Consider the following 128,153-nt stretch of genomic DNA (forward strand, 5'->3'; position numbering starts at 1 on the left):
AAGTGGGGACATCCCATAGGTGTCATCTAGGTTGTCCTCAGACGAGCCTTGCATCGTTGCCTCCAGTCATCCCGATTCTCCATGCATCTGGCCAGTTCATTGGTGCTCTGGGCTCCTGCATCCCTCTTGAGTATGTCCACGTAAGTTAGCGAGGGACGTCCTCTTGACCGATGGCCATGTGTTGGTTCCCATAGCACCAGCTTGCTGGCTGGCAGCTCTCGATGCCTTCGGCAATGTCCTGCAAGTCTCATTCTCCTCACAGCAATCTTATTGCTCACTCTTGGTACTCCCTCATACAGGATTTTGTTGGTTACATGCTCACTCTTGCTGATATTAAGCACTGCACGCAGCATCCTGGTGTAGCACCCGTCCAGGGACTTCTCTAAGGTTGGATTCAGGTTCCAGCATTCACTGCCATAAGAAGCTGAGCTTGATTTGGCGGGAAAGGTTGGAGTTCCATACACTGTTCATGCCGTTCAGGGCCCTCCATGCAAGTGCCTTCCTCACTTTTAGATCTTGCTCAGTTGAGTTGACCCATGCGCCCAGGTGTTTGAAGTCCTCAACTTCTTTCAGCACAGTGTCTCCTGCTGTGTAATGGTTTTTATACAGTAGAAACTGTATGTTCTATGGCCCTACACCAACCCTACCCCTAACCCTAACCCTCACAGGAAACTTTGTGCATTTTTACTTTCTCAAAAAAACTAATTCTGTATGATTTAAAAGCGTTTTGAAAAATGGGGACATGGGTTATGTCCTCATAAGTCACTCTCTCCTTGTAATACCTGTGTCATACCCATGTAATTATAGTACAAAGTTGTATCCTGATATGTCACAAAAACATGCACACACACACACACACATACACACACACACGTACTGTATGTATGAAGAGTTCAGATGTAAAAGTTTCAGTGCATTATTTTTTTTTTTCAATTTCACTTTATGGCAATAAAAATAACTTATTCATTGCACAAATGAAATTACTGAACCTACACATAGAAGCCTGATAAAAATGCCAATGATATATGTACAAATGCACACACTCACACATGACATGTTTTGATCATTCCCATTTATTGAATAAAATGTAGCCCCATTTAACCTTAATTTCGCCCATGTGTGATATTGCATTGATTGTTGTTGATAACAGGTTTTGCTATCAGGTCCACATAGCACATTCCAATAGTTTGCATCATCTGCACAACTATGCTGGAAAGTCCCCATTGCCTGCATTAGGTCATCTGCATATGTGTGAGAAAGAAAGAGCACAAAATGTCCTTGAATTTTTGGGCTGGGGAACTAAAGAAAACAAAAGATAAGGCACAAAAAGATGATGGCATATACTATTTCGATAGGAGACACACGTATTTAGGGCTGGACAACCGGGAACATTGTCCCAGACCTTATAAGAAAGCGGGCCTGCTAAATGCATCTTTACACAGTACTTTAATTGCGAATTCAAGCAACAGCCACGATCACATTTTGCCACTGTCATTACATTATATGACAAACACTCAGTTTGACCTCCCAGAACTGGTCAGTTTCAGCAGATGTCCTGGATCCCCGCCCCGACGTGAGGACTCGAACCTGCAGGCCACACACAGCAGCGCTCTACAAATACATTTACCTTTAGATATCAAATAGAACCTTTATCTAGTCGCATGCTGTGAGCTTTCAGAAAGACGAAAGCATAGTAACAGACTAACTGCCTTCTGTTGCATGCGTATCCAATAAGTCTCAACTGCAACTGTTTTAAATATCAGTCTTAACCATCATGAGTTCCACAGTGATATCTGGACATAATCCATTCTGGTACAGAAATATGTTGAATCTGATTTTCTGCCGCTGCTGTGACAGCCAGTAAAATGTCAGCAGTAAATCCAAGCAAAGCACAAAAGGCTCCAATACTGGCTGAGGCAGTAATCTCAGTATTCTTTCAACACACTATCACAAAATCATGAGTCAATCACTGAAAGAAATGAACTGATTAAAACTTAAAAAAAAAAAAAAAGTTTTAGGAGCCAAATGGGGAAAAGAGTTCCACACACTTTTTATTAGATCAAGATTAGTTTCAGGAAAGAGCATGCAATATGACATTATACCATTGCACTGTACCTGTGTTTTCTCATGTTGGACAGATACTGTGACACAGGCTTAGATGCAGATTTCTCATACAGAATCAGGTGTCCTGTGAGTTCTCACCTGAAAGTAAACCCATATGTAATCAGCAGCCAGATCGATGTTTGATGTATTAGGTCCAATACCGCAAGCGCACATGTAAGCAGACTGAGACAGCGTCACCTAGCAACATAATTTAAAAGGTATTCAGAGAATATCTGGAAAGTGTAAGTCTTACTCACTGTAATAAACTGGTCCTTTGACAAAAAGATACATTTTGTGATGCCTAAAGGGGGTTTTGGCGTATTAATGTCTAAAATAAAATGTATTCATGATAATGTTCACAGAAAAAAAACAAATATTTAAAAGTAAGAAAGAGAAGACAAAGTGCTGCAAATTTCACTTTTGCTGGCCTGCTCAATGTGACAGAGGTTAGTGAGACAGCTGTAAATACTGTGAATGTCTTAATAATGAATTTAAATGCTTGATCAAAGTTATTCAGCTGACTAATAAGAAGTAAGCCAAACCTTGTCAAACCGGTTCTCAAAAGCACACACTGATGTATCTTGCATTCTTGTAAAAATAAGTACATAATTTCATAAATTATAATTTCAATAGATATGATTAGAAAATAATAAGGAAATAGTCTTTAATTGTATATGTTGTTTGTTGTGCACTTTTAGCCATGGAAAGCAGCGTTTCTCAACTTTAATATATAAAAGGTTAGCATCGCTTGAATTCTGGGATATGAGACATTGCAGATTGTGAAGCCAAGGATACATAATATGAATTGATGCAGTGTTATTTTTTATTAGAGGCGGTTCACAAAGAACAAGATTTGAATTCCACTCCGCTACTTTTCTATTGCTTTTCTATGTAAACATGCAATAACGATAAATGAGCATATTTTACTTTTGAGCATTGCTTCTATTAAAAACTTGCTTGAGGAAATTTCACAATCTTTTTTACCATTGCACTGTCCTGCTCCTTACATTTTTAACTTTGGTAATGGCCGGTGTGATGTAAAATGCAATGGCTATTTGTTTAGCAACAAGCCACCAATCAGAAACGGAATAGCACTTGCCTCTTTAAATATTTATGCTTTGTATAGTCATAGAAATTTCCATGCTCTGTATTTTAAATCTAATTGCAGTTTGAATGATAATCACTGGATTCTTATAATCTGAAAAGTGTGAAAAGCTTTTTAGGGTGTGTTTTAAACAGGAGAAAATAAGCTTGACTTTAATATTTTCTGGTGTAAAGATTGTCAGATCACCCCTGACCCCCACATACAGTATTTGGTCTCAAACATATGCTTATGCCATTGGTCTAAAGAGTATTGCTTATATACATACTATTTATGTCTGCATATATGCCAAGAATTCCATGCTTCTGACCTGACATTCTCACATCTCAATCTAATCAATAATAATGATATTTTACTGGAAACACATTTAACGTTTAACCACACACACAGTCAAACACATTTACTCCAAGCTGCTTGAGGACAAAAGGGAATACTTAGTGCACCTGTGAAAACACAGTATCAAAATATTGGTAGAGAGATCTGTTGTTTGAATATGAAAAAAGAGAGATTATAATGTTAAGTATTTCCTGAATACATCTTGATGCATGACAATGTGAATATCAGTCATTCATTAATAAACATAACACAGCTGCTTTCGTTGGTATGTTGAGAATTAATCAAAAGTTTCACAAGACTTGAGGACTGAGGACACAAGACTGAAGTTCAGATGTGATTACAAGGAATCAGCTATATGTGGTTTTGATATTCATATGAATTCACAAACAAAAAGAGGCATGACACTTTAACTTTACAGAGAAACATAGAGAAATGTTACAAGTGAATGCAGCTTATTCCTGATCCTAAAGATGATGTTTGCCTAAAGATATAAATTTGTTTTTTAGGCCAAGGCCAAGCAATCACACTGATTTGTACTGCAAAAAGTATGAGCATGAAATGTTGATCATATTTAAAGGTTAATTAATTGATTTCAGGATAGAAAGGTAAATGTAATGACAGGTGAAGGAACCCCGCAATGTTACTAGGTCCCCAACATGGGATGGATCCCGGAATCAATCCCGGGACGTGTTTGCAATATGGCAAACACGCAATATTGATCAAACATTTGAAAACTAAAAACTAAATTTTTTTTAAAAGATTAATAATATAACAGCTGCATAAACAGCTTCATTTTGCATGGAGCACCTCCTGAGGTTGACTACTTTCCATCACATGACCAGCCATGTACAAACCAGTTAATCTCAGCCACCTCCATGCTATTAAAGAACTTTCCTTGTGAAATCAATTAATCATAGCTCCCTGCAAATAAAGCATTTCTTTAATGCCATTGGTAGCTGAAAGTATTTACGATGCCGCATCCACACCACTAATTTTCAGACGATTATTGTCCAGTGCAACATACACAAAAATACTGCAATTAAATTCTATTTGCATGTCATCCGTTTTTTTTTAAGACACTAATCACTTTGAATGAATGGCTAAACGCAGCTTCCACACATCTGACACAAAAGTGCCTGGAAATGTTTCAAAATTCCAAGTGCCACACAGAAAGGATTCACTCTGCTGCCATATCTGTAAAATGTTGCTCAGTCAGTGGCCAGCTGTTGTTTTATGCTCCAGCTTGGTTGTAAATCGTCACAAGATTTAGAGAGACACTTTGAAACCTGCTGCAGTGATTTACTTGTAAGACAGACCCAACAGGTTGAGCTACATTATCTGAGCTCTCAAGGGGGGAACTGCTGTCCATTAGAGGGACTGCACAACCCACACATACATTATCTGTAGCCAAAATGGCTAGAAACAGATGCATCCAAAATCTTCAAGTGCCCTGTGTGGTTAAAAGTTCGTATTAGTGTCTTGCTCCTGTGGGGCCTTTAGTTCTTGAGAGCATGTGTGAGCATGGCGTGTGTGTGTATTAGTGAAAAGAAGGTGATTTACACATGCAGGGGTCAGAAGGAAGAGGGGGCGCCTGGTGTTTGCTAAAGCACCTGGCCCGTCATATCTGATCGCATCAGTTTCTTCTTTCTCCCCTTTGTTACTCAGAGACATTTATCAAACAAGTTCTTCATCACTACAACCTCTAAATCCTGCCTCAGCACATCTGAAGAAAACACTTTCCCCATTCAACCATCTGTGCCTTTATTCAAAGAATAATACAGAATTTATTGCTTTATTGTTAAGGAAGTAGTGCCCTGGAAAGGTGTCCAGGGCACTTTTCAATATGCATTTAGAGCTAATTTTAGTTTGTTTTGAATTTCTTACATAAGATAATTTTATATATATATATATATATATATATATATGAAATATTATTAGCTTATATTTAAATATTAATAAATAAAATAATTAAAAATTATTTATATTATAATTTAAAAACATTATGCACTGCTATTTATTAATTAACTATATGTAATATTTATGATTTTACGTACACGCAAATAGTCACAAATCAGCACTTTATAATAATGATAATAATAATTAATTACATCTATATAGTGCTTTTCTAGTCACTCAAAGCACTTTACATTGTGAGGGGGAGACAGAGCAGATTTGGGGATTTTTAGGAGTCCAATGAGCAAAGTTGGCCAGGATGCCGAGGTCACACCTCTAAAGAACATCCTGGGATTTTACAATATATTAGAATTTGTTAATACGAATATAGGCCTATGTATTCATAGAAGTGTTACAACTGAATATGCAATAGCTTTAACTTGAAAATCATGCTAAACAAAATTAAATCACAATATTATTTTCCATCTGGTTCAGTGCCCATATATGATACCACACGCTCTGTACTGGTGGTGTGTGTCTATGATGGGCTGCAATTATGTCATTTCCTGCCTGTTACTAGTGGCAAATTCATCCAGCAGATTTCATTACATTTGACATTTCAAACAGAAAAAAATGGCAGCGCTGCTCTTTGTCTGGCAAGGATTGTCCAGCATCAGGTCTCTGTTACTGGGTGATGGGGCAAACTGGTTTAGGGTCACCCTCAGCTGCCATTAATTAAACACAGAAAGCAAAGATGAATGACAGACTGTCACCACTGCCAGCATGTGCCTTTCAACCTTTACATATGAAACTGTTTTATGTAATTAAAGAGATGACCATTGCAATATTCTCTGTCCACAGCCAAAACATTGAGGGCACAAGGGGGTTTCCTTGATGTCTCAAGGGTTGATTTGAATTAAAACTAAACTTACAAAGAAAAAAATGTTATTTATATAGCTTTTTTTTTTTTTATCGCATAGTCCATTAAAATGGTTTCAGAAACATATATACGAATATATATATATATATATATATATATATATATATATATATATATATATATATATATATATATAATATTTTTCATAGGCCTTTTATGTATTTTAGATTTGTACCATCATTTAGAGCACAACAAAATAAACAAAGTTTTGTAAAGTATTTAAAAATGTAAAAAAAAAACATATAAAGAAAAATAAATAAATCAATTTTAGTTTAATTTCTAAATGTGTCTGTGTCCATAGAAACACCTATGTGTGTTTTTCAGCTCTGCCTGGCTTCTCAAACTCTAAATTTGAGAGCATTTATATTATATGTTATGCATTTTCATCAGTTGACTTAGCACCATATAGAGGAAACGTAAAACAGGCTACTTATTTTAGCTTCCAAACTTCTTGAAAATGTCAGTAGATGGTCGGGAGCCACATGAAATCACCATTTTAACGTGTGGAAGGTAATACATCATTTCAAGCCTTCATGCTGTCATAACTGTGATGTATTCAGTAGAATGCATTTGAAGAAATGTTTACAAATCAATGCAGTGCCATGTAGATATTTACACAAACTGACAGAAAACACTGCAATATTGTTATACTGCAATATGTTTGACATTAAAAACTAAATATGATGGTAAAATTATCTCCTTCATTTAAAATAACAATAACACAAAATAATAGACCAATTCATTGCAATGAATGAATGCATGAAGTTCTTTGGAAGTTTGAAGAAAGGCCTTATTTGCTCCTGCACCATTTGAGGGTCCGAGAGCATGTAATAAATAGATGAGTAAAAGTACAAATGGGAAATCTGCTCATCCACCGAACTTTCTTTTTAAAAGTTCCCTCAAAAGACTCAAATCCCTGTGATTTATGAACAGTCAAAGCATAGATGATTATAAAGATTTTTTTTTTTTTTTTGTCTCTGTGGAAAAAAAGAAAGACATGCATATTGGAAAATGTATAAATTCTAACTGGTGTTTACTGCATGAAAAAAAAGCACCAGTGTGTCACATTAAGTTTAACTCTTAAGCCACCTGATTAGCTTAAACAAGAAAGTAGACAGGTTTCAATTTTTCACAAATTTTCATTTTAGTTTGTAGTCAGTCAGCTTGAACTTTGTCACTCTGTATGAAAAGTTCACTAAGGAGTGGAGAAAATGAATGACCTTTTGATAAATATGATGCTGGTGTGAGGAGCTGATGATACCCAAATGCCAGCGACTAGCAGAGAGACGGACAGCATTTGATCTGTAAGGTCAAGTGAAAAGCGAAACAGCTAAGAAGCATGAAATCATCTGTCCATGTGATTTTTTTTTTTTTTTATCAGCTTCCAGCTGCAGCAAATCTGGATGGTGGAGTGGGTGGAGCGGCGTCGAGCAGCGCGTGTTTTATTGCTTTTTACACACCCTGTAAATCATTGACATTTTGTTTTCACCTGTTAACCTAATCCTCTGTAAAAATGAGATTATTTAGAGCTGGCACTGAATCAGATCAGGGATATATGAAGATCAGGGATGTTGTTATGAAATGTCTTGCTAACATCTGTGCATATGTTACTGAAGCTGCTTTGTTTAGGCTTTTAACTTTGCTACTTATTGGATTCTAGCTAAATCCGCAACACAGACAAGTGTACTTTCACTGCAATGTTTAAGTATTTTACTATTCATTTGATTACTATTCATTATTTTACTATAAACATCTTAAGAAAAAAAACGGGAGTAAAATTTAATTGGACATTAAGATTATTTTTTATGAATTTTTTTTATGGAAAGTTTTGGAAAATTTATGTTTTTTGCTGTTGCAATAAAATAAAATAAGAAAAGAAATAATCTTTAGGAGTTAATCACCAGTAAAAAAAAAAAATATATAGCAGGTGGCTATTGATTTTAGACCGGTGTCTTTAACAATCTTGTTAATTCTTGCTTAAATGTGATTTATCTAAAGGTCAAAATCATGCCCAACAGAATGAATCTTCACTGAACTTTTAACCAACCCAATGTATGAACACTGTCTGTTAGGAAAAAGCAATATGTTATGTCTGGGTGATCACACACTACAAAAATGTTGGGGGTCACAACTGGGAGGCTGATTCTACATCTTCACATGCTGTGGCTCCACAATATAAGGCGACCTTGAATTAAACTAACAACAAACGTCCTTTGATTCACAGCATCATCAAATATTTCAGTGTATTTTTTGGATACTTCTTCCAAATTTAAGGCAGAGATATTATATATGAATCTCGGGATTGGGAAACCCCAGTGGTGAGAGGAAAAAAAAGTTTAGCAACCAATTTACTTGCTGCTTCCATTTGGAAATCCTTCGGAAAACAGCAGACAGCTACTCTGTGCTACTCCGTTCCTTGTGAAACATCAACTAAAGTTGTTTTGCCAAGTATCCATGGCTAAATAATAACTGGCATACTCTTCGGAGTGTTACATTAAACCTCTGACAGGTGAATGAACGAAAGCCAAAAGAAATGGAAAACGTCTTTCCTAAGAAAGCACTTCATCATGAATATGGTAGCAGGCTACTGCTTTAATTCCCTTTATTCCAGGAGCAGATGCACTAATGTTGATAGTACTTTTGGCAAGACAAAAATAATCACATCCTGAAGAACTGAATATGGAAACGCAATCCATCAAATGCACCGAACCGATTTTATGCTTTTATTACACATGTACCTTGTCATCAAACTTCAGTTTTTTTATATTAATGCTGGTCAAACGGATCAGCTATCAAAAGCAGATATGTTATCCATCTGTTGCATGAGATTTAGAAAGAGAAATTATTATTTGAAAGGCTCACATCTTTCTAGCGCCATGATGCATAGTTGGAATAATATTGACAAGTTCCTAAGAAACAACACAGGTTTTGATGCAATATGTGCGTGAAGACATTCTTTGGGTCTAGACGTCACCATAAACTCAGGCTATGCTTAGTGCGTTTAAGGATTTGTGGCTGTCAATTTGGAAGAAAAAATTATGTACTGCATCCAGGTACCAAAAAACAAACAAACAAACAAAAAACAGATGAGGCTTACATCCTATCCTTCACACCCCCACTCTGGTGCTGATGACCTTTGACCTTGTCTAAAAAGACTGCTGTGGGAAAAGCAGCACGCACTTGGACATAGCACAGACCCAGATTCCAAACAGGTGGCAGTCTCTCTGCTTAGCAACATTTGTTTTGGGGCTCTTTTGATGAGGTTATATGAAATAACGGCAGGAGGGAACTGTTCCCCACCAGGTAACCAGGGGCAGTATATGGTGGGAATGTAACCCACTATATTAGACTGGTGTGACCATGCACTGAGTTGAGTGAAACGCATGGCTGGTTAACCATTTATTATTGTACAAGGTGCCAGAAGTGAAATCCACAGCTGTGCGGTCATTTGTTGTCATGAAGACATCGCCCTCTTTTGGCTAAAACCTGTAAACACTGTAATCACAAATCCAATGGCGTAATATATTAACAATGTTGCAGAACTGTAAAGGACATTTCTAAGAATGTGTCATCCAGTATCTGTTGCAGCACCAGCAAACAACAATCTGATGACCTGAGGATTGTTATTCTTTCAACACTTCATTAAATAAGCATAAACAAGCACTCCAAAGTCCTCTAATTATGTAAACACTTGTTTTTGTGATTATCTTTGCACACTGCATATGGCTTTTACTCCAATTTAAGTTATGTCTTGCAGCTTTTTATTTATACATTTCTTTAAATACAATATTTTCCAAAATCATGTAATCTTAATTACATTCTCAAAACAATGTTCACCAAGACAGACATTCATTACATAAGTATATTATTTATACTTTAATTTACTGCAATTAAATTAAATTAAATACTACAATGACATACAAAAGTCAAAAACACTAATGGACAGAAGAAAACGGTAGACAAAAAAACTGTTTCTACTGCAGAATTTTTAGATAAAAGATTATGTCATGCTGGGCCATTCACTAAAAGATTTCCAATAGAAAGGAAGAGGAATATCCACATCCGTCTTTTTGTTAGAAACCCGTACATATGGCTCTGTATATGAAGGCAATGATTTCATTAATGCAATGTAGCTCTTAAACAGACTACTGATGTAAGAATCGACCAGCATGAGAAAATCATTTAGATAAGAGATGAGCTTCTCCATTGATATTTCATCGTAGAGCTCCTGGATTTTATTTTTGCTGAAGTCTTTGAGCTCAGATGAACCTCTTTTAGCCTCCCGCATCCATTCACGAATCTTCTGCGTAACTTGTAAATTCCCAACTTCTTTGTAAATCCCATTGATGTGAGAGTAAACTTCTTCCAGTTTTTCAGTCTTGAGAGAGTTCAGGAACTCCTCTGCGTTTTGGACGTAAACCTTTACAGAGTTTAACAGATCCTGGAACACTTTCTCCACTTTGAGGTTTTCCCATCCCTCTATCGCTTGCATGATCTGATTTTTAGCTGATTTCATGGCAGCCCTCAGATCCTTCAAAATTTTCTTCCCACTAATAACCTTAGTGGTACCAGGAACAGTAAAATCTATTTTGTTAATGTGACCTGAAACAGTGTCAGCAATGGCTTCCATGAGACTAAAAAAACTTGTAGTGGCTCTATCAGTCACTTTGGAAATGGACTGCCTGATCCTATTGTACAACTCCTGCCCAGTAAGCTTCTCTTCCAGACCTGGCAAGTGGAATTTGGTATCCCTCAAGAACTTCATGGCAGCATCCAAAAGAACCCGCATGTTTGACTCATACTTCTGAAGGAATTCATTAGTGCTGATGAAGAAACTTCTGCTCAACTCTTGAAGATCAATTTGGGGTAAGTTCTCCAGCATTCTCCTCCACATCTTTTTACCCTGTTGTCTGAACTGCTCAAATGAGTTCTGCAGAGCATCAATTGTGCGTGGGATCTCCTGGTAAGCTCTGTCAATGCCATTGGAGAGTGCGTTCTTCAGCTTTAGGGCAGCACGGTTAAGGTCTATGCCAAGGTAACTGATGTGGTACTGGTTGATAAACTTTTGAAGAGATGCTATGATGGAAGGAAGTCTGTTTTTAAGGCCATTTATCATGTCTGATAGTCCATTGATATGATAGCCAACCTGAATACTCAGCTTTTCAGAGTTCTTCAACGTCACCTTGAAACTCATCAAGTCTGTGTCCTTGTCAGAGGTTGACTGAATAAACAATACAGATATTTTGTTAGAATATTTCAATAAGCTATACAAACTGCTGACTAAAGATTACCATTCTCTTACCAAATATCTGCTGAAAAGTTTCGCATAAAATTGAGATGGTGACCTTCTAGTGAACTGGAACCCGACGAAGCCGGCTGCTGGTGTGGATATCGAGGATGTGATTCCATTGTTGTGTGATGCATAACGAAAGCTCAAGTCAGCAAAAGTCTGGCTTATTACATCAATGCCCAGTGTATGCCGTGAGGGACTGTGGAGTAAAAACACATTGCTATTTTGGTACACGTAAAGCAAAACAAGGCCAATGTAAACCAAAAATTCAAGAGATTACCTGGAACCTGAAGACTCATCCCGTCTCATTCTGAAGAAACATCAAACATTATTAGGAAACTATGACAGGAGACTGTATGTGTAGGTTTGAGAAATTAATATGTTGTTCTTACCTTAGATTCTGACGAAGATCATGCTTCCAGTTTATATTCACATCCTGATGGGTAAAGATACATTTTCCATCTAGACCCACAGCTCCATTTTCAAGAAGGATGGTGGCAATCGCTAAAATTGGAAATGTGAAATGGAATAAATAGAATATCAATATCAATTAATCATATTCATTGACAAACATTGCACAATGCTTGACAAATGAATTGTATATATACATGTTTAATTATTTGTTTAGTATGATATAATATTATGTTTGTGCTATTAAATACTTATATGAAAATGTAAAAGCCTTTTAAGCTTACCATCCAAGCTATACTCCAGGAAAACCATGGTGGAAGTGCAGGTGGACTTCAATGCACATACAATTCCTGACTCTGTGTTTTCTACATTTCCAGTCCATGTATTGTTATAAACTGGAGAAAACACTTTGACAGTGGCCGACAAGGAACCAAAGGTTGGAATAAACACACCAACTGGGAGATGACGTGATATCTCTGGGACTTCGATTTTTTGTTCTGGGATGACAACATCGGGCATTTCAAAATGATAGAGTGTTTTTGTGATGTCATCCAGACGAATTGGGTAGTCACCAATGTCAAATGCTTTGGGAAGGATAAATGGTGAGATGGTGATTTCATAATGTGGAAAACTGACAAACAAATGAGCCATTTTTTCTTTCAGATATTTGGTTTTTACATTAATGCTAGGGATTTCCACTTTTGGTAAACCAGGCAAAGTAATATCAAAGGTAGGTGTACTGATATCATTGGGGATTTTTAGATTTGTCAAATCAATGACAAAGGATGGCACGTAGAGAGAAGTAAAAGGTATGGTAAAATCTGGAACAGTTATTAATGGTGGTATTGAAATATAATCCTGCTGGTCAGGTTCTATAAATCGCATATCCACTTCCCTAATAATTTTCAGAAGTTCTTTAGACCAATTAGGAACTCCGACTGTTATTTGTGGGATATTAAACGTGACTCCATTTTCAAACAATCTTGTAGGTAATGCAAATAGTGTTCCCTCCATGCTCTTAGTGTATATCACAACAGTCGAAGCATTGAGGAACTGCATTTGGTCAGTACTGGTCACCTCACCAAATTTAAATATGTCCCATAGACTCTTATGGTAGACTGGTAATTTGACAGTCTTCAAGAATGCAACATTGCCCTCAATGGATTCAGACAATTCCATGCGGATTTCAGACTGATCGTTTGATAGTGTCAGATCAGAGGAATGGATCAATGTTGCTAGTTGTTCCTTGCCACTCCAAAGTAATTTTTGCTTGTCTGAAGTGATGGACAGATCTACGTTCTGCACTATGCCAACATGACCGAGGTTACTAGGTTGTGATATATCAGTACCAAGATTAGCTGATAAAGTTGTCAGTGGAACAAACTCAAGCACTGCCCTCATATTTTGCTTTCCGTTTGTTGAAAATGATGCAATACTAGCTGCATTGTTGCTTGTGTATGTCAATGTAGCATAAACACGTCGCAGAGAAGCTTCGAGAGCGAGGTTCTTAGTGGCGTCCATATTCCAGGAACCAACATTTTTGTGATAGACCTTCGAGGTTAGATCAGTTTTCAGTGTGGAGCGAAAACCATTGGCATTCAAATAAATAGTTGCTTCATTGTCTAAAGATCCAGCAATATTCGCACTCTCCATGATGGTTGCATCTGTTGTTCCTTTCCAAGTGCTTTCTAAAGAGAAGTAAGATGATAGCGCTTCGAGAGCAAAATTGTGATCAATGCTGCCTTGCATCTCTATTACGGGAAAATTACAAAGGTAGCTAACTTTGATTTTAGAGGCTATATTAGGTTTACCCTTAGTATTAGCTCGGAGCACTTGATTTAGGTCCATCGTAAAAACTGGGAGCTTAACTTTAGCCAGGTTTGTTAAGGAAGCCTCCATATTCCTCTTGGTGAGGCTCACAGTGCTTTCATGACTACATTCAGCATTCATATGTACAAAGGACAAACTTGAGGCCATCTTTAGACCTCTCCGTTTATTGATGGTGGTACTGCCGTCAAGTTTACCTTTGAGGACATCAAACACGGATGTTGACGAGACATCAAACTTGATCACAACATCAGACTGATTATACAGGCCACCATTGGCATTCAGAGTTATTACAGGGGATTTGACTGAGAACTCGTACGTCATATTTCCAAATGCAGGTATCAAAATGTTATTCTGAATTTCTGGTATTGTAAATGTGGGCAGGGTCAAGACTCGAAGGGTCTCAGGGACATGCAAGACTGGTAGCTCAAAAGATGGAAGCACAAGGGTGTATGATGGTACTGAAAAGCCCATTAAAGGAACTTTAAAGCTTGGTGTGCTTACCTCCTTGGGTATGAAATAACTGAATGCGGGCAATTCGGCTCGGAAGGCTGAAACCTCAATGTTTAGCATAGGTATTGTGTATCCAGGAACAGTGAAATATCTTGGTGGCTGATTTGATGTGTCAATTTTGTACTTTTCATACTGAATTCTGGCTTCATTGTAGGAATTGGTGAGTGCATCCAAAATATGGTCTCGTCTGAGTTCAAAATGCAGACTCAAGATCTTTGCATTTTCAATGAAAGCTTCGTAGATTGGCTCAAGGTTTAGATCAAATGTGTGTTTGTCAGGGTTTTTCTGATACAAGAGCTTGAAATCAATGTCAAATGATTGTTGAGGAGTGATCAGAAGATGTTTCAGACCGTAATCATCCCAAAGAGAAAACTCTTCCATTTTTGGTGTTTTCATATCCAGGTATGGGATTATAATTTCTGGGATACTGAGTGGAACAGTCAAGAAGTCAAGATTGGCTTCACCATCAACAAAAGCATAGATTCCAGCTTCATTTTCACTGTTATCCAAAGTAAAGTTGTGTTTATATTTGTACTGATTGAAGCGCGCCAGACCTACCCAAAATACATTTTGCTTATTGTAGTTCAAAGTAAATCCAAAGTCATCTTGGAGATCAATTTTTCCAGTCAACTTCAGAGGCAAGAGAATTTTAGAGTTCCCTTTATTTCTGCAATCAAGTGTGACCTCAAATGGTTGAGCCAAGAACTCACATGCATTGGATATACTTCCACTCACTTTTCCAATGAGCTCAGCCTTATGTGAAATTCCTATTTCCAGTCGGACATCCTCCATTTGAGCCTTTCCTTTAAGTGTCAAAATACTGCCCTTGATGAAGGGCGCCTCAGTCTCAGCCCTGGCATCAACGGTGATGTGGCTCAGAATGACAGACTCTGCATTAACCGACTGCTTCATCTTAAGGTTTCTGCTGTTTGTTTCTCCATCAAAATTGAGCTTTGCTGTGCCAGCATTGACAGTGAACTCCAAATTGCTCTTGTGTGTAATTTCATCAGAATAGTCATCAATGGATTTGGTGGTCCTTGATGGACTTGATGGAGACCACTTTCCACTTCCCACTGTTCCAACTGTTAAGGATATTGTTCCGGATTCAAAGCGAGCCTCCGCTGTTTTGGTTATTATAGCCTGACTGGAAATATCTATGATGGGGATGTTCAGATTATGGGTGTACGTTGTGTCCATATTTGCTGATATTCCATTCTTTAAAGCAATGCTTATATTATTAATCAAATCAGCTGTGTATATATGTGCGGTGAATTTGGCAGCTGTCTTGGCTGTTGCTTCTGCTGAGGTACCACTTAAGATGACAGAACCCTCATGGTCAATTCCAAAGGCCATGTGACTGACTTTCATGGTCTCACTAATAACCATTTTTCTCATTTTTGGAGCTTCTATTAGAAGCATTGCATCCAGATTATGGTCAAAGAATTCAAGGTTTCCCTTTGACTTTCCTTTTGAGTTCAGTGTAGCTTTTAACTGTGGCGATTTCAGCGTTCTTGTTGTGTTCTCAAGAGCTGCTGATGTCGTCAATGTATAACGAGGAGAATCTACTTTGAATTCTCCATAAAGTTTTCCAAAAGCTGGTACACATGGTTCAAATGAAATTTCAGGGATTTTGACTTCAGGGATGGGCAACATGGTAATCTCAAAACTCTCCAGTTTCAGTTTTGGAACAGTTATCTCTGGGAATTTGATCTCTGAAAGAGTGATCTCTGAGAAAGTAAAATCAGGCAAATCTGAAAGGTAAAGGGCTCGTAAATCCCCAAAGATGGCATCAGGATCCACTTCTGGCATTTTTATCTGGCGAACTTCGTCAATGATGTCAATGATGCTCTGCTTGATTTTATCAAAGTCAACTGTGATGGATGGAAGACTGAACAAGTCCAGAATGGTGAATTCCGGTATTTGTATCAGTGCTGGAATGGTAATATCATGTATCCTTGACATTTTAATCTTGAAGGCAGGAACCTGAAGAGTTGTGAATGGAAGAACAAAGGTGGGAACATCAAATTCTGCTGTCTTTAGAGCATTGAGAACTCCCTCCACAGCTTGATTGATTTGATTGAGGAGCTCCTTATCTTCAACCATTTTCTTAATTTCATCAAAGAGTTTTGTGAACTGTGATGAAATGTATTCGATCATATTGACGTAACCAACACTCGCTCTTTCCAAGTAAACTGAGATTTCATCTCTGATGTCCATGTCACTTATTCTTTGCCTCACATCATCAATAATGTCTTGGATCTTCAGTTTTATGTCTTTATATGCAGTAGTGTCAATTACATCTATAATATTCCTGCAAACCTCAGCTATTCTTGTATTTTTTAGTTTCTCCAAATAATCAACAACAGTCACCTGCATCTCTTTTATAAATTCTCTGGATGCCTCTATTTTTTGTGGGATTTTATAAACTTCATTTATCTGCTTGTTAATATAATTGACTACATCCTTAAGTTTTTCATTTACGTCATCAACAAATGTGTTGTAATCAAAAGTTCTTAAGGTATTTATAATCAAGAGAATGTACTCATTTAAATCATTTAAAATCTGTTTGAAATCCATCAGCTTCAATAGAGAAACAACACTGTCTAATACCTCCATAACCTTATCTGAGATGTACTCAAACTGGATAGATTTTAAAGTATCCACTACAGCCTGTACCAACTCTTGGATTCTGTACTGCTTGACTAATATAATGGCCTGCTCCACAAAAACTTCAATTTTCTTGTCAATTTCATACCGTAAAATAAGCTCTTGTGCATTTAAGTACACTCTGTTGATTTTCTCTGGAATTTCATACTCCTCTATCCAGTTTACAATTACATCTTTTGCAGTATCCAGCACTCTCTCTATGTCTTCATATGGAACTTGATCAGACAGTTCTTCCACATATTCAGTCAAGTCAAATGAAATTATATATTCTCTCAGACCCTCAAGTAACATCTTGATGTCAAATGTTTCAACAATGTTCCTCAGTTCACTCAGCTTATCCTGAAGTTTGGTTTTAATTTCGTATTTTTTATCTAGTTGTTTCAACCAAGCAGCACTGCTGTCCTGCAGCTTTTGTAAATCAATCTGTCTTATTATATCTTCAATACCATCAATGCCTCTGATGATTGTTTTGGTTATTTCATACTTCTCATCAAAAACTTTAAGTTCATCTCCAATTTGTATCAAAATGTCAGAGACAGAATTGGCCCACGATCCACTCTCAATGCCATCTTTGATTTTAATCATCAGATCCCTAATTCTTGTTGCTAAATCAATAATATTCTTTTTTGAAGACTCCTTAAATTTCTCAGCATATGCATCAAGGTCATCTATTGATATAGTGTAGTCATGTATGAAGGAAATCAGCTGGTCCTTGACAATGTTTACTTTATTCTCTAGGTCCATGTCTACTATGATGTCATTCACTTTTTGAGGGAGTTCATCCAACTTGTTCCTAAAATGACCAATCAATCCATTGATATCTAGGCTGTTGAGGTAGTTTTGGAGGGATTCAAATGTATGCAGAATTGCATTTTTCATTCTTTCAAAGGCAGCTGGAAAGCTCTCAATGAATGGGAAATAAATACTGTGACAGCCACTGTTCTTATCATACTTGACAAACCCAGAAGCACTAAACTTTTGATTGTCTAATGGAATATCACTAGATTTTGATTCTGTGTTCAAAAGGTTAGTTTGAAGCACTCCAGAGAGCTGGACCCCCATCTCATCTTCTTTGTTGTAAATATTGACATCTTGGTTGTAGGCATGATTATTTAGCTTTGACTTAAACTTCCACAACGCAGACTGTTCATTAGGTATCAGCAAGCTGTCAAACTTGTTTTCAATGTGCGTTTCAACTGACTCTCCATTTGGCAACATGTGTACACCAGAAGCTCTGTATTCATGGGACTTAGCAATGGCCAATGGCTCAGCTTTCAAAAGGAACTTACTGTAGAGGTGACCAGTGTGTTTTCCATAAAACTTCACAGTGCCATCGCTGTTCAAAATGGCATCGATCGTGAGGCTAAATGGCATGGCCATTGTGCGAATGTCATTTTCAAGACGTAAAGATTCACAATTTACTTGTGTCTTGCTGTGCATAACAGAAGACAGTCCTGCAAAATCCAAGTCAAAGTTGTTACTTATCTGGGAATCGAAAACGTTTGCTGTTGTATTGCACTTCATGGTGCCAGCCATATCTGCGTAAGTAAACTGACAGCTGTGCTTAACGTTGTCCTCTTCCCCATACTTTCCACTGAGGCTTCCAGCTACATCCATCTTGAATGGCTCCATCTTAAGGTGGCCATCACCGCTCAGTCCAAAATCAAAAATCTCAAGTTCATTATTTGAACTTATCGATGTGACAAATGGCCTCATATTAACCTTAATGTCATGGTTGTAGGATGCTCCATCACAGATGAAATTGTCAGTTTTGGAGCGGAAAGCCAAGGTCCATAAAGTAACAGTCAGGGTATGTGTGCACTCTGATCGCATTTTCTGTAAAGTACCCATCATAGTATTAGACAGACTCAGTCCTTGCTTATTAAAACCAAAGTTCATTGTGTTTCTTGCAGTTCCATCAAAGGCATTCCCTTTAACAACACTGGTTAGATACACTTCTTTGGGTGAAATCTTACCCTCCGCACTTAGCTCAAATGTGTTATCCTGTGCTGATCCTTTTGATACAAGAGACAAAGAGGCTCCATCACCATCGATACCAGCATTGATGGTATTCTCAAAAGTCAAAGTGTTTCCCTCAATGGTTGTCATGCAACTGGTGGTCAACCCATTTGCTCCTAAAGTAATTGTGCCTTTGTGTGTCCCACGTCCATCTTTGAAATTCAGCAAACTTTCTATGTTCATTTCAAGACCGTTACTGTTGAGGGATCCAGTAAGAAGGGAGTATGCACGATGTGTTGCATCATCAACCTGGGTTTCAACTTTCAGTCTGGCTTCTTCACTCATGACATCAAGTTCAGCTTTACAGCTCAAAGCATTTCCAAGGCCTGTTGTACTACCATCCGACTTCACAGACAGCTGGCCTTTCTTGTGCTTTAACTCTGCTACATGCTTCAGAACATCATTTTGTGCATTTGTTTTGGACAAAAGCGACAGTTCTCCATTGACATAGGATCCTTTGATCACATTCTGACCCTGGATGATTGAGGAGTCAAACTTTAATGTGGACTCTCCTTTTCCTTCTCTTTTGAGCATATTGAAGATATAGGATTGGCTGAGGGTGGAGTTGGCATAGAGAGAGCCTATCCTGATAAATCCATCTAAGTTTCCATCACCAGTGATCTCATCATTCATGGAAGCTGACTGAGCCGAATAATACACAGAGGTGTGCAGACCAAGTGGACTAGATGCTTCAATCCTGTAGTTGGTCCTACCACTGATTTTATCAGCCATACTCATAGTTTCAAAGACACTCATGCTGGCATCAAGTAAAAAATGACTGACAGATCCATTTACAAGGTACTTCAGCGTATCATTGACTGTACCAGTGATCATGCCCATACCTATGTGAAAAGGAAAAGAAATCTATATTTAAATGTAAGTGAACAAAAACAAATTCGTACAAATTGAAGATTCCATAATGAAAGTCAACTTTGTAGATTAGGATAATATGATTTTTGATGACATGAATACCTTCAATTTTGTATGACAGTGGTGTCACAGGGCAGCTGGCCATCATTTTGTACTTAGCAATGTAATTGGGAACATCAACAGTGTTGTTTCCCCCTAAGATAGAGCCCTCCCAATCATAAAAGTTGCTGTTCATCTTGACAGACAATTCGGCTAAACCTAACATGGGTAAAGAGAAATCCAAAGCTCGGGGAATTGTGAACGATGGAATCTTGTAGTTGTTCTCAGGAATATCCAGGCCAATGAGGGGAATTTGAATCTGTGGGAGTCTGAGGGTGGGAGGGATGTTGAGTTCAGCAGATGACTTTCCTCCCAAGAGAAGAGGAAGTGAAATGGAGATTCTGCCTTTGTTGAACTGGTATCTCATCAATGCATCACTGAACACAAAAAAGAGAGCTAAGTTTATAGTCAATATCAATGTATATAATATACCTGTATATAAAGATCAGTCAGAAGTTTGGGCACACATCATTTTATTTTCATTATATTGCATAAAATATAATACAAAACGTCTTTTGTGACAACATGCCCTAACCCAATCCTAATTTCCATATATGCCTCATCTGACACCTAGCCTCTCCCCTATATGATTTTTTATTTTGTTTGGAATCTATCAAAAAGTATCAAAAAGTTATCACTCACGATTTAAGATATAATTTTTCTGGCAAAGATGGCAAGGTGAGCTCTGGTGTGCTTCTCTTGCTCCTCTGTACGTTTACAAATGTACTGCCTGCCGCTAATTTATCCAGCCATATATTCACTGCCTAGGGACAAAATGATTGATTATGAAATGTTAATTTTCAACAAAGCCATTCAAAAATGTAAATGTAAATGGTAAGAAAACATGTAATTTATACAAATCTCAAGCTTGATTTAATGCACTTACCTCCAACCCTTTCGAAACAATGTGACGAAGTTTCATGTCAGTCTTGGTGACTTTCTGATCAAGGACATCATCAATTCTCGCCTCCAGCAGGCTACGGTACTCCTCCATATTTGGGAAAAGTTTATCAACTTCAGAATTTATGTCTGACTTCATTTCAAGTTCAACCTTGTTGTTATCTGCAGATTCACCAAGAAACTAGTTAAAAAACCAACGTCAAATTAATTTCAGGAACATTTGCTTCATTAAGCATGCTTCATTACCGTATCTGAGGATGGCTTTCTGCACAGATGTAGTCTCTGGCATGTTAAGGGCTGTTTCAAGCTGCAGGATGAGCCCGTTGTTATTCTTTAGGGTGGCAGTGGCAGAGGTGTCCATCTGTAGTGCTGGCACTGCCAACTTAAGTTCAATCAGACCATCCCTCATAGACTCTAACCTGCTCAAAAATACATAAATATCTAGGTTAACATCAATCTTATGTTACTATACTACATTTTTTTAATTTATTTTTTTACTATACCTGGCATGTCCAACTAGGGAAAGCTGTGGGATGTCTTTGTTTGTTACATCAATCGTAATGCCATGCATCTTCTTTCCTTTAGCATTGCTATCTGTAACTGCCAACTTGATCCCAGCTTCGAGGTCATAATCAGGGATCTGAAGGTCGGTGGTGAGAATGTTCTTATTGCGGTTGTATTTTACAACTGCTGTGGCTTCAGTTGGCTCAGCACCTAAAATAATAGGAACATATATTTAGATAGATTTCAAATTCATACACATCAGATAACTCTCATTCACAGAAATGCAAGCAATGTTGAACAAATAAATAAGTTTAAAAGTGCACGATTTCCTGAGTTTACGTATTTTTTATTAAATAGCCCATTTTAGTTACATCACAGCCTTGAACAATGATTTACTACTTGTTAATTGGTTGCAGGTGGATTTGACTGGAGAAAATCTGTGTAGTGTAAGATTATCCTTACTTTGTTTTCTCAAAAGGTAGAAATGGCACATTTTTAAAGCATGTACACAACCGCTAAAATGTGCAGTTTTCATTGTTTATGAAAGAAGTTTCTTATGCTCACAAAGCTGCATTTATTTGATCATAAATACAGTAAAATCTGTAATATTGAGAAACATTATTACGTGCTCAAGAAACAACAAAACAAAAAAAGAAACATTTGAAAACAATTGAAAAATATTTTTGTTAAAACCATGATGCATTATCCAGTATTATTTTAAGAATAAAAAGCATTTATTTGAAATATAATTTTTTGTAATATTCTAAATGTGTTCACTGCCGTCATTGCTTAAAGTATTAATTTATTAAATAAAAATTATGCTAATAATAACTTTTAATGATTTAAAGATAGTTTATGCATATGACCTTAAAAACATAAAAATCACAAAACATTTGAATCTATGCTTCTTAAAGCATAAAGATATATGTTCGATGCCACTGTTAGAAATAAAATAAGAAACTAGTAATATCATTAAAATTTTCTGAGGACTTGCCTTCAGCCTTGAGAACAATTTTCACAGAGTCGACTTTATGGCGCCCCTCCTTTCCTTCCCTCAGCAATGCATAGGCAATGGTTGCCGTATACTCAGGTACTTCGCCTGTTGGTTGAAGTTCCAGAGCAAGCCTGGAAAGAAATGTTTTTTTTTTAAGCACATAGATCTTGGAAGTACTGTCAGTTGTCAACAAACTCTACATCCAACTGTTTCTCACCTTGTCTCTCCTGTGAGAGGATAGTGTGGAGCATTATTGGTGGAACTAGCATTTGAATAGCGCAAAATAGTGCAGTAATTCATCCCTGGAAAGATAGGATTACATTCTGTAGAGTCGATCCTGTCCTCTACCATGGAAGGGACAATCTTAGTCTGAGTGGAGGTCACTGAGAGCATCTTGTTGCTGTAGTGGAAGAAAGAGAAGAAACATCTATTACGTCCTAGTTTTTGCTAAATCGGTACTACAAAATAAAAGTGATCCTTAAATATGTCAAAATATGCCAAAGTATGACTGCATGGTAAGAGAGCATCTGATAAGGAACAGTATATGTAGGATGCAGAGAGTTCAGATGGCCTACCTGATGCTAAAGAGCTGGATGTTTCCTTGTGGTGCAGGGATGGAGAGCTTGATCTCACGGTCACTTACGGTGACCTTGGCATTCACAGCGCTTTCATGGTACATGTTTGTGTGTGTTTCAATCCCAGCTGCCACAAACTCTGGAATATAAACACCCATTTGGGTAACAAACTCCATTCCCGCAGAAGGCATGAATAAGAGCTGTTGCTGTGAACAACAACAGAAAACATCAACACTCTGCAACTTAATTGTGACATCACAAAATTCACACTAGTGAGAAGGATTACCATCATGCGGTCAATGGTCAGGCCTCCTTTGGCCCCAGGGGCTAAAACTCCAGATAGGGAAAGCTTCAGTGGAAAACCAGCACTTGTAGGTAGCGTAAAGGCTTTGTCCAGGAACATATAGTGGACAAAAAGCTCATTCTCTAAACTAGATATCAGCCTTCCCATAAACTGCAAAAAAAAAGAGATTAACACAAATACTACAGTTAGATTTGATTGAAGAAGACTTATATTTTCAGGGTAGTACAGTTAATATATCATATTTTCAAAATCTATGAATAACACTTACATTCACAGTCATTGACTTAAATGTTTCGGTGTAAAGTTTAATGTAGTGAATAATGAGATTGAGCTCATTAGTCTTCAAATATCCCAGTTCTGTTCCCATAAACCGCAGGTAGGCCAAGCCTTTAGGAGCATCTTCGGTCTGTTCAAGGCGTTTTTTGAACTCTGAGAGGTATTCTTCAACACCTCTCATGATATCCTGAGGGACCTAAGGGAGAAGATGTTTTTAAGCTTAATTTGATGAATTTTCATTATACACTCAAAACATTCTTTATTACATACCTGTCTTTTCATCCTTTCACCTCTTAGTGGGGAAATCCACTTATCCAAAACCCTTTTAACGGGATGTGGAATCTTTTCGTTGACCCAATACATGGCTTTTGAGATGGTATCGGGGAAGAAACCGTTTTCACCAAAGAGAACTTCAATGGCTGGCTCAAAGCCTTCACCTTCAAAACCAATCTAAGAAAGAAGTCATCACATGCATTCAAAAAAGGTAAAATATGGGTACAACACATAGAATATACAGCCTTTTAATGATAAACTCATACACTACCTCCAGTATTTCTGCATTTAAAATGTCAAGAGTGGTGGCTAACATGACTTCTCTGGGCATGTAATTGGCAGAGTCAAAAATCATGTTACTTTCTACTGAGCCAACCAGTGGGACTTCAATTTTGTAGTTATGTGAGAACTTTGTGAAGTCTGCAGGTTTAAAGCTTGCATCCCCCATTACAGCTTTAAGAATGTAGTCCTTTGTTCTAAAAAATAAACAAAAAATTATTAGGGATGCACAATACAGTATATCTTTACCTATATTGTTTATCGACCAATATTATAATGTTATGATGCTTATATTCACTTATAGCTTTTTAAACAACTGCCTTTAGTTTTTTGTGTTTTATTTTTAATTTGTTATGACAAAATAATGCATAAGTTTAATATTAGCAACTTATCAGTTATCTGCAATAACATGAAATTAATTATAACTGTTAATATTAATGCATTCCTAAAGTTATGTCTGATAAAAGTTATAAAGTCTGAGGCTATCTAGACAACATGAAAAGTATTAATTTAGTTTGAGGTTAGAATTTATCTTCTAGAGACAAAGATCTTTATAGACAACGCTGCCAAAATTTCAAACTGTTTTGAACATTCTTTGTTCAACATCCTCAGCACATTTTCTGTTTCCAACAAAAACATCAAGATAAATAATTTTGAACTATAAGGTCTTAATAATAAATACATTCAGCATTTGAAGTATTAGTGTACATACGTGCTCAGAGTTGGGTCTTCTGATTCCAATATGTTAGCGATATGGGAGGAGACAAAGCTTTTAACTTGCTGATTTTGCTCTCTCTTAATTGTCCTCAGCACCTTGTTTGCCTCCTCGGGGTCCCTCATGAGCATCAGATATGCGGCAATGCGTTTTTGGGCAGGTGCCTCTGAATTGTCATACTGTTGTACCAGGGCAGTTTTCACCTAGTAACAAGAAATCCAAAAATCAAGCACTTTAGCAATAAATCATGATTATATTGGCTGTGTGTATGTTTCAAGTACTAAATTTCAATTATTTGGCTGACTGATGCATCTTTAAGAACTTCTAGTTTGGAATAAGGATCATTTAAACACTGTAAATCTTAACAAGAGTTGATTTACATCTGAATCCATTTCCATGAGTCTGAAAGCCTGGATAGCTGCTTTCTGTACTGGCAGAGAAGCGTACGTCTGGCCCATGCATTTTAGGAGAGAAGACTTCAGAGATGGGAATCCCTCCATGTACTTTCCCATGACACCAATAACCTATACAAGAAATACTTTGGTTAATATTGAATAATTAATGTTCATTACATATACATAGATAGACAGAGTCTTTTTACATGTGATACATACCCTTAATGTGAGGTAAGTACTGTCTTCATCTCCAGAACAATCACCTAGCATGAACTCCATGAATTCAGCTACTTCCTTAACTTCTGGTGTTGATGTTGCTTGGTCTTGAGGAAGTCTGGTGCAAAATATGGACATTTATCAATAATAATTTCAATTAATATAATCTGAACAAAAAAAAAACACATGTTCTACAGTATCCTAACTGAGTAAATATCATTAGCACTTACTGTTTCACTGTGTTGGCAAGAGCATACATGATGACTTTGCTTGGCTTGTTTTGGGCCATGCTTAGCATATCTCTAACCTTCTGGGGGCTGGCCTGGGGTAAGAGACTCAAAGCATAAACTATAGCATCCACTTCTCTGGCTGACTCATCAAAAGTCCTGAGGATCTGCATGATGGCACTGGTGCATTCATCAGTTCCACACTGAAAGAGCGTCTGCCACGTTAGCCACTCTGAGATCTTCATCATCTCATCAGCGGCTCCAGACAGTGTCTCGTTTTTCAAGCCACGGATTTCAGACACCAACTTGTGGAAGAGGCTGGCTCTCTGTTGACTCTTTCCTGAGCTACTAAGCATATTTAGCTCTCTCATTGTGGTAAGCACATCATCCTTTGACTGAATAGGAAGTTTGTCCTCCACCTCCTCTAAAAAGAGCTTCTTCTCAAGAGTGTCTGCACAGAGAAAAGATGTTTGCTTGTTCGTATTTTCATACCTCTAAACATCTGAAAATCTGAATAGTTCTTGTAAAATACCAAGTATTTTTTTATTATTCTTACAGCTTAATGCTACCCACCATCTTTGTTGAAATATCTGTTGTTTATTTTCACGGAATCCTGTAGAATTAGACTCTGTTTTACTTCTGAGGAGATACCATACTGCCCCCTATAGGATAAAAAAAATATCACATTTACGCTTCGTGAACACAAGATGTACACGTTCTGTCATCATTTAATTGTTATTAATTGATATTTAATTAAGTATTAAATGAAATCATTCCCCTAACTATCAAATCAAATTGACTGCAGCATAATATTACCATATTATCTATATATAGTATATCATATATGTGCTATGGCAGGTTTGACATCAATTGTGATGTCATCATTATGAAACAAAGCATTTCTGGGCAGAGATTACATACTCATGTGAGAATGGGATAAAGAGATGCTTCTCTGTACACTGAGCTTCTGTCATGTGCTTTCTCCTGTTATCAAACTGATAGTTGCAAGTCTGTGTGCTTCTGATAAGCTTGGAAATAAGCCCATTCTGCAAAGATAAATTTGTTCCAAAGTTGTTTGAATAACATTTTTGACTGACACTAACATGAAAGAATAAATATTGAAAGAAATAAGGCATGCTTGTCCTACCAGGCCAGGCAAGAGGGACAAGGGGCTGGTGGGGAGACTGTGAGGTGAGAAATGGCTGCAGTCGGACAGATCTCTGACCACAGTGACATCCGTGTCGATATCTTTCCGTGTGTTGACTGTGACATCAGTCTTGCATATACCATGAATTGTACTCTTAAAAATTTTAGAACAGAGAAGTAGTTAGGGAAAATCTTTAGCGTGGGATCCAAAGTCTGAAACCACATTGAAAATCAGCATATTTTGAACCTTGAAATAAACAAAGTATCTCTATTTTATATATATATACACACAAAGTTATGATTAAAAATGAACATTATATTTAAGATCCAGCATCTTTTCTGGCTCACTACTCAAACATGAAAGCAAATGTATGACACTGACCACACTGAAACAGGATGACAAGTGATCTTATTGCACATAGGAAATTATGTGTTTTACAAGTCATTTACACAAACAACAAATGAAACATTAATTATGTAGACTGTGTTTATGTGAGCACTTTACATTTTAGTTTTAATCTCACCATTTTTCCATTGTGTTCTTTCTCCGGCACTGGCACGAGAAGAGCAGAGATGATTCCTCTTTTGATGTTCAAAATGTTTTCTGGTTCATCCTTCTCTGGATAAATGGAAACACTGGTTACCTGCTCCACCACAAAATTCAGAGGGTTCCTGGAAAGGGGGTTTTATAAGCAAATGCTCAATGACCAAAATACAAGATGCATCATCATTACGCAAGGAATATGTATTTATTTCCTGTTTCTTCTAAGGGGGGGGGGGGGGTGTATGACAGATATTAATTATGGGCTGTTCCACATACTTCTCCATGGCGAGCTGGAAGGCCTCGGCTCCAGCAGCCTGCTTGTAAACAGGCTGGCCCTGTGCATCGATGACGGACACCTCGCTCAGGACACATTCTGTTGTGCGAAGGACAAAGCTGCAGGTCTGTGGGACCTCAATTTCAACCTGATGGTGGAGAGAGAAAATACAGGAAGAGTATATGCATGAAATAAAGCATTTTGATAAAATAGACTACGTGTAATGTTATAATAATTTTAAACAGCACACATTTTTACAACAGTGATAATAATAAGAAATGTTTTTTGAGCACCAAATCAGCATAATAGAATGATATCTGAAGGATCTAATTTTTTAATTGGTTATATAAAATCGAAAAAAATATGATTTGAGAACACAAGAGTGTTAAAGAATGTTTCTTTCTTCAAAAACAGTACAGACCCCAAAGTTTTGAACAGTATGTGTGCTTATATAAAAGGAGGTTGTGCCATATTAATGATTTTTTTTGTACCTGACAGGAGATCTTTGGCCCATTCCTGAGGTTAGCTGTACCCGTCACCCCATTTTTGCTCTCGGCTGTATACTGATAAACATATTTTCTGAGGTTCTTGAACCTTGCAGACACTTTAAAAGAAAAACAAGCATTTAATAATTGTACATAGGTGTTACTAGGATGCCAATGATAAATATAACAACTTTGTTGTTGTAATTGTTTCACAGTTATCTGGTTTCACACGTTTAGAGTTGATCGTGATTTGTGCAGTATTTCAGAGTCAGTTCTAAGTAATCAGATGAGCTGGAGACCTTTGGACCACTTGTTGACAGAGGGGCACCTCTCTGATTCAATACTCTCGTACTCTCAACACATACATACACAAGGTTCATGTACCAGGGTTCACCGCTGCTATCTTCTGCAGTCAATAGTAGCACAGTAGGCCAGACTAAAGAAACTAATCCTGATTGGTTACAGACAAGTCACAACTAGCTGACCTAAGGGTTAGTTAGATGAGAATCAACATGTTGTGAATTGGTCACTTACATGGGCATACGGGTAGCTGTCCTTCTCCACTGTCTTCCTCAACTACCTCAGTGTTTGCTTCAACAGAGGCATGGAAAAAAATGGCAGAATTAAATAAGTTTTATTTGACAAAACACAACAAATCTACGTAACTAGACTTCTATTTTAGGAAAGGAGGACAGAAAACTCTAAATTAAATGTAAGAACTTCTAGATTTGCATTCAATCACTGCAATATCTTAACATTTATAATGAACACTAAAAAATCTATTAAAAAAAGACAAGGTATATGAGTTAATACAAGGATGAAAATTATTTGAAAAAAAAAAAAGGTAAATAGCATAAATATTACAGGAGAAAAAAAGAAAATACATATAAAGATACATATAAAATCTTACCTGTCAGTAAATGTGCACCAAGGATGAGTAATAGACACAACTTAGTGTCCATCGTTATGGGCACTGAAACTTCTTCTTATGTTTTTTCACCAGCTTCTCTTTAATACTCCCACCCGAGCCTTTATAACATAATCACCCCCCACCCCTGGGCCTCCAAATGAAACCTCCTCCAATCAGTCAAAAGACCACAAAATGACAACTCTGACTTGTCATTCAAAGTTCAGCGCATGAGCACATCCAATCCACACAAGGATAACACAAGACAAAAATACCATTATAAATGCAATGCACAAATTCTTGACTAATAAAAAAAGTGTATTACAATACATACAATTGCAAAATAAAATTTGAGTAAAATGAAATTGCAATTTGCAGGAGGTGATGTTTCATGGTCAATTAAAACTTAAGTGACAATTTCTGGGGTCTTCAACCCCTGTACTGTTTCCTAACTTTCTGACTGTACTGTATTTACCCACTGTCCTACTTTAAAAGGCATGTTGTAACACCTGATTCACACATGTAATCAAGATGTTAATTAAGGATCAGTGTATAGGAGTCCAAGCTGATATGTTAAACATGTAATGTAACTTTCAAATAGTTACTACATAGGAGCTGTGCATAATATTCACAATCATCCTGACAGTGGGGTACAAAGTTAGCATTTAAACCTCTTCTTAAAGTTATAAAACAAAACAAATAGCAATTTCACAATGCATACAATGTGTATGTACATTTGCTGATAAACAGGTACACGTCTTGTGGTCATTATGTGCAACTTCCACTGATGTTTGTTATAAAACACAGTGATTAGGCCGCGCTGACCTGCGCATGCGCAGAACTATTCTGGTCGAAGTTCCGTGGCGTGAACTTCGCACCTGACACCTTCAGCTGATTCCGATGGACAGTGTACTTTAGATGTGAGTAAAATGTCTCTAAAACGCGTCAAATCCAAGCGCAAATCAAATCATAAAAAGAAGAACAAATCTAAAATAGTTTCTTCTAACTACGATCAACAAGCTAAGGAAGAACTCAAGGTTCAAGACGAGCCGCCTGTGCTGAACTCATCGACGAGCGTCAACAAGAAAAAGAAGTCCGCCAAACAAGCGCGCATCGCTTTTCTACCAGAGAAATACCAACCGCTGGTCGAGGATGAGATTGTTGACCAACCACGAGATGACAATATCAAGAAAAAACAAGACAAATATAAAAAGTTAAGAAAAGTACGTGATTTACTTTGAAAGTTCGTTGTCTTATCATGATTATTTACACAAATAGTTAACACTGCTTAACGTCTGAGTATCTCACATATAATTGTTTAATACAGACAGACAGAAACAGTATTTTTTAATTATTTGAAAAATGTAGGCTATGTATTTTTGTGAGTTTCATAACTGGTTGGGTATAGGCTGTTTAACCATGTAAACATAGCGACCAAATAATAATAATTAGGCTACTATATTATATATTATTTACATTTTCAATTTCCATTTACTTATTTTGTCAACTGTTCTAATTCAATACCATAGGCCTATACTGTAGCTATTACCACAGATAAATATTTTAATGTTAAAACAATCAATTTTAACCACAGATTCTCTTTAACAACAACAATAATCGTTTAAAAACAAGCTGCTTCATCATTGGTAGTTTGCATGTATTTGCAAAGGAACTTAGAATGTCTAAAGTGGACTACCAAAATAAAGTGTAACCTCATATTCAAACTCAATATCTTTGTTTATCCAACCTTTTTTTTTTTCTTACAGAATATGGGGAAGGCTCTTCGTTACAGCTGGAAGTGTCTGGTGGTTGGATTGCAGAATCTGAGCACAGCCTATTCTATGCCGTTGGGTGCCGGTGCCACAATAGTGCCAGACATCCACAGAGCCAGAGCTCACGTCTAACACGTGACCCGAGACCAGCCGATTACATCATGAGTAGAACAGTATAATCACTGTTGGATCTCCATTTTTACTACAGCCACTTATCTGTGATATGAACCTCTGATTTGGAGGTGCAATAAATGTATTTTTATTTATGTGCCACTGTTGGCAAGAGAGAATTGCATGGAGGAGACAAAATATTAAGTAGCAGATGCTGTGATGGACTGTGATTAACACTTCTATTCTATTCTATTCTCTTTTGTAATTAACACACATTCTTCTGGTAATGCACAACTCATTTAAAGGGATAGTTCACCTAAATTATTATTTTGTGATTATTTACTCATCCTCATGTCGTTCAAAACCTTTATGAGTTTGTTTCTTATGCTGAACATAAAACAAGATATTTTGAAGAATGCTGGTAATCAAACAGTTGATGGTACCCATTGACTTCCATAGTATTTCTTTAAAGTCAGTGGAGACCAAGAACTGTTTGGTTCTTCAAAATTCTTTCTTTTGTGTTCAACATAGGCAACAAACTCATACAGGTTTGGAACGACATGAGGATGAGTAAATGATCACAAAATTATAATTATAATTAACTTTAAATTTACAGGTTTAGATCAAACATGTTTAGCAGGGAAAGTTTTGATGTGTTTTTCTTTGATATGATGGGTAAAGTTAGTAGTATCATTTTACTGTGGATGTTATGCAAGTGAAGTGCCTGAGTGAAGACAGAACGAGACTGATGTACTGTATGGTGTTGAACAGGTGGAATCAAGTATGTTATCAGAAGCTGTATTGCTTTAGAATGTTGCATGATGTATATCAGCAGAAATGTAATGTGAAAGCACAGTTTGTTCCATTTTGCACTTTTGTAATTACACCCATGAACAAATTGTTTTATTTAAACTGTGAATACAACTAAAATGTTGCTATTAAATGTGTATGAATGAATCTATTCACATTGATGAACAAATTAAGCAAATGAGTTTTTGACAAATGTATTCAAAATGCTTGCTCATAAAACTATTTCAAGCCTGAAACTTTTACTTGTTCACCAATAGGTGACAGCATTGTGTAGGACAACAGAAATGACTATGGAAAAAAATTAGCACAGAGAGACAGACAACACACATTGTGTATATTATAATGAACGAACGAATTAATACAAAAATAAATTTAAATACATTTAAATGCATTTTTTTTAATTTGATTATATTATTATTCAGTTTCTGTGTTTATTAGTATTGAATTAAAATTAAACTAAAAATCCAGATACACAATCAGTATAAGGATAAGGGACAGCGTTTTGTAACTCACATTCACAATACTATTCTCTTTCCTGTTTGATGTTTTCTGGGTTGTTCCATTTTTATTATTAATGCATTTATTAAATCCACCTATGCCAGATATTTCCCTACAGTTTCATTTCCAGTCATTTCATCATTACCTCAGATTCACCACTTACACAACACATCTCATTGCTTTCATGTTTCAGGTCTGCACATACTGCAGCCAACAGGCACGTTGATGGAATGGAATGAGCGTGACAAAGTCAGTGCATGTGAACTACATTCACCGCAACATACCATATAGTGTAAGCCTATGCATGGAAAGCCACCAGATAAGTTCTAGGCATTTGTAAAGTGAATTCAACATCTAAACCACTGCTGTTTCACAAAGGGAGGGATGGTAAAAGTCAGCCAACAAGATGGCCATCAGCAAGGAGGGGAGCAGCTGTTACAGAGATAAGAGTTTGAGACTTAAACTGCACTTTTTTTTATTTATCAGAGGGCGTTGGACAGGGATGCATGACTGAAGTGTGATCTATGGACCAAAGGAGATTAAAGGTTCATGGGTGTATTCAGCTGGCACTCTCCTCCTTACAGGTGCTATGGTAGAACATGACTTAATAGGTGGGCTGTGATCACTCAGTTACGAGATAAGAAAATGCTCTTGTCGCCAGGCCATTCTTCAGTATGGAGTGAAGAAATGGACATGTTTTTATGAACAGACCTAATAATAACACACTCATTACTTAATAATCTAAAAGTCATAATAAAGAACACAAATGTATCAGTGCTCATATTTTTGAGTTCATTTGAGAGGCATTTAAGACAACCACTTGCCACCAGAAATATATCAGCAGTAATTTGAACTAAAAATGAAATGCATACTTTTATGATACTTTTACATTAGAAATCATTCATTTTTATGTTTGTATTTTTGTCATTTTGTTGTTTTGTATACAGTATATATATATATATATATATATATATATATATATATATATATATATATATATATATATATATATATATATTACACAATTTTACACAATGTAGACAATGTAGTTAAAAAAAAGAAAAAACACTACAAAACACAAGAACAAATCTGTTTTTGTTCCCAAAGCATCTTCTTACTGATGAAGGCCATTGTGTTACAAGAAATAATATTCTGATTATTATAATAATATTTTCACTTTGATCTTATCAAGTTATCCCGTTAACAGTAATTGTCAAACTAATTCAAGTCAACATCAACCATTTTTTTAAAGTCTGCCAATATTCCACACAGCTTTCTGTTGTATTGCCATTATTTATTAGACCTCCCAAAAGCTGAATTTAGAAAGCTGAATCCAATTAAAAGACATGATGCCACTGATGTTGTCTGATAAATGAGGTATTTACTTCCAGCTCCCTATATTCATTTTCAATTACTGTCAGTTAGTCTCATTTAATAAATTTAAGCAAGGTGTTTTTGTTAGGGATAAAACCCAAAGTCTTGTAGTCTATGACGAACATGCTCTCTGATAAAAAAAGACAGCTGAGAAATTATTAGAAGCAGGAGGCTGCAATTATTAAAATCTGCCATTCAGTCCCAAAGTTCATCCTTCTGCTGGTCAGCTTGGCCTTATGTGGGTTAATATCGGTCATGCAATTACTCCAAGACACAAAAGGATGCGATGACTTCATCATCTAAATAATCTGCCTTTGTCAATAAATATACTGGGTGCAAATTAAAAAGCAGAAATCTTCCCAGCACTTGAAGACATTGACAGTTTGAGTTTCATAATGTCACAATCAAACACAGACTGACTCTGACGCCGTTCCAATAATATCATCTGACCTACAAAGACGACCTGGTGGAATATTTAAACTTGGAATATTTTCTAATTTATTGCAACAAAAAAGATCAACAACAACAACATTTGGATAACAGGATATAACTGGCAACATTTCTATTTCAGTTTTGCCTTGTTAAATCTACGAAACAAAAACTATGACAAAATATTACTGATATTATATTAATAGTACCATTATATGAAGGCGGTCAAAAGAGTTGAATGTAAATCTAAAACCAAAAAAAAAAAAAAAAAACCTCCCAGTTACTTACTGATAAACTAATATAAAACTAAATGTCTAATAATATATAATAAAATAATAATAATATATAAATAATACTTTGAGTTTAAACAAACATATTTTTGGTTCAGTGTCAATTTAAGGGAGCCTTAGTGATGAAGCTGTGAAGCTACAAATGACATAAAACATATTGTGAAACGCTGTGTCCGATTAATCAATCACTTCACAAAGAATCCAAACCTTTAAAACCTGTTTTAAATTTACTGTTGCTCTTACGATATACCTGGCTTATTGATCACGGGTGGATGGTGCAGGGCTCCTATCACGGAGGTCTCTGCTCCGGCTGGCTGAGTCACTGCTATGGCGGGTGGAATGTGACAGGATTACCTGCCGAAGTCGACAGTCGTGTACTTTTGCGTGTCATAAGAGTACGTCGCCTCAACAGACGCGTGACAAGTACGCCGCCTCAACAGACGCGTGATCAGTACGCCGCCTCAACAGACGCGTGATCAGTACGCCGCCTCAACTGACGTCACCTCAACAGAGCGTGATAAGTAAACCGCCTCAACTGACTGTGACACAAAATACCTCAAATAGAGTTAAATTAAATAATTTTTTGGTTTTACATTATTTTACTACAAATTATACACCATCAACAGAGCTGAAAATTAGTTGTATTTTCACAATAACATCAACATAAATTCACACACATTAATTATTAAACATTATTCTGATTTGTGCCATTCTGAGGTTTTACTTTTGATATATTGGTTATGTTAATAATTTTACTTAACACTCTGTTACGGTTCTCAGTTTGTCCTGTTTTCAGAGTCATGTCGACCATAAAATGTGCATATCAACCATTGAGCTAAATAATTTTGGTCAATAGAAGGTAATGAAAAGGTATTTTAATAAAATTGTTAAAGAAGTGTATTAAAAATTCAGGTGCATTTTGAAACACTTTAAATTGGGCTGTCACTAACGATTATTTTGTTAAATGAGCAATCTACTGATGATTTATTTATTTTTTTTGTAATACAGAAAAGACTTGAAATATTTGCTTAAACTGTAAATCTTTAAAAGTAGACTTAAAATATCTGTAACGATGAGGCAATAATTGGTTTAAATAAAACATTAAAAGCGAGTAATCATATGGTTTCACTGAACACTGTTAAAAAACATAAAGGAATGTTCATCTAAACAATAAACGTATGTACAATATGTAATGTAAATGCCTATAGAGGGCGCCAGCAGCCTAAGTGATTGAGCAAGTTTGCATATTTAGATCTATATTGGATGTAATCTTGTGTTGGCGTTTTATATATATATATATATATATATATATAGATTTCATATATATGAATGTTTTCAACATTTTAAGTCAACAGATGAACTTTGCAGATGAGTTTGTTGACTGAGCTGCAAGAGATGTGTTCCACATAACAGTGAAACAATGAATATTATTGGAAACATATAGGTACAATTCAGAAAAATGCAGGCTTTACAAAATGTTTAGCCACAAACTATGCTGATATAGCGAGAAATTCACTTCGACAAGAAATATCCACACATTGGAGGATAAAAAAAAAACTTAAAGGATTTTTAAAATTAAAAATCTAAAGTCTCAAAGTCTTAAAGGAATGGGGATCTTCATGTTGATCAAACTTTTTTTTAGAATAATGTATGGAGACGCAAATATTTAGCATGTCCCTTAAATATGTAACTTTTGGCCTGTAGGATAAACAATGATTTCACTAAAATTTAACATTTAATATACAACTAATTTTTCAGTTTTATGGCATCACTTTTCCAGTTACATTTTTTTTCCGTCTTTTTGCAATTGACATTATTTCAAGCCACTGTTTGTACTGCTTGCTCATTTTCAGAAATAAAAGTACAATTAGTAATGATAAATCAGCATTGCTGTGTTATTGTATGTTGTGAGAAGTTTTCTGTGTCTTAAATTCATTAATGACAAACGCATTTGAAGTTTTGGGTTATTACAATACTAATCTAAAAATGTGAATAAAATTCAGAGTACATTTTGATTGGTATCAAACATTTAATTTGAAGACTTAAAAGACAACGTCAAACATTTCGAATTCAACAGAAAAAAAAAAAAAAGAACAAGTATATATATATATATATATATATATATATATATATATATATATATATATATATATATATATATATATATATATATATATATATATAAAAACAGAACAAGCCTTATATTATATATATATATATATATATATATATATATATATATATAAAAGGCATTGTCATCAAAAACATCCTAATATTTCAACATGAACAACCAAAATAAAAAAAAACTTCAGGCTAGACCAAAATGTGGGGACTGTACAATGCCCAAAATAATAATAATAATAATAATATATTTATTTTGTATAGCGCCTTTAAAAGTAGCTTTCTCAAAGCACTTTACATACAAGCATAACTCCAAATGAATAAACACAATGTAAGTACAAGAAAATAAACGCATAAAATCAAGTTCATGTAAAAGCAATCCTAAAATAAAATGTTTTAAGAAGAGATTTAAAAGTCACTAATGAATGTGCTTCCCTGATGTCGGCCGGGAGAGAATTCCAGAGCTTAGGAGCATAGACAGAGAATGCTCGGTCACCCCACGTATGAAGCCGTGTCTTCGGAACAACCAATAGACCACTCTGAGAGGAGCGCAGATTGCGACGTGGTGTGTAGGGGATTAATAAATCAGTCAAATACTCAGGTGCCAGATTGTGCAGAGATTTATAGGCCAGCATAAGGATTTTAAAATCAATACGGTACCTAACAGGTAGCCAGTGCAGGGACTCCAAGACTGGAGTTATATGGTCCCTGGTCTTGACCCCAGATAGTACTCTAGCAGCTGAATTTTGAAGATATTGCAATTTATCCAGTGATGATTTAGATACCCCAGCTAGAAGACCATTGCAGTAGTCAATGCGCGAAAAGACAAAAGAGTTAATCAACTTCTCAGCTACCGAAAAGGATAACATAGGACGTAGCCGGGCTATATTTCTGAGGTGATAAAACGATGTCTTAACTGTATTCTGGACAAAAGGCTCAAATGACAGTGTGGCGTCAAATATGACACCCAAATTCTTTAATTTGGACTTAAACTCCAGTGCAACGCCATCAACAGACAGAGTAGGAGACCCAACCTTTCGCAGTTGATGTGGAGATCCAAGGAGCATGACTTCTGTTTTTGAGCCGTTTAGAGACAGAAAATTATTGGACATCCAAATCTTTATCTCAGCAATACAGTTAGAAAGATGCCCAACGTTCACTTGCTGACCCGGTCTAGTATGGATATAAATCTGTGTATCATCAGCATAAAAGTGATAGTTAAGGTTTAGAGATTGTAGTAATTGACCAAGTGGAAAGATGTACATACTAAAGAGTAGAGGACCCAAGACTGAACCTTGTGGAACACCCGTATGAACAGAACCAACCTTGGACCTATAACCACCCATAAAAACAAATTGGCTACGGTCAGTGAAATAGGACTTGAACCAGTCAAGAACAGTCTCTGACAAGCCAAATACATGTTCGAGGCGATTAAGTAGTAGGGCATGGTCAATAGTGTCGAAGGCTGAACTGAGATCCAAGAGAATGAGAATGGACGTGGAGCCGGAGTCGGAGGCAATTAGTAAGTCATTAGCGACTTTCACCAACGCAGTCTCAGTGCTGTGTAATTTTCGAAAACCTGATTGATGTTGCTCAAATAGTTTATTTTCAATTAAGTGTTTGTTTAATTGAGCTGCAACCACACCCTCCAAGATTTTAGACAGAAATGATAGATTTGAGATTGGGCGATAATTTGACAGATTATTCACATCAGAGTTTTGCTTTTTTGAAATAGGAGTAACCGCAGCAGTTTTAAGTGCTGCTGGCACCTCCCCTGTTGACAAAGAGTCATTTATTATAGCAAGAACTGAGGGACATAAAGGACCAAAACAGGATTTAAACAGGCTACCAGGCATGGGATCAAGTATGCAAGTGGTAGCTTTCATACCAGAAACCTGGTTGCAGAGCATCTCAGGTTGTAATAAAGTAAATTTGGATAAAGGAATGCCAGAGAACCTAGGAGTATTAACTGGTAGATCTGCAGACTGCAAGGAATGGATATTTGTTCGAATATTGTAAATTTTTTCACTGAAAGATTTGAGAAACTCATTACACAGCCCATCAGATAAAGTCATAGAACTGACACCATCTGCTTTAAGCAGACTGTTAATTGTATGAAAGAGCTTCCTGGGATTGCTTTGATTATTATCAATAATGTTTGAGAAATAGGCAGATCTTGCAGTTTCAATGGCTACTCTGTAGTTTGACAAGCAATCTTTCCATGCCTGGTGGAACACATTTAAACCAGAGTGACGCCATTTTCGCTCTAATTTCCGACACACAGCCTTCTGTATACGCAATTCACCATTATACCAGGGGGCTGACTGTGCAAATGAAACATTACGTGTTTTTATGGGTGCAAAGATGTCCAAGTTGGCTGTAAGGACATTATTGAATGCTAAAATTTTATCCTCGAGAGGAGCAGAAGACATGTCAACTAAAGAAGAGACAATCGAGTTTGCAAAAATAGCATGATCAATTGATTGCCATTTACGGAAAGAAATAGTTCGTGAAGTCTCTCTACTAGACTGAAATGTTTCAATATTAAAAAAGATAGCTAGATGATCAGAAAGTCCAGCATCCACAACAGAGAGATTAGAAAGAGATGAGTCATTTGCAATAATTAAATCTAACGTGTGTCCTTTACAGTGAGTGGGGACATTTACAAACTGAGAAAAATTAAAACAGTCCAAGAGTGATAGAAAATCCTTGGCCAAGAGACAGGCTTTCTGATCTACATGCAAGTTAAAGTCACCCAGAATCAAAATTCTCTTAAATCTGACAGACAATATAGAAAGAAGATCAGCAAACTCAGACAGAAAGTCCTTATTCAGTTTAGGAGGTCGGTAGATAGTGACCATGGCAGAATGGAGAGCAGAGTGAGTATCCGACACATTTAAAACAAGACATTCAAAAGTTTTAAAAGGAGGAACGGACACAGGGTGAATCTTGTATTGCAGTTTTTTAAAGAACTATAATACCACCACCTCTACCTGATCATGTGGCTGCTGAAGCTATCATACGTGGCGTGTACTGGGAGCCTCAGAATTAGTCCACACGTATTTGCCTCTGGAAAAACTCTCTTCACACCGTTTACTGGGTCATGAAGGAATGCCAGTGTTTTGACACTTGTTTTGACAAGCAAAGGGCAATTGAAAGCCATTCATTTTACTGGATGAGGCCAACTGCTCATAAATTCCACCTAGGTCACACCTAAAGGACAAAATTTTGAGTCAGACTGTACTTGCATATTATTGAACCTTTGAATGATTCAAATGTATACAAAATACAAAAATGTAAAAAAAGTAAAAAAAAGTGTAAATAAGCAACAGCAATATCCAGAAATAAACAGGTGTAAATGTACAGGCCTACAACAAATATTTTTTTCTACAATCACATTCTGAACACTGAACATAAAAGCAATAACAAACTACCAAAAAATATGTGAAATACATGGTGTAAAACACATAAAATAATTATTCCATACACATTTTTTGAGTGAGTGAGAGTTAGAAAGGGAGAGAAAGCATTTGTGCCTGTGTCTCTCGGTCTCTCTCTCTCTCTCTGTGGGTGTGTGTTTGTGTGAGAGATAGAGAGTGAGAGAGAGGGAGTGAGAGAGGGCAAGAGAGAGTGCGTGGGTCTCTGTGTGAGTGTAAGTGTCTGTGCGTGTAAGAGAGAGAGAGAGAAGGTTGTAGAGAAAGTGTGAGTGAGAGAAAGAGGAAGAGAGGGCAAGTGTGCCTGGGTCTCTGTGTGAGTGTAAGTGTCTTTGTGTGTGTGTGTGTGTGTGTGTGTGTGAGTGAGTGAGTGTGAGAGAGGGAGAGAGCATGTGTGCACATGTGTCTCTGTCCGAGTGTGTGTGTGTAAGTGTTTTTTGATGAAAAAAAATAAATAAATAAATTGTTGAATTTCCCATTCATTTTCCAAAGACAAGATTGATTAATTTTTTTATTATTTTTTTTTACACACCTTCAGAACAACCGAATCAAGGCCAGTTTTTTGTGTATGTATAGATACATAGATAGATAGATAGATAAATAATGTAAGAAAAGTCACAAAATTGTATTCCTCTGAGATGAAGGGAACCCTTTTTTTAACTAATGAAAAGTCGATTGGGGTCATATTGACACCCAGGAAAGATTGAGGGTTAAACACTTTACCAGCGAACTACACTTTGAAAATATTTCTGTCAGAACACATCCGCTTATCTGATAAAAATGAATGTATCAAAATATTTTTAAATGTAATACCACTTTATGAAAACACCTATTGTAAACGTACCTGGATGTAAGAGTCATCATTTTGTCACACAGAGTAGGCTACAATATCCTTTGTCTGACACATCCATTTCAAGTCAGTCAGTCTGTATTAATGAACAGGTGACCTGAATCAGGTGTGTTTAATTAAGGAGACATGCATATTGTGCAGTGATGGGGGTCCTCCAGGAATGTTCTTAAGAACCATTGTGCTGTCTGCATACATTTACAAAATAACAAGAATGTGTTTGCTAATTATATATTGTAGTTTACTTTATATCATAATAGGCTACTATTTGTCTATTCTTTTTTTTTTTAAGTTCTGTGCTTCAGAGATAAATTGTGTTACTATGTATATTGATGTGCTTAAAAAATTGTATTAATTGTTTGGCAAATGCAGGTGTGTTTGACTAGGGTTGGAGCTAATTCTGCATGCCAGGTGCACTCCATTCATTGGTTATCCCTAGGCCTGGTTCTTAGTCCTGGTCATGTGGACCCTCTGCTATGCACATTTTGCATGTCTCTCTTATTTAACACTCCCGATTCAGTTCATTAGCTTGGTAAAAGAGAGCTCCGTGAACTGAACTGAGTGTGTAAGATAAGGGAGATATAAAAATTAAAGACAAATGGGGTCTTCCAGACTTTTACCAGTGATAGATGCAAAAAGCTAACATTTCTCATTGGATGGGGGTTTATCAGGTATGGGTAACTGGAATGTGTGAGGGTACACAGACATGGAGGCTTTTTATTGGCATTGTACAGAGATGCATACTGCCATCAAGATTACATCTTTCATGAGAAGTCCATGGTTATTAGACCAAGACAATTCCAGCTCTCATTCTGCATGTGCTACAGAAGCACGGTAGACAGAGTGAATGTTCAGTCCAGATCTGTCTGAATATTGAACATGTGTGACCGATCATGAAAAGGACATTCAGGCAATGATGACCACAGACTGATGGGCAGCTGAAAAAGAAACAATTATTATCCTCGATTTACAAACAATTGAACACTGAAATTAAAAGGAAAGTTGACGTGACACAGTGTGAAACGTGTTTCTGTCCCATTTATCTTATATTTACAGATTACTGTTTATTTAGTCAGTGAAAACATTGAAAATTTTGTTTGCAGTTTTGTCAATCAAATAAATATTAAATATGGGTTTCTATTTAATCCTATCGAGATGTTTTATGTCTTGAGGTCTATAAAAGTTAAAAATAATAATGATAAATATAAATTTCAAAGCATTCTATGTACTGTAATTATAAACTATACTGTCAGTTTACCATAGTTATCCAAATTAAGTAAATCATTCGCGTTTTTTTTCAATTCATAAGAATAAAAACTTCTTATATTTGGGTTAAAATCAATCCCATGGCGTCATCTAGTGGACAACATTAATATCACTGCCTTAGCGTCCCAAATATGATAAATTAATAAAATTAAGCATGTTTGCTTAGAACGACTTTGTTCTCGATGCCATTTAATGTTAAAGATCGAATGTCTAATGAATATCTATTATAAATACAACTTTATTTCTGTTAAAATTACACTCTTCTATGTCAAGATCACAAGGAAACAAGAAAGAAATGTAATTCAAGCAGAAATCATGCATTTCCTCTCAGTTTTTTCCCTACTGTTTGTAGCATCCAAGCAAACTGAACATTAATGTGCTTGTACTTCACTTCAACACCAACTTAACAGATAAACATAATTTATCAAACATAAAATAGACTTTATGCAGTTATTATTATGCACTGTTACCACGTTTTGGGAAATATCTTAAAAACAACCTGTTACAAATGCATCTACTGTAATGCAAACCTTACATTTCGTGTAAAGCGAAGTATACTGAGACGATGTATATATCAGGCGTCTTGTGAGGCGGCGTATATTGAGACGGCGTATATATCAGGCGTCTTGTGAGGCGGCGTATATTGAGACGGCGTATATATCAGGCGTCTTGTGAGGCGGCGTATATTGAGACGGCGTATATATCAGGCGTCCTCTAAGGAAACGTAGCTAGGTTCAGACGTACTGAGAACACGTACTATTTTTGTTAAATTTCTTACGTACGCCGTCGTCACGTCGCCGCCTATGATTGGTTCCAACAGTGACGTCGCCGCGACGTCGCCGCGGGTCTGTCGTCTGCCCTCCCATTCAATCCCATTCAAAAATGAACACGGACTGACGGCGACGGAAGGGTCGACTGCTCCTTCTCCTTCTCCTGCTAAGGCCTTAGATGTGTCACAAAATGCACGCCATACACTGCTTCAGGCACCTTATTAATCAAACTACGCCTACACTATCTCTAGCCCTCTGATACATCTCTCTCTAACACTGACATTTAGCTATCCGGCCACCAATCAAGAGCGCTGCTATTTAACCCAGCCCAATTTAACCTCAGCATTTGGGCTCTTGCCAATGAGACATTTTACTGAAAAATGACAACATATGAAAACGGCAAGGACACATCAGGATATAAATGTATGATTATAATACAGAGTTTGAATGTATAAGCTAGGGAAATCAAAATAACTTTTTTAGTTGGAATATATTTTAATATTTAATTCATTCCTGTGATGAAAAGCTGAAATTTCAGCAACCATTAGTGCAGTCTGTGGAAACATTTCTTCTTATTATCAGTGTTGTGCTCAACACAGTCTCACTCTCTACTCGTCAAATGTCTGACGCATGGTCAAGTGATCTGGCGTCACTTTTTTGACGCACTGGGTATACCTTTGGCGTTATTTTTCAACGTGCAGGTTAGTCCGATAGACTTCTATAGAACTCAGCAGCGTTTAAATTTGACGTCTTGGTTCAGCACACCGCAACTACACTGAATAAATAAAAATAAATAATAGGCTACAAAAAATATATATATATGACAGAGATCGTTTTTATCTGGCCCTCCAACTTGTTTTTGAGGTTTAAATATTCTCGCAATCTGATATTAAAGTGATCTCTGTGCCAAAGCTTAGCGCGTTCATCAGTGGTGAGTTTAACAACACTCAACTGCAGGTAAAACAGCATTCATCGGTGAGTTTGACCAAAGCAACACTCAACTGCAGGGAAAACGGCATAAAAAGGTGAGTTTAACAACGCTCCAAGGCGCGTGCAAGTAAGCAGTTTAACCGTTTTCTTACACACCATTCTCGCTTATCGCTTATTCATAGTTCATCATCTCTATGAAATCACGTTCAAGAAGTCTCATTCAGCACACATCGCGATACTTGCCATCAGTTTCCATGTGCCACAGGGTCGGTGAGTAGATATAATTACGCTCTTTTAATGCCTGTTATAAAATGTATTCTGTCTTTATTAATCAGATTAGCGCCATATTGTTTACTCGCTGTATTATATCAGTCATCCGCGGCTGTCTTTGAGTTTCATTGCGTTTAACTAAATGAACACACCTGCTAACTAGTGTGATTAAACCCTGTCGGTCACGTGACGTGCCATAGACTTTCAATATATTCATTTCATGTCAAAGATGTAAATTTGTAGTAAAATCATGGTAACCACGGCATGTACAATAGCAACAAATTAAATTTGAAGTTAAAATCCAGGAACGGGACATTTACCATGTTTTTTCCTCAGTAACTGTAGTTCTACTATGGTATATTAATTATTAATACAACAATAAAATAATCATCAAACTAACTATGGTTGTACAACTGTAATTGTCGTTTTTGATGTGCTTTTATATGACAGATATCACACATTTACTGTACCATGCTTTTGATACATTTTTATGTAAATCCAAAAAAAGTAAATAAATGAAAGGACACATTTTTCCCTTCCTGCAGTTCATTCATATCAGTTTATATTTTAAATATTTTGCTCACAAAACATTATTAAAATTCTGTTTATAATTCTATTTTATTTTACCCCCCTCCTCCTTTCTTATTTTTATTATTTATGTATTTTGTTTTTTGTTGAAAAGATGTAAAGGAAGCAGTCATCCCTGTGGTGTTTGTGGAGAGGTTTTCCTTCAGAAATGGAGAAGACTGAAAGCTGCGGAGGCAGACATTTGCAGCAGTAAGTCTGTGTTGGTTTTACATTTTTATCAAACTGCTGTTATAAATTGCACAGCATTTGTTGTTTCTTAAACTTTTGCACTGTCCAAATACCCACACTTGCCATCTTTGCACTTGACCAATCGATTATTTATTTGACGTCTTTCCTATGTTTAGGCCAAGTGTTCGAGTGAGCATGATGACCACAAGTGTGTGTCGAACTTTTCATCACCTGATGACAGTGGTTCCCAATCCTGATCCTGGAGAACCCCAGCACTGCACGGTTTTGGCGTCTCTCTTATCTCACAAACACACTTTTGAGGTCTTGGAGTCTTCACTGATGAGCTGATGAGTTGAATCAGGTGTGTTTGATCAGGGAGACATCTCAAATGTGCAGTGTTGGGCTTCTCCAGGACCAGGATTGGGAGCCACTGCCTTATGGGACACACTTAAGTGTTTACAGAGATTTTTTTTTTTTTTTTTTTTGATTATTATTCAACTTTGCATTTTAAAATAAATTCTAATTCTCTTTTCATTAGTCCCTATTACAGAGGACAATTTAATTTTGGGGGCTTCTAATTAAGTGAAAAAAAAGCAGTTGCAAATGATGTACAAAATAAATATACTTTTCTGTACACCAAGAAAACATGCAACACTTTGTTTTACTACCAAATTATTCTCAGTATCTAATTATTATTATTATTATTATTATTAATAATATTTCACATACATTGGAAAGGTTTCCGTGAGCAGATCAATTACACTACTGATAACATTCCTTTAAGCATGTAATATATTTTTTTATAATTCATATGAATATAGCTTGCTATTATTGACTAGCTTTTAATAATAGATGCATTTAATATATAATTATACAGCATCTTTACAGAGGCTGGTTTTATGGTCTAAAAGTAGCATGTAATAATATTTCCTTCCTTTCTGTCTTTCAGGATTGTTCGCAGATAATGATGTTCTTCTCGATCATGCACAAGGACTCACCTCTTTAACTCTTTATCTTCCCAACACACACAGAAATGCTCCCTTGATTAGTGTTTAGACTTTGCAGTGCAGTTTTGTTTTAGTTCTAAGCTTATAATGAATACATTGTGACCTTCCAGCAACCCATATATTGTATACAGAACCAGTGATCAAAACAATGGTTGAAAATAGTATTTTTATATTGATAAAGCATTGTGTTCTCTTTTTCAAGCTTCATACAGTAAACTTTACTTCTGGTGCTTTTATCATAAAAAAACAAACTTTTCTTAAAGGACGTATTCATGCACAGCCATCCCCTAGTTCCAGTCATGAAGTGAATGATGTTATTGTCAGTTTTATTTCTGCATTTTTATGTAGCAGGTGTTTGTTTTCCTGAACGTTATCTTTCTTCCTTTGTTCGGACAATCAGTGTTTATTTGATGCTGTGCTGATGGAGGTTTATAGATGATATTGCACACTTGACATGCATGTCTTCATGGTCTTTATTTTCTGAGTTTGAAACAGTGTGTTGTATCACTTTTTGGTCAAATAAATTCTTCAGTGTTCTCTGAAAGACTATCTGTATTTACTTTTTTTTTTAAATAAAAGTATTTGCAAAGAATTTTTATTCTTCATAGTGGCAAAAACAACTTATTGACAGAGGATGCAGTGCAGTTATATGGGCAATTTGTCTTTGAATCAGTTTTTTTAACTCTGTTTTTATTGCTAGATTTCAATTGGTAAAGAATGGCAAATCACAGAAAAACAAAAGTGAATAATTTTTATAGATTTAAAACAAAACATAACATGCAATTTAAATGTTACAAGCTAATCATTTGATTAGAAAATGCACCTGTCTTAGAAAAAAAAAAAAAGATTTAATGAGAGGAATCGGTTCGATAGAACTGCGAATGCTGGCCATGTGCTCATCAATATTGCCCAATTTTTGTCAAGCTGAAAACAATAATTAGCGCATTTGCATTATTGTTGGAGGAAGGTGTAGACGTTAATAAAACACAATCTAATAGGTAGCAAATGTTATTGATTGTTAACCAATCTATCCCTTCAGCCGAAAAACGAAAGTCATCGGTCATAAATGGATAAGGAAGCGTGACGCCGCTGCTCAGCTTTGATATCATTGGCTGTCAATGTCCCTTGTCATCGCAGGGTTGTCTGTGGTTGGACTATCCTTTAACCCATACTAAACAGCGCATCGTGTTACAAAAGAACGTTTTGCTACTATTATCACATTAGTAATATATTAAGTCAACAATTAAGGGTTGCTATGTTGAGGAAAATTACCTCTTTAGCGAGATCCTAACCCTAACCCTAATCATAACTTCGATGAACTACAAAAAACAGCCCCTAGTTTCGCCTTTCCATATATAGAACGACGGAGGCTTGTGGGTAATGTAGTTTAAATCGTTTTATTGACGAAATGAAATAAATAATATATTTAATGGAAAACTGGATATATGAATAGTTTCATTGTGTAAACCTCTATGATATAATTGAAAGACAGAGTGAAATTTGGTATTTTAGAGGGAGCAATATTTAAAATGGCTTTATGAAACATTTCCATTTATTTCTGAAAACTGTGCCCGACATTATTTTATCAGCATAGCATAAGTAAAAATTCTTCTGGTTTTCTCTTTGATTCATTAATTGGACTCTGATTTACAGCCATTTCAAATGTACAGTTTTTGGCTCTTCCGGGGGGTGCTACTGGGCCCCTGGGGGTAGAAGGGCAGTAAAACCTACATGTATGTATTCTCCTCATAATGGACAACAAACTGAGCTGAGTCACATTTATATCTGACAGTTTTCATAGACTAACCTTTTCTTATTCTTATGTCATGAGCAGTAAAGCTTTTGACAGGACATGGTGAGGCCATCTGATGAAACATGGCAAAATTAGAAAGAAATGATTTAATAATAAAAATTATAGATTATTTATTTTATTTTTGAAGTTAACAGTAATAAATATAATGGATAAACCTGCAACAACATGCCATTATCTATTCCCCACTGTTAAGCAATAATCAAGGACAATTTATACACATTGTGATACTTCACTATTCCACAAGGAATAATTCATGGAGTACTCAGAATACTATATATATTAACTAATTAGCAACAATCAGTGTAAAAATGTCCTCCTCATCCCCTTATCTGGGTCCTCAGATGCTGAACATCAGTAATGTGCGTGCTCTTGGATTTAATGCAGTACAAGATCCATGTTGATCATTCCTGCTACATTCTCAGTTATCCCTCAAGTGTTTGTAACTATAAAGTAAATGGCTTTTCAAAATAATTCATCTAGTAAATCCCTTTATATAGATATATATATATAGGCATATTTGTGATTAAATATATACAATACTAACTTTCTGGTGTATTGTTGTTCCAGGTGTCATTAATGTTTAAGCAAAAAATAATCCTGGTAATTAATATGTAGTTTTTCAAGTGTAGAATAAACCCATAGTAGCCTACAGTATCTAGTAAAATTATGAATTTACCAAGAATTTTCAACACACAATATTCACCATATTAATTTTATTGAAGCATAGACTATGAAGTTGATAAAGTAGCTTCAAGACAAACACAGTTCAAGGAAAATAATAAAGGATCAAAAATTCATTAATATCATAAATTAATCAGTTCACACAGATGAGTGATGAAATGTCCTTAAAAGTAAAAATAATCCATCCAGTCAACTGTGATACAGATCATGTGATACATTTAAGACATGTGATACTGTTCCAGAAAATAATGATTCCCATCATCACATCTAAACTGGTTTCATCTCCCCATCGTGTTCTTCTTCTCTCGTGTCTGGAAACAGTTTGTGGTTGATATCCAGCACTGGTGTGGTGTAGCCTTTTCTCAGCCAGAGGATCTCTCAGTCCTAAGATCCCAGACCTGTTGTTAAGTTAAGTTGTTTAATTGACAGAGAGCTCAGCTTATGTTCTGTGTGATTTTAGCAGGGTGAGCAACTATGACCCTTGTAGTACTGTACACTTACCATTCTTCAAGCTGTTTTAAGACCTTTTGAGAAGGTTTTTCTCTGAAGACAATTTACCACATCCTCTTCTTTCAGTCCTTTCAAGAGCATCACTTGGTCAAAACCCCCCATTTGGCTGATGAGATCATCTGTACAAATTAAAATACTGCAATAAAAATTTCATTCTGCAAGAATTAAGGCAAAGGACTTGCTCATGAGACACCCCTTAGCATGTGACAGAATTTTTTTGCCTCTATAATTCATCTATTGTTGCAGTAAATGTGTCTTTTTTCCTCTCTAATCTATCTTCAAAGTTCCTGACTTCTCTCACAAATGTGTTTTAGTGTAAGGCCTGGCTTCAAACCAATCAACTATCAATCCACAATTTATAATACAACATTTATGAAACAATGAAATAATGTAAACCACTTACATAAAACTTGTATTCTTTTATTTAAGACAAACAGTTGGTGTTTTTTTTTTTTTTTTTTTTACTTAAAGTTTAAAAATATTCGGGTCACACTTTGCCTACATGATTTAATTGTAATAGCTGTATATAATTTTTTTTTTATTAAGAATAAAAACATAGAAAGAATAAATTACGGCTGAGATGAACAGTCCTGTGAGATAAAATCATAAAGTGCTGTAACACATAACACAGCATTGCACAGCATTGCTTCAACACACACATACCAGAGGACTTCAGTCTTTGTTTGGGCTCAAGATGGCCGTCTTCATTCCTCATGAGCAAATCATTTCCTTGGTCTTCCTTCTCTTCTGAAAAACAAGATAATCTTACTCTGTGTGCAATTAACATTGCTCATTAAACATATAATTAAGTTAATTTAAAATAAGATTCAGACCAGAGCATTTGATGAGTAAATGTTGATTCAGAAATATTTTAAACAAATGTACCTGGGAAGAGCTGATCATGGCAAAATTCGCTGAGACTCAGTAATAGCTCTTTTAGTTTTTAGGAAGGTTTGTGAGGGTTAGCTCTTAAAAGAGCTGTTGAGCTTGAACAGCATTATCTGCAAACAATCCTGTAAGACAGAAAGAAAGAAAAATATTACTACATTACATGCATCTTATACATTACTGTGCGTATGTGTGTGTGTAATTATACAGCTATATTCATATATATATTAAAAAAATTATTACAAGCTAACAGGACTGTTATCAGTAGTGCGCAAGTCTTAATAATGCCAAAGCGCAGTGCCCTTAATGAACACTAAACCCACATTATCTCCAATACCGCTCCGGAGCTCTATACCAGGCTTAGTGTATCCCATCATGCATCAATTTTTGGAATAAATTGTGAGACCTTTTGTCGAGATCTCACAAGGGGTCACGGAAACCTTTACAATGTATGTAAAATATTAATAATAATAATAATAATAATTAGATATTGAAAATAATTTTTCAATTAATTTATTTTAAAATGCAAAGTTGAATGATCAAACTAAAAATCTCTGTAAACACTTAAGTGTGTCCCATAAGGCAGTGGCTCCCAATCCTGGTCCTGGAGAAGCCCAACACTGCACATTTAAGATGTCTCCCTGATCAAACACACCTGATTCAACTCATCAGCTCATCAGTGAAGACTCCAAGACCTCAAAAGTGTGTTTGTGAGATAAGAGAGACGCCAAAACCGTGCAGTGCTGGGGTTCTCCAGGATCAGGATTGGGAACCACTGTCATCAGGTCATGAAAAGTTCGACACACACTTGTGGTCATCATGCTCACTCGAACACTTGGCCTAAACATAGGAAATACGTCAAATAAATAATCGATTGGTCAAGTGCAAAGATGGCAAGTGTGGGTATTTGGACAGTGCAAAAGTTTAAGAAACAACAAATGGTGTGCAATTTATAACAGCAGTTTGATAAAAAGGTAAAAACAACACAGACTTACTGCTGCAAATGTCTGCCTCCGCAGCTTTCTGTCTTCTCCATTTCTGAAGGAAAACCTCTCCACAAACACCACAGGGATGACTGCTTCCTTTACATCTTTTCAGCTAAAAAAAAATACATAATAATAAAAATAAGAAAGGGAGAGGGGTACAATAAAATAGAATTATAAACAGAATTTTAATAATGTTTTGTAAGCAAAATATTTAAAATATAAACTGATATGAATGAACTGCAGGAAGGGAAAAATGTTTCCTTTTATTTATTTACTTTTTTTGGATTTACATAAAAAGGTATCAAAAGCATGGTTCAGTAAATGTGTGATATCTGTCATATAAAAGCACATCAAAAACGACCATTACAGTTGTACAACCAAAGTTAGTTTGATGATTATTGTATTGTTGTATTGGTTATTAATATACCATAGTAGAACTACAGTTACTGTGGCAAAAACATGGTAAATGTCCCGTTCCTGGGTTTTAACTTCAAATTTAATTTGTTGCTATTGTACGTGTCGTGGTTACCATGATTTTACTACAAATTTACATCTTTGACATGAAATGAATATATTGAAAGTCTATGGCACGTCACGTGACCGACAGGGTTTAATCACACTAGTTAGCAGGTGTATTCATTTAGTTAAACGCAATGAAACTCAAAGACAGCCGCTGATATAATACAGCGAGTAAACAATATGGCGCTAATCTGATTAATAAAGACAGAATACATTTTATAACAGGCATTAAAAGAGCGTAATTATATCTACTCACCGACCCTGTGGCACATGGAAACTGATGGCAAGTATCGCGATGTGTGCTGAATGAGACTTCTTGAACGTGATTTCATAGAGATGATGAACTATGAATAAGCGATAAGCGAAATGGGTTGTAAGAAAACGGTTAAACTGCTTACTTGCACGCGCCTTGGAGCGTTGTTAAACTCACCTTTTTATGTCGTTTTCCCTGCAGTTGAGCGTTGCTTTGGTCAAACTCACCGCTGAGTGCTGTTTTACCTGCAGTTGAGTGTTGTTAAACTCACCACTGATGAACGCGCTAAGCTTTGGCACAGAGATCACTTTGATGTCAGATTGCGAGAATATTTAAACCCTTAAAAACAAGTTGGAGGGCCAGATAAAAACGATCTCTGTCATATAATTTTTTTTGTAGCCTATTATTTATTTTTATTTATTCAGTGTAGTTGCGCAACACAGTCTCACTCTCTACTCGTCAAATGTCTGACGCATGGTCAAGTGATCTGGCGTCACTTTTTTGACGCACTGGGTATACCTTTGGCGTTATTTTTCAACGTGCAGGTTAGTCCGATAGACTTCTATAGAACTCAGCAGCGTTTAAATTTGACGTCTTGGTTCAGCACACCGCAACTACACTGAATAAATAAAAATAAATAATAGGCTACAAAAAATATATATATATGACAGAGATCGTTTTTATCTGGCCCTCCAACTTGTTTTTGAGGTTTAAATATTCTCGCAATCTGATATTAAAGTGATCTCTGTGCCAAAGCTTAGCGCGTTCATCAGTGGTGAGTTTAACAACACTCAACTGCAGGTAAAACAGCATTCATCGGTGAGTTTGACCAAAGCAACACTCAACTGCAGGGAAAACGGCATAAAAAGGTGAGTTTAACAACGCTCCAAGGCGCGTGCAAGTAAGCAGTTTAACCGTTTTCTTACACACCATTCTCGCTTATCGCTTATTCATAGTTCATCATCTCTATGAAATCACGTTCAAGAAGTCTCATTCAGCACACATCGCGATACTTGCCATCAGTTTCCATGTGCCACAGGGTCGGTGAGTAGATATAATTACGCTCTTTTAATGCCTGTTATAAAATGTATTCTGTCTTTATTAATCAGATTAGCGCCATATTGTTTACTCGCTGTATTATATCAGTCATCCGCGGCTGTCTTTGAGTTTCATTGCGTTTAACTAAATGAACACACCTGCTAACTAGTGTGATTAAACCCTGTCGGTCACGTGACGTGCCATAGACTTTCAATATATTCATTTCATGTCAAAGATGTAAATTTGTAGTAAAATCATGGTAACCACGGCATGTACAATAGCAACAAATTAAATTTGAAGTTAAAATCCAGGAACGGGACATTTACCATGTTTTTTCCTCAGTAACTGTAGTTCTACTATGGTATATTAATTATTAATACAACAATAAAATAATCATCAAACTAACTATGGTTGTACAACTGTAATTGTCGTTTTTGATGTGCTTTTATATGACAGATATCACACATTTACTGTACCATGCTTTTGATACATTTTTATGTAAATCCAAAAAAAGTAAATAAATGAAAGGACACATTTTTCCCTTCCTGCAGTTCATTCATATCAGTTTATATTTTAAATATTTTGCTCACAAAACATTATTAAAATTCTGTTTATAATTCTATTTTATTTTACCCCCCTCCTCCTTTCTTATTTTTATTATTTATGTATTTTGTTTTTTGTTGAAAAGATGTAAAGGAAGCAGTCATCCCTGTGGTGTTTGTGGAGAGGTTTTCCTTCAGAAATGGAGAAGACTGAAAGCTGCGGAGGCAGACATTTGCAGCAGTAAGTCTGTGTTGGTTTTACATTTTTATCAAACTGCTGTTATAAATTGCACAGCATTTGTTGTTTCTTAAACTTTTGCACTGTCCAAATACCCACACTTGCCATCTTTGCACTTGACCAATCGATTATTTATTTGACGTCTTTCCTATGTTTAGGCCAAGTGTTCGAGTGAGCATGATGACCACAAGTGTGTGTCGAACTTTTCATCACCTGATGACAGTGGTTCCCAATCCTGATCCTGGAGAACCCCAGCACTGCACGGTTTTGGCGTCTCTCTTATCTCACAAACACACTTTTGAGGTCTTGGAGTCTTCACTGATGAGCTGATGAGTTGAATCAGGTGTGTTTGATCAGGGAGACATCTCAAATGTGCAGTGTTGGGCTTCTCCAGGACCAGGATTGGGAGCCACTGCCTTATGGGACACACTTAAGTGTTTACAGAGATTTTTTTTTTTTTTTTTTTTGATTATTATTCAACTTTGCATTTTAAAATAAATTCTAATTCTCTTTTCATTAGTCCCTATTACAGAGGACAATTTAATTTTGGGGGCTTCTAATTAAGTGAAAAAAAAGCAGTTGCAAATGATGTACAAAATAAATATACTTTTCTGTACACCAAGAAAACATGCAACACTTTGTTTTACTACCAAATTATTCTCAGTATCTAATTATTATTATTATTATTATTATTAATAATATTTCACATACATTGGAAAGGTTTCCGTGAGCAGATCAATTACACTACTGATAACATTCCTTTAAGCATGTAATATATTTTTTTATAATTCATATGAATATAGCTTGCTATTATTGACTAGCTTTTAATAATAGATGCATTTAATATATAATTATACAGCATCTTTACAGAGGCTGGTTTTATGGTCTAAAAGTAGCATGTAATAATATTTCCTTCCTTTCTGTCTTTCAGGATTGTTCGCAGATAATGATGTTCTTCTCGATCATGCACAAGGACTCACCTCTTTAACTCTTTATCTTCCCAACACACACAGAAATGCTCCCTTGATTAGTGTTTAGACTTTGCAGTGCAGTTTTGTTTTAGTTCTAAGCTTATAATGAATACATTGTGACCTTCCAGCAACCCATATATTGTATACAGAACCAGTGATCAAAACAATGGTTGAAAATAGTATTTTTATATTGATAAAGCATTGTGTTCTCTTTTTCAAGCTTCATACAGTAAACTTTACTTCTGGTGCTTTTATCATAAAAAAACAAACTTTTCTTAAAGGACGTATTCATGCACAGCCATCCCCTAGTTCCAGTCATGAAGTGAATGATGTTATTGTCAGTTTTATTTCTGCATTTTTATGTAGCAGGTGTTTGTTTTCCTGAACGTTATCTTTCTTCCTTTGTTCGGACAATCAGTGTTTATTTGATGCTGTGCTGATGGAGGTTTATAGATGATATTGCACACTTGACATGCATGTCTTCATGGTCTTTATTTTCTGAGTTTGAAACAGTGTGTTGTATCACTTTTTGGTCAAATAAATTCTTCAGTGTTCTCTGAAAGACTATCTGTATTTACTTTTTTTTTTAAATAAAAGTATTTGCAAAGAATTTTTATTCTTCATAGTGGCAAAAACAACTTATTGACAGAGGATGCAGTGCAGTTATATGGGCAATTTGTCTTTGAATCAGTTTTTTTAACTCTGTTTTTATTGCTAGATTTCAATTGGTAAAGAATGGCAAATCACAGAAAAACAAAAGTGAATAATTTTTATAGATTTAAAACAAAACATAACATGCAATTTAAATGTTACAAGCTAATCATTTGATTAGAAAATGCACCTGTCTTAGAAAAAAAAAAAAAGATTTAATGAGAGGAATCGGTTCGATAGAACTGCGAATGCTGGCCATGTGCTCATCAATATTGCCCAATTTTTGTCAAGCTGAAAACAATAATTAGCGCATTTGCATTATTGTTGGAGGAAGGTGTAGACGTTAATAAAACACAATCTAATAGGTAGCAAATGTTATTGATTGTTAACCAATCTATCCCTTCAGCCGAAAAACGAAAGTCATCGGTCATAAATGGATAAGGAAGCGTGACGCCGCTGCTCAGCTTTGATATCATTGGCTGTCAATGTCCCTTGTCATCGCAGGGTTGTCTGTGGTTGGACTATCCTTTAACCCATACTAAACAGCGCATCGTGTTACAAAAGAACGTTTTGCTACTATTATCACATTAGTAATATATTAAGTCAACAATTAAGGGTTGCTATGTTGAGGAAAATTACCTCTTTAGCGAGATCCTAACCCTAACCCTAATCATAACTTCGATGAACTACAAAAAACAGCCCCTAGTTTCGCCTTTCCATATATAGAACGACGGAGGCTTGTGGGTAATGTAGTTTAAATCGTTTTATTGACGAAATGAAATAAATAATATATTTAATGGAAAACTGGATATATGAATAGTTTCATTGTGTAAACCTCTATGATATAATTGAAAGACAGAGTGAAATTTGGTATTTTAGAGGGAGCAATATTTAAAATGGCTTTATGAAACATTTCCATTTATTTCTGAAAACTGTGCCCGACATTATTTTATCAGCATAGCATAAGTAAAAATTCTTCTGGTTTTCTCTTTGATTCATTAATTGGACTCTGATTTACAGCCATTTCAAATGTACAGTTTTTGGCTCTTCCGGGGGGTGCTACTGGGCCCCTGGGGGTAGAAGGGCAGTAAAACCTACATGTATGTATTCTCCTCATAATGGACAACAAACTGAGCTGAGTCACATTTATATCTGACAGTTTTCATAGACTAACCTTTTCTTATTCTTATGTCATGAGCAGTAAAGCTTTTGACAGGACATGGTGAGGCCATCTGATGAAACATGGCAAAATTAGAAAGAAATGATTTAATAATAAAAATTATAGATTATTTATTTTATTTTTGAAGTTAACAGTAATAAATATAATGGATAAACCTGCAACAACATGCCATTATCTATTCCCCACTGTTAAGCAATAATCAAGGACAATTTATACACATTGTGATACTTCACTATTCCACAAGGAATAATTCATGGAGTACTCAGAATACTATATATATTAACTAATTAGCAACAATCAGTGTAAAAATGTCCTCCTCATCCCCTTATCTGGGTCCTCAGATGCTGAACATCAGTAATGTGCGTGCTCTTGGATTTAATGCAGTACAAGATCCATGTTGATCATTCCTGCTACATTCTCAGTTATCCCTCAAGTGTTTGTAACTATAAAGTAAATGGCTTTTCAAAATAATTCATCTAGTAAATCCCTTTATATAGATATATATATATAGGCATATTTGTGATTAAATATATACAATACTAACTTTCTGGTGTATTGTTGTTCCAGGTGTCATTAATGTTTAAGCAAAAAATAATCCTGGTAATTAATATGTAGTTTTTCAAGTGTAGAATAAACCCATAGTAGCCTACAGTATCTAGTAAAATTATGAATTTACCAAGAATTTTCAACACACAATATTCACCATATTAATTTTATTGAAGCATAGACTATGAAGTTGATAAAGTAGCTTCAAGACAAACACAGTTCAAGGAAAATAATAAAGGATCAAAAATTCATTAATATCATAAATTAATCAGTTCACACAGATGAGTGATGAAATGTCCTTAAAAGTAAAAATAATCCATCCAGTCAACTGTGATACAGATCATGTGATACATTTAAGACATGTGATACTGTTCCAGAAAATAATGATTCCCATCATCACATCTAAACTGGTTTCATCTCCCCATCGTGTTCTTCTTCTCTCGTGTCTGGAAACAGTTTGTGGTTGATATCCAGCACTGGTGTGGTGTAGCCTTTTCTCAGCCAGAGGATCTCTCAGTCCTAAGATCCCAGACCTGTTGTTAAGTTAAGTTGTTTAATTGACAGAGAGCTCAGCTTATGTTCTGTGTGATTTTAGCAGGGTGAGCAACTATGACCCTTGTAGTACTGTACACTTACCATTCTTCAAGCTGTTTTAAGACCTTTTGAGAAGGTTTTTCTCTGAAGACAATTTACCACATCCTCTTCTTTCAGTCCTTTCAAGAGCATCACTTGGTCAAAACCCCCCATTTGGCTGATGAGATCATCTGTACAAATTAAAATACTGCAATAAAAATTTCATTCTGCAAGAATTAAGGCAAAGGACTTGCTCATGAGACACCCCTTAGCATGTGACAGAATTTTTTTGCCTCTATAATTCATCTATTGTTGCAGTAAATGTGTCTTTTTTCCTCTCTAATCTATCTTCAAAGTTCCTGACTTCTCTCACAAATGTGTTTTAGTGTAAGGCCTGGCTTCAAACCAATCAACTATCAATCCACAATTTATAATACAACATTTATGAAACAATGAAATAATGTAAACCACTTACATAAAACTTGTATTCTTTTATTTAAGACAAACAGTTGGTGTTTTTTTTTTTTTTTTTTTTACTTAAAGTTTAAAAATATTCGGGTCACACTTTGCCTACATGATTTAATTGTAATAGCTGTATATAATTTTTTTTTTATTAAGAATAAAAACATAGAAAGAATAAATTACGGCTGAGATGAACAGTCCTGTGAGATAAAATCATAAAGTGCTGTAACACATAACACAGCATTGCACAGCATTGCTTCAACACACACATACCAGAGGACTTCAGTCTTTGTTTGGGCTCAAGATGGCCGTCTTCATTCCTCATGAGCAAATCATTTCCTTGGTCTTCCTTCTCTTCTGAAAAACAAGATAATCTTACTCTGTGTGCAATTAACATTGCTCATTAAACATATAATTAAGTTAATTTAAAATAAGATTCAGACCAGAGCATTTGATGAGTAAATGTTGATTCAGAAATATTTTAAACAAATGTACCTGGGAAGAGCTGATCATGGCAAAATTCGCTGAGACTCAGTAATAGCTCTTTTAGTTTTTAGGAAGGTTTGTGAGGGTTAGCTCTTAAAAGAGCTGTTGAGCTTGAACAGCATTATCTGCAAACAATCCTGTAAGACAGAAAGAAAGAAAAATATTACTACATTACATGCATCTTATACATTACTGTGCGTATGTGTGTGTGTAATTATACAGCTATATTCATATATATATTAAAAAAATTATTACAAGCTAACAGGACTGTTATCAGTAGTGCGCAAGTCTTAATAATGCCAAAGCGCAGTGCCCTTAATGAACACTAAACCCACATTATCTCCAATACCGCTCCGGAGCTCTATACCAGGCTTAGTGTATCCCATCATGCATCAATTTTTGGAATAAATTGTGAGACCTTTTGTCGAGATCTCACAAGGGGTCACGGAAACCTTTACAATGTATGTAAAATATTAATAATAATAATAATAATAATTAGATATTGAAAATAATTTTTCAATTAATTTATTTTAAAATGCAAAGTTGAATGATCAAACTAAAAATCTCTGTAAACACTTAAGTGTGTCCCATAAGGCAGTGGCTCCCAATCCTGGTCCTGGAGAAGCCCAACACTGCACATTTAAGATGTCTCCCTGATCAAACACACCTGATTCAACTCATCAGCTCATCAGTGAAGACTCCAAGACCTCAAAAGTGTGTTTGTGAGATAAGAGAGACGCCAAAACCGTGCAGTGCTGGGGTTCTCCAGGATCAGGATTGGGAACCACTGTCATCAGGTCATGAAAAGTTCGACACACACTTGTGGTCATCATGCTCACTCGAACACTTGGCCTAAACATAGGAAATACGTCAAATAAATAATCGATTGGTCAAGTGCAAAGATGGCAAGTGTGGGTATTTGGACAGTGCAAAAGTTTAAGAAACAACAAATGGTGTGCAATTTATAACAGCAGTTTGATAAAAAGGTAAAAACAACACAGACTTACTGCTGCAAATGTCTGCCTCCGCAGCTTTCTGTCTTCTCCATTTCTGAAGGAAAACCTCTCCACAAACACCACAGGGATGACTGCTTCCTTTACATCTTTTCAGCTAAAAAAAAATACATAATAATAAAAATAAGAAAGGGAGAGGGGTACAATAAAATAGAATTATAAACAGAATTTTAATAATGTTTTGTAAGCAAAATATTTAAAATATAAACTGATATGAATGAACTGCAGGAAGGGAAAAATGTTTCCTTTTATTTATTTACTTTTTTTGGATTTACATAAAAAGGTATCAAAAGCATGGTTCAGTAAATGTGTGATATCTGTCATATAAAAGCACATCAAAAACGACCATTACAGTTGTACAACCAAAGTTAGTTTGATGATTATTGTATTGTTGTATTGGTTATTAATATACCATAGTAGAACTACAGTTACTGTGGCAAAAACATGGTAAATGTCCCGTTCCTGGGTTTTAACTTCAAATTTAATTTGTTGCTATTGTACGTGTCGTGGTTACCATGATTTTACTACAAATTTACATCTTTGACATGAAATGAATATATTGAAAGTCTATGGCACGTCACGTGACCGACAGGGTTTAATCACACTAGTTAGCAGGTGTATTCATTTAGTTAAACGCAATGAAACTCAAAGACAGCCGCTGATATAATACAGCGAGTAAACAATATGGCGCTAATCTGATTAATAAAGACAGAATACATTTTATAACAGGCATTAAAAGAGCGTAATTATATCTACTCACCGACCCTGTGGCACATGGAAACTGATGGCAAGTATCGCGATGTGTGCTGAATGAGACTTCTTGAACGTGATTTCATAGAGATGATGAACTATGAATAAGCGATAAGCGAAATGGGTTGTAAGAAAACGGTTAAACTGCTTACTTGCACGCGCCTTGGAGCGTTGTTAAACTCACCTTTTTATGTCGTTTTCCCTGCAGTTGAGCGTTGCTTTGGTCAAACTCACCGCTGAGTGCTGTTTTACCTGCAGTTGAGTGTTGTTAAACTCACCACTGATGAACGCGCTAAGCTTTGGCACAGAGATCACTTTGATGTCAGATTGCGAGAATATTTAAACCCTTAAAAACAAGTTGGAGGGCCAGATAAAAACGATCTCTGTCATATAATTTTTTTTGTAGCCTATTATTTATTTTTATTTATTCAGTGTAGTTGCGCAACACAGTCTCACTCTCTACTCGTCAAATGTCTGACGCATGGTCAAGTGATCTGGCGTCACTTTTTTGACGCACTGGGTATACCTTTGGCGTTATTTTTCAACGTGCAGGTTAGTCCGATAGACTTCTATAGAACTCAGCAGCGTTTAAATTTGACGTCTTGGTTCAGCACACCGCAACTACACTGAATAAATAAAAATAAATAATAGGCTACAAAAAATATATATATATGACAGAGATCGTTTTTATCTGGCCCTCCAACTTGTTTTTGAGGTTTAAATATTCTCGCAATCTGATATTAAAGTGATCTCTGTGCCAAAGCTTAGCGCGTTCATCAGTGGTGAGTTTAACAACACTCAACTGCAGGTAAAACAGCATTCATCGGTGAGTTTGACCAAAGCAACACTCAACTGCAGGGAAAACGGCATAAAAAGGTGAGTTTAACAACGCTCCAAGGCGCGTGCAAGTAAGCAGTTTAACCGTTTTCTTACACACCATTCTCGCTTATCGCTTATTCATAGTTCATCATCTCTATGAAATCACGTTCAAGAAGTCTCATTCAGCACACATCGCGATACTTGCCATCAGTTTCCATGTGCCACAGGGTCGGTGAGTAGATATAATTACGCTCTTTTAATGCCTGTTATAAAATGTATTCTGTCTTTATTAATCAGATTAGCGCCATATTGTTTACTCGCTGTATTATATCAGTCATCCGCGGCTGTCTTTGAGTTTCATTGCGTTTAACTAAATGAACACACCTGCTAACTAGTGTGATTAAACCCTGTCGGTCACGTGACGTGCCATAGACTTTCAATATATTCATTTCATGTCAAAGATGTAAATTTGTAGTAAAATCATGGTAACCACGGCATGTACAATAGCAACAAATTAAATTTGAAGTTAAAATCCAGGAACGGGACATTTACCATGTTTTTTCCTCAGTAACTGTAGTTCTACTATGGTATATTAATTATTAATACAACAATAAAATAATCATCAAACTAACTATGGTTGTACAACTGTAATTGTCGTTTTTGATGTGCTTTTATATGACAGATATCACACATTTACTGTACCATGCTTTTGATACATTTTTATGTAAATCCAAAAAAAGTAAATAAATGAAAGGACACATTTTTCCCTTCCTGCAGTTCATTCATATCAGTTTATATTTTAAATATTTTGCTCACAAAACATTATTAAAATTCTGTTTATAATTCTATTTTATTTTACCCCCCTCCTCCTTTCTTATTTTTATTATTTATGTATTTTGTTTTTTGTTGAAAAGATGTAAAGGAAGCAGTCATCCCTGTGGTGTTTGTGGAGAGGTTTTCCTTCAGAAATGGAGAAGACTGAAAGCTGCGGAGGCAGACATTTGCAGCAGTAAGTCTGTGTTGGTTTTACATTTTTATCAAACTGCTGTTATAAATTGCACAGCATTTGTTGTTTCTTAAACTTTTGCACTGTCCAAATACCCACACTTGCCATCTTTGCACTTGACCAATCGATTATTTATTTGACGTCTTTCCTATGTTTAGGCCAAGTGTTCGAGTGAGCATGATGACCACAAGTGTGTGTCGAACTTTTCATCACCTGATGACAGTGGTTCCCAATCCTGATCCTGGAGAACCCCAGCACTGCACGGTTTTGGCGTCTCTCTTATCTCACAAACACACTTTTGAGGTCTTGGAGTCTTCACTGATGAGCTGATGAGTTGAATCAGGTGTGTTTGATCAGGGAGACATCTCAAATGTGCAGTGTTGGGCTTCTCCAGTACCAGGATTGGGAGCCACTGCCTTATGGGACACACTTAAGTGTTTACAGAGATTTTTTTTTTTTTTTTTTTTTGATTATTATTCAACTTTGCATTTTAAAATAAATTCTAATTCTCTTTTCATTAGTCCCTATTACAGAGGACAATTTAATTTTGGGGGCTTCTAATTAAGTGAAAAAAAAGCAGTTGCAAATGATGTACAAAATAAATATACTTTTCTGTACACCAAGAAAACATGCAACACTTTGTTTTACTACCAAATTATTCTCAGTATCTAATTATTATTATTATTATTATTATTATTAATAATATTTCACATACATTGGAAAGGTTTCCGTGAGCAGATCAATTACACTACTGATAACATTCCTTTAAGCATGTAATATATTTTTTTATAATTCATATGAATATAGCTTGCTATTATTGACTAGCTTTTAATAATAGATGCATTTAATATATAATTATACAGCATCTTTACAGAGGCTGGTTTTATGGTCTAAAAGTAGCATGTAATAATATTTCCTTCCTTTCTGTCTTTCAGGATTGTTCGCAGATAATGATGTTCTTCTCGATCATGCACAAGGACTCACCTCTTTAACTCTTTATCTTCCCAACACACACAGAAATGCTCCCTTGATTAGTGTTTAGACTTTGCAGTGCAGTTTTGTTTTAGTTCTAAGCTTATAATGAATACATTGTGACCTTCCAGCAACCCATATATTGTATACAGAACCAGTGATCAAAACAATGGTTGAAAATAGTATTTTTATATTGATAAAGCATTGTGTTCTCTTTTTCAAGCTTCATACAGTAAACTTTACTTCTGGTGCTTTTATCATAAAAAAACAAACTTTTCTTAAAGGACGTATTCATGCACAGCCATCCCCTAGTTCCAGTCATGAAGTGAATGATGTTATTGTCAGTTTTATTTCTGCATTTTTATGTAGCAGGTGTTTGTTTTCCTGAACGTTATCTTTCTTCCTTTGTTCGGACAATCAGTGTTTATTTGATGCTGTGCTGATGGAGGTTTATAGATGACATTGCACACTTGACATGCATGTCTTCATGGTCTTTATTTTCTGAGTTTGAAACAGTGTGTTGTATCACTTTTTGGTCAAATAAATTCTTCAGTGTTCTCTGAAAGACTATCTGTATTTACTTTTTTTTTTAAATAAAAGTATTTGCAAAGAATTTTTATTCTTCATAGTGGCAAAAACAACTTATTGACAGAGGATGCAGTGCAGTTATATGGGCAATTTGTCTTTGAATCAGTTTTTTTAACTCTGTTTTTATTGCTAGATTTCAATTGGTAAAGAATGGCAAATCACAGAAAAACAAAAGTGAATAATTTTTATAGATTTAAAACAAAACATAACATGCAATTTAAATGTTACAAGCTAATCATTTGATTAGAAAATGCACCTGTCTTAGAAAAAAAAAAAAAGATTTAATGAGAGGAATCGGTTCGATAGAACTGCGAATGCTGGCCATGTGCTCATCAATATTGCCCAATTTTTGTCAAGCTGAAAACAATAATTAGCGCATTTGCATTATTGTTGGAGGAAGGTGTAGACGTTAATAAAACACAATCTAATAGGTAGCAAATGTTATTGATTGTTAACCAATCTATCCCTTCAGCCGAAAAACGAAAGTCATCGGTCATAAATGGATAAGGAAGCGTGACGCCGCTGCTCAGCTTTGATATCATTGGCTGTCAATGTCCCTTGTCATCGCAGGGTTGTCTGTGGTTGGACTATCCTTTAACCCATACTAAACAGCGCATCGTGTTACAAAAGAACGTTTTGCTACTATTATCACATTAGTAATATATTAAGTCAACAATTAAGGGTTGCTATGTTGAGGAAAATTACCTCTTTAGCGAGATCCTAACCCTAACCCTAATCATAACTTCGATGAACTACAAAAAACAGCCCCTAGTTTCGCCTTTCCATATATAGAACGACGGAGGCTTGTGGGTAATGTAGTTTAAATCGTTTTATTGACGAAATGAAATAAATAATATATTTAATGGAAAACTGGATATATGAATAGTTTCATTGTGTAAACCTCTATGATATAATTGAAAGACAGAGTGAAATTTGGTATTTTAGAGGGAGCAATATTTAAAATGGCTTTATGAAACATTTCCATTTATTTCTGAAAACTGTGCCCGACATTATTTTATCAGCATAGCATAAGTAAAAATTCTTCTGGTTTTCTCTTTGATTCATTAATTGGACTCTGATTTACAGCCATTTCAAATGTACAGTTTTTGGCTCTTCCGGGGGGTGCTACTGGGCCCCTGGGGGTAGAAGGGCAGTAAAACCTACATGTATGTATTCTCCTCATAATGGACAACAAACTGAGCTGAGTCACATTTATATCTGACAGTTTTCATAGACTAACCTTTTCTTATTCTTATGTCATGAGCAGTAAAGCTTTTGACAGGACATGGTGAGGCCATCTGATGAAACATGGCAAAATTAGAAAGAAATGATTTAATAATAAAAATTATAGATTATTTATTTTATTTTTGAAGTTAACAGTAATAAATATAATGGATAAACCTGCAACAACATGCCATTATCTATTCCCCACTGTTAAGCAATAATCAAGGACAATTTATACACATTGTGATACTTCACTATTCCACAAGGAATAATTCATGGAGTACTCAGAATACTATATATATTAACTAATTAGCAACAATCAGTGTAAAAATGTCCTCCTCATCCCCTTATCTGGGTCCTCAGATGCTGAACATCAGTAATGTGCGTGCTCTTGGATTTAATGCAGTACAAGATCCATGTTGATCATTCCTGCTACATTCTCAGTTATCCCTCAAGTGTTTGTAACTATAAAGTAAATGGCTTTTCAAAATAATTCATCTAGTAAATCCCTTTATATAGATATATATATATAGGCATATTTGTGATTAAATATATACAATACTAACTTTCTGGTGTATTGTTGTTCCAGGTGTCATTAATGTTTAAGCAAAAAATAATCCTGGTAATTAATATGTAGTTTTTCAAGTGTAGAATAAACCCATAGTAGCCTACAGTATCTAGTAAAATTATGAATTTACCAAGAATTTTCAACACACAATATTCACCATATTAATTTTATTGAAGCATAGACTATGAAGTTGATAAAGTAGCTTCAAGACAAACACAGTTCAAGGAAAATAATAAAGGATCAAAAATTCATTAATATCATAAATTAATCAGTTCACACAGATGAGTGATGAAATGTCCTTAAAAGTAAAAATAATCCATCCAGTCAACTGTGATACAGATCATGTGATACATTTAAGACATGTGATACTGTTCCAGAAAATAATGATTCCCATCATCACATCTAAACTGGTTTCATCTCCCCATCGTGTTCTTCTTCTCTCGTGTCTGGAAACAGTTTGTGGTTGATATCCAGCACTGGTGTGGTGTAGCCTTTTCTCAGCCAGAGGATCTCTCAGTCCTAAGATCCCAGACCTGTTGTTAAGTTAAGTTGTTTAATTGACAGAGAGCTCAGCTTATGTTCTGTGTGATTTTAGCAGGGTGAGCAACTATGACCCTTGTAGTACTGTACACTTACCATTCTTCAAGCTGTTTTAAGACCTTTTGAGAAGGTTTTTCTCTGAAGACAATTTACCACATCCTCTTCTTTCAGTCCTTTCAAGAGCATCACTTGGTCAAAACCCCCCATTTGGCTGATGAGATCATCTGTACAAATTAAAATACTGCAATAAAAATTTCATTCTGCAAGAATTAAGGCAAAGGACTTGCTCATGAGACACCCCTTAGCATGTGACAGAATTTTTTTGCCTCTATAATTCATCTATTGTTGCAGTAAATGTGTCTTTTTTCCTCTCTAATCTATCTTCAAAGTTCCTGACTTCTCTCACAAATGTGTTTTAGTGTAAGGCCTGGCTTCAAACCAATCAACTATCAATCCACAATTTATAATACAACATTTATGAAACAATGAAATAATGTAAACCACTTACATAAAACTTGTATTCTTTTATTTAAGACAAACAGTTGGTGTTTTTTTTTTTTTTTTTTTTACTTAAAGTTTAAAAATATTCGGGTCACACTTTGCCTACATGATTTAATTGTAATAGCTGTATATAATTTTTTTTTTATTAAGAATAAAAACATAGAAAGAATAAATTACGGCTGAGATGAACAGTCCTGTGAGATAAAATCATAAAGTGCTGTAACACATAACACAGCATTGCACAGCATTGCTTCAACACACACATACCAGAGGACTTCAGTCTTTGTTTGGGCTCAAGATGGCCGTCTTCATTCCTCATGAGCAAATCATTTCCTTGGTCTTCCTTCTCTTCTGAAAAACAAGATAATCTTACTCTGTGTGCAATTAACATTGCTCATTAAACATATAATTAAGTTAATTTAAAATAAGATTCAGACCAGAGCATTTGATGAGTAAATGTTGATTCAGAAATATTTTAAACAAATGTACCTGGGAAGAGCTGATCATGGCAAAATTCGCTGAGACTCAGTAATAGCTCTTTTAGTTTTTAGGAAGGTTTGTGAGGGTTAGCTCTTAAAAGAGCTGTTGAGCTTGAACAGCATTATCTGCAAACAATCCTGTAAGACAGAAAGAAAGAAAAATATTACTACATTACATGCATCTTATACATTACTGTGCGTATGTGTGTGTGTAATTATACAGCTATATTCATATATATATTAAAAAAATTATTACAAGCTAACAGGACTGTTATCAGTAGTGCGCAAGTCTTAATAATGCCAAAGCGCAGTGCCCTTAATGAACACTAAACCCACATTATCTCCAATACCGCTCCGGAGCTCTATACCAGGCTTAGTGTATCCCATCATGCATCAATTTTTGGAATAAATTGTGAGACCTTTTGTCGAGATCTCACAAGGGGTCACGGAAACCTTTACAATGTATGTAAAATATTAATAATAATAATAATAATAATTAGATATTGAAAATAATTTTTCAATTAATTTATTTTAAAATGCAAAGTTGAATGATCAAACTAAAAATCTCTGTAAACACTTAAGTGTGTCCCATAAGGCAGTGGCTCCCAATCCTGGTCCTGGAGAAGCCCAACACTGCACATTTAAGATGTCTCCCTGATCAAACACACCTGATTCAACTCATCAGCTCATCAGTGAAGACTCCAAGACCTCAAAAGTGTGTTTGTGAGATAAGAGAGACGCCAAAACCGTGCAGTGCTGGGGTTCTCCAGGATCAGGATTGGGAACCACTGTCATCAGGTCATGAAAAGTTCGACACACACTTGTGGTCATCATGCTCACTCGAACACTTGGCCTAAACATAGGAAATACGTCAAATAAATAATCGATTGGTCAAGTGCAAAGATGGCAAGTGTGGGTATTTGGACAGTGCAAAAGTTTAAGAAACAACAAATGGTGTGCAATTTATAACAGCAGTTTGATAAAAAGGTAAAAACAACACAGACTTACTGCTGCAAATGTCTGCCTCCGCAGCTTTCTGTCTTCTCCATTTCTGAAGGAAAACCTCTCCACAAACACCACAGGGATGACTGCTTCCTTTACATCTTTTCAGCTAAAAAAAAATACATAATAATAAAAATAAGAAAGGGAGAGGGGTACAATAAAATAGAATTATAAACAGAATTTTAATAATGTTTTGTAAGCAAAATATTTAAAATATAAACTGATATGAATGAACTGCAGGAAGGGAAAAATGTTTCCTTTTATTTATTTACTTTTTTTGGATTTACATAAAAAGGTATCAAAAGCATGGTTCAGTAAATGTGTGATATCTGTCATATAAAAGCACATCAAAAACGACCATTACAGTTGTACAACCAAAGTTAGTTTGATGATTATTGTATTGTTGTATTGGTTATTAATATACCATAGTAGAACTACAGTTACTGTGGCAAAAACATGGTAAATGTCCCGTTCCTGGGTTTTAACTTCAAATTTAATTTGTTGCTATTGTACGTGTCGTGGTTACCATGATTTTACTACAAATTTACATCTTTGACATGAAATGAATATATTGAAAGTCTATGGCACGTCACGTGACCGACAGGGTTTAATCACACTAGTTAGCAGGTGTATTCATTTAGTTAAACGCAATGAAACTCAAAGACAGCCGCTGATATAATACAGCGAGTAAACAATATGGCGCTAATCTGATTAATAAAGACAGAATACATTTTATAACAGGCATTAAAAGAGCGTAATTATATCTACTCACCGACCCTGTGGCACATGGAAACTGATGGCAAGTATCGCGATGTGTGCTGAATGAGACTTCTTGAACGTGATTTCATAGAGATGATGAACTATGAATAAGCGATAAGCGAGAATGGTGTGTAAGAAAACGGTTAAACTGCTTACTTGCACGCGCCTTGGAGCGTTGTTAAACTCACCTTTTTATGTCGTTTTCCCTGCAGTTGAGCGTTGCTTTGGTCAAACTCACCGCTGAGTGCTGTTTTACCTGCAGTTGAGTGTTGTTAAACTCACCACTGATGAACGCGCTAAGCTTTGGCACAGAGATCACTTTGATGTCAGATTGCGAGAATATTTAAACCCTTAAAAACAAGTTGGAGGGCCAGATAAAAACGATCTCTGTCATATATAATTTTTTTTGTAGCCTATTATTTATTTTTATTTATTCAGTGTAGTTGCGGTGTGCTGAACCAAGACGTCAAATTTAAACGCTGCTGAGTTCTATAGAAGTCTATCGGACTAACCTGCACGTTGAAAAATAACGCCAAAGGTATACCCAGTGCGTCAAAAAAGTGACGCCAGATCACTTGACCATGCGTCAGACATTTGACGAGTAGAGAGTGAGACTGTGTTGTTGTGCTGCGTATTTTGGTTTTAGAAACCCGGGTACATTTTCTTCAGGCTTCTTTGATCAAAAGAACAGCCTTTATCTGAAACATGAATCTTTTGTAACATTATGAATATATTTGACTAAATAGCACTTTCTTGTGGTCAATTAAATATATAAAAGTAGCAATTTCTTAAAATTTTTTAAATCTTACTGACCCCAAACTCTTACAGCACTTTTTGTCCATACAGTAGATCATGCAGCTCCTTTACAGCTTCCAAAACTTAAAGGCAATTACATAAACTGCGTATGAATTCAGGAATGTTGGACGATGCTCAGTGAACTATGAGGTATGCCAGCATACAGGTGTGTATTATTGCTTAATGTAGATAACTGGGATCTGATAAGGATTTAATACTCACTTAAGGCCCAAAAACGTGCATCTGGGTCTAACTGAAGAATGGTTAGACAACGTTTTCAGTGTCGTCACAACAATAATGACTGGATCATTAGATGTGTACAGCATACATCATGTTTTTCCTCGTCTAGAAATATCCAATGACCATGCATTTGCAGTTCTACTAAAACCTAGCTTTGCAATTAAAGGAAATCCATGTCGGAGGCTTTTAATTGATGAAATACAAAATCTCTTAAGACAAGTATGCCTTTCTCATCCAAGTGTGGGTGGCTAAATAGGATCAGCCTGTAGTCACTTTGAACCATCAAATACTTTGCTGTGGCTTATGGTGGATTAGCCTTAAGTCACCTTGTGTGAGCTACTTACCAGCTTACCAGCTAGCTTGAACTGAGACACAGGGAACCAGCAATCGCTCTATCAATAAAGTTCTTTAGATCACAGATTCAGAGCTGTGAATTCACTTTGTGGGTTTTTAGTTGAATTAGCTCATCCACAAACTCATGGGGGCAGAAAATCTTCAGATCTCCTCTCACACGGTGTAGACACTTCTTGACACAGATGAACATTTTGCTGCTCAGACATTGACTTAAAACTTTCCCCTGAAATTCCTAAAGAGAAATAAAGACAATGAGAGAGTTAGGATTGACATACGCTCTCAGGAAAAAAAGGTTACTGGGGGAGAACCCTTTCAAAAGGAACACATTTGTATTTTATTTACCCCTAAAGTATATATATTGGTACCCTAAAGGTGCAAACTCTTATCTAAAGTATGCATATTATTACCTAAATGGTACATATTAGTACGTTTTGAAAATATACAGCTTTTGTACCTTTTATCTCTCTTAGTGTGTATACAGTAAGACTATGAAGTTATCAAATTAATATTTACAGCATAGCTCTGATAATTGGCCTTAGTGTACTTGCAATTCTGATCTTTTTTTATCTGCACTGAAGCCTTTTTTTCCTTTTAACAATAGTAAATACTCAACATCCACTACTGTTTAAAGGTTTGGAGTCAGTAAGATTTGTCCATGTTTTTGAAAGAAGTACCTTATGCTCACCTGTATTTATTTAATCAAAAATATAGTTCAAACTAATATATATATATATATATATTAGTTTGAACTATATTTTTGATTAAATAAATACAGGTAAGCATATATATATATATATATATATATATATATATATATATATATCACAATTTAAAGTAACCATTGTCTATTCTAATGTAATTTATTCCAGTGATGGTAAATCTGAATTGTATGTAGCCATTCTTCAGTGTTACAGGATTTGTTTGTTGTTACATGATACATGAAAAAGTGCAAAGGGACATTGCATTAATTAACAGCATTAATTGGTCACTTTTGATCAATTTAATGCATCCAAAAGTACTAATATATATCTTTTGAATCTTACTACCCCTAATTTTGAACGGCAGTGTAGTATGCCAGTCATCTCCATTGGCATTTTCAGTTGTTCCTGATGAAGGCATAGATAAGACAGAAGACAAAAACATAACAGGACAGTACATTATTTCATAAGTTCATTGCAAGAGCAGTTGCAAGCTTGCGTTAAGTGCCAGCACACTACACGCTCAGCTGCTTAGATAAATATGTAGCATTGGGCTGTTAAAGCTGAAGAGAAAACTTGAGAGGGATAAATAAATACAAATATATATTACACACACACATGCACTGCACAGTCAAAAGACGGGCTTTGTTTTAGCCTGCCGACTGTGCAGCTGGTAAGTGATGATATGGGGCAGTAACACCTGCAGTAGCAGCCAAGATGTGGGCCTGTCTTATAAACTATAGACACACTCCCTAAGAAAGATCCATCAGGCCTGACTGACCAGGTGGAATCCTGCATTGTGCAATTTTGTGAACAGAGGTTATATTAGGATACAGAACAAACAAGAGCTTGCCAAGATCAATAAACACATGACTTCCTACAGACAAAATGGCAATTCAGTTACTTCAGTTTGAGAAATAAACCATTGGTTTACATTTCTTAGAGTTCTTTCTAAACATTTTCTGGCTGATTTGCTAATGTTTTCCCACAGGAAAGAAAAATCATAAAGGAGCTCTTTTTAATCTTGGTTATTTCCTGCCAGGATAAGAAATATGCAATTAATAGGCAAATGTTTTCCATGGTGCCCTCAGTTTGTAAGAGGAGCATCTGAGAAGTTAACAGTTAATTGAAACTTAAGTACAGTATAAACTCCAATAAGACTATGAGCTTTGAAAGAGCATCCTCTGAGCAATACGATTTGGGTGGTTTGAATGTGAAATACACTGAATGTCTTCTGTTTGTCTTCAGCTTCTTTCTCACAGCACAGAGGCTCAGCGAGACTCAAGAATTAAGAGGGCTGAATTCCTTACATTTTTTATTTGTAAATCAGATATGGTAAAAAGAATGTGTCAGTGGACATTAAGAAAACAACAAATCAACAAATCTGAGTTTCAAAAATTGCAAGATTTCATAACATGAAATAGTGCCAGATACATTAGTTCCACTGCATACTGGAATCTTTATTAAACATATTATAATGAGCTCCTTTTAGTAAATTTACATAAGGCCTTATATATTCATTATTACAGAAGCCACTGAAATATAACATGTCATACTGTATGTTAAAATATCTGGTACTAAGTTTTAGTCAGTTTGTGCATTTTAGCAATAACATTTTATAAGTTATTTTCTCATATTTCACTGATAATTACCATCAATAGTGTGCTGAGTTCTACTCAAATACAAATATGTAATAATGAACAGAAAGTAAACAATAACAGTTGTAAATTATATAGTTGCAAAGCACTAGACATACAGTAGTACATAAAAAACCCTCAGACCTCAAACCATCCAGCTTCTAATCTGATCTGATCCAAAAATTCAAATATGTCAAATGTGGAAACTTCTTGTTCTTGATAGTGAAATAAAAATAAATATGTAACCCTTAAGTCTCTCTCAACATTTCCTCAAAAGACTTGCCTAGATGAGGTAAACAGAGGGTTTTCCTGTCCGATTTGCTCTGCAGCTTGTTGTTCCGATGCTTTGATCTCGGAGCAAGAGGGATTCCCTCAGGTTCAGAGCTACCGTAACAACAGATTGGGGACAGCTGAGGTCTGTGATCTGAAATCAACCCACGTATCTTTCTCCCACGGTTGGAGATTTTCAAAGCCCACATATATATGGCATATATATATATATGGAACTTGTAAAAACGTATGTCCACCTAGACCTCCTAACTTACAGACAAGCAGAATTAATTTTACAGTGAAAAGTTTTTTGACTAACTAACTGTAACACATTCTGGAGGGGGATTATTTTGCCTCAGATAAACTTTCAGAGCCACAGCACCAGGAGGAGCTGATTCAAAATAATGATTCATTTGCAGCCTCCCCTCAACTGCAAGAAAACTCTTCCACAACATAATTTATGAATGGTATGTAGTATAAATTCAAAGTAACATTACGTTTTTTTTTTCTTAACAGTCGGTCTTAAATAAATCCATGGAAAATTTTAGGCTTATACTTTGTGCGGTTATAACCTCTACAAAATATAACCTCTCTAAAGTCCACAAAAGCGGTTTTCCCTGTCATATTTAAATGAAGGAGGCAGTGTGCATGCACATATTTCTCTTTTGGTAAACCTTCTCCGTTTTGATGCTAATTTCTCAAACAAACAATAAAACAGTTTTCCTGACAGTCTCCTTTAACAGCCTCTCCTTTCCTCGCGTCAACATCCATATACACTCCCCTAAAAATAAAAGCGCTTAAAAGGTTCTTCACAGCGATGCCATGCTAGAAGAACCATTTTTGGTTCCACAAAAAAACATTCAGTCAAAGATTCTTTATAGGAAAAATCTCTTTCTTACTTTTTTATAATCTGAAAAGCCTTCTTTCTCCACAAAGAACCTTTCTTCAGATGTTAAAGGTTCTTAACGGAACCATTTAAACAAAAAAAGGTTCCTCTATGGATTCATGAAGCACCTTTTTTTATTAAGAGTTGTAAACGTTTTCAAGTATATATTTATCATTCTATGTGAGCAAAAGATGCTCATCTGTAGTCCAAAGTCTTGAAGAATGAATCAGCTTTTGGACATCACAGAGGAATTTTCTGCACAGAATGTATGAGGCTCTTCATCACATGCAGGACTGCCTAAAGTGTCTTTTCTCTGATGACTTTTAGGGAGTTGTGCACTGATGACCTTTATGTCTACACAAGGGACGTGTTAAAATTACTCACACAGAGTGATTTCAGCCTTCACTATTGCAGTCTTTCTCAAAAGATTTAGATATAGCTTAAGAGACTAATTAGTCTCACATTTTTTTTGTTTTGTGGTGTCTGAATGCACATGATGTCATCATAAAATGATTTAACCCTTTAAAAGAATAGGCTAGTTCACCCAATTTGTTGACAATTTACTCACCCTCAGGTCATCCAAGATGTAGATGAGTTTGTTTCTTCATCGGACCAGGTTTGGAGAAATGTAGCATTGCATCACTTGCGCACCAATTGAGAGCCATGACATCAGATTGGATGAGCAAGTGCATGCAAAAATTTTCCAAACCTGTTCCAATGAAAAAACATACTTATCACCCAATTGTGAGTAAATTACTTGCAAATGATTTTTTTGTTACTATTTTCTCAATCAACTGGTATATTTTGATAGCACATGGTGAAAATTAAGGGTGAATAGAGTGTGAACTATTTCAATCATTTCATTCACACTCCTACATTTTACAGTATATTCATATTTTATGGATTTAGAATATTCATGTTTTAAAATACTTAAAAATGCTATTTGTTTTATGTATTTTTATATAAAATACAAATGACAGGAATTCATAGCAAAAATTCAGAAACTGCTCGAGCTGTAATCAGCTTTAATGTGAGTAGTTATATTTTAGAAACAAGACTATTTGAACTTTTAAAACTGAAACGCGGTAGCAGTACAAAGAGAGTGCAGACTGCAATGGATTTCTCTCCAGAAACAGTTTCACTCACCACAGCATGTGTCACGTATTTACATGAGTTCATCACAGTGTGTTGGCCAACAAAGACGTGATAATGTGTTATCTCAACAGCAGTGGGGATGGAATTTAGAGATCTGGAGTCTCGCTCCAGACACCTGCAATCAAAATATATTGATCTTGGCTCCACATTCTCTTGTACGTGTGATTCTTCAGGTAGTGATTTGACACCCGTCAAGTTCATGTTTGCATTATGTATCTTAAGTAATCTCAGCACAGAGCTTTAAAAAAGGTTTCTATGTAAAAGTGTCAGAAAAATGTCGATTAGTTATCATTACAGCTTTTGGCAAGGCACAGAGTGTGTAATGACATTAATGGTCTTTAGCTAATGCCATCGTAAAGCTTTCGAAATCCTTCTGAGCTTTTGAAATCCTTAGCAAATGTGTTGTTGTCACTTACTGACTCGCTAGTAGAGAAATTAATAGAACAGAAGAGCAATATTTGTTTGCAACAGAAACTGAACCAGTGGTTTTTCATTGCCATAAGGTTCCTTTAATTTAGTTTGTATTAATGTACATTTTTTTGTTTGGTTTTACAGAGTGAATATCGTGAGGACATAATTAGCAGATAATTTCCCACCAGGTCTGATGAAGGTAAGAGACATTACTATTGATTATTGTTTTCCAGGTATTTTATCTGCTGTGGATAGTAAGATGATATGCTATTCATTTTCTCTGTTAGCGTCATAAGGATATTCCATCAGACTGGAGCTCAGTCTCTCAGTACATACCATAATCCTTAAATTATCAAAAGGAATTCCCTCTTTCATTTAGGCCGTCAAATTTAAACATCAAAGAGAAATATTAACAGATGACAGTATCAGTGTGAGCTTTGAAAGTACGACTGCAAAATGAATCACAGTGATTTTGACTTACCTGATAGATTTGCTAAAAAAAAAAAAAAAAAAAATCTTAAATGAACGTGCCATCAAACTTTGTAGTATTTACAAAATGCACACAAGAACAGACAGACTGGTATGGAGTCTCTATTACCATAATATCAACTTTAAAAATCTGAAAATTCAGGGAAATGTTAAAATAAACTGTCATGGTTGAGCTCTACTGTATATGTAAAAAGCTTGTATACAGTATGCCACACTTTTATAGAAAGTCATTTGTGTGGTATAAGCCCTTGAGCAACGGTAAATCTTTTTCCAGTGTGGTGTCAAACCGACTGCTTGTCTGAAAGATCCTGTGAAATTACTCTTCAAGTGAAGTCATGTTTTACTAAGGATTTCTGGCTTTTCACAAAGGTCTATGGGCTTTCAAAAAAGATAGATGGGAATAGAAATGTATGAATTCGTAATCCTGTATAAACAATAACCACATAGTTTGTCTTCAAACTACTCAATGCTTCGTCCGTCACAGAAGCTTTCACTCTGAAGATTGTTCACAAGCCTCAACACAGACGTTTTATTCCATCAAAACACCACAGTGGATTTCTGTAGACAGTAGGCTGTTAGTAAGACAAAGCAGCAGAGAATCCTAATGATTAAAGGAATTTTTCACCCTAGAACTAAAATTCTGTCTTTATTTACACACCTTCATGTATTTCCAAACCCGTTTTTTTTTTTTTGGTATATCTGTGCAAAACAGAAAAAAATGGCCAGTTTATCAGTGTATGGAAAAGAGCTGCATTTGTCATTCTCCAAAAAGGACAACAGCACAAGTTTGGAATGATATGACGGTGAGAAAATAATGACCAAATGTTTTTTTGGATGAACTATTCCTTTAAGATTAAATCCGCTTACATGCATTCTGCCCCTGAATGAGTCATTTTAGAAGTGTCTCTGCTTGCTTGTCTCTAAGGTTACCGACGATAAACCACATACACACATCCAGAGATGGAATAATAGTTTTGCTGGATACATGAGACATGTTCACACATCTATTTCCCAACAGGAAAACGACCAACGTTTTCGCATTCATGAGTTCAGGTTCCTCATACCATGAAATCAAATTGTCCTTGATGTTTTGAAATAAAACAGGGAAATTATATAAGAAAATATCCTGCAGCTTTTAAAACTTGAAACTATACTGTAAAAAGAACAGCAATTATCTAACTAAAACCCTAAATAAATTAATTTATGACTGTTATAAAAGTTATAAAGTTATCCTGTCTGCTTACTTGAAGCAAAAATAAATAAATAAATAATAATAATAATATATATATATATTTCAGCAAGACCCCTGCGTCTTTTCTAAGTGGGATTCCTTGGTGATGCTAAATAATCAGAACATGTGCTCTAACATATTACTGTTCTTTAACTCTGCACACATGCTATTTATGGATGCATGCTTAGTAAAACGAACCTGACAATCAAACTTTGTGTTTTATTAAAAATAAATTCATAAACTTATGCTGCACAATCAATCAATATATATTAGATCCCTAACCATTGATAACCATTCAAAATGTACACTACCGTTTAAAAGAAATGAATACTTACAGTATATTCTGCAAGGATAGCTACAGTAAATTGATCAGAAGTTACAGAAAATATATTTATAATGTTACAAAAGATTTCTGTGTAAAATAAAGTCTATTCATTAAAAGAACACTAAAAAAAAGTATCAAAACTTTTACAAAAATATTAAACAGCAGTTTGTTTTCAACATGGTTGTTTCTTGAGCAGTAAATCAGCATATTAGAAAGATTTCTGAATGATCATGTGACACTAAAGAGATGGGAAGAATGATGCAGAAAATTCAGCTTTGTCAACACAGGAAAAAAATACATTTTAAAATATATTAAAATAGAAACAGTTATTTTAAATTGTAGTTTTATTTTACAATATTACTGTTTTTAAGGATTTTTTTTTTTTTTTTTTTTTTGATTAAATAAATGTAGCCTTGGTGAGCATGAGAGATTTCTTTTTAAAAACATAAAAAATCTTAGTGGGTGAAGAAACAGTTATTTTACAATTGACTTTAGTGCTGGAAATAACACATTTTACTTTTAAGCTACTAGAGACTTGAGCAGACTAGTTATTAGTGACAACCTTTAAGTAAAGCATGGCACTACAAATACAGCATTAGCTAACCAAGCTTACTGACTCAGCAGGTTTACACTGTAAAAAGCTCCCAACAAACTTTCTGTTACAAACAAGTCTCAGAATGCCTGGAAAAACTGGAATCATCAGGTATGGCCGTGTATGGACAGCTGCTTTGGCGTTCAGTCAAAACCAAACATATGGTGCTGACGTGACATCGAACAGACGTAACTAATCACGCAAACATATCAAAACTGCTGTCAAAGTTGTCTGTGATATCAAATATGGCAAAGAGGTCAGCAGGGATTAAGGCTGCGGACAGGGAACTGGCATGAGCCAAGATTAATGAGTTAAAAGCTGAAAGAAGATCAGTGGATTTTAGGATCAGTGGCTGTGTGTGTAAGCTGAACCGTGCACTGCATGTTTGGATACGGGGCGACATGGCTGGTGTCATGCTAAGCACTGAAATACGACTGATCTGGAGCGCTTATTATGTGATAGTAGATGTAGAGGATCACCGCAGCTAGTTCTAGTGGATGAGAGCAGGATCTGTTGTTCGTTAAGAAAGAGACTGATGACAGATTGGTCTGTAGGGAGGCAGAGAGGAGATAAAGGCCACACGTGGGAGGCTTACTGTCGCTGTTTGTGCCGTATCAAGCATGTGCTGCATACTTAATTATCTTGTAGTGAAATAAGTTTAAGCGCAAACTTGTAGAACAGTTGCCATTCTCATAGTATACAGTTGGAATGTACGATGCATTTCATATTCAACAAGTGATGCAGATTAGTGATGCTTAGCAGGAAGGGGCATTTTTTGTGTTTTGGGAGTTCAAACTAATTTAGCGGGTTTAATTGTATTTAATGATTTAATTATTATTATTATTTATTTAATTTATTTTTGACTTGATTTGTGGTTGTATGCAGTTAGATTATCTTACTGTTTATCTCACAAGACCTATAGGGGGCAATATGCATGCATTTAAGAGTACATGTACAAGATACATACAGTATATGTATCATTAAATGGTTTATATCAATCTCCTGCTCAATACCTTTGTAAATTTAAATTCAAATTAAATTAATCTTAAATGAATTCAAATTCTTAAATTAGAATGAATTCACATTAAATTCATGTATAGTAAGCTATTTAGTAACAGGTTTCCATTGTCACAAAGACCATAGTGTCATTGTGACAAGTACCATGTTGTCACAATAGGTTGATGCATGTAAATTAACTATATTTTTACTGGGCAGGAATAAGACTTACCTTAAAAAAATGACTGGGCAAAAGTCAAACTTGGATAACATTTTTTTTTTTAAAAAGTCTCCCCAATAAGCTCTGGGAAAACATAAAAAATGTGTGTCGAGCATGTGCTGCATAAATTATGCCTACTACTTAATTTTCTTGCATTGTTTTAATTCAATAAAGTATTTATAAAGGAATACAATTTTAACATTTACATACTGAATACGTATTCAATTAATGCTAAAAAAAATTACAGCTTTCCCCAGTCTTTCCAAATATACACTCTAAGTAAAAAATAAAAACTTTTAAAACACTGATTCTGTTTTCGGAATACTCACAATTTTTGGAAGGGCATTTTGTTAAAAATTAGTTGGTTGAAAAAATATCTACATTGAAAAACAAATTGTAGATACTGTTTTCACTCAGGAATTGCAAGTCAATTTCCCAATTAATTGCAATTAAATCTGATAATTTGATATACTAACATATTCATTTCTTGTAAAATGTACTCCAATACTTTGTTTCATTTAACTTTTACATGTTTTTTAGAGTATATGCACATTTAGCAGAAAACTAAAATAACTTCACAAACCAAACATAAATGGAATGCAGCTTTGAACCAATGATAATATCAAAGCTGAGATGGGGCTCAAAAATCTTGTGGTTTCAAGGTCTCCGCAATGTTACAGTGCACACAATAGTGTATCTGTAAGATGTCGTCCGTAAACAACACAGAATACTTCACACATGTAGGAATTGTGGGCGACAGCTTGCCACTACTTGTGTTGTTATCTTGTACCCGCTCATGTGGTGCATTATCTCAAGTTTAGTAAGTCGCTTAGGGGCAGCTTTGAAGAACATTTTAACCACAGATGATAAAATAAGGGAAGCAGGAACATTTCATTCACAAGTACAGTATGGCTAATTTGTGAAGAGACAGTGAGAGAGAGAGAGAGAGAGAGAGAAAGAGAGAGAGAGGATGGAGAAAAGTGAGGGTGGGGCAGGATTAAAAGATAGAGGGTCTGGGGGCAATAAATGAGAGGAGATGGGCTATTAATAAAATGCAACAATGCATCATTTACTGGCACAAAGACAGGAACAACTGTGTGGCCACTGATGTGAGAGTGAGTTACTCTCTTAAGTTCTTTAAAAAAGCTTTTATCAATATTTTATAGCTTTACATGTCATTCATTTAATCTGTCACGATTTGTAATTTCTACTCATTTTTTGAGATTTAATTGCACTGAACTCATAACTTTATGCTGCAACTTTGGAACAACTTGGTTTTAATGAAAACATTTATGAATGCAATTCTATTTACGTTTATTCATTTAGCAGAAACTTTTATCCAAAGTGACTCATAAATGAAAAACATCATAAACAATTTATCATAAGACACAAGTAATTAAAGTTAAGTTAAGTTTAGTTCAAGTTAAGTTTTCTAGTTCAGTGGGTTTATTGTGCAAGGTAACTTTTTATATTTCATGTGCGTTATGATCAAGTTAAAGGAATAGTCCATTTACTCCAATTTGCTTCCTTCTCTCTCTATATATTTTTTAAAGATTAAAATTTTTAAATAATTGTATTTAGAAGAAATGAAGTCATACAGGTTTGAAACTACAACAGGGTGATTAAACGATGACAGAATTTTATTTATTTATTTATATAAAATCTCTATAAGACACCGTATGTTTACCTTGTGAACATTTCACAACACTTATCAAACTAACGCATTCACACTGTGTGGCACTGTTGAGCTGTGCCTCAACACCGCATCGCGTTATCCCAGAGAAATCCATGCAACATGATTAATAATAGTTCCCAAGGTATATAATCCTGATTATCATCAGCTATGGGCATGGAAGCGCGCAGCAGAATGGTGTGCAACGCTGATTTAAAACCGTTTGCGAGCCAAAGAGGAGGGGAATGAAATATGAGTGATTTTTTTTTCTATACTCAAAGGGAGTGGTATAATGTCGAGATTGAGAACGAAACCAATATTGGAGAAGGCCTCAGTCTTCTCATAAACGCTGCTGTGGAGAAGTCTCCAGGAGATTCTGCCTTCCCACTCCAGCTCTAACCATGATGCTTTCTGCTGGTATTTTGCGCTGAAATACAAAACTGCAGCATCCTCTTTGGGGAAACTTTGAAGATAAAGGAGCACAGAAGCACCGCGCGTACGTACTTGATAAGAAAATACAAAGAGGCATTGGGACAGAAACACTTCTGGTGAGAATCTTTCCACTCGTGCCAAATTGGACCACCGGAAGATGCGCGTTACGAGACGGTGATCCAACAGAATTAAAATGCATTTTTTAAGGAGTGCTCTTAACGCGTTTCTAATTAAAGACATGCCGGGGTAATCCACATGGGACAGCTCCTTACGTCTGCAACTGATAATAAAAAGTGAGGAACCCATGCCGGATGATCTGAAGCAACTTTACGCACTGGAGGGGGAAATAAATAAATAAAAAGCTGCGGACTTTCGTCAATTTCCACCCACTTCGAGTCAACACGATCAACAGATGACCACGGCTGTCTTTAAACATATAAAAGGGACTCGCTCTGCTCGTGTCATGGTGCGCTAGAGCCTGTGGAAGTACCTTTGGAGAAGCGACGCCAGCGGAGTCTATTTGATGTGTTTTGCGTTAACATTATTAATCTTTAAACACGCGGGAAGGCTGTCAAACAAGTGTAAACTAAATCTGCATTGAGGAGAAACAGGTAATTCGTTACTTTTTCAAACAGACACTTGTTTCCAAAGCGTATTTGCGCAAGAGCGTAAAAGGGAAGAGAACTCGGGATTCTTGCGTGGATCTGTGTGTGATACTGTGATTGGTATACTTAGAGGTATCGGACAGTGCCTGAAGCTACATTTACTTGTTTTAAAGTGAATCGAAAACTTATTTATTGCACGTTACAACTTAATATTAATAGAAAGGATATAATAATGCGTAATATGTGTATTACCAGAATATTATTAAACTAACAACAAACATTCAGCATTTGTATGTAGCTATGTTGTTGACAAAAATACCTGTTGGAAGTTGCTCTACGTCATCTAAAACGTTTTTAAACAACTTTTTGTTAATTATTTTAGAATTATACATGCAGCTTTCTTGACCTCATACAATGGCGTAGAAACAGTTTTTACTCTGAAATTGCTAAATTTTACAATTAATTACAAAGTAGCAGCAAGTAACTCTTTGAATCAAACGAGTATTTTGGATGTAAAAAAAAAAAAGAAGTCGTTTTTAAACTTCTCCAGTAATCTATTTACTTTAATGACTTGGATTTTTTTCTTTTATTATTATTATTTTTATTTATTTTTTTATAATGTATTGACTGAAAGATCCACAAAATATTTGTAATTTTAAAATGTTTAAAATTGTCAAACTTAAAAGACGTGTACATTCATACACATTCCATCCTCAAATCTTTAAATATCCCTAGAAATTATATTTCAACTACATATAAATGGCGTATTTTAAGCAGATTTACATGAATCGATTAATCAAGTATTGGCACTGGGCACTGAAATGATCTTGTTGTGTTTGCAGGGCTATACGACTGGACGCAGGGCAGAGGGGCTCTCGTTGCCCACCTTTCAGCATGAGTGCAGTGCGCACACCTGTCTTCATAGGGCTCCTTTTGATGATCCTCACCACTGGCTACTGCAGACCGAGAGACAGGGACGACACCAGTCTGCTGGACCTCCTAAGAGACAGAGGGAGACTAGCACAGGAGCATCACAGTGAGGGAAACACACAGCATCCCCCCGAGATCGCCGAGCACTCGGCAGAAACAAAAGGCGTTAATAAAGTTACAAAGTCATATCAGCATGAACGCATTCTTGGTAAGCATCACCACATTCAATCGCTGACAAAATGAGATAAGGAGAACTGCTCGAATACTTGAATACAGTAGTGGTTGTTTGATCTGTTGGGTGGCATTACATATCTTGTGACCAGTATATGAATAATACATTTTATGTACAACAATTTACAAGCTGAGGAATTTCTCCATTTTTAACAGAGGTCTTTCCGAGAGATATTCAACCGAAGGATAAGATTTTAAAACATTTAACAGGTGAGCAAGTGTCAGCATCTCTATTCCCGTTCTCCATTATGTTTGCAAATTGAAAGCAACTTAAAACCTGTCTTTTTCTGTGTTTGCAGGGCCGCTTTATTTTAGCCCCAAATGCAGCAAACACTTTTATAAACTGTATAATAATACCAGGGACTGCACAATACCAGCCTGTAAGTGCCACCTCATTGAATAGCATTAGCATGACTTTATAAGCGTTGGGAGTGTTAGAAATATTTACCTTGAATAATTAATCTGAACTGTTTTGCCATATATTCAGGTAAATAATTGCGCATGCACATTTTTTATTTGGATGTTTTTACACTATTTTGATTATGATTTTCTGTATGGTGCCATGTTTTAAATCTGTTTAACTCTTGTTTTTTTTTCTTTTCTTTCTAGATTATAAAAGATGTGCCCGGCTTCTTACAAGGCTAGCAGGAAGCCAGCGGTGCTCAGAGGGATAGATGTCACAGGTGAATAGTTAACATAATGTATACATTGATTGATTTAATAGGAAACTTGTTTCCACTGTGTGATATATTACTGCTAAAATGTTTGTTATGGAAATTTTTGCCCAGAACACACAATAAGTGATCAAATGTCTGTTTGTTTGTTTTAAGGACACAATCATCCCACTGTTCTTGCTACTACATTCTAAAAAAAAAAGAACTTGATAGACAGTTTATGGTTACACACGGTGTCTTATCTACGTACAGAAGTATAAAACGTAACTCTGCGTAAGAAATATTCCACCTGTTTTATGACCTTTCTAATATTACAGAGTACCCAGATTATCTTTTACTTCACCTGATTGGAATGAAAGGGTTTGCACATTTTAGCTAAAAGGCTGTTTTGGTGGAGCTTCTAGTGCAGAGGTTAAATAGTTAAGTTAGTTCCTCTAATTAAACACAAATATCAGAAAAGCAAAAACAGGTGGCACCCGTACATCTGTCAAAGAAAGTACATGAATATAATCAGGGATTACATTCTCAATTGACTGTAAATGGCATGTTAACCATTTGAAGTTAAGAGCCACACTTGTGGACAATGGCCCTTTTCTTAATGACACTGCTTTAGTTCTCAATGTAACATTAAACCTTCAGTCCTTTCACATCTGTGTTGCACAATTTGCTCTTCTGTGGTGTTTTGTACCCACACTATTGTGCCTTTGAGGAGCAGAAACTATATAATATATAAAGGTTTATTTGAGATCTTTTCATCCTCTGCCCAGTAAAAACTAATTATAGCTATAACTTGCATTTATAATGGCTTTCTATACTAAAATAAAAAGAATTGGCAATATTTTCCAAATAGAAATGTTAAAATAAATACATAAGGAGATATCTAGGTGGATAATAATAATACTTATTTTTCTTAAATAAATAACATCAGAACTTTCTAATGTCCCCTTTTATTTTTTGCATGAATCAGTTCTCCAGCATGAATTTCTAGTATGTATTTTAGACATTTTACCAGCGTCCCAAAGGGTTTTATTAAGGTTTATTATGTTGAAGTAATTTTTGTTCATGTCAATCGTTTTGTTTCGTTTTACAGATTTCAAAAGACCTGAAGAATTAAAGAGAACCAAGAAAAGTGCCTTGGAGAAAAACAGGGAAACGAAATGAATTCTGAACAATCATATTTATCATGTGAACAGCTTTTTTTTTTTTTTGCAATGAAATAGAACTCCTCTTTTTATCTTTTCTTCTCACATACAGCTTGTGAATCTTGTGAGTTGACAAAACTGATGTTAGAACCAAGTTTACTGGCAATGGTCATGGTGAAAATGAAGAAGACAATGTTTTATGGGAAAAACAAACACAAAAAAGTCCTGCTGCCAAATAATAAACTCTGGGTGTCACATTCGACTGCATATATTCGAAGTTGAATTTGCCTTCACAGGTTGTGTGTCCAGTAGTTTTTGATTGAAGAAGAATTTAGATGTGGTTTTGCAGATGTTTAAAGGTGTTTACTTGCTGAACGCAGCCTTTGGTCCAATATTCCTGACAACCTCAAAGTCACATTCCTCAAAGCCAGAGCTAAATCCTTTGATTGAATTATGAAATACGGGATTTTTTCTTGCCTTTTTTTGTCTTTACAAGACATGACTTGGCAGTGATTAACGCTGGTTGCAGTTTATTCTGTGAAAGAAATTAATTGCATTTTGCTAATATTGAATGTCTCATATTATGTATTTATACATTCAAGCTATTAAATATTGCTATTGTCAAATAAACATCTAAGTTAGAGTTCAGTTTGTAAATATTGTAAATATATACAGTATATATATATATATAACATATGATCTTTAAAATAAACATGTTTGTTATATAATGTTTAAAGAGTGTTGAATTTTAAGTTATTTTTTTCTAATAAATGCTAAATCTATTGCTGCTTTTCATAGTTTCCCACTCCATTTTGGCTGTAAATCCATCTTTGAGAGGTATGAGACCCATTTAAGGGTGTGGGAAAGCAGTACTCTGCTCTCAGCTGATGTCATAAAAGCACATTTAAGTGACAGTCTTCTAAAATAATGTTTGCATTGGCATTCTACTCAGGATAAAAAGCAAAAAAGAAAACATTTCAAATTGTTAAGGAAAAACAAGGGGGATTTTTTTGTGTTTGTCGGCAAACTCTATTAGTGTCCATTAAGCAGAGGAAGTATATAATTTCATCATTACAGCTAGTTAGAATCCAATCTAACTTACTGTGTTCAAATCAGGCAGTCCATATGTATTTACAGTGCATTTATTAGTCTATATAAGTCTATGCCCATCAATTTGACTTAGAAGTTAATGCATGTCATAAGTATGCTGTCTATTAAACCATGGTAAAACCCTCTATTATCTCTAGTTTACTATTACAGAGTTCTTCTACTTGATTTGTCTAGACATGCTAGTGACACTTGTGCTCAAGCTTAAGTAAGCGAAAGATTAATTTCAGAAAAGTTTTTGAAATGCGCTACCTTTCTACAAGAACATTTTACTTAGAAAAAAATCTAGTTAGCAGAATCACTACATATCAGTAGATGAAGAGAATTCTTGTTTTGCCAAAAGCACCAGTGTAGCATCCAAGTTTACTGCATAAACGTTCTGTTGTTACGTTCAGCCATATTGCAAGCAATTATATCAGTCTGCTGAGGTAATGCATGTGTATCTCTTTCTTGCTTTCTTAGGAACTCCCACTAGTTACCTGATGCCAACACTGTGGTTTAGCTGGTCTGACTATAATTTTGGGCTGCGGCCAAGTAAGAGTAAGAGTACAAAGCTACAAATGGTACATTTACCATTAGGACTTTACTGACCATCAAGAGAAGAATATTAAGACTTTGGAATATCTGCAACTTAATAATGTAGAAATTCAATGCACACAGGTTATAAGGATTTGGAATTTGTCACAGCCATACGGTTTTAAACAGCCACTGATGGCAATGTAAAGTGACACGGATGGCCGGAGAGCAGTGATTTAAAACCAAAGATCAGGAACAAAACTGGCCAAATCTGACCTGATGATTATAAATGAACCGTTCAAAATTTGGTGACTCATACTTCCACGTCAGCCTTAACCGCATACAATGAATGTGACACAAGCAACTAAGCAACAGCACTGCAATATGTGTTTGCTTTATAATCTAGTCTAGAAGTCGAGATATTCATCAAGAAACTCGTTCCATATCACAAAAATATCATGGATGAAATATATGCAAAAAATGGCCAAAAATATATTGCTAATATGGATGTTAAATATATTTATATTTATATGTTTTGCATTCACAAATGCATTCTAGGAATTTTGGATTATGTCTTTAGAAAGAGATTTTGTGCTTTGTAATTTACAAAGTTGAAGGACAATTTCTTCGAGACAGCTCTAACAGAAGCCAAAACCATTGTCTGGAAAGTTGTCTGGATAGGTGTCCCACAAAATGCCATTCTAGGCTTAATGCTCATTCCCCTTTCCCACTTCAGTTGGTAATATGCTGGAAAAAGTTCCCGGAAAGGTGACATTAAGCATTCAAAGAACTCCATAAGCTGATTACTGGACCTTTGTTGAGCACATGATCTGAGATTGTTCAAAGTAACAATGTATCTGCCAATGAAAGCGCCTCAAGCATCTATAGCATCAGATAAAATTAATAAATCAGATAAGATTCCAATAAAATTTGAGAAAAGATATATACCCATCCTTTTCTTTATAAACAATACTGCCATTAAAACTGCCAGATTTGTTATTATTATAAATGCTGAAACCAGTTGTGCTGCTTAATATTTTGTGGAAACAGATATTTTTTTTCAGTATTCTTGAAGGAATACAAAATTTCAAAGAACAGCATTTATTTGAAATAGAAATTGTTTGTAACATCGTAAAAGTCTTCACTGTCAGTTGATAAATATTCTGCATCCTTGCTGAGTGAAAGTATTATTTCCAAAAATAGTTATAAATAACTCTACAAATTATTGACAAAAAAAATATGTCTATCCTAGATGATTTTCACATTATAAGACCCTCAAGCATCACATTATAGGACCTAAGCCTGAAAATCTGTGATAATGAAATTACTAAAATAACCCCTGAGAATCTCTTCCATTGGTTATGGTCATTGGTCATGTTCAGAACTTAAGAGTCAAAATCAATTAGAAGATTTTCCAACTATCCAAAGTGCAGTCTTTAATCCTCTAATTTAGGATTTCTGCAGAGTCAGAGTTCAAACAGTTGTGTTACAGACTCTTGAGAGGATCACAGACTTTTGGAAAGCTGTGTTGAACCCATCAGACTTGGCTTTGTTTACGTTGAAGCCATGCAGGTGTTTGTTAAATTCCAGAATACGGTCTACTACGCAGAGGATGAGACACACGTTACATTTCTTACATAGCTGGGTGTGGATGACTGACAGCCAAGGGGGTGGTTGTATAAAGCCCAGACGGGAGCAGCGAGCTGCACGCCTTTCTCTCAGCTTCCAAACAGAGGCATGCCTCTGCCATTTAGAAGTCAGAACATAGCGGGTCATCTCAGGCAAAGGGTCTTAAAATTCTGCCTGTTTGATCACTTGAGATCAGAGCGCACATGACACACCAGATCTGCCAAGAGCCCACCAGATGAATGGCTAAGTGATAATGTGTGAGGATAGCATGAAAATACTCTCTGTGTTTTCATAATTTCATAAAAAATCTATTAATGCTATATAAGTGATATTAACGCTAAGTCCATTTCAAATAAATTCTTTTCACTCAGCAGTCATATTTGCAAACCCTCTGGACAGATATTTTGGGCATCCAAGACAAAGTCCTACCTACTTGAATTCATTTTAAAACTAAATCTGACATAAACTGTCCCATAGATATTGTTTCTTCTGCTCAAATATAAAAAAGCTTATATTTTAGGCTGGTCTAGCCAAAGCAGTTCTAAGACATTGATTAAACGGGTCATGATGTGATTTCAATTTTTCCTTTCTCTTTGGAGTGTTACAAGCCCTTGGTGCAAAGATCTATAAAGTTGCAAAGACTAAAGTCTCAAATCCAAAGAGATATTGTTTATGAAAGATAAGAGTCAACCATGACATCCTAAAACGGCTCATTCAAACACAAATGTTCACGCAAAGAAAGAAGGCGTAACTTTGATTCACGCTGTTGCCACCAGCACCACGTCGTGGCGATGTTGTGTGTTTCATTGTGAAAGCAAAACTACTTTGTTTGGCCTTTCAAAAGAGGACACAACTAGAAATCAGTGGTTAAGTTGTATTTACAACCAATATTCATATGTGTGCACTGCACTTTACAGAGGACAAGAAATGTTTCCAAAACCAGCCTACAATGCTTCTGTGCACAAAGGCTTTTTCTATAAAATGGGGCAATATCAACTTTGTAAGAACAGTCTGACGCTTCTGACTCACAGTCTGTAAGTACGTTTACATATTTAAAGAATTTGCCACTGACGATTCAAATGTGAGTTTTTAGCAGTGTAGAGTAATGCTTGTTGTTTGTTGTTTCTCCAATCACAAATGCAGACATGGGTTTATATTGACGGAGCGTGATATGCATAAAAAGATAGTACAAGTTATTATAATCAGTAATTATGTCCCCACTGGATGAAACAAATGGTGTTTGTAATGTTTGTAATGGGTTTTATTGGTTTTGTCTCACTCTGCTGGGACACAGCATCACTGTATGTTAAGGGTCGTAACCTTTCCGTCACATGCTTGAGGTATTCAGCCAATCACAATGCACTGGATAGCTGGCCAGTCAGAGCACACCTCACTTTTCAAACTGATGAGCTTTGTAAGTATCAATGCATTTCAGAAAGGCGGGGCATAGAGGAGAAACAATAATGTGCAGTATGTGGAAAATAATGTGTTTTTTTTTTTTTACCTTAAACTGCATAAACACATTGCATTACACAAAATTTTCTTTTTTAGCAACACCATATGACCCCTTTAAAGTTGCACTACATTTAATTAGTACAATTTAACAATTCAATTGGGTTGGAAGTCGTGGCCTAATGGTTAGAGTGTCGGACTCCCAATCGAAGGGTTGTGAGTTCTAGTCTCGGGCCGGATGGAATTGTGGGTGGGGGTAGTGCATGAACAGCTCTCTCTCCACCTTCAATACCATGACTTAGGTGCCCTTGAGCAAGGCATCGAACCCCCAACTGCTCCCCGGGCGCCGCAGCATAAATGGCTGCCCACTGCTCCGGGTGTGTGCTCACAGTGTGTGTGTTCTTCACTTCACTTCACTTAAGTACTTAATTTATAATTTAATGGTCCTCTCTCTCTCTATACACACACACATACATATATATTTGTGTGTGTATGTTCTTATGCATTCTGAACTGGAATTAAAACACACACACACACACATATATGTATATATAAAAGTTTTTATGAAGATAGTATTAAACAAGATGACTGCACTGAAATAAGAATAAGTGTAGAATGATAGTTAATAATGTTTTTAAACACATATGTTTGATTATTTCAAAATAACTTTCCTAAGCACCTACATAACAATCTTCTATTTTTATGCTGTATTTTTATAATGAGAACCTAAAATGTACATTTAAGACCCAGATGGCAATTATTTTTTTCCCGCTTGTAGACACAAAAAGGATTGCATTATGTTATAATATTAATAAAGAATAAATAATTTGACTTTTCATGGGTTCAAAATTAATGTTGACAAATGCTCTTGTGGATAGTGGTTTAAAAAAATCATATTACAGACAAAAAAAAAAAAAGACATAATGTGTGAAAATATATTTTATGTGTGTGTGTGTGTGTGTGTGTGTGTGTGTGTGTGAAGAAAGCAAACTTCAAGAATAACCAATCAAGCCAAGAATTTCAGAGGTAATTTTTTTTTAGCACAACATGACCCATTCTAAATTCTCTAACAACAGACATTTTTGTTTTTTGGCACAATATAAATGTCCCAGGGGAAACAGGCCTTAGAGTTCTGTTTATAGATTGTAACAACAACAGTGTAAATGAGACACGTTTCTAAAAAACCTTCGAGTCCAGATTTACCACGCATTTACATTGTGCTCACCACAGAAGATTCCTCATGAGGAGGAATATCAAACTCAAGATAATCTGCAACCGGGAGACAAAGATAATTACCAAAATGTAAAACCTTGCTGGCAGATTAAAAAAAAAAAACTAAAAAAAGCAACAACATGTAAATCTCTTTGTTCACTCACACAAACATTTATACTCAAACTTATTAAGTTTTTCTGGAAAGATAAGTTTTTCTGTTTTTATCAGCGGGAATGGTTTTTATTACACATTACTTCTAATGATACACTTTTATATAAGCATACTGTCTATTTAAAGACCGTTATCAACATTGCAATAAATTAGAAATATCACTTGTCATCACAACTACGCGTGTCTGTTTGTTTTCACACGTGAGTCTGTGTACACGAGAGCGCGCAAGGGTCCTATTGTTGTCAAATGACATTTTCCTTGCTGTGTCCCATTGTTGCCTGAATCAAAAATGCTAAATATAACTTTGAATCCTGTGTAGCTTAAAATAATGGTCTGTAATTGTGACATGCGACTTTTTTTTCACGGCATTCCTTCGAAAATATTATTTACCAAGCGAACTGAAGTACTTTTATATTTGGTTTTATTTCCTTACAGGTCCTTTAAGACTAAGTAAACGGGTTTGGCAGGTGTATCGGAAGTGTACACCATGGCGTTTAACTTCTCTTACCTGCACCAGGTGAGACTGCATAAAAGTCAACTTGAAACTTCGAGAAGTCTCCGGTCCTGGCGAATAAAGAACGTTTTTGATAAGAGTGAGTACTAAAGAAGGTTTTTCATGTTTCCCTGAAATGAATAGCTAACCCAGCGTTTGATCGAGTCTCTCTGCAAATTTTCACACGCACTGTGAGGCGGCTTTGTTTCTACATATTAGTGAAGTGGCATTTATATTACTTTTCGGCAAATTTTTACTAAATTGTAAAGCACAATCTCAGCTGCAGCTGCTAAATAGTGTTGATTGACCAAAAACAAACAAACAAACAACAACAACAACAACATTTCAGAGTATTTATTCACAGTCAGTGTAATTCTGTTATATGTCCCTTACAGGAAAACTGAAAGAGTATGTTTAATAGAAAATCAGTAGGCTATACTTTGGCAAGCCAACAAGATTTTTTGTAGTCTATGTTTTGGCATAATGTACAGTAATGATTACTTAGGTCAGTTACAGACGGTAGATTATGACACATTTATCACAGATAGGACAAGACACATGAGTGCACTTTATTTACATTTTTTTTTTTACTATTTACGAAAAGGTGACTTAGAATAGATGACGTAAATGCCAGCTTTCATTATGACGTGCACTTTATTTCGCGTCACAGCTGTCACACGTGACAATACGGACGGTCTGCGGTCTTTATTGACAAAAGCAATACATTTAACCCCTGTGGGAAAATAGATCTAAGATCTCCACCTTGAAACAGACAACTTGTCATGATTTGGAGTGTCCCTTCGACATTCCTGAAGCTCTGTTTACATGCATGAGGATTTGTCGCATGGTTTTAAAGCTATAATTAACGAATTACCACTAAGGGTCAATTTAAGTTGTACTTAAGGGATTTGTTGGAAATTCTTCAAGGAGTCCATCATACTTTTTTACCATTTTTGGACTTGATTTACTGACATATATTTTTAGAACCACACTAATTGCATTTATCTTGACCTTTGACCTATTTGATTTGATCCCTTTAACAAAAAACAAAAAAAAAAAACATAAAAAGGCCCTGAAAGAAGATTCTCACTGTGAATGTCAGTAACAAAAATATGTTTGCGTGCTCTCTCTCTCTGGATCAATGCTGCATTCGTAATTGTTTATTATCTCTTCCAACTACAAATTAAGACATAATTGCACTGTCCCAGGTATTTGCATTTTACATGCTTTATTTTGCTAGGTTAATAAGGAATTGACTAATTAGCTGCGTAAGCAGTAATTATTTGTACAGTAATAATCACAAAAATTGTATTCACATTATGTTTGATATGACAGCTGCATTTATTAGCCCACCTCCTCTGTATGGCAGCTCAGGTTTTACAGGCATGAGGAAATGAGTAGAATAGGGCTTAATAAGATGCACCCCAAAAAAGCTTTGTTGCTACCGGTCCTTGTCAGATCTGGGGGACGACTACTTTATACAATGCAAAATTACAGAATTACTCAAACCTTAAGAAAATGTTTATCATGTAAGAGAGAGAGAGAGAGAGCTACATCAACCCTGCATATCCCCAGATGTTCTCAGGTCACAAAGTTCAGTGCTTTTTTTGCTTCGTGACTGTCCCCGTTTGAATTCACTCTTTAATGGTACAGTGTTTTTTTTTCTGCCAAAGACACATGTATTGAAGCTGTAGGCTAGAACAGAAAAAGGAAATTCTCAACTACAACAGAAAGAGTGGATTCTTGTACTAAACATAAATCAGAAAAAGACCCAAGGCTCACACTATTCTGTGGCAGCTGACATTAAGGTTGGAAATAGGGCTTCAGTTGCTCTTTAGTGGTGTTTTTCAAAAGATTTCCGCTTCAGGACAAAAAAATAAATAAATCACATTGGGCATCAAAGTACCAAAATTGATTATTGTACCAGCTAAAATAAAAAGTAAAAAAAATCTTTGAAAACAAGCATGGAGGATTATACAGTATTGCCAAAACCTGCAGAGGCCCACTAATATTCAAAGTTCTGTTTGGTTTGCAAATGTTTGTGTCCTTGGAAGTCAGTAATTAAGCACATTGTGTGGTGTATACAAACCATGTTTATGCTTACTCAAAACCATATTGCTTGCATTTGGGTTATATTGTCTGTTATATTATGTAGAATTGCTCAAGGTTTTTGAGAACGAGGGCATCTCATGCAATCTCTTCCTGGCATCTGCTGATTTTCTTTCTACAGGAGCTTCAACCAAGAGACATATATTTGGACCAAAATATTATACACAATATGGAAAGTGTTTACTCATAAAATATGCATGACTACATGATTAGTTGCAGGGCTCAAAAAGTAAGATTTTGGGATTTTATGGACTTGAATCAGTATATGCCATCATTGAATAGAAAGCAGCATTTATTTGAAATAAAAATATTTGGTAACTTATGTCTTTATTTTTGCTTTACATGAACACTGCCACAGAGATAACATAATACAATGATATAAACAAACGATTGGGTTATGGGTTGAGATGACTTATTGACTATAATTCAGCCAAATAAAAACCATTTAATTTGCATGACATAATAATGAAATGTCAGCCTCTTGCACGGGACTTTTTACCAACTCCGGAAGTTTCATATGAAAATCCTTATTAGTCTGAATTTGTAAGCATTACTGCATATGTGTGCAAGTAACTATCTATGCAGCAGAACTCACTGATGTCTTCACAGACATTTTCAACATCTCACTTAGTCAGGCTGTTGTTCCCACATGTTTCAAAACTACCACCATCATTCCAGTCCCGAAGAAGCCATCTCCATCCTGCTTCAATGACTACCGTCCTGTTGCACTTACTCCCATCCTTATGAAATGCTTTGAACAGTCATGCACCACATCAAGTCTGACCTCCCCTCCTCCCTTGACCCCTTCCAGTTTGCTGATTTTTTTAGGCTCTACTGTTAGTGTTATCTGTATGCACCGGGGTCTGAGAGTAACGCAATTTCGATTCTCTGTATATACTGTACATGTGGAAGAATTGACAATAAAGCAGACTTGATTTGATGTGGTCTGTCACATCACATGAGATCACTAATACACCTTTACCACTGATAAAACGTTTGTTTTGGTTTGTTTGTATCTGGTCCCTTAAACACCATTACGTTGTTCGGTGCGTACTAATCTACTTTAAAAACACGTCATGAGATCAGGTTAGACTGATGACTCAGACAGACATTCTTTCGTGAGGTGATTTGGCAGAATATCTGATAGATGAAATGCTATTTGACAAAGTTGCTTACGTAGAAGTCTTTAGGTTTCTCAGAATGTAACGTTTTATTTACGTTGACAGCAGTTTGGGAGAGTAATTATTCTAATGCATTACATCAAGAGCTATATGACAAATGGGAGAAGAATTCACAGCACACAGCTGTTTAATACTAGAAATGACGAGAGTGAAAGAGAATCATAGAGGTGTTACCAGCCGCAGCCTGGCATTTACCGCTACATTGTATATGTGAATGAGAGATTATTATTACTTAACTGCACTTTGTGTAAATTGAGAAAGTTTGATACAAGTTCTACAGTAGGTTGGTCTTTCAGGCCTTACAAAGTTCAGTACTCCAATTCACTTTCCCAAACCTTGTGCCCTATTGTATGCAGTTCTTTTCAAGCTAGAGCACTGTTTACGCTTCTTAAAATAAATAATGGTTTGTAGGCACTTGAAGCAGTACAAAAACATTTTTTACTTTGGAAATAATCTGAAGTGACTGTGAATGAGTGCTTTGTTAGTCATCTGCTTTTTCATGTGATGTCCTGATCTTGGGGTAATTATTGGGTGAAGGCAAGAATCTGTTTTACTATTGCTCAGACCGTAACCTTATAATAAACTTGGTGTGTGACTCTTCCTGCACATTCATGATATACAGATATAATATGAATGAGCCAGATCTATGGATTTTTGGCCCTTTTTGGACCCTAGGCTCTTAAAAATAAAGGTTTCAAATGGGGGTTTTGCCAACCCATTCTCACTCCAAAGGCGTCAAAAACCGAAGCATGGTCAAGCGCCCCTAGCGTCACTTTTATGACGCCAAATGTGCCTCTCGGCGTCGACTATCGAAGCACTACGACCTTCATTGCTTTCAGTGGGAAACCTTTGGCGTCAGAATTCGACACGAGGACATGAGATGTTTATCGCTATGAAATCACGTTCAAGAAGTCTCATTCAGCACACATCGCGCGATACTTGCTATCAGTTCCACAGTTTGGGTGAGTAGTCGTATATACGCTCTTTTAATGCCTTTTATCAAATGTATTCTGTCTTCTTTATTAATCAGATTAGTGCCATATGTTTAATCGCTGTATTATATCGGTCATCCGCGGCTGTCTTTGAGTTTCATTGCGTTTAAATAAATGAACACAGCTGCTAATTAGTCTGATTAAACTCTATCTGTCACGTGACGTGCCATAGACCTTCGATCCGTTTTATATTATTATTAATTTCAGGATCAATGATGTAAGTTGTATTTGTAGTAAAATCATGGTAATCACGACACAATAGTAATAAATGAAATGTGAAGTTAAAACACAGTAAATGGGACATTAGTAACTGTAACTGTAGTTTTACTATGATATATTAATAATCAATACAACAATACAATAATCACCAAACCAGCTATGTTTGTATCACTGTAATGTTAGTGTTTTTATGTGCTTTTATATGACAGATATCACAGTAATCATGTGTTCTGTACCATGCTTTTAATACCTTTTAATGTGAATCCAAAAAAAAAAAAATCAAATTAAAAATAAATAATAAAACATGTATTTTTCCATCTTGCAGTTCATTCATATCAGTTTATATATATATGTATATATATATATATATATATATATGTATATAATTCAATTTTATTTTCTCTCCCCTTTTTTATTATTTTTATTTTTAGCTGAAAAGACGTAAAGGCAGTCAGCCCAGTGGTGTTTCTGGAGAGGGATTACTTCAGAAATGGAGAAGACAGAAAGCTGCGGAGGCAGATATTTGCAGCAGTAAGTCTGTGATAGTTTGTCTCTTTTATCAAAAATTCCTGCTGTTATAATTTGTACAGCATTTGTTGTTTCTTAAACTGTTGCACAGTCCAAATACCCACACTTGCCATCTTTTCACTTGACCACTTGATTACTTATTTGAAGTCTTTCCTGTATTTGGCCTAGTGTTCGAGTGAGCATGATGACCACGAGTGTGTGTCGAACTTTTCATGACCTGATGACTGTGTTTCCCAATCCTGATCCTGGAGAACCCCAGCACTGCACGGTTTTGGCGTCTCTCTTATCTGACAAACACACTTTTGAGGTCTTGGAGTCTTCACTGATGAGCTGATGAGTTGAATCAGGTGTGTTTGATCAGGGAGACATCTCAAATGTGCAGTGTTGGGGTTCTCCAGGACCAGGATTGGGAGCCACTGCCTTATGGGACACTTATGTGTTTAAAGAGATTTTTAATATCTAATTATCAATATTTCACATACTGTACTAAACACATCACAGTCTTAATAATCCAGTTTAACACTTGTATGATATTGTACAAGCCCCAGGACGGTCTCATCTGACACTATCAAAAGAATTCATATGACTATAGCTTGTTATTAATTACTTGCTTTCAATAATGGATTCATTTAACATTTAATTTTACAGCATCTTTACAGAGGTGTAATGTACAAGCTGCACGTAATTAATAATATGTCCTTCCTTCTGTCTTACAGGATTTTTTCCAGATAATGCTGTTCTTCTTTTTCAGGTCTAAAATATCGAGCTCAACAGCTATTTTAAGAGCCAACCCTCACAAACCTTCCTAAAACCTAAAAGAGCTATTACTGAGTCTCAGCGAATCTTGCCATGATCAGCTCTTCCCAGGTACATTTGTTTACTCCAAAAATGCTCTGGTCTGAATCTTACTTTAAATTAACTTAATTATGTTTAATGAGCAATATTAATTGCACAGAGAGTAAGTAGAGATTATCTTGTTTCACAGAAGAGAAGGAAGACCAAGGAAATGATTTGCTCAGGATGAGGAATGAAGACGGCCATCTTGAGCTCAAACAAACAGAAGTCCTCTGGTATGTGTGTGTTGAAGCAATGTTATACAACATTTTATGATGATCTCTCACAGAACTGGTCATGTCAGCCTTGATTTCGTTTTATACTATTACAATTACAGCATGTTAGCAAAGTGTGACTGGACATTTTTAATATTATGTTTTTAAAAACACACCACCTGTTTTATCATGAAATTGGTTTAGTTGATATAAACACCAATGTACATTATTTCATTGTTTTGTAAATATTATGTTATAAATTGTGAATTGATAGTTGATTGGTTTGAAGCCAGGCATTACACTGCACAGACTAAAACACATTTGTGAGAGAAGTCAGGAACTTTGGAGAAAGATTCTAGAGGAAAAAAACACATTTACTGCAACATTAGATCAGTTCTAGAGTCTCTAAGAACTACACATGCTAATGCAGTCTCATGAGCAAGACCTTTGCTTCTGTAACTTTTTCTTAATTCTTGCAGAATGACATATTTATTGCAGTATTTTTATTTGTACAGATGATCTCATCAGCCAAATGAGGGGTTTTGACCAAGTGATGCTCTTGAAAGGAGTGAAAGAAGAGGATGTGGTAAATTGTCTTCAGAGAAAAAGCTTCTCAAAAGGTCTAAAAACAGCTTGAAGAATGGTAAGTGTACAGTACTACAAGGGTCATAGTTGCTCACCCTGCTAAAACCACACAGAACATAAGCTGCGCTCTCTGTCCATTAAACAACTTCTTCTGCATTGTTTGTTTCACTTTGACCAGGTCTGGGATGTTAGGACTGAGAGATCCTCTGGCTGAGGACAAGCTACACCACATCAGTGCTGGATATCAACCACAAACAGTTTCCAGACACGAGAGAAGAAGAACACGATGGGGAGATGAAACCAGTTTAGATGTGATGATGGGAATCATTATTTTCTGGAACAGTATCACATGTCTTATATGTATCACATGATCTGTATCACAGTTGACTGGATGGGACTGTGTGACTTTTAAGGACATTTCATCACTCATCTGTGTGAACTGATTTATATATGAGGTTAATGTATCTTTGAAGATAATTATTTTCATTGAATCTTATTTGTCTTGATGCTACTTTATCAACTTTATAGTCTATGCTTCAATAAAATGAAAATGGTGAATATTGTGTTCTGAAGATTCTTGGTAAATACATCATTTTACTAGGTAGGCTCATATGTGTTTATTTTAGACTTGGAAAAACGACATATTAATTATTGGGATTATTTTTTTATTTAAGACATAAACATTTTTGATCGGATTAATAACATCTGGGACATCAGTACACCAGAAAGTATTTTTTTATATTTTAGTAACAAATATGCACATTTTTTGTGAAATACAGGGAGTTACAAGATTAATTATTCTGCATTACAATATGGTTCCATGGGCTTTATTGTTACAAGCACTTGACGGATAACTGAGAATGTAGCAGGAATGATCAACGTGGATCTTGTACTGCACTAAAACCAAGAGCACGCACATTACTGATGTCCAGCACATAAGGAGCAAGATACGGGGGTGAGGAGGACATTTTTACACTGATTTCGGCTAATTAGTTATATATAATGCTAATATATATATATATATATATAAATTTATATTCTTAGCACTGCATGAATTTGTCCTTGTGTAATAGTGAAGTATCACAATGTGTATACATTGTCCTTGATTACTGCTTTACAGTGGGGAATAGATAATGGCAAGTTGTTGCAGGTTCATCCATTATATTTCTTGCCATTTACTTCAAAAATCAAAGAAATAATCTATTATTTTCATTATTAAATCATTTCTTTCTAATTTTTCCATGTTTCATCAGATGGCCTCACAATGTCCTGTCAAAAGGTATAATAGCCATGATGAATAGAATAGAAAACAGAGGACTGTGAAAACTGTCAGATATAAATGTGACTCAGCTCAGTTTGTTGTTCATGATGAGGAGAATACATATATGTAGGTTTTACTGCCCTGCTACCCCCAGGGGCCCAGTAGCACCCCCCGGAAGAGCCCAAAACTGTACATTTCAAATGGCTGTAAATCAGAGTCCAATTAACATATCAAAGAGAAAATGGGCAGGATTATTACTTATGCTATGCTGATAAAATAATGTTGAGCTCAGTTTTCAGAAATAAGTGGAAAGCTGGCATAAAAGCATTTTAAATATTGCTCACTGTAAAATACCACATTTCAGCCTGCCTCTCAAATATATCACAGATGTTTGCACAATAAACATATTTAGATATCCAGTTTACCTTAAAATAAATAATTTATTTAGTTTCGTTAATAAAAAGTTTTAAACTACATTACCCACAAGCCTCCGTCGTTCTATCTATAGAAAGGCAACACTAGGGGGCTGTTTTTGTAGTTCATTGAAGTTATGCTTAGGGTTAGGATTAGGATCTCGCTAAAGATGTCATTTTTGTCAAGATAGCAACACTTCATTGTTGACTTAATATATTACTAATGTGATGATAGGAGCAAAACATACTTTTTCACATGATGCGCTGTTTAATATGGGTTAAAAGATAGTCCAACCACAGACTGTCCTGAAAAGTCATAGCCAATGACATCAAAGCTGAGCAGCAGCGTCACACTTCCTTATCCATGTATGACAGATGTCTTTCGTTTTTCGGCTGAAGGGATAGATTCGGTTAACAATAGATTAAGCTTGCTACTTATTAGATTCTGTTTTATTAACGTCTTCACCTTCCTCCGTTGTTCAGCTTGACAAAAATTGGGCAATATTGATGTGCACATGCCCAGCAGTCGCAGTTGTATCCAACAGATAGATTCCTCTCATTAAATATAAGACACATTTTTAAGATTTGTATATATTTTTTTTGACCAAAGACAAATATATTTACTAATCAAATGACGTGCTTCTAAAATTTACATTGTATATTACATTGTGTTTTAAAGTTAAAATTGTTCACATTTGTGTTTCTGTGATTTACCATTCTCTACCATTTGAACTCTAGGAATAAAAACTGAAATTATAAATGAATGAATGAATGAATGAACAAATAAATACATAAAGCATAATAAACATGCATATTTTTGTAAGGATCTTCCATTATTTATTGATATGTCAAACTCATTTAAAGACAACATGCCCAAATTACTACACTGCATCCTCTGTCACCAAGCTCGTTTTTGCCACCATAAAAAATAAAAAGGCAGTTATGTTGTAAACATTAACTATTTTCAGTATGCAAATGAAAATGCTTTTATTAAAAAACAAAACAGTAAATACAGTATGTCTTTCAGAGAACACTGGAAAAAGATCAATTTTATTAAAAAAATTAAATTGACCAAAATGTTATACAACACAATGTAAATGTTTCAAACTCACAAAAAAAACACCATGAAGACATGCATGTCAAGTGTGCAATATCATCTATAAAACTCAATCAGCACAGCATCAAATAAACACTGATTGTCTGAACAATGAAAGACAGAGAAAGTGTTCAGGAAAACAAACACCTGCTAGCTTTGACATAACATCATGAATTCACTTCATGACTGGAGCTAGGGGATGACGGTGTATGAATATCTCCTTTACTAAAACTCTTAATTAAAGTCTAAAAAGTTCACTGTATGAAGCTTGAAAAAGAGAACAAAATGCTTTATCAATACGAAACATACTATTTTTAACTATTGTTTTCATCACTGGTTCTGTAATGTATTCATTATGAGCTTATAATTAAAACAAAGTTACATCTTCTGCAAAAATCAAACCACTGCAAAGTCTAATCACTGATCCAGGGACCATATCTGTGTGTGCGGGGGATAAAGAGTTAACGAGGTGAGTCCTTGTGCATGATGGAGAACTGCAGCGTTATCCTCAAACAATCCTGTAAAACAGAAATATTACATTACATTCAACTTATACATTACACTGTGTTTTGTTTAGACCATAAAAGCAGCCTCTGTAAAGATGCTGTAAAATTAAATGTTAAATGAATCCATTATTGAAAGCAAGTAATTAATAACAAGCCATAGTCATATGAATTATTTTGATAGTGTCAGATGAGACCGTCCTGGGGCTTGTACAATATCATACAAGTGTTAAACTGGATTATTAAGACTGTGATGTGTTTAGTACAGTATGTGAAATATTGATAATTAGATATTAAAAATCTCTGTAAACACATAAGTGTCCCATAAGGCAGTGGCTCCCAATCCTGGTCCTGGAGAACCCCAACACTGCACATTTGAGATGTCTCCCTGATCAAACACACCTGATTCAACTCATCAGCTCATCAGTGAAGACTCCAAGACCTCAAAAGTGTGTTTGTCAGATAAGAGAGACGCCAAAACCGTGCAGTGCTGGGGTTCTCCAGGATCAGGATTGGGAAACACAGTCATCAGGTCATGAAAAGTTCGACACACACTCGTGGTCATCATGCTCACTCGAACACTAGGCCAAATACAGGAAAGACTTCAAATAAGTAATCAAGTGGTCAAGTGAAAAGATGGCAAGTGTGGGTATTTGGACAGTGCAACAGTTTAAGAAACAACAAATGCTGTACAAATTATAACAGCAGGAATTTTTGATAAAAGAGACAAACTATCACAGACTTACTGCTGCAAATATCTGCCTCCGCAGCTTTCTGTCTTCTCCATTTCTGAAGTAATCCCTCTCCAGAAACACCACTGGGCTGACTGCCTTTACGTCTTTTCAGCTAAAAATAAAAATAATAAAAAAGGGGAGAGAAAATAAAATTGAATTATATACATATATATATATATATATATATATACATATATATATACTGATATGAATGAACTGCAAGATGGAAAAATACATGTTTTATTATTTATTTTTAATTTGATTTTTTTTTTTTTTTGGATTCACATTAAAAGGTATTAAAAGCATGGTACAGAACACATGATTACTGTGATATCTGTCATATAAAAGCACATAAAAACACTAACATTACAGTGATACAAACATAGCTGGTTTGGTGATTATTGTATTGTTGTATTGATTATTAATATATCATAGTAAAACTACAGTTACAGTTACTAATGTCCCATTTACTGTGTTTTAACTTCACATTTCATTTATTACTATTGTGTCGTGATTACCATGATTTTACTACAAATACAACTTACATCATTGATCCTGAAATTAATAATAATATAAAACGGATCGAAGGTCTATGGCACGTCACGTGACAGATAGAGTTTAATCAGACTAATTAGCAGCTGTGTTCATTTATTTAAACGGAATGAAACTCAAAGACAGCCGCGGATGACCGATATAATACAGCGATTAAACATATGGCACTAATCTGATTAATAAAGAAGACAGAATACATTTGATAAAAGGCATTAAAAGAGCGTATATACGACTACTCACCCAAACTGTGGAACTGATAGCAAGTATCGCGCGATGTGTGCTGAATGAGACTTCTTGAACGTGATTTCATAGCGATAAACATCTCATGTCCTCGTGTCGAATTCTGACGCCAAAAGTTTCCCACTGAAAGCAATGAAGGTCGTAATGCTTCGATAGTCGACGCCGAGAGGCACATTTGGCGTCATAAAAGTGACGCTAGGGGCGCTTGACCATGCTTCGGTTTTTGACGCCTTTGGAGTGAGAATGGGTTGGTTTTGCAGTGATGCCATGGAGGGTTCCCCAAATAATTTTTCTTAAAATAATAATTTTTTTGTTTGAAGATTCTGAAAAACATTTAAATAAAACCAAAAAAAAAAAACTTTTTTTCAATATAAAGAGCCATTTGTGGAATGGAACACTTAACAGAACACTTCATCTTGGATCCATAGATTCCAATAAAGGACTTTTTAAAAAGTGTTTTATAAAGGTTTAGTGACCCTTGTGTAAAAGTACTGTAATTAAGTAACATTTCTCAAGTAACCTTGAGTGATTCATTTAAAGCTGTACATAATAATAAAAATAAAAAATAAACTATTTCAAGGATGCCAAATAGTAACTGCTCTTATCAGTTGGTTAATTTACCTACTCTGTAGCCAAAGTCATTACTTATCATTACTTTCAAAAGTCAAAGTCTCCTCAAAAATGTCTTGAAAAGGCTTAACTGGACAGAATGGCCTAATTGGTGGCAGTTCTGGTATTACTGTATTAAAGCAGGTGCTAAGGGGAGAATAGTCCTGTTGATGTGACTGGTTTCGAAAGAATTCTACAACTGGAAAGTCTGCATGTGCCTTAAAGTGACGCTTTGAAAACACCTCCCTGCGTAAACCACAGAAACAGTGCACCTGCCAAAAGCAACTCTCATTTGTAGCAGAAGGGTGCTGGATCACCCCAATATATCCAGTGATTCATCCTTAAAAAATCAGTTTGCAGAATGTGATGCATTTATGACACAAAATGAGGGTGTGGTGCTATTTAAAAGGAATGCTTTTGTAGTATAGATTGATGAAGTGACATGGCACGTAGTTTTTAAATCATTTATATAAAAATACTTTAAAAATGTCACGTGACTTTAATATTACATGGGCATGTTTATAAGTTTCATGCTTGTGATTTTATTTTTTTGTATTTTAAGTCAAATAGCTCTTGAAAATAGCTGATATCAATGTTTGAGTAATTGTTAATTAATTATATTTGCCAAATAATAGCTACACCATATGGCATATGGCAATCTTAGACACTGTTATTTGTCTATAGGATGTTCACTTTATATACAGTATGCTATTCAACCAGCATCAGTGCCATGGCTTGTAGAATGGCTCAAATAAATTGAGAAAGAACAGGAATAGAGGCAATCTGACTCAGACTGTATCTCGTGGGGGACACAATTTTTAACCCAAAGTCATCAGCATGAATGCTAAGAACCTAATCACTGACTGTATCGCTAATATAATTAGTGCAATTATCAATGAGATTAGAAAAATAACCATTTGGTTATGCTGACATTTGATACTGAATTGTTAACAGTTTGTCATATTCAAATGGAGAGACTTTATAATAGAGGAACAGGTCATTGTTGTGTCGTGTTTAACAACAAGTGGTTAAATATAGCCTATAGCCTTTAAATCATTTTGACATCTGAATCATGTTTCAGGTTCATTGTAGCATAGATGCCGCAAGAGAAATGTTTTCGCATTGTAGAATTTAAAGCATTCAGGAAGATGCAAACTTGTCAAATTTGTCGTAATAGTCATTTGATGGTTCAGATTATTGGAATGTGACGCAGGGCCAGATGAGTTTATATTGCTTCTGATGTTTCTTTTACAGTGAATAACCCTATTCCTGCTAACCTAAGATCTGAGAGCACTGAAGGATCCAATGGGACCTGGCAAACTTATTCCAGGTAACTGTGGTCTCTGCTCTCGTAAAAGAAAGCAATGCAAAAACATTTGTCTTTTAGAATGAATTCAATTAAGTCAAAATGATGATTCTCTTGAATCTCTGTAAAAGTCAGACGGAATCGTGTGATATTTGTACCTTATTTGTTCTTGGAAAACCATGCCTAAAAACACTGTAAGATTCATGAAAATGTCAGTTTTGTTTCAGTTGATTTATGATGAATGGCAAATTTTCTTTTTAGGTAAATTCAGTGTGTAAGTTATTAAATGAATTATTGCAAATCATCAAAATGATTAGATTAATTACTCCTTCTGACCCATTTTTTTCATTAAGTCTTAATTTGATTATTTGTAGTTAATGTAATGTCTTAATCTTTTGGCAGCCCTAACTACATTGAATACTTTTCTTGGTACAATAGGAGTGATGTTTTTTTCTTATTTACACAATACAGTTGACCCACAAAGTATTTGAACACTTACAGTAAGTAACACTTAGAAATATCAATGCATTAAATACGAAAACATCAAACCAAGTGGCATCATCACACAAATGATTCAAGACCACGAACCTAACAGAGCCATTTATACCAAAGCTTAACCAGTCAGCTCCCCCAAAATTGATCACATTAACTATGGACATGCTCTTCATTTTGAATAAGTATTTAATTTAACAATTGAAACATAATTTTGTGAAATCTTTTAAAAGAGTTTGGTGTCAAAAAAGAAATGCCACTTTGATACATTGATATCTCTATGCATACATTTTTTATTTGTGTGTCAGAAAATGTTGGGGCCACAGTTTCTCATGCTTTTTCACACCGTAGACTAATCCTGATGCAGTAAGAGTGCCCATGCCAGACACGTAACTGCTTTTAACTGCTCAAAGTTAGCATTTCTGTTGACTGATGTCATCTGTGTACATGACTAGCAGTCTTTCTTCATGTCCATTGCCAAGTATCTGTTCATGCATGTCTTCAGAAAGTGACATGAATGCAACTCACTCAGATCTGTGCAACCTCTGCAAAAACACAATGCACCAATCAACTCTGCCTATACCGTGCCTGTTTCATCTTGCATTTGCAGATTAATTGAGTTTTTATCATATTTCAGCCCTTCTATTTAGATGCAGAACAGCTGTGCCTGCACAAGTTCAATTCTAATATCTCATGTTCATTTACTCTATCTTTTCCTCCACTTGACACCAGCCCATGTGATTGCCAAGCCTCATGGACTGGCCGTCCTGTCACTCTTCAATGCAGGTTTCATGATTACTGTGAGGGATGGCAGTGGGATAGTGATCGCAAGGCACACTGATGGAAGTAAGTGCATTTTCAGTGTGCATGTTTATTTGCTTGGTAAGGTCAGAAAATGATATACGAGTTGATTTATATTCTTATGTCTTATGTTTAAAAGTTAAATCGTATTTTTTCTTCCTGTCTAAACCAAAACTATTACTACAAAATAGACCAATTTGAGTAATAAGGGAGGTTTCATGGGTTTGGAGTAATTGATGTCTGGCAGCTGCCTTAGCAACATTCTAAACTGAATAAACAAAACACTCCTTAAGGTCATTTAGAGCTTCATTGACTATGAATGTTAGTGTTTTGTTAGTGTACATTAAGCAGAGCTAATACAAGTTTGGAGGTGGCCTTTAATTTTTTGTGTTGTGTGATCTTTATTTTGATATGGGATTAATATCTGTATTTAATTGATAGTAACATATACTTTGATTTAAACTTCTGTAATACTTATAATAATGGACAATTGGGCTTATGTTTTAGGTGTGCTATATGTATTTTAATCTCAAAAAGAAGTCTTATATTGCAAATTACATTAAAGGAACAGTTCACCCAAAATGAAATGTTATGTTTATCTGCTTACCCCTGGAGCATCCGAGATGTAGGTGACTTTGTTTCTTCAGTAGAACACAAACCAAGATCTCAAACCGTTGCAGTATATTAGTCTTATAACGTAAGTGGATGGGAATCACGGCTAAATAACACAATAAAACAAAAAAAATACATACACAAACAAAACCAAATTAAACCCTGCAGCTCGTGATGATACACTGATGTGTAAAGACCCAAAACGATCGGTCTGTGCAAGAAACTGAACAGTATTTATATAGTTTTTTTTACGCAATTCACGCAATGTCTGAACTATTAGAACTCTCCTGAGCACGTTTAAGAAGCAGACACGTGAGGCGCCGCCTTCTTGCTTTATGGCGGATCGCAGAATTGTAAGTGCATTACCGACACCTATCTCTTAAATGGACCATTGACATTATATCTACAATCTCAATTAGGGGTTTCAATTATTTTATTTTTTAAGCTTTTTTGTATGTTTTAGCTGTGATTCCCATACACGTATAAGACTGATAGACTGCAATGTTTCAGTTTAAAATCTTTTACTGAAGAAACTACTTCACCTTCATCTTGGATGCCCTTGGGTAAGCAGATAAAACTCACATTTTCATTTTTGAGTGAACTATCTCTTTAACAGGTTGCTATCAGTCTGTTTCTGCTTATTTAAAAATATAAACAAATTCTAGAGTAGGGCATCCCAAATTAAAGTTTTATTTTTTATTTTTTTATAAATGCATAGTGTGACGTTTGTGTATTTTTTCCTTTTAATGTTAAATTATGTATTTGTTGATGTATTCTGTGCTGAAAGATGGTCTGCTCCCTCAGCCATTGACATTGCTGGACTCGGTGGAGGATTTAAACTTGGTCTGGAGGTAATATGTTTTTCTGTATATAAACTCTAAAAAATAAAGGTGCTTCACGATGCCATATAAGAACCTTTTGGTCTAAATGTTTCCATAAAGAACCTTTAACATCTGAAGAACCTTTCTGTTTCACAAAAGATTATAAAAAGGTAAGAAAGAGATGGTTCTTTAAAGAACATTTGACTGTATGGTTCCTTTTTGGACCAAAATGTTTCTGGTATGGCATCGTTGTGAAGAACCTTTTGAAGCACCTTTATTTTTAGGAGTGTACCATGTACATATTGGGTTAATTACTTTTTGTTAAAATTCCTCTTGGCTTCTTATTTGATAGTGCTATGATAGTTCTCTCTTTTTTTCTTTTTTTTAATAATCATTTTATGGCTTCTAAAATTAAGTGTTGACAGGTTTTATAGGTATTTTTTTAACCATTCCAGTCTCACATAGTTTGTGCTGAATCAGTGTTCAAGAACAATTACGCAACATGTTTATTCATGTATCAGATTAACATTTTGGACTACACTATGCTGTATGCCTAATGTTTAGGCTCTGTATGCAGACATATAGGTGGTTCATCAGGATATAATTAGTAAATTAATTCACATGCAGTGTAATGCAAAAAATATGTTTTCTTTCAGTCGAGATTGTCTGAGTCATGCATAGACAAGAACATCAAGACACTGAAATATTTGCCCTGTCTGACTTGGCTGTCTTGTTTTGTATTTCTTTTTCATTCCATCATCTCCCAAATAAAACATGTATGTTATTAGAGCTGTCAATCAATTAGCTTTTTCAAATATAAATAATCTCATAGTTTTAACTATGAAGAAAGACAATATTCTTAAATAAATAAAAACAAGAATAAATCATTGTGCAATTTAACTCTAAAACTATAAGAACATAATTAACTTTCCCCACACTTTATGGACGTCATCTTGTAAAAAGATTTTGGGGTCTTTCTCCATTATTTATTAATAAACAGGTGCTCCCTTTAATAATTATACATTTTCTTTTTTTGATTTTAAGTAAAGTCACATTAATAGTAAGTTTCCTATGAATCTTACATGGTGTTCTGTTAAAGCATGTAAATAATGAACCACTCATTCTGACCGTTTTCCAAAATCAGAGGCCAGCCTTTTGTCTGGATCTATTTATTTTTCACTGCATAGAGTGGATCCTCCTGTCTCTGGCACAGGAATTCACTCTGCTTGTGTCCAGCGAGTCATTTGTCAGCATCAGGCAGAAGTTGCACTTTGGTTTCTGACCTTGGATTGCAGCTTGGATGAGTCATTTGTGAACCGAGCGCCGGTGCATCTTGACAGTCTTGATTAATTTCTCGAGTAGCCTTCAGGCGCAGTGGTTAGCTCTGCGGTCTGTGTCTCTCAGTTAGTACCAGCACACCTGATAAGTTGAGAGGGAGTGCAGGAAATATCGATTTTTATCTTTAGGCATTAAAACTAGAGCATGTCTGAAATGGGTCCAAATCTTACGACACCATCCAGCATTTAAAAAGCATTAAAACTATTGCTGAGAGTATAGTGCTTCTTTTTAATGTTTTGATGGCGACAGATGCACAGTAGTTGGCCGGGTGCGTGTCAGAGTGATTTATAGCGAGATCTCATGTTCTGGTGCTCAAAAAACTGATATAATTTAGTAAATATAGAAAATTATGAAAAGAGTGATGCCGGTTGTAACACTAGAATAGGCAGATCGGAGTATCTTGTGAAACGTGTGTTTAGTGTTTTAGGTCTGGGATGTTTGAAGGTACTGTATACCATGCTGCGGTGGAAATGTCCACCAGTAGAGATTCAGCTATATCATTTATACTGCAGCATACTTTCTTTGGCACTTTTTTATAAATCCGACAAAGCAGAAAACAAAGTTGATTATATTTATTAATTAGTTGGTTTAGTTTTTATTTATACTCAGGTGAAGGAACAGGGTAAACTAGAGGATAAAGTTTGTGACAAACTTTGATGTTGGCTTGACAAAACCAAAATGGGCAGCTTGAGGCAAAAGAGCTAGATCACATTTCTGTGGCCCTGCAACAACAACAAAAAATAAAAAAAGTAATAGTTTTTCTAATATTTTATAGACCTTTATTATTTTGAGATTGCTGTTTAATTAAAGCTTTAGAAGGAATAGAAGTCAGAAATTTTAGTCTAAAATTATCACTTTCTTTAAAAGGACAGCTTCTCGTCATATTTTAAGAAATATTATTTCTAATATTTAAACATTAGATTAAATATTAAAGGAAGTAAATATTTAATTTAGTTTAATTTAATAAAAATAATATTTATACAGATATTAAATAAATATTTGAATATATATTTATTAACTATAAACTATAAAATAATTAAATGTAATATTTTATATAATTTAAGGCTACCTGTGAAAATTATTTAAATATAGTACAAAATTAATTCAATGTAATCTAATGGGGAAAAAAATATATAACACTATACATAAGCAAGGACGTATGTTTTCTTTTTTCATCTCCAGGCATGAGATTTTGTTATCATCCTGACTCAGAGGAGATCACTGTGGCTGTTGCGCCTCTTGGCAGTTAAGCAAGTTCATTTACATTCATTTATTTGGCAGACTCTTTTATCCAAATCGACTTACAGCTTAGGAACAGAACAAGCAATTTTACAGTTGCACTGTGCAAGTGTAGTACACCATTCTTTTGCCAGGGGGCAGAAGAGAGGAAATAATATACACTAATGGTTTGGACTTGGGTGATTTGAGCAAATGTCCCGCTGTTAAGTATCAGTGTCAGAATTTGAAATGACAGTTTTATTAGTGTTTTATTTTTTTATCTAGATGCATCTGCGTCACCTGGCTGACTTTTGATTAAAATCAAAGGTTATGGCTTCAGGGCGAAACATTTGATTTATATTCGGCAATTCGTATTATGATTATTTTTTTTTTTATAAATGTTACTGCAAGCGCTGCCAGGCCCATGTGGACCGGAATGAGAAGAGGTTTTTGGAGTCCTTGAGCTCTTGTGAGTTTCATTATGTTACACTGGTTTGTAAATCAACTGTTGAGGTCCATTTGTTTGGAGAAAGTTTTTTAAGGTGTTTACATAGGTGATGGAGAGCTTTGACAGTTTTTATCTGAGGGTATAAATTAGCTGTCTAATGTTTTTGAACTGCAGTTTTGGTGCATTTATGGAAGGCAATGAGGGAAAACCCTTTCCTCTTGCTGAATGTTAAATGTAAAATCAACAGAATATGAAAGCCATCTGTATTTTGATCACATTCACAAGGGACTCATTTTCTCCCATGGCATGTTTATACAAAAAAATTATACAGTTGTGAGCTGCCAGCTTCAGCTTTTACCTACAACACAGTCATTCATAATTTGACAAGCATGAGCCTGTGCAGAAAATACAGTGAGAATTATAGATAATGACAGGTGTCCATACTGTACATTAGGAGCCATTCAGAAGTGCTAGTGTAAATGACAGCTGCGTTGTTCTGAGGTGAATCAGTGATTTTACTCTTTATTGATGGATCCTGCTGTGTTTGTGCTTGTGTGGAAAGTCCTTTTTTATTCTCACTGCTTTAATTGTTGTTTATGGATCTTGCTGGAATAGAGCTGCAAGCGATATTGTGCCGAATGGTTGCCTGCTGCACTACATTAGCTTTGAAAACTAGGACTTAAGATTCCACTTAATGTGGATGTGCTTGATTTGTTGGCTTGGATTAGATCGGGTCTGGATTTGGTTTGGCAGCAATGACTGCAGGGTGTATGTGCTCTTTTGAAACAAGTTATTTTTGGATTAGAACCAACCTACCACCTACTTGGATATTTTTATATAAATGTCACATCTCATGATTTTAATAAAAATCAGTGGTTACATAAAAATCAAGGTCTCTTTTAAGAATACAGTTATTACTCATTAAGTGGACAATGGATCTTGGACATTTTATAAACATTTTATAGGGGTAATATTATATGATATTTTTTAAATAAAAAAGAATAAGGTGTAAATTACCATAACTTTCACAACTGAAATTTGGAAAGCATAGTTTATTGAAACTAAGCTAGCTAGCTATACCATTTAAAAATTACATTAATATTTTATTATACTATTTCAGTCCACATTTACACACAGTCTGTGCCTTTTTTGACTGTATTTAGCAGCTACTACTCTGCACATCCTTTAAGAGACATTTCTGTTAGAAAAGAAAGTCTGTGTTTGTTAAAGTCAGGGTCATTTGAGCCTGACCTTCATAGTTTGTGAGGGATGTTGAAAATGGAAATGGTATTAAAACACTAAATTATGACGGGTCAGTATTTATCTATTTATTTTTTGATTAAATACTTTTATTTGGCAAATATGCATTAAATAGAACAAAAGTTGGAATAAAGTCATTTACTGTATATTGGACTTCATTTACTGTATTATCGCACAAAAAATGTCTGCTAGAAATCTGAAAATACAGCTTTGCCATCATAAGAATAAATTATATTTTAAACTACATCATAATATTATTTTAAATTGTAATAATTCAATGATGATATTACATTTTTTACTGTGTTTTTTATTAAATAAATCAATTTGTAATTTGCTTTGGATAAGAGTCTGCTAAATGATTAAATGTAAATGTAAATAATTTAAGCCTTAGAGACTTTTTTTATTTATTATTCCCAATCCAAACAAATACCAGTTATTAATAACTGAAAATATTAATATTTGCAATAGATTTCACTATGAGCTTTGACTGTTTTGTTTATTCCTTCCATATACAAGTCTGACTAAGCATCTTTGACAGGAATTTGGAGGCAGATGTGGTATTTCGCAGTACAGCAGCTGTCTACTGGTACTGCAAATCTCGTGACCTTTATGCTGTAGTGTCTCTCGTCGGTTCTTAACTCACCGAATGCAAAGAAACAAACTGAAAGTAAGCACATTGCAGTGTTCGAGGTTAAAGAGTTAAAATGCTGCATCAAAGCCCTCACTGATGTTTCCATTGTGTTACAGTTTCAGTATCTTATGTGTGCTTTACTTTTGATTAGGTTTTATGGCCAAGACATTCATGGAGATGTGAAACCCCCACCTGAAGCATATGTTTTGTACACCATTTTTCAGGATTACCCTTAGAAATACACCATCGACTGGCAGAACAAACAAATGCAAGCCTCCAAGAAGGTCACTGTTTGTGTACTATTGCCCCACGTTGGACAAACATGAATGGAACCAAGCAACTTTTACCCAGAATTTTGTAGCAGTATACAATTAGGTCCCATTAACTTACAAAGAGCAATACATATGATGCAAAACATCTTAGTTCTTTAAGATACAAATAAAGTGAAACTGTGAGAGGACAGTTTAGGCAGTTTCCCAACATTATCGAATGTAGAGAGATTTTTTTTCTTCAAGAATCATATTGCATGGCAATGTAGCAAGGGATTAAATTTAATGAAAACATTTCCAAATGGCATACTGCTTAAATAGGTACTTTTACACTGCTCTTTTGCATCACCAGATTAGCAACAAAATAAATATTCCTGACCCATCCAGATCCACTCTTTTGCTCGGTTTAGAAATGCTCATGTGATTTGTCATTGCATGCTAAAACATCACATTAATTTGACTGACAACATCATTAATTATTTCAAGATTCCTTAAAATTAAAATAACAAAATTACTTTAATCGCTATACTTGATGGGATTTGAAGTCATGCTATTTTCCAATTACTCCGGTCTTTTTTTGTTCTCTCAGGCAAAATAACAAACCTTTTGACTCATTTGAGTCAAAAATATTGTTTATTTGAGTCTGTGATACAAAGAGTGCGCAGAGAGACCCTTCTAGAGACAAACATGATAGTACATATTTTCTTCAAAAGTTTGAAGTAGTTTGGAATGAAGAAATGAATAAATTACATGAAGCACGAGAGGTAAAATCTTTCAGCACATTAAAAGCTAATTGTGAGTTTTATTTGATGGCTACTATAAATCAGACTACTATAAAACACAGTAGATGACAGTAATATAGGCTTTCCACTTGGCAGCTCATAGTTTGTGTGGTATGTTTTGGTCATTGGGTTTATGTGGAAAAATAAAGATTGGTCCCATGAAATCAGGTCAACACAACTCAAGGGATTCCCTATCATAATAACGAGTAAAATGAAAAGTTACTGTGCAAATCATGTTTTGAGACCTCAAAGTTATGTATCTGTATGCCACTATTAGCAATGCATATTTAGTTGCTTATTTACTTAATACAAATTAATATTTTATTGTTAAACTGAGCTTACATAAAAAAAAGTTGAATTGCTCTTTCAATGACTTAAACTAATTGATTTTATGGCATCAGTGCCAGTCTCTGTTTATGAAGTTCACTGAGTGAAAGACAAGCCTGTTGATGTATATTCGGGGGTCTTTGTTTTCACAGATGAGTTCAGCACCAGCTAGACCACGGCCTCCCACACGGAGAGCTGCTTCCTCCTACATACCCAAGACACAGGGTAAGCCCCCGAGTGACCTCTCAAATCCTCACACCTTTCATCTTTCAGAGTACTAATGACTGACTGAACTGGTGCTGTTCTAATGTTGAAGGGAAGTTTCTATATCTTTGCTTCTGACATTGTGACTTATTTATGCTTGTGTTGATAAAAAGTAATATTTTTGCAGCTTCTGCAGCTGTGAAACCAGCTCTGTATCCAAACTTGGACAACCGGGATACCGAAGGTGAGAGTTAAATTAAATTAAATTAAATTAAATTAAATTAAATTACAAATTACAAATTACAAATTAATTAAATTTTAACTCAAATTTAAATTAAAATTAAATTATATTTATTTTTGAGTAATATGTCTAAGTCCCAAAAGAAAACAGCATTCAAAAATTTCTGTCAAGAAATTATGCAGTATTATTAAAGACACTTTGCACCTGCGCCTATGGTAATAACATAACAGAAGAGGAATTTACTGTATATTTTGTATCTCACCCTGCGTGTTCAAGCATATTATCAAGCAGAATATCCGAACAAAAGGGATTATTCCTTCTGTTTATGATGAGGTTAATCAGACACTTTTTAAAACAACAAGAAATACCTTTGAGAAATAAAGATTACAATGTGGTCATGCATTTCAGTTGACACTGATAAATTATAAAGTGGATTAAAACCGCAAGATTAGGAACGGCTAATTAAATTGCAGAAATGCACAAGAAGAAACACCCAGTGCTGTGTGAGATCCTTTCATTAATCAGCTCAGCCTTTGGAGGATGATTTGTGTTGTCATCAATTCAGCTCCACTAACGGTCTCATTTATTTTCATTAGGTTCCTAAAGGCCCATGTTTAAAGTTGAATTATAGGGATTAGATAAAAACACGCTATGGAGTGGCTTTGCCTGCCCTGTTTCGAGAAAAGTCACTCTGTCTGGCTGGGAAGAATTCGAAAAGGAGCCATGAACTGGAGACTGGCCGTTTTCCCATCTTCCTATACCCCGGAAGGTCCTCGATGCTCTTTGCCATGTCACAAGTCTGCTACGCAGCAAACACATTCTTTCCCACAGCGAGATGACATTATCATCCGTGAGGGTAGAGGCCACTTGCTATTAAATGATGTGTTTGTTTTTGAATTAATTCTGAACTGGTGGATTTTGTCACATATAAAACAAAGCATCAAAACATTTGGCAACCTCCCTGTCCTTTAAATAGGAAAAACTTGGAGGAGGTGAAGTCTTGGATCACCCCAAGTCCTTAAGGCTATTTTATGGCTAATTGTACACTTTATTCCCCACTAAACAGCATAAGGGTATTTGTGCCCATCTTTAGTGCAAATGACAGCGATGATTGATCATGAAAACATTATAATAATAACATTACACAGTGACTTCATGTTCAGGGCAGCCAACTTTTATCATAGTGGATTATAGTGGGTTCTGCTTATACAGGATAACTGAAAGGAATTAAATGCGGAAGTCTTAAAAGAACAGCTAGATGCAATGCACCAGTAACTTGTCTCTGAATAGTTAATTAATAGAACCTTGAATATTCAGCTTTATTCACTGCATTCAGTCCATTTGACTAGCAAGCTGGAGGAAAACACTGAATGTCACTTGCATGTGTTTGTGATGGTGTCAGGGGTCTTCTTGGATTCTTCGTGGTTAGAAAGAAACCCCAGAAGAAAAACATGAGTTGCAGAACGTTGCAGGTTGTGTTTGCTTCTGGTGTCTCTGGCTTGCGCAACTGCCGTTGATTCAGTGTGAGCGAATGACGCTATGAGAGAGGGCGATCAAGCGTGCTAAGGCTAACATAAACTAAAGACACGTTCTGCGATCGTAGATAAATGATGTGGGGTTTGTTGTTCTAGGTAAAGGCGTTCTTGAATGCATTGATGCCAAGTCAAACATTTCGCCTTAGCCACTAAAAAAGTTGGCTGTACATTTGCCTTTTTTTAATTACATAAATGATTGATACTTAATTCACTTATACATTTATTTGAACAGTAAAACCTTGTCAAACTGTATACAACACAACTAACTAAATTTAGATTGAAAACTAAATTAACATGTGTATTTTAATATCATCTCCTCTTCTCTTGCTTAAACGGCAGCCTGAAGCATGTGTTATTAGGATGATTAGCTGATATCCCTCATTTCCCGTGTTTACTCTTTAATTAATTTAGGTGCTATTATGGTGCATTTGTTTGTTATTTTTATCTCTGTTGATTCTGATGTATAAATGAAGTTAATTGATTCAAATGTGCACGTGCCTCAGCATGAATCAGACAGTTAGAGACTGCCGTAGATAAGGTTTCATTGTTCGCGTCTCCTTCAGGTGGGAATAGGTTTCCAATTCCACTGTGTGATGCTTAATTACCGGATTTTGTCAAATTACATGTTAATATTCTACTAGTTGATAACAGTCATTCAAAAACAACAAGTGCCTGGCAACCTAAATGATGTGTCAAGCTTTGACTGTCAACTGCATAAGACACCAAACCCTCAGCCAACAGCAATTTTTTGGCCAGAGGAGAATCATATGTAAGAGAGCCAAGTGCATTGTACAGGGACTAGATACTGTTAGCCAAATACTAGACACGTCTTTCAACAGTCAGTTGTCATTGCTTAATTCAGGATAAGTATACAGGTACGTCTGTTGTATGTCAAAGCATGACATTGGATGACTTCATCAAAATCAGGACAACAGATGTCTCTCTTTTTATTTTACGAACTTGTATTGGCACAGCAAAACCATATAGACCAATGCAAATACTCTACAGGAAGTACAAGGGAATTTTACTATAAATTTAAGGGGCTGTTCATACAGAATGTGATTTTGCTTTGAAAAACATGAGACTGAGGCAGTAATTTGGAGATAACATTAGGTCTCAAGATGCTGAACTTATTTTAACTTGAGTGTCGTGTCTTAATGATGAGTCATCTTTGAGACAACGCAAAATACACACAAGCGAAAAAAGGTCAACGGTTTAGCATGTGTTTACATAGAAACCGTTCTGTGTAAATCAGGCCAAATTTTGTTGGTTGTTTTTAAAAAGGTTTCCCAAACACTTTTGCTCTCTGCCATTGGTTGAACAAACACTTATGCCCACCCCAAACTCCTGCTATTGGTTGACCCAGTGTTGCTGTTGTCGGGCGCTTGGGATGTTTTGAACATGCCTCACAGACACCGTGTTTAAACTTCTTCAAAGAATAAATCTTTTAAAATATCTTCTTTTGTTAAACTGAACTGTCAACAAATGGAATGAAACAAATAGTGTTCTTGTCATGTTTCTCAAATACTTTACATTACTTCAAAACTTTAAAGTAGGGAGATTTAAGCTAAAAATCCATTACATTTAATGAAATGGTTTGGAGGGAATGACTTTTTTTTCCTAAGTTTTCTGTACACCTTCATAGAAGTTGCAGATGTCTTACTAGAAAGACTCCATCTTGATAAAGCTAACTACAGTCTTTTGATGATGAGTCAAAGAGATTCTCATCTGCATTGTTGCAAGCTGGAAAAAAGTCCCTGGGTGTGTGTTCACATGGCTTGTTTTACTGGCAGACATTTCTTTCCCCCCAATTATCATGATATCATTTGTGAAAAATGAGACCTGGAAAACTCTCACTCCTCACTGTTTCATTAACACTCCTTCCCCTGAAGATCATTATAGCCGTAAATAATACAGTCATTTAGATGGATCCCTGGCCTTAGGAAAAGGTGGTTATAGAGCCACCCTGATTTCTAAAGACTCCTTTGTCTATAAAGGGAAACTGTTTTATGAGGTTTTGATTTGTTAAGTGTAATGGCACGCTGAGCAGCTGTTGTACAGGTTTCTCTGATACATCCCGCTTTACCTTTTCCTTCAGAATTAAAAGTGAATCCAGGTTGTCAGCGTTTTCTTTTTTTAGGCCTTCCACCATAACCGGGTGCCGGTGATTATCTATGGTTACATCAGTTGGATTTGGTCACCTTATACCTGATAGGGCTTAGCAAACCCTCCAATCTGAGGCCCTCCTTCCTGTCATGAACTGTCACTTTTTCAGATATTGCGTGTGCAAGTAAAAAACCGCATAGCTCAGATGTCACCACTCTGCCAAAATACACAGCCCTTTCAGATCTGAAGAAACTCTCTGGATTGTATTGCTGTCTTGTGGCCGGCTTGTCATATCTTGCACTTGTGGTAGCGGGAATGAGCATTATGTCGAATGGATGCAGTTATTTTAGGATACAAGTCAAAAGCGTTTAGTGTGAAAAACGGCTCGACTGATGCTTTTGGCAACGCCTGAGGTTTATTTGGATTCAGGAGATTTCACAGCAGGTGCCAACAGTGTGAAACCACATTCCACCTCCATCTGATTCCCTGCTCCTGTCTTGTATGTCTTCACTCCTCAACACCCGTTTCCCTTCACTTTCCCAGCAAAGCAGATATTATCATTCAGCCAGCTCAATGCATGTTGAATGTCACTCTGCTTATGTTGATACATGAATGAAACGATCTGAAACCACGTGGGAAATCTGGAATCCAAAATCCGTTTTAAATATATACTATACTACCAAATTCGGCTGGTTTTACACTGTTGCCGTGGATTAAAGCGATCTCTCCTTCGCCGCCACAGAATACCAGAGAAGTTTTGTATAGCATTTCACCCTTCGCAAAGACCTGCCCCACTTTGTTACTGTTGCTATGTTCGACAAGCCATGCCGCTTTCTAACCACATCATATTGTCATTTTTTAAAGAAATTCAAACAATAAATGCCATTTTGTGGCTCTTTAATGTGTCGTGACAGATTGCTATAACGTCTCAGTTCAAGTGGCACATAAACTGATCATCTTTTCCTATAAACGTGAATGAACATGAGAAGGTATTTTATTTTAACAGCGGAAAGATGTCAATACTTCAGAAGTTAATTCAGGTGCAAGATCTCAAGTGCACATGAAGTGTGCAATTTGGGACAAGGCCCTACTCCCCTGTCTGATTTGTTTGTCGGATAAAAAATGTTATGTCAGATTTGACATAACGATTGGTCATATTTCCTGTCAATCAAACTCACTGCTGTTGGGCTGGTGTTGTTTTGCAGACCTGGCAACCCTGCATGGGAAAGAAAAAGAAGCCATTCCTCTTATTACAAGTTGGTTCATCAGAATGAATTTGGAAACTGATATTTCAAAATAAAAACATTCAGTTGCTTTAGAAAAATCTGCACTATTTGTAGGCCAGGTCTTTCTTGCACTTTTGTGACACTTAACCACGCATCGAGAATAGTGTTTTGCATTTTGCTTAAATGTCCGTTTCCTAAAAGACCTCTAAAGGAAGGAATAAAACAACTTACTCTAAATCTATAAGTTCCACAAACAAAGTGCATTTATTCCTGCTCTGTGTTAAAACGCATAGTCAAGAGTTTCAGTAATTGAAGGTTTACATTTGCTGTGTGATAACCTGACAGGAGAAATGATTGCACAGTTGTTTATATCTTAACATGTTGATAGACAGGTAAAGAAAAGGGTTTTGCCCCTGGCTGACAGATCCTATCTGCAGATGTTAATACTGTGTTTCGCACCACCATCTATTAGAGTACGAGCTGGAAAGTTTTGTGGTGTTGGAAGTACAACACAGTGTGTGTTTGAGGAAGAGTGCCAGTCAACTGAGCCAAATTGGGCTCAGTATCTGTTTTAGGAGTACACATGCTGCTCTCTAGTGTTGACAATTTGGTATTACAACCTTATATAGGCACGTTTTCAATACCATACATATTTATTCATTGCTAATGCACTGTACTTATGTGCAACATTTATACATTTACAAGCAATTATTTATCAAACTACCATACAAATAAGGAAAAGCATAAAAAATGCATCATACAGTTTAATTAAATGCATATAGCTCTTTTTTTTATATTGTTCCAAAGCACTGTTGAAATACCATTCAGGGAATTTTTTTTTTTTTTTTAAAGAAATCAAATACATTTCTGCAGTAAATAAATGCAAAAGCAAATGCACACTACATGTTTATGCATTTTGTTTTTTATTTACATTTATTTAATCTAAATTTAATAAGTTCATGAATGTTTCACTAATTGTTTTATGGCCTTAAATAATGTGGCATCAGTGTATATACCTGAGATACTATTGTATTTTTATTCATATTTTTGTAATTTTTATTTTAGTTTTATAAATGCTTTGTAGTTTTTTATTAGTTTTACTTCAGTTTTATTTGATTTATTTTTAGTTATTTAAATACAAGTTAAAATGAGAAATGTTTCCTTGACAACTAGCTGGAATAGTACTTTTTTAATAATGAAAATGAGTTTGTATGGTCTTAATTTCATAAGACCATTTCATGGTCATAACTGTAGAAAAGGGGCCTAAGTTAACAATAATGACCCTCAGTGGAATTACCATTTGAGAATCATTCTGTATATTATTATGCTTTATATGACCTTCACACTGATTTGTAACTAGAAAATGCTGCAGTAACAAAAACTTTTTTTTTTTATTAGTATTTTATGCATGTATTTATTTATATTTTTTTAATCAGGTTATATGTTTTACTAAATGTTTTATTGGCTTTAGTAATGAAGAATAACAGTTTGGGGATCATTTTGTATGTTACTAATCTTTAAATTACCTTTACACTGATTTGTGGTTCGAATTACACTTTCAAAATTGCTCCAATATGAAAGTGCTTTCAACCAAACAGTGATCTCTCCTCTCTAATGTGTTCTAGATCAAGCATCAGGTGGTGCTTTAGTGGTCGCCAGCAGCCTGGAGATCTGAGCTTTGTTCTAGAAGATCACATCACTGTTTTCACCAAAAGCTACACGCAGAACGACTGGTGGGAAGGAGAACTAAGAGTTCAGGTTGGGATATTCCCAGCTTATTGTGTGTCCTATAGCTGAAGGTACAAAAAAAGAAAAGAAAAGAAAAGAAACATCTTAAACTGATGACAAATGATGTCTGGCATTGAAGGGTCCTTTTCTTTTGCACAGTTTGAAATGACATTTCATGATGGAGTATATTTTTAAGAGCACTTGGGGTCAGTGATCCCCCTTAGGGCTCGGTTTTTCAATGTTCCTGGCATTGGTGAAATATTTTCTTTATTTAATTTCTGCCATTCAGTTACTGGAATGTGGGTCGACTACTAAAGTGTTCTCATTTTATATGTTTAGTTATGGAATAGTTTACACACACACACATATACAATTATGCTTTATATGCATACACAGAAACCAAAAAAGTGACATTGTGGTATTTTAAGTTAAGTTGCTCCAGGTATTTGACAGCACAATGGTTTTCCATTGTGGGCTGCTTGTTTTCCCTCTGATAATAGCACTGCACAGCTGTTGCAAACAAATGTAATTACAAATGATAAGCTTCGTAGTTTATAACAAGCCTTATTTATTGTTTTATGAATTAAAATCTTTTAACTTCACGTCTGCCTTATTGCTACTTCCTTTTTTAGGAAGCGAATGAATAATTGCTTTTGTTGCTTTAATTTATTGCTGTTTGCACAAATGTTAATCAAACATGAATTGTTTTCCTACTGGTTTTAAATGCCAATAAATGTATATCAGTTCTGATAAAGATTATTACGTAACTTTTAACTTACAATTTGTCTGTGGTGCTGGTTTAAGTCTTGATTCTTCTTACTGTAACAAACGAGTTAGAAGTTAAAATATATCATATTGACACTTGCTCATACTTGCAAGTGTCCTTGCCTACTAGGTGTCAATACAAGCTAAAGATCTTGTTCTGAGTACGGAGTAAAACAATCAAGTAGAAAAATAGCTACTGTGCATCTCCTTTGAATAGTCTTGTTAAATAGGCAAATTATATAATGCAATAAGCAAAATGCTAATTCTTCTTACAGCTGGTAAGAATAACAACAACAGCTGAATGTTCAAATACAGCAGATATATGCATAGGTCAGTGCATAAATATGTGCAGAGAGTTGTTCCTGTTGAAAGACTTTAGCTGATTGAATGTGTTTGGAACTTTTTTTAGTCCACACTTCTCTACAGGACATGGAAATTTTAGGAAGCAGCTAGATTGGAAAAATTGAATGAGTTCAAGACACATAAGTTCTAGCAACTATTTTATTTAACTTAAGCAAACACAACGGAATGCAGTTCTGTATGTCTACTGTATGATATAGTGTGAAAAACATTTTAATAATTAAAGAACATTTTGTGCAATGGAAAGCATCAATGCAAATAAATATCCTTTATTTGTTAGAATTAATTTTAATTGAAGGTGCATCATACAGTACAGTACATCTGAGTTAAAGGATTTTGCATGGTATATACATAAGCTGTTAAAAACAATGATTTAACCGGTTGTCTATTTCAGAGAAACACAAGACTTTGCCCCCAAGTGTTTGTGAAGGTAAAAAATTTTCTTTGGAAATCCAAGAACATTGCAAAATCCATTTCTCAATAAACCTTTAAAAAAAAACTTATACTTTCAAAGCATTTTTTTTTTACTGTGTGTGTTTTTGAACTAAAGAACTCCTATATAAAAGTATCTAATAGCAGCACTGAATGATTCCAGTATAAAATGAAATATTGTGAGATGTTCCAGTATCATACTTATCCAGAAATAAAATAAATTACAAACACATCCAAAACCTCATTACACAGTATCACTGCTTGAAATATATTTGTAAAATGTTGGCATCCCAAGAATACTGTAGGCCCTCACTTGTACTTGATTTTCACAGGAAAGACATGAAAACAAATAAAAACATAATATGAATAAGTCAGTGTTTGCTATGTTCCTCTTGTTAATTACACTGAGAGGGGACTGCATTCCAGTTGGTTCTTCATGTCATTCTCCTTGTTAAAAGAAGCATCCGACTTCTGTTTAGGCTTCACAGGCCAACTGATATGAAAACAAAAACTATTTTTTTAATTAGTCCAGAATATATCCAATTATACATACAAATTTTGAAAAATTGATATTTGAATGCTAACCAGTATTTTTATCTTTAAACGTTATGCTATCAATTGGTTATATATATTGATATAGATGGCATGCTGATGAAAAGAAATGCTGTCATGGCATGACGTTTATTGATGCGCTTTATATCTGATGCTGTGCCGCAAACTAGTTTAGAACACAAGTCTGACATATTGTCCTACTGACCTCCCTAGCACTCATTTTTAAAGAGTTTTATTCTTACCGTGCACAGCATGAGAGCTTCATACTGGGCTGTTTCTCACAGTCTTGTACGGTGTCTGGTAAAGGGATGCCACTGGTCTCTGGAAGAAGCAGGCAGAGGGCTGCACCAATGATCGGCCCACTGCTGTAACAGATCATAGCTGGCAGAGGGATCCCGCCGTCAGGGCTCACCACCGCGTTTATAATACAGGCCACTCGGTAACAGAGACTAACCAGGCCGACACACTTCTGCCTGCGTAGTGTCAAATATTTTGGTAGTGAGAAACAGATTCACATTTCATGAACAACAAGGTTCTTGATAGAAAATATTTACTATATTAGAAAAATAGTTAAATTTTCTTATTTAAAAATTGTATACAGCATCTACTTTTACTACATCTTACAAGTTAATAACTACACATTTTGAGTTTTGGCAGTCTATCTTCATCTGTGATCTGTCTTGTGATAAATGGGATTAGCACACCTTTGCTCAGATTTAGAGAAATCGAAGTGTGTTCATCAGTATAATATTAATACATTTTTCTACCTACTCTGTTTCAGCGTTGGTGTAAAAATGTTTGCAGCAGCAACTACTTATCTGTACATACAGATTAATTTTATCTCTTATTGTCTATTACTGTGCTGTTAGCTTACTTAGTATTGCCAACACAGCACATTATGTTATGTAACTTGAGGTAAAAAAAAAAAAGTGTTTTATAAGCTCTACAATGATTCAGTATATTAACTGTCTGCCTGCACAACAATCCAATATCTTTAACAATTTATAGCAGGAAATGCCAGAGGTTGTAATATATCTCAATCTCTTTTCATGTGGAATAAGAAAAAAAATGCTCTTACAGATCAGCACATGCTCATATTTCATTTCATTTTTTTTTTTTTTTTTTTTAAGTTAGCTGTTATAAAGATACTTTCTAAAATGCTAAAATTACTCCAAATTGCATTTAATTTCGCACAAACAAAGATGCTCTACATTTGTATTCGTTATCTGACCAATAAAATGCTTTATCAGGTAGGTCTGTTTGGATATTGTGTACCTTATTACAGTTGGGAAAAGCTCAATCCCATAGAGCACCGAGACACAGTAGGTGGACTGCATGCACAGCTTGCCCATCAGTGCCAGAGTCATAACAAGAGCAGGCATGTCTGTTCAGAAAGAGAGCTGATTGCAAATCATCAGTTTTAAGAGTGGTATTCTTCAAAAAAAAAGCATAATGAGCACCAAGCAATATCAGATCATGATCAGTCTGTGCTTACGTGTATGTATTGTATTTCAATGACTTTGTCTCTCACCACAGAACTTGGAAACGAGGAGGGACAGCATACAGGAAATGCCACTGAGGAACAGCGAGCCCATGCTGAACGGCCTACGGCCCCATCGCTTCAACAGAAATGGAAGCAGCAAAGAGGGAGCCTCTGACAGGCCAGAGAAAAACTGCGCCAGATAGATATTTACACCGAAACTTCCCACACTGAAGCAGATCCCATAATAAGTGAGAGCAGACGCAAAACTGTAAAAGAAAAAACACATTACAGCAATTGTTCACGAAGGTTTATATGAGCAGCAAACTGTTTGGATTTAAAAAACAACACCACCACATCTATAAATTTATTCAGATATGGCCTTTTTTTTATTTTTTTATTGAACACCCCCTCAAAGTTACATCGTTCAGTCAAGTGATTTACTTTGAGCTTTAAAAAACAACTCATAAAGGAAATACATTCCTTTAGTGGGAAAGTCATACTCCCTCTGTGTTACATTCTTAAAAATCCTTCAAATCTGTGAAAACCCCTGTGCTATGTTGCAATACAGCACATGCATTCAAAAGTGAGAGGAAAATTATTTTAGGACTAAATCACAGAAATGATATTACCAACCACAGTTAAACTTCCCTACCCAATGTAACTCATGACAAACAGACGCAGGAGTATAGTAGGTGACGTAAAGTTGGCGAAATTAGTCTCTGTCTTAGTTGAGGTCTTCTCTGAGAGTGGCTTCTGTGTCTCATTGTCCACAGAATCCAAAAGCTGTCAAGAAAAAAAGGATTTTGTACAATTTATGTTTCCACTTTCCACAAACATTTGAGCCATTTTAGAGTATGACATTGTGTCTTACCAGACCCAAATAGTGCTTGTCCTCAGGACTTCTATTCTGATAGCCCTCTAGTGTTTTCATCCTCTTATTTAGAAGCAGCCATCTAGGAGATTCTGGAAGAAAGCTAATAATTGCAAGAATGAGTGAATAAACAAAAACAAGCACTTACAAATAATAATAATAATAATAATTCAACACTTTAATCATGCACTGAAAATTTGTGTTTGTTACTAACAAATAAAGAGGTAGGAAAAGGATCTGAGGGATGCCCAGTGCCAGATGAAACTGCATCCAACCACTGGCCAAGAAAGCTACAGCTGCCAATCCCATCATTCCCAGACTGAAGATGAAGGAAAACAGAGTGGGTGGCCAGATACGATACTTGGGAAGGCTCCATTCAACTCCTGAGAAATCAGAGGCACTGGTAATTTATAAAGCATTATACAGTAAATACACTTGATTGTGTTAGGCCTATATTCTAAAATGAATCTATAATGTGCATTTTTATTTTTTATGTTTTTTACATATTTCACTCTCTGGCAAAGTGTTTAGTGGTCTAGTGAAGTAGTTCTACAGGAGCAAGACTGAACAGCGTTGTTTAGTTTATTTTAAAAGGTAGAAGAAAAAACTGCCTTCTTGCCACATTTTTTTTTTTGTCCAACAGTATTAATACATAGTGAGAAGACACGCATAAGCGTAGCTGTACCTAAACTGTAGGTGCAGATGTGGATGGCACAGCAGGCTGCTCCACTGATGCCGCGCGCAGTCAAGTACACGGGAACAAACGGAAGAAATGCCACTACAAGAGTAGCAACTGCGAGGACCGCTGAGCAGCAGATTAGAAGTAATTTCTTTCCATACCTGATTAGAGGGGGGAAATACATTTTTTTTTTCATAATTAACTTGTACGTAGCAACGTCAGACGTCAAAAACAGAAAGGGGCAAATACCAACTTGTCAGAAACAGCGCCACCGAATAAAGAGCCGACAAGTAAACCCGTCATGTACGTCGCTTGCCCATGTGCAAAACGATTCGGCTCGCGACACGTGAGACTCTGCAGCAAAACAGATAAGTGTGTAACTCACTGAATACATGTGCTAGGCTCTAAATAGATATGTTGTGCAATCTTTATTACTCACACGTGTGAGGTCGCTGCCCGTCCAACTTGTGGAAATGTTGAAAATATTAGTCCCCAGAGTTTCGTTCAAAGACTTGTTCGCTATATCATCACTGCAAGGCATAATGTGTAACGTAAAGACATCCACGAAAAATGTAAAGGCTGTGAAAAAGATCGGTAAAGTAAGGATAAAATAGACATGTCTTTGTAGTGGACCAGCAAACCGACGAAATGCGCCGTCCGTCTTCATTTCGTCTGCTAAAAGAAATTAAGTTGTGCCTCTAAGTAAACTTAAGGTAAGCACGAGCACTGATCTTTCACTGAGGTTTACTGTCAGCATTTGTAACGTGTTACTGTCACCACGACTGGGACTTCTGAAGAAGACGAATCCCAACGCTTCTGAAGAAGTCTTCTCTCCACCCTCAGTAAGTCTTTATGTAAGCGGAGTTGTTGGTTTGGATTCCTAGAGTTTAAGTCAGACAGGTGCGAATGGGTCAAGGCAAAGCAGCAACTGTCACACTCCGTCTACCCCACTCTTTATCCAGGGGGTGAATTTAAAAAGGATTCTGTAACGATAGATAGATAAATAAATGGTTTAAAAAGAAGATACTAAACCATACAAAATAAATAAAATTACATTATATTGCATTTGTATAGGCTATTACATTGTATTTTTTTCTGATTTCCGTAGGTTGTGTGTACTTCAAATGTGTTACTTATTATTAGAATCCAGAGAAATTCATTGCATTTACAGGAATCTTCGGATTAATCTTTTACAGATTAAAAATCAACCACTAATCCAGAATATTACAGTAGCAACTCATTGCTTACCTGCTAGTGATTGGGTATAAATAAATGTTTTGAATAGATCAAATATAATTTTTTTTATTTTATTTTTTATTTTATTTTATTTTTTTACAAAATAGCTACTACATTAGGCTTTACCAGTTGTTCACAAAGCTGGTCCTGGAGAGCCCCCAACACTGCACATTAGATGTCTCCCTATTCAAACACACCTGATTCAACTACATAGACCTCAAGACCTTAAATGTGTGTGTTAGATAAGAGAGACACCAAAAACGTTCTCCAGGACCAGGAACGTATTGGGAACCACAGGGCTATAGGCTTCCATCTCCATCAGTTTAAGACTTAAACTACTTCAGTCTGTGTGCATTGAATTAATTTAATACAGGAGTATCACAATTTGAGTTGAATTACTGAAATAAATGAACTTTTCCACAACATTCTAATCTATTGAGATGCACCTGTAAATAAGTAAAAGTTAATGTGTTTAGCCTAAAAGCTTGAAAGGTAGGCTCATACCATCTAATATGAATAAAAGTTCTAGTTTATTAAAACTTAATTTTTACAGACTGCGATCATAGATGTGATTAATCAACCTACATTGCCGCCAGTGTTGTGGGTAACGCGTTACAAAGTAACGCGTTAGAGTACTCTAATTACTTTTTTCCTGAAATTTGTAACTTAACGCGTTAGTTTCGTGCGTGGGTAATCAGTAACTTCGTTATTTTTTTTAAAAAAGTAATCCGTTATTTTAAGGAAAGGAAAATCCCGACTGCAGCCTGCTTTTTGTCAGACAGTATGCCTAGGTCTACTGTGCCACCTGCGGATGTATCAGCGGAGCCGAAGCTCTGTGATCGTAAAGTCAATGGCTGTGATACGTCTGTGCCCTGCGCCTGACCCTGTGTGTGTGGGGTTTTTTTTTCGAACTCCCGGCAAGATAGCAGAGAGGACAGCGTTTGGTTTATGGAAGTACGCACATTATTTTCAATTTGTCAACGAAAAAGAAAAGAACATAACGGTAAAATGCACACTCTGCTTTGGTGAAAAGCTTCTGTCGACCGCCAAAAATTCTACCTCAAATTTAACGCTACGTTTTAATCACTACCTTGAAGAGTAAATGTAAGAGGACTGTGTTAAAGCGAATTTAGGCTTGTGACTGTGAGTGGCACTTTAATAATAATTAGTTCGGCTATTAAGCGATTTGTCATTTGCCTGTGTGCCAGTGAAGGATTTAATTCGGGTTTGTTATCATTTTTGTTTGACAGGCAGCTGTTAATTTCTGTTAGATCATTGGCTGGCTGGTTGTTCATCATTTCTAAATGGATTTAAATCTGCAAGCCTGTTTAAGGTTGTGTTTACAAGTAAGCATACTTGTACTTTGATAACTGCATTATTTAAAGTTAAAGAAAAATCAGGAGTTATCTTGTGGTGCTCATAATATACAGTAGCCTAGGCTACCCGGGCTGGGTAACGTTAGGTGCG

General features: G+C 35.5%; 5 protein-coding genes and 3 long non-coding RNA genes across 66 annotated transcripts; 4 read left to right on the plus strand and 4 right to left on the minus strand.

The window, feature by feature from the left end:
* Positions 1 to 9,760: 9,760 nt before the first annotated feature.
* On the minus strand, positions 9,761 to 29,197 carry apoba (apolipoprotein Ba). The gene is made up of 29 exons (XM_052580831.1): positions 29,088 to 29,197; positions 28,712 to 28,768; positions 28,184 to 28,296; positions 27,695 to 27,840; positions 27,399 to 27,546; positions 26,876 to 27,028; positions 26,650 to 26,774; positions 26,302 to 26,390; positions 25,732 to 26,179; positions 25,505 to 25,619; positions 25,271 to 25,414; positions 24,888 to 25,093; positions 24,168 to 24,372; positions 23,894 to 24,073; positions 23,616 to 23,819; positions 23,330 to 23,497; positions 23,044 to 23,249; positions 22,686 to 22,868; positions 22,469 to 22,599; positions 21,474 to 21,684; positions 21,217 to 21,389; positions 20,957 to 21,132; positions 20,713 to 20,834; positions 20,074 to 20,447; positions 12,360 to 19,943; positions 12,057 to 12,168; positions 11,945 to 11,974; positions 11,677 to 11,863; positions 9,761 to 11,595 (listed from the first exon to the last, which is right to left on the minus strand). Exons 1-29 carry the CDS (start codon positions 29,137 to 29,139, stop codon positions 10,375 to 10,377), a joined length of 13,263 nt encoding a protein of 4,420 aa, XP_052436791.1. The 5' UTR covers positions 29,140 to 29,197; the 3' UTR covers positions 9,761 to 10,374.
* A 728-nt stretch (positions 29,198 to 29,925) lies between these two features.
* cb17h1orf115 (chromosome B17 C1orf115 homolog) lies at positions 29,926 to 31,910 on the plus strand. Its single transcript, XM_052579777.1, has 2 exons — positions 29,926 to 30,307; positions 30,851 to 31,910. The coding sequence occupies exons 1-2, from the start codon at positions 30,014 to 30,016 to the stop codon at positions 30,986 to 30,988; spliced, it is 432 nt and encodes a 143-aa protein (XP_052435737.1). The 5' UTR covers positions 29,926 to 30,013; the 3' UTR covers positions 30,989 to 31,910.
* An 11,492-nt stretch (positions 31,911 to 43,402) lies between these two features.
* LOC127976592 (uncharacterized) lies at positions 43,403 to 63,142 on the plus strand. 9 transcript variants are annotated; one of them, XR_008157835.1, is made up of 3 exons: positions 43,403 to 44,006; positions 44,689 to 44,783; positions 62,630 to 63,142. It is a non-coding gene; the product is annotated as an uncharacterized LOC127976592 (long non-coding RNA). The 9 variants fall into 9 exon arrangements; XR_008157834.1 differs by lacking the exon at positions 44,689 to 44,783 and adding an exon at positions 53,146 to 53,240; XR_008157839.1 differs by lacking the exon at positions 44,689 to 44,783 and adding an exon at positions 61,603 to 61,697.
* LOC127976593 (uncharacterized) lies at positions 48,281 to 68,948 on the minus strand. Of its 50 annotated transcripts, XR_008157873.1 has the most exons (8): positions 68,516 to 68,948; positions 68,341 to 68,428; positions 67,575 to 67,677; positions 67,235 to 67,419; positions 58,116 to 58,243; positions 57,894 to 57,977; positions 57,222 to 57,349; positions 56,738 to 57,118 (listed from the first exon to the last, which is right to left on the minus strand). It is a non-coding gene; the product is annotated as an uncharacterized LOC127976593 (long non-coding RNA). The 50 variants fall into 50 exon arrangements; XR_008157888.1 differs by lacking the exons at positions 56,738 to 57,118; positions 57,222 to 57,349; positions 57,894 to 57,977; ... (2 more) ...; positions 67,575 to 67,677; positions 68,341 to 68,428 and adding exons at positions 48,281 to 48,661; positions 48,765 to 48,892; positions 49,437 to 49,520; ... (1 more) ...; positions 50,657 to 50,759; positions 59,880 to 59,967; XR_008157882.1 differs by lacking the exons at positions 56,738 to 57,118; positions 57,222 to 57,349; positions 57,894 to 57,977; ... (2 more) ...; positions 67,575 to 67,677; positions 68,341 to 68,428 and adding exons at positions 48,281 to 48,661; positions 48,765 to 48,892; positions 49,437 to 49,520; ... (1 more) ...; positions 59,114 to 59,216; positions 59,880 to 59,967.
* Positions 68,949 to 80,594: 11,646 nt separating this feature from the next.
* Positions 80,595 to 85,547, plus strand: LOC127976474 (ALK and LTK ligand 2b-like). The gene is given in 7 exon segments (XM_052580915.1): positions 80,595 to 81,320; positions 81,323 to 81,341; positions 82,178 to 82,473; positions 82,653 to 82,706; positions 82,796 to 82,876; positions 83,106 to 83,179; positions 84,261 to 85,547. Coding segments are annotated over 6 exon segments (582 nt in total). The 5' UTR covers positions 80,595 to 81,253; the 3' UTR covers positions 83,171 to 83,179; positions 84,261 to 85,547.
* Positions 85,548 to 90,851: 5,304 nt separating this feature from the next.
* Positions 90,852 to 121,062, plus strand: LOC127975831 (SH3 domain-containing YSC84-like protein 1). Of its 2 annotated transcripts, XR_008157629.1 has the most exons (8): positions 90,852 to 90,992; positions 104,218 to 104,293; positions 105,494 to 105,607; positions 106,979 to 107,025; positions 113,421 to 113,493; positions 113,660 to 113,716; positions 120,206 to 120,768; positions 120,852 to 121,062. XR_008157629.1 is itself a non-coding variant. In XM_052579829.1 (7 exons), exons 2-7 carry the CDS (start codon positions 104,269 to 104,271, stop codon positions 120,253 to 120,255), a joined length of 366 nt encoding a protein of 121 aa, XP_052435789.1. In that variant the 5' UTR covers positions 90,852 to 90,992; positions 104,218 to 104,268; the 3' UTR covers positions 120,256 to 121,062. The 2 variants fall into 2 exon arrangements, 1 of the variants encoding a protein (XP_052435789.1); XM_052579829.1 differs by having other exon boundaries at positions 120,206 to 121,062.
* LOC127975832 (uncharacterized) lies at positions 100,063 to 102,599 on the minus strand. Its single transcript, XR_008157630.1, has 3 exons — positions 102,355 to 102,599; positions 101,575 to 101,674; positions 100,063 to 100,843 (listed from the first exon to the last, which is right to left on the minus strand). It is a non-coding gene; the product is annotated as an uncharacterized LOC127975832 (long non-coding RNA).
* A 486-nt stretch (positions 121,063 to 121,548) lies between the features above and the next one.
* Positions 121,549 to 126,416, minus strand: LOC127975830 (organic anion transporter 3). The gene is made up of 10 exons (XM_052579828.1): positions 125,890 to 126,416; positions 125,704 to 125,804; positions 125,457 to 125,611; positions 124,986 to 125,154; positions 124,772 to 124,874; positions 124,553 to 124,683; positions 123,949 to 124,166; positions 123,693 to 123,801; positions 122,660 to 122,890; positions 121,549 to 122,358 (listed from the first exon to the last, which is right to left on the minus strand). Exons 1-10 carry the CDS (start codon positions 126,115 to 126,117, stop codon positions 122,265 to 122,267), a joined length of 1,539 nt encoding a protein of 512 aa, XP_052435788.1. The 5' UTR covers positions 126,118 to 126,416; the 3' UTR covers positions 121,549 to 122,264.
* Positions 126,417 to 128,153: the final 1,737 nt, after the last annotated feature.

The sequence above is a fragment of the Carassius gibelio genome, chromosome B17 (assembly GCF_023724105.1).
Source record: "Carassius gibelio isolate Cgi1373 ecotype wild population from Czech Republic chromosome B17, carGib1.2-hapl.c, whole genome shotgun sequence".
In the NCBI taxonomy this organism is placed as follows: Eukaryota; Metazoa; Chordata; class Actinopteri; order Cypriniformes; family Cyprinidae; genus Carassius; species Carassius gibelio.

Excerpts from the sequence above, each read along its gene's own strand:
- apoba (XM_052580831.1), bottom strand. The coding sequence starts at position 29,139 with ATGGACACTAAGTTGTGTCTATTACTCATCCTTGGTGCACATTTACTG. Across the intron at positions 23,820-23,893 it reads GTGAAAGGATGAAAAGACAG|GTCCCTCAGGATATCATGAG; the intron begins GTATGTAATAAA and ends CTTCTCCCTTAG. Across the intron at positions 19,944-20,073 it reads ACTGTCATACAAAATTGAAG|GTATGGGCATGATCACTGGT; the intron begins GTATTCATGTCA and ends CTTTTCACATAG.
- cb17h1orf115 (XM_052579777.1), top strand. The coding sequence starts at position 30,014 with ATGTCTCTAAAACGCGTCAAATCCAAGCGCAAATCAAATCATAAAAAG. Across the intron at positions 30,308-30,850 it reads AATATAAAAAGTTAAGAAAA|AATATGGGGAAGGCTCTTCG; the intron begins GTACGTGATTTA and ends TTTTTCTTACAG.
- LOC127975831 (XM_052579829.1), top strand. The coding sequence starts at position 104,269 with ATGGGACCTGGCAAACTTATTCCAG. Across the intron at positions 107,026-113,420 it reads GATTTAAACTTGGTCTGGAG|ATGAGTTCAGCACCAGCTAG; the intron begins GTAATATGTTTT and ends TTGTTTTCACAG. Across the intron at positions 113,494-113,659 it reads CTACATACCCAAGACACAGG|CTTCTGCAGCTGTGAAACCA; the intron begins GTAAGCCCCCGA and ends ATATTTTTGCAG.
- LOC127975830 (XM_052579828.1), bottom strand. The coding sequence starts at position 126,117 with ATGAAGACGGACGGCGCATTTCGTCGGTTTGCTGGTCCACTACAAAGA. Across the intron at positions 124,684-124,771 it reads ACAAGCACTATTTGGGTCTG|CTTTTGGATTCTGTGGACAA; the intron begins GTAAGACACAAT and ends TTTTCTTGACAG. Across the intron at positions 124,167-124,552 it reads TTTGTCATGAGTTACATTGG|TTTTGCGTCTGCTCTCACTT; the intron begins GTAGGGAAGTTT and ends TTTCTTTTACAG.